At 37.0% G+C, this 118,647-nt stretch overlaps 6 protein-coding genes and 1 pseudogene across 7 annotated transcripts; 5 read left to right on the forward strand and 2 right to left on the reverse strand.

The window, feature by feature from the left end:
- Positions 1 to 9,661: 9,661 nt before the first annotated feature.
- snx9a (sorting nexin 9a) lies at positions 9,662 to 29,854 on the forward strand. The gene is made up of 18 exons (XM_067455306.1): positions 9,662 to 10,007; positions 13,283 to 13,369; positions 13,669 to 13,743; positions 14,072 to 14,158; positions 18,555 to 18,654; positions 20,320 to 20,464; positions 20,552 to 20,639; positions 20,733 to 20,858; positions 20,968 to 21,085; positions 23,475 to 23,605; positions 23,793 to 23,896; positions 24,178 to 24,281; positions 24,394 to 24,471; positions 27,466 to 27,542; positions 27,772 to 27,861; positions 28,594 to 28,708; positions 28,832 to 28,923; positions 29,026 to 29,854. Exons 1-18 carry the CDS (start codon positions 9,996 to 9,998, stop codon positions 29,071 to 29,073), a joined length of 1,677 nt encoding a protein of 558 aa, XP_067311407.1. The 5' UTR covers positions 9,662 to 9,995; the 3' UTR covers positions 29,074 to 29,854.
- Positions 29,855 to 31,161: 1,307 nt separating this feature from the next.
- LOC137090609 (angiopoietin-related protein 7) lies at positions 31,162 to 42,336 on the reverse strand. Its single transcript, XM_067454565.1, has 7 exons — positions 42,261 to 42,336; positions 38,515 to 39,083; positions 33,772 to 34,006; positions 33,261 to 33,398; positions 32,960 to 33,176; positions 31,657 to 31,852; positions 31,162 to 31,561 (listed from the first exon to the last, which is right to left on the reverse strand). The coding sequence occupies exons 2-7, from the start codon at positions 38,896 to 38,898 to the stop codon at positions 31,415 to 31,417; spliced, it is 1,317 nt and encodes a 438-aa protein (XP_067310666.1). The 5' UTR covers positions 38,899 to 39,083; positions 42,261 to 42,336; the 3' UTR covers positions 31,162 to 31,414.
- A 2,073-nt stretch (positions 42,337 to 44,409) lies between these two features.
- pomca (proopiomelanocortin a) lies at positions 44,410 to 48,819 on the forward strand. The gene is made up of 3 exons (XM_067455309.1): positions 44,410 to 45,046; positions 45,263 to 45,402; positions 48,072 to 48,819. The coding sequence occupies exons 2-3, from the start codon at positions 45,265 to 45,267 to the stop codon at positions 48,597 to 48,599; spliced, it is 666 nt and encodes a 221-aa protein (XP_067311410.1). The 5' UTR covers positions 44,410 to 45,046; positions 45,263 to 45,264; the 3' UTR covers positions 48,600 to 48,819.
- A 143-nt stretch (positions 48,820 to 48,962) lies between these two features.
- Positions 48,963 to 83,456, reverse strand: efr3ba (EFR3 homolog Ba (S. cerevisiae)). 2 transcript variants are annotated; one of them, XM_067455308.1, is made up of 22 exons: positions 83,114 to 83,456; positions 71,597 to 71,673; positions 70,896 to 71,023; positions 70,631 to 70,781; positions 66,062 to 66,183; positions 65,459 to 65,608; positions 64,900 to 65,025; positions 63,483 to 63,561; positions 62,866 to 63,001; positions 62,442 to 62,603; positions 60,656 to 60,767; positions 60,459 to 60,510; positions 60,130 to 60,302; positions 59,219 to 59,456; positions 58,941 to 59,069; positions 58,283 to 58,350; positions 57,774 to 57,901; positions 57,467 to 57,558; positions 57,190 to 57,238; positions 56,017 to 56,120; positions 54,271 to 54,320; positions 48,963 to 53,518 (listed from the first exon to the last, which is right to left on the reverse strand). In XM_067455308.1, exons 1-22 carry the CDS (start codon positions 83,118 to 83,120, stop codon positions 53,419 to 53,421), a joined length of 2,433 nt encoding a protein of 810 aa, XP_067311409.1. In that variant the 5' UTR covers positions 83,121 to 83,456; the 3' UTR covers positions 48,963 to 53,418. The 2 variants fall into 2 exon arrangements, with proteins under 2 accessions (XP_067311409.1, XP_067311408.1); XM_067455307.1 differs by having other exon boundaries at positions 56,017 to 56,123.
- On the forward strand, positions 66,801 to 66,917 carry LOC137091702 (5S ribosomal RNA; annotated as a pseudogene).
- Positions 83,457 to 88,375: 4,919 nt separating the features above from the next.
- Positions 88,376 to 98,966, forward strand: dnajc27 (DnaJ (Hsp40) homolog, subfamily C, member 27). The gene is made up of 8 exons (XM_067455311.1): positions 88,376 to 88,763; positions 89,066 to 89,148; positions 89,546 to 89,615; positions 90,087 to 90,251; positions 90,337 to 90,459; positions 90,557 to 90,717; positions 97,311 to 97,439; positions 97,836 to 98,966. The coding sequence occupies exons 1-8, from the start codon at positions 88,677 to 88,679 to the stop codon at positions 97,837 to 97,839; spliced, it is 822 nt and encodes a 273-aa protein (XP_067311412.1). The 5' UTR covers positions 88,376 to 88,676; the 3' UTR covers positions 97,840 to 98,966.
- Positions 98,967 to 103,007: 4,041 nt separating this feature from the next.
- si:ch211-132f19.7 (adenylate cyclase type 8) lies at positions 103,008 to 116,107 on the forward strand. Its single transcript, XM_067455310.1, has 18 exons — positions 103,008 to 103,926; positions 105,053 to 105,202; positions 105,285 to 105,415; positions 105,506 to 105,617; positions 105,827 to 105,954; positions 106,503 to 106,661; positions 106,748 to 106,979; positions 107,464 to 107,652; positions 107,740 to 107,840; positions 107,933 to 108,134; positions 108,214 to 108,306; positions 108,430 to 108,602; positions 109,391 to 109,472; positions 109,750 to 109,908; positions 110,120 to 110,266; positions 110,968 to 111,060; positions 112,243 to 112,357; positions 114,621 to 116,107. The coding sequence occupies exons 1-18, from the start codon at positions 103,051 to 103,053 to the stop codon at positions 115,025 to 115,027; spliced, it is 3,549 nt and encodes a 1,182-aa protein (XP_067311411.1). The 5' UTR covers positions 103,008 to 103,050; the 3' UTR covers positions 115,028 to 116,107.
- The last annotated feature ends 2,540 nt before the right edge of the window (positions 116,108 to 118,647 follow it).

Here is a 118,647-nt window from a genome sequence, read left to right on the forward strand (position 1 = left end):
CCCTCTGAAATGATTACTTGTTTGATAATGCCTGGCATCACATGGAAGCACTTATTCATGGAGTGTGTGCGCTCAGATGTGTTAGCCACCTCCACCTTGATGGTTCGCTGAGCAGAAAATACAGTGTCCATCTCCAAACCTGTGCTCTGTGGTCAGTCTGGCCACCCATCATAGAGGACGTACTGCTGCTCTTTTTGTTGTAAACAATGTTGTAAAAGGTTTTTAACCATTTTTGAGTTTTTCTCACATGAGTAATGGACTTTCACTGTAATAATTGTAATAGTAATATACAAAAAATTACATGTATAATACTTTAAAAAGGGAACAGACATATTTCTGATTTCTGTATGTGTAACATATATTGTTCACAACATCTCTTATACTCACAACATTTATTTGCATTTATATGATCAAAAATACAGCATAAAACAGTAATATTTAATATTCGGATATTGAATATTAAATGTATTCATGTGATAGAAAGCAGTCAGCAGCCATTCAGCAGGTGGGATGACCTTTATGTTTGGTTACATTTGAAATACCAGATTTGTTTGGTTAACAATATTGTGTTGTTAAATGCAGATTCTTTAAGAACCCTACCACATTCTTACATTTCCATAAAGATCCATAATGCTCTTCAAATCTTTAAAAATCATATGTAAAATAAATAAAAACAAAATAAAAATGTATATATATATATATATATATATATATATATATATATATATATATATATATATATATATATATATATATATATATATATATATATATATGAAGGTATTTTGTTTTGTAGATAACCCCATTGTGTAATATTTTATTTCAGTATTTTTTATTTTTTATGTCTCTTTATGTTTATGTTTTTTACTTTTTTTGCTGCTATTTGGACTTCTAGCCGATTTGGGTGCTAAAAAAAACATTTCTGCTGCTTAATAATTTTGTGGAAAGGATTATAACAGCATTTATTTGAACTAGAAATATATTGTAACATTATGTTTTTACCTTCACTTTTTATCAATTTAATGTCTTTGCTGAATAAAAGTATTAATTTCTAAAAATAAATAAAAAAAATAAACTCAAAGGGTTTGTTCACCCAAAAATGAAAAGATTTGTCATCCTAAACCTGCAAGTTCATAATTCATAGAGATTTTAAAACTAATCCATACGAGTTGAGCAGTTTAGTCCACATTTTCTAAAGTTATGGTGATTTCTGAATGCATTATATATTATTTTTCACAAATAATTATAACCAAAGTTAAATTGCATTATATTCACAAATTGGTTGTTTGTCATGTGTTTTTATCCACTGAACGTTTCATAAGGGCTTTATGTAAAGTGCCACCTAAAGATCTTTTGAACAGTAGTGTATATATAATAATAAATACAAGCCCATAAACTGTACTCGCTGTAATAGCAAGCTCAAGAGCCTGATTCAAGTTATCTGAAGTGCTGCCTGCATTATTAAACATCATACAACAGTGTTCACGAAAACCTCAGATTGTCTCTGTATCAAAAATGCCAACCGCTTCTCCTATCGCACAAATAATGGAGTTCAGACAGAGTACAAATTCGCATCTCCAGGTGTGAGAAGCATTCAATGTGTGCAGGAATCTGAGGCGGGCAGGTCCCTGGCGAGTGGCTCCTTTTCACCAGGTCAGCAGGACAGGAGCCGAGCGAGCCAGCGGACCAGCAGGAGTGAGCCCCTCCTGGGGTAAAAAGCAGCTCCTGCTGCCCCTGCCGCACAGCATGGCTCCAGAGCTGTGGGCGAGACAGAGGGAGGCCACTTCTATTGGGCAGGAGTCTCACCATCAGCCAATAGGACAGCAGGGAGCAGTCTGATGCCAGGTGCCTCATCTCCAACTACAGGTGGCTGCAAATACATAATCAATTCTGTCATTTCTCACCTACAACTGGGAGCTTGGATCAGTGTTAGACAGCTTGAGGTTCATGTAATGAGCTTGTTGGAAGGACATCACCTTATTTGTGCACTGTAAAAAAAATATTAAAAAGAATAATGTTTACCTGGTTGCCTTAAAATTTTGAGTTTATTGAAATAAATTTAAGTTAATACAATGAACATTTTTGAGAATCGACAACCTTTATTCAAATATTCTTAAAACATTTTGTACGTTTATTGGGTAATTGTGTGCGTTTTATTTGTGAAGACGCAGTGAAAGATGACAAATTGTGCTATTTTCATGATTTATCACATTTTTTATTTGGTTTAGAATCAGATACAATACTATTTTGAGTTTCTATCTATTAAAACAATTTCCTGCATTGTATCAACTCAAATTTTTAATTTCCATAAATTCCAAACCAGGTTACTTACTTTTTTAAGTTAAACCAACAATATTTTTTTACAGTGTGTGTTTTATGGTTCCTAAATCATATTATTTATCATTTTCAGGCTGTTATCCTATTCATTCATTTCCATAATGCTTCAGAATCAATAGGAGAGTGATTCTAAACTAACCTTTGAGATTATTTTAAATTTTACATGCATATCATAATTGCCTTTTAAATAATCTCGTCTTCCCTTTGAATTATATTCATGTTTTGTGAACACAGCCTTAATTTCTCTACCCTGCAATAAATTAATGTTTAAGAAAATATGAAGGAAATGCTGGCAAAATATAAAACAAGTTATTTTATCCGTGCCACATAACTAATAAGATTATATTCATTTTATTATAATTTAATTAGTATGCTGACTCAACCTCTTCAAATTATTTAATGAGCAAACCAAAGATGGAAACCAGTCCCACAACAGTTCAAACCTGCATCTAAAAATAATTCTAAAAATCAAATGTATACAGATAAATTATGAACCCTTTTTGCTCTGAAAAAGGTTTCAAATTTACATAATTCACAACTGGACTGATGTCTACACATCAGGCACCACAAATTGTGGCAAATATGAAGGAACGTTGAGCTATGTACTTTACTAATATAATATACTCTGATGGCTGTCAATTAATGATCCGTTCTGCATCAAATATCCAAATACTGAGGTCACAGGCAAATTAATGGAACACAACCTACATGTGTTAGCCAATTAAAGAGGAGGTCAACCTCGAGGGAGGGCCTTTATATATTAATGGACTCCTCTGGTCTGTTGTATAATGGAGTCAGTAAGCTACATAGATGTGCAGTGTAGAGATTTTTATTAAAATACACCAGGTATTTTTTACATTTACAATGCAAACGCAACACAAGTCATTATAATTAGCACAAATTCTTATCATCAGCCTAACTGAATGTTCCGTATATAACTGCATAATATTTACTGAAGACATTGATGAACTATGTATTTTTGAAAGCACTTTGTTTTGATTATGAAGCTTTGTGAACTGATTTCTTTACCAAGTTTTATCATTAAAACTAGTTTAGCATGTTATCACATCTGCGATTGACTTTGATGAGACAGTTGTCTTCAAAACATTATAAAACACAATGACTGTTCTTGCACTGAAAAGAAATCCTTTAAATATTTTTCATTCTTGTCCAGGAGTGCTCAGATAATAAAATACAATACTTGCACAATAAAATGTAATCAAATCAGTTTATATGATATTGTAATAGTACTGGATCAGGTTCTCCATATCACCACAGTTCAGTGCAGAGAGAGATTTGCAATAATACAAGTGCTTGACAACAGATCACAGCTGGCATAAAACATGCATGCGCGCACACACACACACACACGTGCAAGTAAAGATGCACAAAAACACTTGGCACAAACAAGAACAGACACATTTACTGGCCTTCTGTCATTCTCCAGGAAATGTCGTGTCCTCAAAGCACAGCTTTCCAAATGTATAAAAAATATATTGTCTCACTTGTCAGTTGCAAGGGATTCTCTATGACTGGCTGCTGTGAATACGTGTAAAAGTTTACATTCGTGCCAGCATTATTCTGAATGTAGGCCTATTGATCAGTCACCGGGATTGCTGATCAATGTTCTGAGCTACGTTCCTACACAATAAACTCTTCTCACGAAGCAAAAACTAAAGGAAATGAAACCATAATTAGTCTACATCATTACTGCAGTATTCAAAAGCTGTGAGGGAATTCAATAGAAGAAGGAAGGGGTTTGTTTATTGAGATTTTTGATCAATATGAAAACTTTGCTTTTAAACATGACGTGGGTTAGAGAGCTTTTTTTCTGCAAGTCGATTTTTTGGGACTTTAATGGCATATTTTCACATATAATGAGAAACACTTAAACATACAGCTGGGTGATATTTGATGTATTTAATAAAATTCTAAAATTGTATGTCTGGTTTACCTTCAAAGAGCAAAATGCTACTCTATAACATCCAGTGTGTAAAATCTGGTCTGTTTTAATGTCGTCACATAAACAAACAAGAAAACAGGTCTCAATGCATCTCCTTAAGGTAGAATCAAGAAACCTAGCTGGTTCTTTTTATTGTAATTTAATGTTATATTTAATATATTTAAATGTTAGTGAGAAAAAATACTTTTAGATATGAATTTGCATAATTGGCTGATCTTTGCCAAAGAACTGAACCAGAAGCGATGCGCCCCGTTTCTCTGATGCAAGCGGCAGCCACTGTTAATTCATTAGCACAAGACTAATATATAGCCTATTAAGTGAATAATTGAGCTTCATTTAAAAAAAAAAAATTATAACTGAATTATTTGAACATTATACATTAAAGATATTTGTGAATACATGTAGGGTAAGTGCAAATGGGTGTAAAACTAAACTATCAGGCTACTATAGAGTATCTGTATGCTAGTATAAGCTAGACATATAATGTAGTTCAAACTGCATGATTTTGTAGGAATGATTTTGTAGGAATTGTAATAAGGAGCTAAATCATGCGAGCCCAAAGAAATCGTTTGGAGTCCTAACAGAGATCCGGGCTGTGTCATATATAGACATTTTGAACAAGTAAATACTTCACGACTACTAAAAAGTAATTCTATATATTAGGCTAAGAGTGTGTGCAGTATGGATGTAATCTGGACATTCGCCATGTTGTCATTATCATGCGGCTATACCTGTCAGTTGCGTCGCCTCACTGCCACTCATAAATCCTCTCCCGTGGCCTCATGGGAAGATGCACACTTCAGAATCAATCAGAAAAAAAGTAGGTCATCCGGGTACTTTTTGCCTACTCTTTCATGAGTACAGTGAATTTATCCTGCCTACTATCTAGAAGTACAGACTATGCGATTTCGGTTGCAACCCTGATATCGAGGAGGACTTCCTGCAGCCGATTTGTCGCTGAACCCCATGCTACAGAATACGGAAGTTTGTTTTGCATAACCCACACTTAGACACATTATATTTTAGGAAAGTCTGGCAGAGTTTAGTTTGTAAGCAACATATTCAAGTATGAATAAGGAATGAATAATGTAAAATAGTGTTTATCTGGACATGAAATGTTTAGACTGATCAATAAGGACCAAAACCACGGCCTCATTAGCCTACTATTTTGCACCAGCAAACTGCATCCATTAACCATTTAATGAAAATCTTTTCTAATCTAAATGAGTGTTGATTTATTTGATGTGCACTACCCTTTTCAAAGCTAAAGGAAGAGTATACACCTGTGATGCTCTCAAAGATATCCCATTGACACAAGTGCTCTGAAACTGAGCACAATGAACTTTTTGGCACACTCGATTCACCAAGTAATTCATGACCTCCGAACACAATTTCTTTGGCAACACGAGAGCATTGATAATTAATACGGCTGGGGTAATTTGCAGGTGCAGATCTTGATTTATTTTTAGCCCTTTCAGGATACAATATCCCTGAAGGAGCAGGGGCAAACAATCAAAGAGCAACATTTCTGAGTCAGTTCATTCAGGTTATATATAAATATACAGAACGCCATTTTAGCTGAAGAACACTTTAATAAACTGACTGTCCACCCTTTATTTGGGATAATTTATTGTGATAACAGAGGTTAAGCGACACACTCAATGTTTTATTAATCAACAATATGCAGATAGTTACCGACACATTAAAAACTAGAAGCAGTTCATTAAATCAAATTAAAGTGCATACTTCATCTGTTTTTGTAAGCTATTAACACCTCATAAATAATACATAGTACATGCAACTCATGCTTACAACCACAAAGACCAGGGACCAAAAAGACTGTGTTATAGAGACCTCTACTGTTCTATGCTTGTAAATGCATTTTCATTTCATCTGGGGTTCGTTTTCAATTGCTGAGTAAAATAGTACATATTACAACAACAAACAAAATCTATATTATTAAACCATGATTTTGTAATGTAGCTTTGAGTGGACTTAAAATAAATCTTTAAACACATTTCTCACTCTCTCAAAAGTTTATTTACATGTATCAGGAGAATTGTTTTCCCCCTCTCTCCCTCTTCTCTTTGAACATCATGAACATTCCCACCGCAGTGTCATTTTTATCACACCTCAAATGATGCATTGTGTAATAGCATGCTGAGATTGAAATGACAATTTGAACGTTTTTGGACTAAAAATAAAATATTTTCATCAGCTAACATTTGTGTATGCTCATAGAGACAACGAAATAATATTTTCACACTTTTTGTATAATTTGAGTTTGATTACCTTGATTTCTCTTTATTTTCCTCACACATCTGATGTTGGACAAGAAGTTCTGTCTCACAGACTTCTGCTCTAATTCAAACTTGCGTATCCATGTCTTTTTGGACCTTGCTTTGTGCACTGGTGCACAGTCATGCTGGAACAGTAAGGGGCCATCCCACAAAGTTGGGAGCATAAAATTGTCTGAAATATCTTGGTATGATGAAGCAATTCTTTCACTTCAAATAAGGGGCCAAGCCCAACTCCTGAAAAACAACCACACACATCATGAGAAGCACGATTCGTCACTCCAAAGAACACGTATCATCACTGCATCCAATGCTTTGGATTGCTGCTCGGCCATGGAAACCTATTCCATGAAGCTCTCCATACACTGTTCTTGAGCACATCTGAAGGCCACATGAAGAGGTCTGTAGCTACTGACTTTGCAGAAAGTTTGTGACTTCTTCTGCACATTGTGCGCCTCAGCATGCACTGACCCCACTCTCTGATTTTACGTGGCCTGTGATATTAGTGGTTGTGGTTCCCAATTGCTTCCACTAACAGTTGACCATGGTATATTTAGTAGAATATTTTGGACATATTGCACAGGTGGTAGAGCTTGAATTCACTGAGCTCCTGAAAGCAACCCATTCGTTCACAAATGTTTGTAGAAGCGTCTGCATGCCTAGGTGCTTGATTTTATACACATTTGACCATGGAAGTGATTGTAACACCTGAATTCAATGATTTGGAGGGGTGTCCCAATATTTTTAGCAATATAGTGTATATAAGAAATATAACAATCATATTCATATAATACATATTAAAATGCTTTATATGTATTTTACTTTTTTATCATTATCAATTAGTTTACTATTCTAAATTATTTTATGATTGGTTTTCGTATTTTAAGACTGAAATGTAAAATTTGTTTAATATGATCCTACGATGCGTTATTGTTGGGGCCTATAAAAGAAGAAGAAATATGTGCTTCTTTGAATTCCTTTATTAATCGGTCTGTACACAAGTTTGGCTTCATACTGTACATTACTGGTAAATATTTTTTTTTAAAATGCACAGTGTTGAAGCTGTCTATAATCATTATATTCAGTCAGTTATCTCTTAAATTTGGTGAAACTGGATTTTTTTTTAAAAATTCATCAACCAAGAGTGAAGCCATATGATATAATTTATATAAATAAAAATAAAAAGTCTGCTGTTAATTTGATGTAAGCCTTAAATTTGTCGGAAGCAAGTACATTCTTCGTGTAGAAGTCGAAAATTATCAAGCGATTCAGTTAATTATAGTTGCCAATGTGAGTGATATTTCATCATCTTTTTCTTTTGGGCAAAGTTATGCACATTAACCCAGAGAGTAACAAATAAAGATCACAGATTGTAAAGGGTGTAAAGGGTGTATTAAATTAGAAGCACCCCAGACGTCCTGGAAGATATTCCAGCACCTGCATCTATCTCTCATTGACTCTCATCTCCCCTCACTCATCAGTATTCCCACACAAGAGAGCATCTCTGTTTGGGTGTTCTCCCTTCTGTCTCTCCTCAGGCTGATGTGGTGGAGGACAGTGAACAAAAGTGGAACACAATCAGTACTGAGCAGCTGCTGGCATCCTGACCCCCAACCCACCCAACCCCTCTGTCTCCCACTCCCTCACTCAGACACACACACAAAGCCTTGAAAATGACCACATAACCTTCACCAAACTGGGAATCTCCCTAGGCAACTGAGGGAGTTCTGCTCCAGTGGGACTGTATTCCAGTAAATCATCGGTGTCATGAGCTTACATGCACACACATTCACCTACTTCAGGTCTTTCAAATGTGCTCTCAGTCTCTGCTCTCAACTTAACATGGATGGATGGATAGGAGCTGATTTAAGAGCAGTGCAATGATGAAAAATACAACATTTTGCCTAACAATAACAATTTCTGTATTATAAATCTTGTTATAGAAGCTATAGGGGCTATTATAATGTTTTTTTGATACATTCTACAAAATAATAATAAAAAAATAAAAAAAATAGATGATTAGCCTATATCTTGGACTGTAATACTGGCTCCAATCTAACTAATAACATTAAAATGATGCATTGTTCTTGGGAAGTTACATATACATGGAGCTAAAGTAATGTCTATTACACCCTCCTTTATGTTTTTCTGGGAAGACAACTTTAGTGAGTTGAATTAAGCTACTATAAAAATGTATAACGACATCTCTTACACTGAAAACAGTCATTTGTAGAATTTTATGTTTTACCCTGTACAATGTAACATCTGGTATATGTATCCCCTAATTTCTGCTTGACATGTTAAACGTCATTGTATATTATTCTGAAAGTAAAAAAAAAAAAAAAGAAGCTAAAAAAAAAAAGCTAGCCTATTTGGGCCAACATTTTTGAATAAGCAAAGTAGCCTATTCGTTTATTTCAAAATATAGGCTAAATCATAAATTACATATTGATTCCAAACATTGACTGTAATCAAACATATTAATAAGCATGGGTTGTGTAGGCTATACGGTAAACATACAAAATCTAAAAAGATTTTAATGGAATAGGCCTATTCCATTGAGTTCCTTTTAGATTTTGTATTATAGGCCTAAATAAATAGAGCATTGGATAAAAAAACTTGGAAATTTCACTTTACCTTTCAAATCCAGTAGATGGCAATCGTACCTCACCATGCGTGTACACATAGTTGATGCAATTCCTAACACACACGCACACGCACACACACCATAGTAGACAGTAAAAAAAACACATACACACACACTTCTATTCCTTCTTTACCTGTATAGAGTGGCAGAGAAGTCCTGTTTCCTGTTTCTGAAGAGGCCGTTCCTTCAGCAAACCTGCTCAGACACGCCTCAGCAGTCAGCACTGTCACATCACAAACAATGTCATTGCGACAAAACAAGGATTTCAAATTAAACCTTTTGAATAAAAAATCTTACATAATAATTGTATTAAGCATGAATAAATAAAATGCCTTTTATTATAATGCGTTTTTAAAAAATAAAAATGCTGAAATAATTTTTCATTGCATAATGTCCCTGTTGTTTACTTGAGCTTTCACTGGGTGGTGTGTGAGTTGGAGGAAGGCTCTCACTCTGACAGCTCAATAAGTCATACATTTTGAGGCCAATGTGCGGAAGTTTTCCGGATCCGAGTTAGGGAAAGAGGACGAAACTTCTACATTTTCAACGCCCATATAACGTTATATGGGTCAGATAACTGGATTTTACCGAGCTATGTTTTGCTAATCGAGAGCGGTCCCTGCTGCATAACACAAACACAAACGCGTAATTTTCGCTTCATTTAGGGACAGAAAGGTTTGTTTTTACTACGTTTTGTTTATTTTAGGAGCTCATATCGCATGTTAATGGTGATTAAATTGTTGATACCACGATGGCAGTGAAGGTAAGTTTTGGCATAACACTGGAATGAACACTACTGATGAAATGACCGTGGCGCGTTTGTAGGGACCACAGCGAGTAATCGATAATTCATGTAGCCTATTTGTGTCATGGACTACAGCGAAAATTCATGTTGCTTTATCGTCGTATGCTACGTTGTAGACATAGGCTAGTTAATCGCTGTACACTGCATTTTTCAACATAAGGGTCTAGCCAAGAGTCCATGAAGCGAATGCCAAAGAAATGTTTTTTTTTTAGTCCAGTGGTAATTATTGAATAGGTAATTTAGCTGGTCACGTATTGTGAACTAGTATCGCCCAGTTTGCTAAAACCGATACCCTATTCGTGAACGAATTGTTCTATTGAGCCGGATCTTTTCAATGAATCGTTGGCTACTGATATAGCGGGGAAGATGCCCCCCGTAAGAACCACGTGGATTTACTTTTAAATTGTAACATTGATGATGATAATGATACATCAGCCAATATGTGCCTTATTATAGGAAATAAATAGGAACATTTGCTAATTTAGTTGTTATAGAACAAAATGTAAAATTATTCAAAGAGCCCATCTTACTACTGGGGTAAATTGGCCCGGGGTAAAAAGCCCCCCACCCCACTCCCAGCCAAACTTTTACAGAATGTAGGCTACAAATTGATATCATTTTTATTAATATTTAAATAACATAAATGTATAATAATAAATCAACTATTCTATTTTGACAATTTAGTTGAATCCTGAATAACCGTTGTCAGACAAAGTAGGATGAAGAGATTCATCTGAAAGTTGCAATTATTCTTTGACCTATATAGTCATATAAATAGTTACATATTTAACACCATATTTTAATTGAAGATATTTCAGCAACACTATGAATGTTGAATTGAAAGATTCCACTCAACTTACTATAGGTTTTAATAAAAGGAAAGATATCTGAAATACTAATAATTAATGGAAACACTGAATAATAAACCTGAATCCCACCATTTACCCTACACAAAACCGGTTTGGACAATTAATTTATGAATCAGACTGAATCAGTGAGGCTGAGTAGGCTAAAAGTTACTTTAACAGTGCAATACCTGAAATACTAGCATACTGGAAATATGTAGGCTAACATAGAACATAATTGTGTGGCAGTTTTATGAACACAAAATAGTGTTTTATCAAAATGGTTTTAGGTTTAACTAGAATATAAACCTCAAAAGCAATAGAGTGTGCTTTTTTGTAACTTTTTATTTGGAGCATGTAATATACAACACTGGGTGACCATGTGATAAGTTAATTACATCATGATATAGAGGAATTACTCAAGGTTTTTTTTTTTTTTTAAGTTTCCAGCATAGGTAAATATTAGAGGAAAATTTAGTTTTTAATTGTCTTAAATATATTTTTATAAGTACGTGACACTTTTAAAACTCTCAATACAACATTCCAAACTGATCACACAGCTATAATTTCATTCAAAACCTGTTCTGCTTCTTTCATTAGGGTTGTATATATTTCCACACAGTCAAAACACAAGATTACTGTCACATGTTCAGGGACTATAAATGATACTGTAAGCATTTAAATGCTTGCACTATTGCATTGAGCAATGACATTTATGTTCGCGGTTGCTTAATGTATACACAAAAACAAATTGGTTTATGATTTACTTGTAAAATATACTTAATCTTTTGTTTTATTTACTACTTAGAAAAATATATTTTGCAGTGTAGCCTACAGACTCACTGGTTTTCTTTACAAAAGGGTAAAGTAGTACTGTACTGTAAAAAGATGGCTGTCCTTTCAATAAGGGCCTGTGCCCACCTCTTTGGCATTTCAAGTTTACAAAGTCATTGATTGTTTCTTCTCGCTTGCAGTCTATGCTCTGTGTTGACGGTACAAATCAACACACACACACACACACACACACACACACACACACACACACACACACACACACACACACACACACACACACACACACACACACACACAATTATAAATTATAATTCTAAAAGTGTTAGATTTTGATTTAAATTGGCAATACTGTAACAAGTGAATTGTTACTGTTAATTTAGTTTGGTTTTAAACATGTAATGGTGATACTTTACAAACACAAAAAAAACCTAATGTTTTAAAAACAGCCTGATTTGTTAAACATAAAGGTCGATTCGATTAAAATGGTTAAATGTGTTAAAAGAAATCAGAACAATTAAAAAAGGGTATGAAAGTAGCATTGCGAAAGGCTGTTATGTAAAGTACATTTTAATCAAATCTTTTGGGTGTGTACATTTCTAGGTTTGAACAATCTGCTCAGGAATTAGTACTAAGAGTTTTGAAAATTCATAAAATATTCCAAATTCACCAAACTTGAAAAAAAAGGTCTCTCAGATCTAATGAGCTGCCTGAATAGCATTTGTGGCAATAAATGCAGGTTCCAAGTCAAATGTGCACAAACAGTTGCTGACTTGAAACCCACCCAAAAAAAGCTGTCTTGTTAGGCAGCTCACTAGATCATTATGGCCCAGTCCTTTTGTGTCGCCTGTGTCCACCTTATTGCTGTGAACAGGAACATGGTGCATCCTGTCAGGAACAGAACCCAAGGGAACATGTCATTCAGTGTACAATGATTTGTCAGCATTATCATTCAAGTGAACATGTCCTTTTGGTATGGATACACACTCGGTGCACTAAATATGAAAGATGAACTTGGTTAGAGGTGGTCTGACCCAGAAAACCAGTTTTAATGTTTTGGTTTACATGTTGGCTGTGTTGTGTGGTCACTGGTCATATGGATGAGGGTATTAAATCTTCCTGCATGTAGTAAGATGGATCTTTTTGGGTGATAAGGTGACATTGCTGTGAACAAATGTGTTTCATCCTAATATTCTCATTTGGGAACTGTGTAGATGGCGTACATCTCGAGACAAAACAATGGCACTGACGTGTTTTAAGATATATCAGTGCAGGTTATTTTTTAGTTAAAATAGCTCAATAATACATTTTAGTCTAGCTCTAGCTTAAGCCTTGTTTGTGTTTATTTTATAATCACACATAGCAGCACTATAGAGTTTTGCTGAATATTTCTATTTATAATTTGATATAACATTACACATTTAGCCTGAAATAAACAGATGAACTGAAGCATAGAGAATTAAACTGAAGTGTAATTCTTCTGAAGGTTTTCAGTATCAAAACACAGAAGTGAAAGTTTTATTCGTGCCACACTGAAATATTAATGCCGTAACTATTCTGTGTTACCCATATGTTTGCCGTGGGCTTTGTGTTCAGGCTCAGGTATTATATGACTTCACCGCTGAGCCTGGCAACAATGAGCTGACTGTTCTAGAAGGTGAAATACTCACAATCACAAACCAGGTGAGGATCCGCAGCACTAATGTTTCAAGATCCAAATTTGTATATATGTATATACCCACACAGACACACACTGCCATTCAAAAGCTGGTGTCAGCACTCTACGAATAAGGCTCAATATACAGATATACTGATTTTTTTACAAGGGTTTTTCCAGTATTTGCATTGCATTGTGCTTTGTTTTAGGATTAAAGGAAATGTCTGTAACAGATAATGACTGTATTTAAATTATAGTAATATTTCACAACATTATTGTGTTTATATAGATTTTCATATGTGTATACACTTCTATATTTTTGTAGAATGTAGGCGGTGGCTGGGTAGAGGCTCGGAATTCCAGAGGAAACGTAGGCCTGGTTCCAGAAGACTATATTGAGGTAAAAACCAAAAACCTAATCGTCAGCTTTTTTTCTTCTTATACAGCGCATTAGAGGTGTGAGATCATTTTTAGTACTCAAAAAAGGGGCAAAATGAAAGTGAATTTGTTTCCACTGTCCAGACCACATCAGTGAGCAGAGTGTTATTTTCTGAGCTGATATACTAAAAAGTATTTTTGGGGAATTGATTCAGATTACTTTGCATTTTCCTTCTATAGTATTACATACTTTTTTTAAAGAATTCATATTTGTCTTTTTTACATACCAGGCTACTTTTTTATGAATATATTTATATATTATATATATTTATATATTCTAATGTTTGCAGGTCAAGCATGGTTCCACACCAGCATCAGCGACACAGCACATTGATGCTCACAGTCAAGGTTACAACAACAGCGCAGCAAACACGCAGGTACCCCATCAACTAAATGATTTGTTGTGGTGAGCATGCACTATAAAAAAACTCTAGCTTATATGTTTAAAATACTACAATATGAGTCACAATATCTGCATGTTGTATTAAAGTTCCTCTAATGAAATGTAAAGCAGCTCTTACTAAAAATAAAGTAGCCGTAACCAACAAAACCCTTATTCAAATCGAAGTTTTTCTTCCTCATTTTCACAGCCACCTTTTACTAGAAATCCACACTCATTTAATGAGAGTTCTAGTGAGCATAGCATGCACAAAGGCCCCATGTGTCATCTGCAGTTGAAATCCATTTCCTGTGGAAGCAGGAGAATGAGAGTAAATGGGCCTCATTATAGCTCGGGACATTAAGCACGAGGACCCGTCTCTCCCCGTCTATCCCTTGCTCTTTGTCTTAGTAGGTTGTCAGATGTCCTCACTTGGTGTTGTCCACCACAGCACCAGTGTGCATGTATTAGTGTTGAAATGTTTGGCAGTCTGCAGATTGATGAAGGTGAAAATAATCTTTCTACTATCTGTAGAACATTTTGGTAGAATTGTAGCAAGAATAAAATGCCTAACCAATAATATTTTGACTTTGACCAAATTTAAATCCCTCATGGTCTTACTAACCTTTTATTTTAAAGTTTTATGGTTAAATGCTTTATTTTACTAGTCTTGTAATAGTGAAATATATAGTTTACAAAATGAAAATTTAAGTGAAAAAAAAGTTTTTATTCTTTAATCTATTGGTTTATTTTATATATATTTTTACTTTATGATATTTTATTAATATTTATATATATATATATATATATACACACAACAACACACATAATTATGCCAAAATGCCCGTTTTGTCAAGTATTCTCAAAAAAGCAGTCTTAAATGATCTAAATAACATCTTGAAAGAACTTAGTTTTGAGAAAATGAGATGAGCGTGACAGCGCATCAGATCCGTTTCATGTTAAACATCGGCAGATCTTAAAGTGACAGCAGCCTAACTGTGCGTTCACACCGCCTGCAGCGAGAGCATCCTAAAGCCGGAAGTCCTTCATTTTCAATGGGAGCCTGAGGCAAGCTTCAGTGAGAGCGGCATGCCGTGTCCTGGACGATTTGGGCATCGAGGAGAGTTGAAATCAGCTCAACGTTATGGTAATAAGCTATGACGCGGTTCGGCGGTCACCAATTGGAATTTAGAAGTGCTCCGCTTGACTTTGGTTCCGATTTTGGTAAACTTTGGTTCGGACCACATTAGTTCCCAAGCCAAATGTAGGTGAAGTTGATCATTGCTGTGCGGGTTTCCCTATCATTTATGACGTGATCATTAATAGTGATGTGTAATTTGTTAAGAAGGCGCGCAACACTATTTTATAGGTGCTAGAACGCTTGTTTTTTAGCGGGAATGCAATTAATTCTTACTTTCACATTTAAACGATTTCATGAGGTTAACTTGTGGGTCAGTCTGCCAAAAATGCTTGTTTGCTTTGTGTCCCCTTTAAATACAGTTTAAGAAAAGACCAAGCATTCGATCTACGTCAGACCGCCAGCCATCCACGAATCTTTATACAGTGTCGTTGGCAGGGTGGCCAGAGCGAATTTTGACACTCTCCCGGCGGCGGTGTAAACGCACCGTAATAAACTGGTTGCTGTTATGTCTGTCATTAATGTTAATCAAAGAACAAAGGTAACAGGGAAATTGTAGCTTTAAAAATGATTAATCTATATTTAATTTATAATTTATGCAGTTAAGAAAGGTATCTGATGACCTTATTCCATTTTTGTATATTTATTATATATGAAGTAAATATGTATGGAATTTATTATAATGGGTTTATGTGAAAAAGTTTATGTAAGTTCACTTAAATTATATGTTGGTATTTTTTTTAAAGCTTAATGTTGAAATTGATAGCTTTTAATTATGCTGTAGACTGGGTAAACCCAGCCTGATCTGCCGGCGATTTGATTTCGCCCTGCAGCTCAGTCTGGAAACCTGTAAATTAATTTCTACTGCTTCTGTTATACTTTTGCGGGAACCAATCACAGACTGGCTTATCCACCTGGCGCGCTATTGGTGGGTTTAACATGATGAAGGATAGAGATGGGTTGTTGCCCATTGATCACACCTCTTGTGGTCTGATTGGTTGAAGGACTATCCAATTGTGTAAAGAGTTATTTGAATTATGCTCATTGTCACAACTTTTGTGTAGTGGAAAATACAGAACATAACTCCCCAGAACAATGTTCAATCTTAAATTGAGCTTGGTCTGGTGATAAACTGTAAGGTTGAATGTCTGACATTAATGTTTTAATCACATAAACGTCGCACACCTGTGTGTGATAGGTGCGTAGGAGAGCAGGACAAATAAGTCCTATTATCATCAATTGGAAAGGAGATTTCTCCTTTCCAATTGATGACATTAATGTTTTAAAAAAAAACAATTTCTTAGATACATCAGTAGCTGTATTTATATCAGTGATATTTGCCTTCATTCATAAAATTTGCCATTACAACAAACATTTGAAATATACTGTCTTTTCAGTAAATATAAGTTGTGAAATTATTGCAATATAAAAATATATTCATATTTATATTGACATAAATATGTTTCTAATTGCAATGAATTACATTCAAAGTTTGATTAATTCAACTTTTTTTAATCGATTGACAGTACTAATACATAGATATATGATATATGATAGATATATATAAAATACCTGGAAGGTGAAGGTACTAATTAAGGAACTTGCCACTGTCGCCAAAGTAAGTAGTCATTGGCTGTGGCTAAAACGAAAGGAGACAGTGTGGGCTGCCAAATTATCTATATAGTCACCATGCGACACACACCCAGATCTGACCAGCCTGTGATGGGCCTGCATCTGCTGAGGGTGTCTTGTGATTAAAGGCCCAAACATCCAATGAGGCAGCAGAACACAACGGACGATGTGTCATATTGGTTCAAAGATCCACATATATAATTATTTGAGTAATTTTACAGTGAACACTTTTAAATTTACTATGAATATAGGGGGGTCCAGCTGTACATTTCACACCTTGGATGGCCATATATACAGAATTTATCTCCATGGGATGAAGCTGGTCACGTGTATCTTGAGTACAATCACCATTTGGAGGAAAATTGAGCAAATGGTACAAGTGGTGAAAAGACGACTTAATGTTTCCATCAGCCTTCGATATCTTTAGAGTGATCCACAACACCAAAGTACTAATAACGATAAACACATCAGTAATGTTGTTCTCAGGGTAAATGGTATAGATGGTCTTAATAGGTGAGGCCAGGAAGTACGAAAAAAAGATTTTGCTTAGCTGGATGTTAGTCTTTAGCAGCATCAAGGTCAGGTCTATTGATGGAATTGGCCATTAAATCTTAGACTAATGGACTGTCACAAACTCAAGAGCCTTTAGCCTTTTAGTTCTTAAAGCACATCCCTTTTTTTAGTGGACAGATTTGAGAGAACTGTTTCTTATACCTTATATATATATATATATATATATATATATATATATATATATATATATATATATATATATATATATATATATATATATATATATATATATATATATATATATATATATATATATATATATATATATATATTCATTTCCTTTGTCACCATCAGCCATTTGTCCAAGAAGTTTTTATTTGTGTGATTTATGGTTTGTACAATCTCTAAAATGGCAATTTGATTCTCATTACCGTTGTTTTATACTGTTTGTGTCTCTACGTATTCAAATCATGTGAAGTTCTGCGAAGAACCTTTTCGTTTTTTAGTGTAAAGAGTATTTGAATAATCCGAACAGCTCTTTTCTACTATAAAGAACCTTTAGTGCAATGGAAAGGTTCCATGGGTGTTAGAAGTTCTTCATGAACTCATCAATAGCAATGAAGAAGCTTTATGTTTCAGAAGTGTGCTTTGGTTTTAGGTGATTGGGCTAGCCTGTTTTGTTTGTTGTAGGTCAGACATGGTGCTATGGAGCGAATGGAGATCCAGAAGCAAATATTATGTGTGAATTTGACTATGAGGCAGCTGCATTTTTGATGTGCTTCCAGTGTCAAGCCAACCTAGGAAGAGTGAATCGCTGTAATCTAAATCTAGTTGTGAGGTTGATGGAGTCTAAAAAAGGATGTTACTAGTAAAATTTGTGTATGGCTAATTTGAGCAGATACCTTATGTATTTAAATCGGTCAACTGAGAAATAATTCCAGTACAGGTATTGTAAGGGATTGTAGGAAGGAGCTGAAAGATTCCACTTTAAGTTCAATGTAACCGTTTAGGAAACTTCACTACCTATACAAAATTTCAAATCAAATGTTTTGAGGGTCAGCATGGATTTAGATTTGTTTAAAATAATAATTTAATGTTGTATTTTATTTAGGGGGTTAATGGAAATGAGGCTTGGACTGCCACGACATGGTCCAACAACAACGCTGCAGACAACTGTAACTACTATGAACAGGAACCAGTAGGCAATAATGGTAACAGGAAAATATAACTATCTACAATATCGTTCAAAAGATTGGTGTTCGGAATTAAGAAATTAATAATTGTATTCAGCAAGGAAGAATTAAATTGGGCCAGAACTGACTGTAACAATATATATATAGAGAGAGAGAGAGAGAGAGAGAGAGAGAGAGAGAGAGAGAGAGAGAGAGAGAGAGAGAGAGAGAGAGAGAGAGAGAGAGAGAGAGAGAGAGAGAGAGAGAGAGAGAGAGAGAGAGAGAGAGAGAGAGAGAGAGAGAGAGAGAGAGAGAGAGAGAGAGAGAGAGAGACTCTTAATACCAATGCTGCATTTATTTATTTATATAGACTAGAGTAAAAACAGTAATACTTTGAAATATATTTCCAATTTAAATGAACTGGTTTCTGTTGTAAATTATTTTAAAATGTATTTTTTTCCTGTAATGGCAAAGCTGAATTTTCATCATTACTCCAGTCTTCAGTGTCACATGAGCCTCACAAATCATTCTAATATGCTGATTTGCTGCTCAAGAAACATTTATGATTATTATTAATATTAAACACAGTTGTGCTGCTTAATATTTTTTTCAGGATTCTTTGATGAATAGAAAGTCTAAAAGAAAAGCATTTATTAGAAATCTTTTTTTGTAATATTTATTAACTTAATACATTTCTTTACTGTCTACCCGAAACTTTTGAATGGCAGTCTATCATGCTTTTCAAAATAAAATTTCAACATTGATAATATTAAGAAATCCTTTTTTTCTGAAGAATCATGTAACAATGAAGACTGCAGTAATTGCTTCTGAAAATTCAACTTTGCCATAACAGGAATAAATTACATTATAAAACATTAAAATAGAAAACAGTTATTTTAAATTGTAATAATATTGTACAGTCTAACTGTATATACTGTATTTGTGATCAAATAAGTGCAGCATTGTTAAGATTTAAGAGACTTTTTGCAAAAAACATTATTATAAAATCGTACGACCCCAAACTTTTGAACGGTACTGTATAACATATCTCAAGTTTAACTTCCTCCTGTATGAAAGTATTTTTTTATTTGGGCACCATACTCTGTAACAGATACAGCTCATGAATGACTTCTACAGCTTTAAGTCATGTGGTCTGAAAAATCAGCTTTGTTATTAGGACTTTGAACTTTCTCCAATTTATCAAGCTCTTTTAGAATGCCATAGATAAAGTTTGAAATAAGCTCTTTATGCAACTGAGGTAGCCAAGTTGTACGTGGAAGAAGCTGTATAGCGTCATTGGTATTTTACCATAATCACATTCACTACAGTTGTCTTTGCTGGTTCCCGTTATAGAATATGTTATATGTTTTGAAATATGCTGAAATAAGCTGAGTGTTATATATTCACATTTGCACAAGGAAGCAGATCCTTTTCTGGTCCCTCCCTATGAAATCCAGCATGAAAACCCTTGTGAAAAATAATGACACTTTAGCATACTTTTATGCACACTTTTTATATATGATAATGGTACAGAGAAACAGTATTGTTGGAATCACCTTCAGAACAATCATTTTCAGCTGGTGAACGATAAAAACACTGACAGCCAATCAGAATCCGTCTTGCTTTAAGAGCTTGAACATTTAAAGCGTTTTTCCGTCTGTTATTCTATTATTGTATATGATGATGGTTTATTGTGTCACGTAGGTTCTGTCTATTCCTTTGATGAGGAATGGGATGATGATTCCGATGATGGAAAGTCAACAGGCGGTTATGGAGGTTCCCAGGTGGAAGAGGGCGGAACGATGCAGCGTGGCGGGGCTCACTCTACAATGAAAATATCTCTCAACAAGTAATGGTTTAGTTTTGATAACTGCCAATAATAATATTTCATTAATAAAATTAACTTTAAAAAAGCTCATACTGTCTTTTGCCATAGGTTTCCAGGGTTCTCCAAGACCCCAAATCCAGAGCTGTATCTACTTACCAAGCATATAGCTAAAGGAAATGACAGACTGCCAATTTATGTAAGTTTTTGATTCCATACCTAGATGACAGAATACTCAAAAACTTTGAGTTTGGATACATTAACCTGTTTATATTCAATGTTTATTTTGCAGGCGGGTGAGGTGGGTCCAGTATGGCTGTATCCACAAACTCATTTAGATTGTGTAGTGGCTGATCCCAAAAAGGGTTCAAAAATGTATGGCCTGAAGAGCTACATTGAATACCAGGTCACACCTAATGTAAGTTTTTTTGAAACTCTTCTCAGGACTGCTTTAATAATATTTTTAATTGCTATAATTGTTTTGCTAGAACGTGTCTTGGATTATTTCTCTGTTAACTGTTTTTTAGACTACAAACAGACCTGTCAATCACAGATACAAACACTTTGACTGGTTATATGAAAGGCTTGTGGAGAAGTTTGCCTGTGCTCTACCCATCCCATGTCTGCCTGACAAACAAGTTACAGGTGACCAAAGCAAAAATGTAATGCTGATCTATCTGGTCACTTTAGACCAGCCTGCGCCATCCTCCGTTTTGTTCACTTTCTTAAGGCCCATTCACACGAATTCACACTATTCACACCAACTGTGGCAGCATTGCTTTTCATTGTGAATGCCACACAAAACACACCTAAAATGGGAAAGAACTTTGAGATTGACTGTACAAATAGATTTGACAAGAAATTAGGTATGTTTTTACTGCCGGAAGCTACAGAGAAGAGAAACAAATTGCTCGTTGTAATTCAGTGAAACAACTAGATTCCAGGCAGTGAAACATGTATTTGCAGATCATTTTGTGTCAAGATGTTAGATTCTATGATGTTTTTGGGGGGGATAAAGCATACCCTGTATATTGTATTTTTATTTACTTTATTGACAAATCATTAATTAAATTGAATCGATATTATAATATAGACTCAATTAGAATTTATGTTCTGCATATTTTGATGTTTTCAAATAAACTTTAACAAAAACTATAGGCATGGATGATAATTAACCTATATATAACATTGATATAAAGGATCACTCTGATTTACGCCTACCTTTATTGTATTTATATAAAACGGTCACAGGCAAATTTGCTTTATGTATTTCCCTGGCGTTGAAATTAGGCACATATACAGTGGGGCAAAAAAGTATTTAGTCAGCCACCAATTGTGCAAGTTCTCCCACTTAAAAATATGAGAGAGGCCTGTCATTTTCATTATAGGTACACTTCAACTATGAGAGACAGAATGAGAAAAAAAATCCTGAAAATCACATCGTCTTATTTTTAAAGAATTTATTTGCAAATCATGGTGGAAAATAAGTATTTGGTCAATAAAAAAAGTTCATCTTAATACTTTATGTACCCTTTGTTGGCAATGACAGGGGTCAAAAGTTTTCTGTAATTTGCCACAAGGTTTTTACACACTGTTGCTGGTAGTTTGGCCCATTCCTCAATGCAGATCTCCTCTAGAGCAGCGATGTTTTGGGGCTGTCGCTGGGCAACACAGATTTTTAACTCCCTCCAAAGATTTTCTATGGGGTTGAGATCTGGAGACTGGCTAGGCCACTCCAGGACCTTGAAATGCTTCTTACAAAGCCACTCCTTCGTTGCCCGGGAGGTGTGTTTGGGATCATTGTCATGCTGAAAGACCCAGCCGCATGTCATCTTCAATGCCCTTGCTGATGTAAGGTTTTTACTCAAAATCTCAAAATGCATGGCCCCATTCATTCTTTCCTTTACACGGATCAGTCGTCCTGGTCCCTTTGCAGAAAAACAGCCCCTAAGCATGATGTTTCCACCCCCATGCTTCACAGTAGGTATGGTGCAACTCAGCATTCTTTCTCCTCCAAATACGAAAAGTTGTGAGACCAAAAAGTTTTTACCAAAAAGTTTAATTTTGGTTTCATCTGACCAAATGACATTCTCCCAATCCTCTTCTTGATCATCCAAATGCTCTCTAGCAAACTTCAGACGGGCCCGGACATGTACTGGCTTAAGCAGGGGGTTCTTCAAGCAGAAGTCTCTCACGGTGTACTGTTTTACTGATGGTAGCCTTTATTTCTTTGGCCCCAGCTTTCTGCAGGTCATTCACTAGGTCCCTCCGTGGGGTTCTGGGATTTTTGCTCACTGTTCTTGTGATAATTTTTTCCACCATAATTTGCAAATAAATTCTTTAAAAATAAGACGATGTGATTTTCTGGATTTTTTTTCTCATTCTCTCTCTCATAGTTGAAGTCTACCTATGATGAAAATGACAGGCCTCTCTCATCTTTTTAAGTGGGAGAACTTGCACAATTGGTGGCTGACGAAATACTTTTTTGCTCCACTGTAAATGTCAGGAAACCTGATTCATTCTGCATGTCAATATTCATGGATCCCTGAATCTTTGGTAAATTTTAAGGAACACTATCGAGTCCAGCCTTTAGTTTAAACTGATAATCATTTGTTTTACTCAAGTTTTTGCAGTTTGCTGTAATAAATCCAGTCATAAAACAGGCTGTTGTGCCCCGGCTGAGGGGGCATGCTCCCACAGAAAAGTGACTTCAATACCCTTTATACCACAGCACAACTATAACAGCACAGAGAATCGCTATCATTGGAATCACTTTTAGACTGATTTTATCCAGCTGATGAACGATAAAAAGATTGATAGTCAATCGGAATCCTTCCTTCTTTAGTAAGCTCAAGCATTTAAATGGATCGGAGGGCAATGTTCTCTTAAAATGAACAGCAGAATGAGTGCTATTGTGCGTTAGTGTGGATGCTAATATATAGTTATCTTTATAGTTATCGTTCTTGGGTGCACAGGCCCTTTAGTCCCCAAAAGCTGGTAGACTGTCTAACATCTGTCTTCCATTCCTCTTAAGGCCGATTTGAAGAGGAATTTATCAAAATGCGCATGGAACGCCTGCAGGGCTGGATGTCCCGCATGTGCCGACATCCGGTGATCTCAAACAGTGAAGTTTTCCAGCTCTTCCTTAACTACAGAGACGAGAAGGTGCATTTGCTTACATATGTGTAAAGTAATAGACATATAGTTTTATATGCTGACTGATATAAATGCATAGTCAAATAATGTATACACACAGTTAAGGAGCTCTTTCTGTTGAGTATTGCCATCTGTTTGCTGATATCGGCTAGTTTCGCAGTGTTGTAAGACGTGTTTTAATTGTTGTTTCTATTAGGAGTGGAAACTTGGGAAGCGGAAAGCAGAGAGAGATGAAACAGTGGGAGTGAAGATCTTCTCCACCATAGATCCAGAGCTCCCAGAGCTAGATCCTACTCAAGTGTGAGGCAATAATTTTTTTCCTAAAATTAATTCAATTAATTTTTAAATTATAATGTTGAATTATATAAAAATCATCAAATATTAACCCCTTTAATTATTGTATCTCAAAATATATTCAATTACATTTTTTATTCAAAATGTTGAATTATATAAAAATATCAAATATTTATTTCTGTATGTATAATATTAATTATGATTCAAATATTAACAGAAAAAAACTTTTTAAAATGATATATTAATCTATTTAATAAACAATGGTCTTGTCTTGATGTGATTTGTAGGGAGCAGAAGTATGAAACGTACAGCCAGTTTAGTAGATCTATGGACAATAGTGTTAAGGAACTACTGGCTGTTGGGCATCTTCACTGGAAGAGATGTACAGGCCGTGAGTTCTTGTATTTCCTCATTGCCAAAGTACATCTATATTTAGTATTTCACTACTGTTACTATTTTCTGATTGGTCCATAGTAAAAAAAATTCTGCTTTTAAACCAACAGCATTGCAAAAGGAGTATCGACAGATCGGAAAAGCATTTCAGAACCTGTCGTCAGTTTTCAACACCAGTGGATACCCAAGTAAGAAACTAGAGCTTTGTTTATTGAAATGCTCTCTTTTACATGTTCACAATTCAAATATTAAAGGGGGGGTGAAATGCTGTTTCATGCATACTGAGCTTTTTACACTGTTAAAGACTTGGATTCCCATCCTAAACATAGACAAAGTGTCAAAAACTAAGTTGGACGTTTGATGGAGTATTTCTGTGTCAAAAATACTCCTTTCGGTTTCTCACAAGTTTTGGAGAGTTTTTTTCGAGTATGGGTCCGCTTGACGTTCGATAGAGCGGAAGGTCCTTGTATGGGCCGTACGGGCTCTTCTCCCGGTAGGGTGCGCGCGCGCGTGACTAGAGCAAGAGAGGAAATGCACGCCCATAAACACTCTCTCAGGTGCAGATCCAGTCGTCCGTGAACACTTCTGTCCCACCACGCTCCACTTTATTCCTATGGGTGACATCAAACGACTTCAACGCTTCAGCACAGCATTCCGGGAAGGCAGCGCTGCATTTGAACCGATTTGAATGCAGAAATGACGGGAAGCGGCACAACAACACGCTTTAATCGTGTCGCAAAAGTGGATCTCCACAGTCACTGCTGTCACAGGACTTCACGAAATCAACAGTTACCATAGAATTGTGTTTTTGATGGAGCGGTGACGATAAAGGTTCACGGTCCTGCTTTAGAAGCAGGCGGTGAGTAAAACTGCTTCAAATGTCTATGCTGTTGGGCTATCGTCGTGTGAGTAGACATCAGTAAACAACACGATCGTGTATAACGTTAGTTAATTTATCAATGGAGCATGCGATCTATAGTGTGTGTTTAAATACATGTGTTTAGCTGACCACTATGGGTGTCAGTTTGTTTATTGTAAAACCACCCAAACATAAACCTAGCGTTCTCACAAAGCGTGCGTCGTCATTCAAATGCGCTAAGGGTTACTCCATTGTTGTTCTATGTATAACATTATACTAGTCTGACGTGCAAAACCGTTTTGCTTGCTACTGCTAATGTTTAGTCGCATACAATAGTCCATAAACCGAATCATGTCCTCATAAACTGCGAGTAAACACACACAGTAAACACACACTAGTGTGTAAACACACACTAAATACAGTACATACCACAGAGACGGACGTCTTGCTGTTGTTGCTTCCCCTGTTCAATTTATTTCAGCCTCCGGATCCGATTCTGGATCATATCTGTATTAGTTGAATCTGATCGATAGCCATGGGTTTCTCCACGCTTGAGGACGTCACCGCTTTGTGCGCATTCGTCATTCTTTAGCTCCGCCCACACGATACGCCTTCAGCCATTCTGTTTTTTCCGGAAAGACTCGGTACAGCCTATATTTCTTTTATACAGGGAGTGCAGAATTATTAGGCAAATGAGTATTTTGACCACATCATCCTCGTTATGCATGTTGTCTTACTCCAAGCTGTATAGGCTGGAAAGCCTACTACCAATTAAGCATATTAGGTGATGTGCATCTCTGTAATGAGAAGGGGTGTGGTCTAATGACATCAACACCCTATATCAGGTGTGCATAATTATTAGGCAACTTCCTTTCCTTTGGCAAAATGGGTCAAAAGAAGGACTTGACAGGCTCAGAAAAGTCAAACATAGTGAGATATATTGCAGAGGGATGCAGCAGTCTTAAAATAGCCAAGCTTCTGAAGCGTGATCATCGAACAATCAAGCGTTTCATTCAAAATAGTCAACAGGGTCGCAAGAAGTGTGTGGAAAAACCAAGATGCAAAATAACAGCCCGTGAACTGAGAAAAGTCAAGCGTGCAGCTGCCAAGATGCCACTTGCCACCAGTTTGGCCATATTTCAGAGCTGCAACATCACCGGAGTGCCCAAAAGCACAAGGTGTGCAATACTCAGAGACATGGCCAAGGTAAGAAAGGCAGAAAGTCGACCACCACTGAACAAGACACACAAGCTGAAACGTCAAGACTGGGCCAAGAAATATCTCAAGACTGATTTTTCTTAGGTTTTATGGACTGATAAAATGAGAGTGAGTCTTGATGGGCCAGATGGATGGGCCCGTGGCTGGATTGGTAAAGGGCAGAGAGCTCCAGTCCGACTCAGACGCCAGTAAGGTGGAGGTGGAGTACTGGTTTGGGCTGGTATCATCAAAGATGAGCTTGTGGGGCCTTTTCGGGTTGAGGATGGAGTCAAGCTCACCTCCCAGTCCTACTGCCAGTTTCTGGAAGACACCTTCTTCAAGCAGTGGTACAGGAAGAAGTCTGCATCCTTCAAGAAAAACATGATTTTCATGCAGGACAATGCTCCATCACACACGTCCAAGTACTCCACAGCGTGGCTGGCAAGAAATGGTATAAAAGAAGAAAATCTAATGATATGGCCTCCTTGTTCACCTGATCTGAACCCCATTGAGAACCTGTGGTCCATCATCAAATGTGCGATTTACAAGGAGGGAAAACAGTACACCTCTCTGAACAGTGTCTGGGAGGCTGTGGTTGCTGCTGCACGCAATGTTGATGGTGAACAGATCAAAACACTGACAGAATCCATGGATGGCAGGCTTTTGAGTGTCCTTGCAAAGAAAGGTGGCTATATTGGTCACTGATTTGTTTTTGTTTGGTTTTTGAATGTCAGAAATGTATATTTGTGATTGTTGAGATGTTATATTGGTTTCACTGGTAAAAATAAATAATTGAAATGGGTATAAATTAGTTTTTTGTTAAGTTGCCTAATAATTATGCACAAAACCTGCACACACATATATCCCCCTAAAAAAGCTAAAACTAAAAACTAAAACTTCCAAAAATATTCAGCTTTGATATTAATGGGTTTTTTGTGTTCATTGAGAACATGGTTGTTGTTCAATAATAAAATTAATCCTCAAAAATACAACTTATTAATAATTCTGCACTCCCTGTAAATATAATAAAACTAAAGACTTTTCGGAGATATGAAGGATGCAATACTACTCTATAGGTACTCAAGAATGACTGCTGATGTTTTGTTTTTTTGTACCTTATTTTCAGGGGAATCAACTCTGACAGAGGCATTAACTACAACGGGGAAAACATATGAGGAAATAGCAGAAATTGTTGCAGGACAGGTATCAGAAGTACATTTCCTCAATATAAATACTTCAAGAAACTCCTCAATCCTTGAACCTCTGCCAGTCACTGTTTCCTTACATCCTCTGCTGCTATTTCCACAATTTGATAGGATTGTAACCATCAAGGCTAGCCAATGATAACAACATCCGTGATTGCTGTTTTTAGTATTATCCATGAGTTTAAGCCATTGTTTATGGTTTCAATAAGATAACATTTATTTATCAGCCAAGAAAAGATCTACACTTCCTGCTGGAAACAAACACAGAATACAAGGGACTACTGGGCTGCTTCCCTGACACAATAGGAGTTCACAAGGTAAACTCAACTAACAGGGAAAATTCTTAGAACTTTGGCTAACGCAAGGTTCTCTCATGAATGTTCTTCCTGTAACATTAATAGAATATTAATACAAGAACTTTGAATGAACAATGTTCTCAAAATGTTAAAACTAAAAAGTTTTTTTATATATCGTTTATGGAATGTTTTTTTCTGAAATGTTTAAAGTAGTTTTTCTGAACGTTCAAAGAACATCATAAGTAATTTTTTCATAATGTTTACAAAATTATAAAATGTGATGTTCACTTAGTAGTCAGAAAACAAAGAAAAATGTAATGTTGTGAGAACATTCAGAAAGATTGGTTTCATAACGTAATGGACCGTTAGCTAAATGTTCTTAGAATATATTTTTGTTAGGCAGGGGAGGTTTTTCATGTAAATGTCCTTTTGTCATTTTAAAAATGACTAAAATGTCAATTTTTCTGACTTTATACATCTGTGTTCAGTTATGTCATAAATGTTTAAGATAATGTACATTTAGATTTAAAAAGCATTATTCTTTTACATTTATATTTATTAGTATTTATTGATTAATTATATTTCAATAATTAATTGATCATCATTTATTCTTCAGTGAATCTTTTCTTTCAAATTATTTTGAGAGTATAATTTGTAATGGAAAATAGAAGTATTTTTAATAGTGGTCTCAGACTTACCTCACTGCTTATGTAATGAGCAAATAAGTATTTTAAACCCTTTTTTTCCCCTCAGGCTGCCATTGATAAAGTGAAAGAGGCTGATCATATGGTGGCAATTAATAAAATTAGCCCACAAGATAAACAAACTATGGAAAAGAATCTCAGCTCCATGTCTTATGCCTTGCAAGGTACGTTAGTAGTGTTGTGTATCAAAGACCCATTGTCACAGTGGTCCTTTAAATGGGAACCTGTGCCCTTAATTGTATTGTTAGTCACACATGTAATCTTAGACTTGCCATCTGTGTCTTTAGCGGAGATGAATCACTTCCATAGCAACCGTATCTATGACTACAACAGACTCATGCAATTCTACCTGGAGGAACAGGTGAAATTCTATGAAACGGTGAGTGGCGGCGGGATTCTAGTTTGTATGGTCTCCATAAACATGACGTATGTAATTCAGCATACTATATATGTAACATTCTGCTGTGTTCTCGTTGGATAGATTGCTGAAAAGCTGAAGAGAGCGCTTGGTCAGTATACCACCATGTGAGGAGGACACACTCTATAACCAGCAATACTCTTCAAGAAAACATGCTGCTTTGGCTTTTTAAATGCTAATTCACAATTAACAATGTTTTTACGGAGCTCCTAATGGGATATGGTGAATGAAAAAAAAATACATAGGAGGAAAAATTACGTCAATGCTTTTTGCGTTCTCTTGCAAATGTTTCCTCAGAGAAACGTCTGCGAAACTCAAAACTTTTGAGTTTTTCGCAAGCGAACACAAGGAAGAACAGCAAGAGAACGCAATTTATTTTTTCCATCTTGTCCCTTTAGGGGCTCAGAATGTTTCCACTTAACAAAATAAAAGTTGTATTACTGCTTTTTGACATAGATGATTTAAGATATAAGGGAACAAACAATGCACATCATATGGTGTTATTCATTAACCAAATATTTTGTTCACAAGAACACTTTTTAACTGTCACTTAAGTTAATGTAACACTCCCGAACATTAAGATTTTGAATTTTCTCTGTGTAAAATGAGGTCTCTCAGGGATGCATACTCAGACTGGGCCTTCTAAACCAAAATGGAGTTTATTAACGTCTTAATTCAATTGCCTGGCATTATATTGTTTTCTTGTAGTATGTGAAAGGAAATATGTCAGATTTAGAAGTGGTATGTATTGGATAAAAGAAATAAGGACATTGTCTTTTACCTGTGGTAAAATGTTCTATGCAAAACAAAACTAAAATGTCACGCTCAGTGTATAAAATGTGTTTTAACTAGCCCTCCAGTGTGTAATAAATCTTTCTTTATACCTTTCCAAGCCTGTGAGGAGAGTTGTGATGGTCTGCATTTCACTACATTGTTGGCCTTTTGCTGTCAATATAGATTTTGCAGCTTAAGCAAAAGCACAAAATATCATTTTGGAGGAGATGGTAGAAGTTGTCCAGTATTTATGCTAGCTCAGGGTTAGTTTTTTCCTCTTCGAAAGAGGAAATGAACCTTTAACCATAGAAAGGAAAAAGAGGAAATGAGCATAATGACCTCAGCGTGTGTTTGAATTTCTAGTGAAAGCGACCTCAAGCAAGGAAACACTGGCTGCATCTGAAATCGCATACTTCCCTACTAGCGGGCGAAAATTAGTATGTCTAAATTCAGTGTCCCTAAATTCAAGGTCCTGCTCTAAAGTGTCTGACTTCACACACAGCCATTCTCTCCCCCAAATCGGTTTCCTTCCCTTAAACAAGGGGTGGCAACCATAAGGAGTCTCTTAATTTTGTCTCTCTTCTGAGATAAAAATTCTGTGCAATACCTTCTTTTATTCCAGTGCCATGTTCATTTGCTGGTCTGTTCCACCCTTCCTGTTAGTGTGTGATAGGCAGAAAGAGTCGTTGTGGATGGAGCAGATATGTTTATCTCATGGTAAAGTATTCTAAAGAACACCAGAAAGTCAGCTGTATACAATATAGCAGGACATTTTTCAAAAACTAAGACATTTTTATACATTTCCAAAGTAGTTACAAAATGTAAACAATATTGAAAAATATACATTTAGGCATTAAAAGGATGTACATTTTTGGGACTATTTGAACACCCGTTACCTCTACATTATACAGAATTATTGAGGCGTTAACAGCAAAAATATTTACATGTGCCATGTGTGGTGGGATATCTATTAATAGAGCTTTCTCAAATGTTCTCATAAACTGCTGGAGCAGGTTGCAACAAAACCTCTTAAGATGAGAAAATTCTGATTGAGAGTATCCTTACAATCATTACTAATATATATATATATATATATATATATATATATATATATATATATATATATATATATATATATATATATATATATATATATATTATTTGATTTCTTTTGTTATAATAAATTATCAAATATTATATTTATTTTTACATAAAAAATAGCTGAATTAATTTAAAAATGTTTTCTTAACTTAAGGGGTTTGTTTCAACTGGTCCCCAGTATCTTAAAAACATTTCCTCTGAATATTTCTGTCCAACAAAGTAAATATACAATTAACATTGTATGCAAAGTATGTACCAATATTATATTAATCTCTGAATTATTTATAATTAATTAATGATTATCTAAATTTTTTTTTTGTGCTAGTAAAAAATGATTGATAATGTAATACATGTTCTATAATTACATTTGCATATTTTAGTTTCATTACATTGCTTTAGTATGTCAAAGACGTTATGAGACATGATTATCCAGAATGAGAAATTTGGATAGTTCATCTTGAATATCCAGTTGCGACTTTCCCTTTAACCACACTTTCCGTAACTGCTTCGCCATGGAGCATCAATAATGGCCCAATGATGTCACAGCAGTATTGTTTTGCACAGGCCTAGAGCGGGGTTATGGAGAGAGGCGTGGCTTGTATATCCGTGGGCGGATCATCATGCTCACCTTCTTCAAGGAGTAGTAATCTGAGTCCTTCCATGAGTACCACACGATCCCATCAGGCCCCAGAAGATTCTTCCCTTTGGCAGAGTAACGCCCCCCCTGGTGGTCGAGATAAACACAGGCCATAGTTAAGATAGTTGGGTTCATATTTTATATCTGGGAATGATTTTATTTGTCCTAAATTTCTATACGACCTTATAATACACTCCATTGAGGTTGGCAAAGAAGCACTGATGGTACCACCAGCCTCCGTGAGATATCTCAGCACAGATGTCACCTGTGTCTGGAGTGCTGAAGCTTTGCTTGTCATGGTACCAACCAAACGAGTCCTCAACTGTGCCACTGAATCCTGATACATGGAGACGGTAGTGGTTGTCCTCGTTCTCAACCCTGCCAAAGCAAGACATTTATTTTTGCTTGAGGTTTACAAAAATGCCTCTCATTGGTCAGAGCATCTGTAAGGACCTTATTTTCTTGTAAGAACACTTAAGAAATTACAACAATATGATGCAGTATTTTAGACCAGGTATAAATAATCCATACATGATTATAATTTACTATTAATAATTTATGTTTTATATAATTAAATAGAATTAAAATTATTTAAAATATTTATTTATCATGGAAGCTTGTGTCCACTGTGGAATAAAGCATAAAAAAGGTAATTGTGACTTTTTTTCTTGAATTTGCTAACTTGTTTTTCCCACAATAAAAAAAAGAAAAGAAAAAAGAATTGCATGATTTAGGCCATGTTTCTCAGAAAGTGCTTAGATTAAGTCAGGATTAGGCCTTAGCTCAATTTTAAGTTGGACATTTTAAGATATGTCAGTGCAGGATGCTTTCAGTTAAAACAGCTCAAACATGCATTTTAGTCTTGGACTAGGCTTAAATCTTGTCTGTGAAACCGGGGGATATACTCTGAATTGCAAGAAATAAAGTCCAAACTGCAAGATATAAACTCACAATTGGGAAGACAACTTCAGAATTGCTAGTTTATGTCGTAATTCTGCCTTTTTTTTCCTTTGAATTGTAATATATAAACCTGAAATTGCAAGAAAACAAAGTCCGAATTTTGAGATTTAAACACAACAGCAAGAAAAAAAATTGGAGTCACAATTATCTTTTTTAATTATAAGTTTATATTTCATATTTCATATTTTTGTGAGTAAAAAGTCTCAATTACCTTAAGTTTATATCTGTAATCTGAGCGGAAAAGGTCAGAATTGTGAGTGACAAATTTAGAATTGTGAGAAAAAAAGTCAGCATTTTGCGTTTATAAAGTCTGAATAGTGAGATATAAACTCGCGTATCTAAGGGGAAAAAAAGTCTAAATTGTGAATTGTGAAAAAGTAAAAAAGAAATATGCTTCCTTATTATTATTAATAATTGTAAATTTTTCTTATTTAAATGTACTAATATTTTATATTATTCAATTATTTTATCAACTGAAATGCAAAAATAAGTGTTCTTAGTAGAAATATCTTTCCAAATGTTTACCAGAAGTTCTGGTACAGTGCGTGTTTGTGCTTGCCATTCCAGTCCTCGAGGTCAATGCGAAGAGAATACTCTCCCTGGCTGGAGATGTCATGGATGTGGTCATTTCCCAGCCAGAATTCTGCATGCAGATCTCCGAAGCCATCCCTGTATTCAGTCCATTTGCGGTTAAAGTTGACCTTTCCATCCTGTCGACGTTGAAACATGGTCCATCCACCTCCTGGTCCAAAGAATGATTCTTTAATCTCAAATAACTGACTCTAGTGCTCATAATTTAACTTGTCTATATTAGAAAAGGCCAAACCTTGAGTCTCCATATCACAATAAACTTCCACTGGAGTCGATCCCAGTGAGGGGACAACAGTAAAAATCCCAGATCGGTGGACTCCATTGTAGTACAGTGATGCACAGTCGATTGGACAGTTTCTTACATGCTGAACCTCTGAGGGAAAAAAGTCAAGGTATTGTTATAAATGTCCAAATATTTCAGTACCGAGTTCTGAGATGCCAGTGATATTGTTTTTAACTATGCATCAGTTAAAGGGACTGTTCACCTAAATATGACAAATTCTGTCATCATCAATTTTTCTGTGTGTAGGGGAGGGGGGTTGTTTTGTCCATACGACAAAAGTCAGTGTGGTCCAGTGTTGTTTCATTTTATGAAGTTATTCAAAATATCTTCTTTTCAGCAGAAATTCATATAGGTTTGGAAAACGTCATTTTCATTTCAGGGTGAAATATCCCTTTAATGAGCTAATAAAGATTTTCTCGAAATGTTACTTCCCTGTAAGCTCTTCAGTACCTATATTGCTGACCTGGGTGAAGGGTATCTTGGGCGCTGAGAAGCGGACTTGTGCGGATGATATTGATCATACAGCCAGGATTGCGCCTCACGCGCTCTACTATCATAGTGAGGTTGCGGATCTGTGTTTGCATGTCATAGATGAGTGATCCGTGGATGTGCAGCAGCGCATTGGCCTCTTCATAGATCTGCTGCAGCGTGAGAAAGCGATGCTCTAAAGACGAGTTTATTCCGTACTTCTCCTCGCTCTGCCAGCACAGAGAAATAGCATTCAGCAACTAAAATCAGTATACTTTGAGGACACGGCTCATCTTTTGTTTGGACACAGGAAAACAAATGTAAAACTAACACAGATTAGCTTAAAGGGTTAGTTCACCCAAAAATGAAATTTCTTTCATTAATTACTCACCCTAATGTCGTTCCATACCCGTGTATCCTCGGAACACAGTTTAAGATATTTTAGATTTAGTCCGAGGGCTTTCTGTCCTTTGAATGTAAGTGTATTCCCACTTGCTGTCCACGTCCAGAAGGTAATGAAAACATCATCAAAGTAGTCCATATGTGACATCAGTTGGTTATTTAGACTCTTCTGAAACGTTGACAATACATTTTGGTCCAAAAATAACAAAAAATACAACTTTATTCAGCATTGTCTTCTCCTCCATGTTTCTCAAATAAAGATTCAAACAGCCGTGAATCATGATTCGGATCGCGTGTCTATGTGGCAAACTGGCAAACTGCTGAAATCACGTGACATTGGCGATATGAATCACGAATCAATCTGCTGATTCGCGACCGTTTGAATCTTTATTTGAGGTTTGAAAACAAATGCGGAAGAGAAGACAATGCTGAATAAAGTCGTATTTTTTGTTATTTATGGACCAAAATGTATTGTCGACGTTTCAGAAGAGTCTAAATAACCAACTAATGTCACATATGGTCTACTTTGATGATGTTTTCATTACCTTCTGGACGTGGACAGCAAGTGGGCATACACTTACATTCAAAGGACAGAAAGCCCTCTCGGACTAAATCTAAAATATCTTAAACTGTGTTCCGAGGATGAATGGGCGTCTTACGGGTGTGGAACGACATTAGGGTGAGTAATTAATGAAAGAAATTTAATTTTTGGGTGAACTAACCCTTTAATATGGTAACATTGTTCATTTAGCCACAAATTACCCACAATACTTGAAAATAGTAGACCAGAAAGTAGCTTCTTTACTTAAAATCTATTTTAACAGTCAACCTGGGAATGATGAAAGAAAATGGGTCATTTCCTCTTCAGTATAAAGGCCAAACAAACTTGTGTTATTGCATTGCAATGTATCTCTATCTATTCTCTAGACAGTTAATATCAACCAGAAACTACATTGTTTGGTGTTGCTAGCAATAAGAAATGCATGTAAGTTGTTGTACAGGAATGAAAAGCATTGTTGGCAATGTGCTCACTACTGATCATGTGTCTGTGGGACAGGTTCCAGCTCTAATCCAGTAATTGATCAGGGTTAAGGAGGTATTAGTACAGAAACAGTGCACTACCAAAACATTTGTCTCTGGGTTCCTGAAAGGCTACGATGCAGTGCAAAATACAGAGGTGTACCACAGCTGTTTATACTTAATGTGATATAAAGATACTTTTCTTAGCAAATAAAGAATGAAAATAAACGTAATCATCTCAATTTTATAAAATTCCAGGTTGCTATGGTCACACAGGTTTGTTTATGCATTAACCTCATGGCCATGGGAAAAGGATTTCTTTCCCTCAGCATAGGATCGCGAGGCCAGGACTTCAGGCTGTCGTTACCTCAACAAAATGATTTTGTGGCCACAACATATGTTCTTATGAGGTAATGGTCACGACAAAACTTAGTAAACTGAACATGTCCCTTCTCGGTCACTGTATAGTTTAACACGAGTGCTGCATTCATAGGCCCTGTCCCAAATGGCACCTTAAACCCTCACGGTCTTCCTCTAAGTCGCACACACAATGGCCAAGTCCACAAGACCTTAAGTGCACATGAAGTGTGCCATTTGGGACAGGGCCATTGCGTGTGCGTGTCCGTTAAGTCCACAAGACCGTAGGGTGTCCCATTTGTCATTTAAGCTTAAAGAAGGGTGCTCGTGAGCGCCCCCCTTGCGGCTGCTATGTGCCCTCGAATGCGCACTTCAGCTGAGCCCACAAGTTTGCGAGCTACGCAGAGGACTTCTACCCGGCAGTCAAAGCGTCATTACGTCATGAAACTGCAGACTCAGAGGAAGACCGTGAGGGTTTAGGGTGCCATTTGGGACAAGGCCTTAAGCGTTTTAAGGCCCTATCTCAAGCGCCACCCTAAACACTAGCGGACTTCCAATGAGTCCACATTTTCGTGATGTAACACTGCTTTATACTAAAACGACTTCATATTAAAATCGACTGTCCGGAAGAAATCTGCTGTTGAGCTCGCACCAGAGCAGGTCCGGCAAAAGTGTGCATCGAGGGCGCACATCAACCACAAAGGGCACCCTTCTGAAGGGTGCTTGCGGACAGACTTCTGAAACCTAAAATGGCAAATGGGACACCCTACGGTATTGTGGACTCAAAGGATATGCGCACGTGGCAGCCATTGTAAGTCCACAAGACCGAAAGTGCATGAAGTGTACCATTTGGGATAGGGCTAAGTCCATTTTTGTAATCCCTTCCCTTGCTAACTTCCCCCTGTCCTCTTCACTCGAATACATGTCATTACTTACAATGCAAAAGTGCCCACTACTAGCAGAACCCTTGAAATGTGTTTAAATCGAACTCTTTGCCCTTGATCAATTGGAATCAGCAAAGGTTGACGATTTCACTGAGCTTTTATTATGCCGCAGACGACTGCTTCCGCTTCTTTCGATCATCTGTATGTGGGGTAACGCAGCACTGTTATATAATATTAAATACATCTGAGTGTGTTGAAAGTTATGATACTACTCTGTACGTTTGCATGGTGGCTAATATTAGAGTCTAGATTCACTGCCTGAGCCCGAGCCCCGAGTCGGGCCAAGATTTCTTAGCAGATTTCCTGGCCTCGGGCGGGGCCTTTGATCGAGTGTTTGTGTTTTTTTAATCATTACTTTATTAGCTATGCCATAATCAGAAATAATATATTTTTAGCCAAATAATTACTAATACTACAAAAATGTGTAGGCTACAAAGATGCACAAGTCAGGATAAGTCTAAAAATGTGCCTTAAACCCACAGCACATGCAGTGATGGAGCGCAGCATTCTGAACAGAAAGTCATGAGCTGCTCACATGAACAGTGCACTTTACTTAACTAAATATTTTCGTTTCATTTAAAAGTGTACATTTTGAAGCTTTCTATACAAATATTTCTCATATGTGTGAGGGAAGTAGCCTGTTAAGTTTTGGTTTATTTATGAGACGCACTCCACTTCATGTCACGATTATAGTCTGCTATACTTGCTTCTTATTTATTAAATCCAGGCAATTGGCCGAAGAAACCTTTTTTAAAATTAAGATACAGATTAAGATTTTATTTTTTTGATTTAAGATTTTTAAGAAAGGCTTTCTACAAAACAATACTTAATATTAAACAAAATATAACCACCAAAATAATTTCTGACCGACTCTTTGCACTTATCATAATCAGATGAAAAAAAAAAAAAAAGTTAAAAGTTAATGAGCGCGCACCTGCGGATTATTGAGCTGTCACACCGGTCCGCCTCGCTTATTACAGGTTAGTTCTCGTCAGAATGGCCACGTATTAAAAATGGCTGGGTTTAAATCTGGCTCATAATCACAGTAAATGTGGTGGGCCGGGCCGGGCTCGGACACAACGTGCACAGTTTCCGGTAGGGTCGGGCTTGATTTTTTTGAGCCCGATCTAAGCTCTAGCTACTGTGAGACACTTGTTGCCTACTGCCGTAAGATAGATTGATATTGGGCATGGTAAAAGAATGGTACTCACAGTAAATCTAGAAAACAAGATTTAAACAAGACGACTAACTGTGTTGAGCTATATAACAACTTTTTTTTTTTTTTGACAATGAATGTATCCAAACAGTTGCTCACCTATCTAATAAAACACGCCCCTGGATAAAATTGCTTATTTTTTTGGATTTAAACATTCTTGAAAACATTTGGGATAATGTACTAAGTTCACAAGTCAACAAAATATTTACCATTGTTCTCGTGGTTTTTGGATATTTTAATTCAAAAATCTTACATATTGTGCCTTTAATACCAGATAATAATTTTAATAATATAAAATATTTAAAAAAACACAAAAACGAAAATGATAACATTACAATAAACTATAACAGTCAACTTTAGGAAGCAACAAGAATAAGAAGGTTAAATGTAAAAATAACACCAATATCATACACTAGAGTTGTGTGGAGTGTAGAGACGCTTTTTTATAAAAGTTGAACTTCTTTTAACTTGAGCACCTCCTTTTTGAATGGCGTGTCATTCGCGAGACTCTGCAAGAGACGCGAGATGCAGGAAGCGCAATGGTCAAACGTGTCCATCTAGCATGTGTTTACTTAGACAAACTATTGAAAAGTAGCACAGTGAAATGGAAAAATGCATTCTGAACGAATAGACCCTTAGGTGTCAAGGCTCTGGGTGTCAAGAACCAACCAACAGAAGAATCTGTTTTTAGAACCCATCGGCATTGGGTGCAGTGCGGCCTGTTTCATTTTTCAGAGAAATATATATGAAGGAAAGAGGAAGGAGCTTCTTATACATGCTAAAAGCCTGTAGCTCTTACTTGCAACTCCAGCACTTTGATGCGATGCCTGTGATTCCTCAGCTCCTCTTGAAGCTCTGAGATGGTCTCTTTCAGGTCCTGCATCTGCTGTTTGCGTTCTTCATTCTCACGCAGCCAGTAGGAGACCTCATCTGTACATCGGAACATGTCAGGACACCGCTGTTCCTCCAGCTGGGGTAATGTGGCTATTAAACGACACTGTCCATTTGGCATCACTTCATTGCTGTATTCACCACACTGCATTAGGCCACTGCTAACTCGATGCGTGTTAGTCTGAGAAGTGTCTGTGGATTTAGACTCTTCAACAGCATCTTTGGATTTGACAACAAGAAAAAGGGCCCATGCTGCCCAGAGTAATAAAGCATAAAGCATAGACAACCTCATTCTGCAAAAGACTAAAGGTCTCCAGAAAAGTGAGGAATAGAGAGTGAAATCCTCATCAGACCTTGAAACCTGTTTGGGTTCTCAGACTGGTAAAGCTTATTTCCTCATGGTTTAATGCTGCCACTAGGCCTCTCCAGAGTAGATGGGAAGTAATTGAGATCCTAAACAGATTGCCACCCAGCATTCTGCGTAAAGAAATAAAAGAATCAATAGGTAAATTGTGACTCTCATTAACACAAAAATACATACAAATGCAATTCATAAAGACTACATAATTTCAACAATAAAATGTATTTAGATTTTTCAATAATGTTTCAATCCAGAGAAATTATCAATTTTAACCAGGACATGGAGCGCATCAGTGCATCACCTATCAATGACATCATACCCATGTTACCCGATTTCCAGTTTTATTTTGTGATACCATGGAAATACCAAAGAAGCATTAATATATTATGTGTGCATGACGTCATCTAGCGACATTTAGCGACTTTTTGGGCAGGCTTTAGCTACTTTCCTTGGAAAATAGTTGGCAACACTGATAACATCAATGTTTTCCCCAGAACGACTGTACAGAGAAATCAAATTGTGTTGTAATATTGTCCTGTCTAACACCGTGAAGCTGCTTTGAAACAATTGTCATTGTAAAAGCACTATATAAATGAAGATGATTGATTGATTGATTGATTGATTGATTGATTGATTGATTGATTGATTGATTGATTGATTTACCACTAGCCTACTATGTTTTATATCATGGCTAATATCGATCTATATTACTGCAGTGTACAACAAGTAACTAACTAAGATTTTGGATGCTTAAGCACCTGTGAAAACCCGGACTGTTTCTTTTACTCATTCTGCTCCATGGTTTACCCCAGAACTTCGTCAACTTAAAACTAAAGGTCGTAGGTTAGAGCGTCTGCATGCCAAATCTGGTCTCACTGTACATAAACAAATGCTTTCTGAACATGTCCAACTTTATAAGGATGCACTGTCTAGCTAAATCTGTATATATTACTCTAATTTAATTGGAGCCAGAGAAACAAATTCAAGATCTCTTTTTTTTTCTGTGGTAAAAAATATTTGACCACTGGATTCTCTGCCGTCAGACATATATTCTACCACACTATGTGACAATTGTATGACTTTTTTGAGTCTAAGATTAAAGATATTCACCAACAAATACTTGCTAGTAACACGTTATAATTTCTGCTGCTCAGTTTTTCAAGTGTCCCCACACTCTGGTCTCTCTTCTTTTTTTTATTACGAACTGATGCGGAGATACTGGGTCCTATCCGGGAATTCAAGCCTATACCTGTTGGCTTGATCCTTGCCAACTCACTTAATCAAAGCCTGTTTACCATCTAGGCTACATTCATTTCTAAAATGTTCCATTGTTCACTTGCTTCTGGTTCTATACCCTCCTCTTTCAAATCTGCTATCATTACTCCAATCCTTAAGAAACCAGGGGCTGATCTATCTAACCTATAATTACCGTCCAACAAGGTTTGTGTAACATAAGCAACACATGATTAGCTGTTAATGTAAACAAGCCAAAGGCTAAACATATCAATTAAAGGTGCACTATGGAGCTTTCCGTCCACTGGAGGGCACCTATTCAAAACAAATCGTAGTTTGATGACGCAAAGTGTGAGCGCATCATCTTGGGAGATGTGGTCTTCTCATCACAGCCGGTGGAAAATAGGACTCGGGCAGAAATCACATTCATGCATGCGGTTATTAACGTTACTGTAGTCTAAAGCAGAGCAGGACCGAGTGTTATGGACCTGAGCAAAGCTGCTGGAGCGATTGTTAAACAAATACCCGCCTCGCGAATACCGGGACTTTTATAATGACGGGACGGGACACATTCGCCGGGCGCCTGCACAGATCCGCTCTTCCGGTTATGATTTTGAGGTAATGTAGCTCTGTTTATCATATTAGATACATTTAAGTGTGTTCAAAACGATGTTATGACTTTACTCCGTGCGTTCAGTTGTTCACACTGCTAAGAGTAAAGCGCTCCTGCGAAATAAAAGCCGAAACCGAGGGTCACGCAGATATGACGCAATTGACAGGCGACTCCCTCAAATGCAATGTTGAAACGTCCCTGTCCTTAGTTAAAATAGCAATTTTCTCACAATTTACAAATAGTTGGAAACTTCTGGGATATTGTAGGTATCAACTGAACAAAATATATAACACCGGCCTAGTGGTTTTTGGATATTTTACTGCAAAAATACTACATAGTTCACCTTTAAGTTACTGTGTTTCCGATGTTTCTGATATTTCGACCCTGTATGCGCTCTTCCTCTTTTTCTGAATCAGTTTCCGGTTCGAACATGTAGGCCTATGGCAGAATTTAACCATTTTGCCATTGTGTTGCGTACGTTTTTGACCGAATCAGGGAATGCATGTGACGTCACCGTCAGCGGCTAGCCGAAAGGCAGCACTGTTTACAGAATGCAGCGAAAACATACAAAACCAGGCCTGGGCCCAGGCCCAATGGGTGGTAGGTGGAGGCTTTTCCATGGACATCGCTGTTCCGGTTGATAATAGCGTTCTCACTCAAACCACTGCCACCTGCTGCTGCTGCTGCTTTTAGAGGGAATTAAGCTGCCCATAACTGCTTGTCTAGGGTATGTAATCCTCAGTACGAATTTGTAATTATAGCATATTATATCCGAAAAGGAGCTAGCAAAAAATCCAGTGTGTATCTGTAGTTGCTCTCATCAAATGATTACATTTCCAACATGTTTTCGCCTCGGTGAGTAATGTAGCCAATCACAGACATGTTTGTGTATTTCTTCAACGCAATTGGCCAATCATAGGTGTTGAATTTGGAATCCACTCACCGCCGGCTGGAGTATTTGTCCAGGCACTGAGTTCAGTTAACACGCACGTCCATCCTCTGTAAGTCCAGACATTGTGAAAATAAGAGATTCATTATACCAGCTTCACTGCGAAACTTTGCGTTTATTGAATGAGTGACAGCTTTTAGTGATTATAAATAGAACGATCTTTGTGCGCTTTGTGCGATATAACTTAATTATTATTATTTTTTATAGGTCTATAAAATGGAAAACAAAAGTTCTATTCAAATTATGAATATATTAATATATTCATAATTTGAATAGAACTTTTGTTTTCCATTTTTGACAAGCGGCCACATGCACGCTTCAATGACTCATCTGCATATAATCCGGGATTTACTCGAAAAATGTGATGAAGGACAATTACATTCATGTCAAAATCAGGCTCATAAAAATGTCAGGGAAACAAGATTCCTGGCTGCGTGTCATTATCGATGGATCACTGAATCTTTGGTAAGTTGTAAGAAATACTATATCGAGCCTAACCTTTAATTTAAACGGATAATCGTTTGCTTTGCTTTACTCGAGTTTTCCTCTATGAACTCCAGTCAGCTCTTCTGTGTTCTGTCACTCTCAGCCCTGGCTGAGGGTGTTCCGGCGGGAAAGTGACGTCGATGCATTCCCGAGCTGTGTGATTGAGTGAGGCGGTGACTAATTTGCATATTCATGGTTCCTCATCGGCCTATATAAATACTAAATGAAGACATTTATGACATTGTAAATTATTGACCGGGGGACTTTACAAACATTTAAACAAATTATTAATATGTTTTTTTGTTTTTTTTTTTTTAAATTAGGTCATAGGTTAAAAACATAAAAAATAAGCTAGTAAGTCTCTAAAAATGTCAAAAATATGGTTAGGTTAGGTTGTAAAAACCCGTGGTGCAAGTGCAATAGATAATAATAATGTACATGGTGTAAGGAACTGGAAAATATTGTTTATCAATGACGAATATTTTTCTATGAACATTGATGATTCCTGAATATTTATAAATGATGTGAAGTTTGTAACATCATTTTTGTAGAATGAATCAAGCATTTTTCCCTCAAAGTGCATTAAAAGATCATTAGAGGAACAACATGCCCTTCAACATTACTGCACGGTCATGTGTGAGAACAGATGCAACCTTACAGATGCACACATCATTCGTGAGCATGCATTCTGAAATTCCAAAGGCTAAAGTAAAATGTGTAATACCACAAAATGAAAAATAATCAAAAGAACAAATAAGATAAGAAAAGTTACCTTTTGCCAGACAGGCAAATCTCCTTGTCATTAGGAATGTGGCAAGAATGTATATCTCCCTTTCTCTCACTCACTCACTCCCTCATTCACTGTTGGTAGGAAACATTGTGCTATGTGTTACTATGGGCTGACAGACATCTTATCCTCTAAATCTTCTCTAATAGGATTACATTCACTGTGCAGTGTGGGTGAATACGGCCCGTAAAATATATGCTTGGTATTTTTACTTATTGTTAGTTGACCTGGATCATGTTGGATTTTTCCTAATTATAAATCTAAATATCCAATATCTAAATGTGTGATTTTATCGTTGGCATGACTGCTTAAAACCATTTTTTATGTTTATTTATTATTAGTAATTGGCATTTTTCTAAGACATTTAATTTAACACTTGTTTTATTTTACTTAAAAATATAGGAGCAAAGCTCACACACTTTAGAATCTGGATGTTGTTATTATTATTATTATTATTATTATTATTATTATTATTATTATTTTTACATTTGTCAGTTTCATTTCTATGATCCAAAGTTTAACATGTCTTTTGTGTAACAAAGGGTTTCTGTCTTAAAGTGGATTAGGTGTAGGAATAATTATGGACAGTGCCAACATGCAAGGTGGCAGTGTGATGTCTAATATAATTTTAAAGGGATAGTTCACCCAAAAATGAAAATGTGATGTTTATCTGCTTACCTCTAGGGCATCCAAGATGTAGGTGTGTTTGTTTCTTCAGTAGAATACAAATGAAGTTTTTTTAACTCCAACCATTGCTCTTGTAATGCATGTCAATGGGGTCTAATTATAGAATTTGAATTAGACCCCATTGACATGCATTATACGAGCAACTGTTGGAGTTAAAAATGAAGAAACAGGCACACCTACATCTTGGATGCCCTGGGGGTAAGCAGATAAACATCACATTTTCATTTTTGGGTGAACTATCCCTTTACTATAAAAACTGAACTAAATATATTATAAGAATGATTCAATGATTTATAGTTTAATGTATTTATATGTTAATAAAACAAATATAACAAAAAATAACAAATACAAGATTTAAATACATTATAAATATATTTAAAAAATGCTTTTATACATACATTTTATAGATACAAAATTTCTATCTGTCTCTCTATCACTGAAAAGACATGTTTAGCATGCCTCATTTTCAAAGTGTGTCATCTATTGATTGCTGTATATTATTAATATTTCGGATGGTTATGTATTTTTTATATTATCATTATAAAATAATATTATTTATTTATTTTAAATACATTATTATTATTTTATTAGATAATGTATCTAAGTAATATTTCATATATGAATTGCTTTTTATTTCTCCCTGAATATGTCGCTCATATTTACGGTCTTTTTTGGCATAAATACAGCAATAAGAACATGTATATAATGCCATGATTTTATGTTTTTGCAATTGTCTGCTCATGTTACTGGCATACATTCATATCAAAACTTGTTCATGGTGAAATTATGAGCCTTTGTTCTGCTTCTACCGCAAACTGTAAATACACCCAGATTGCTTCCTTGTTCAAATCCCTCACCTTCCAATTCATTTCAACAAAAGATTAGCACCTGTGTGCCCTTACACACCAAAACACATGCCCTATAATTGATTTGACATGCATTTAAACCTTTAATCACAAAAGTCATGTAATCTGACACATATGCCCTTAAACTAAAACAAAAAGACCATTATGATTTGATAAACCAGACACCAGAATGAAGATGTCGTCCTAATCCTACACTCATTCACAACTGACTTTTCACTGTTGACTGACAATCTTTGATGGATTACTCATCTGTACCATGCATGATGCGCTGGGGTTTCCAACCTGCACCACCCATTAAAAGTGACAGAGGTGGCCTTGAGGAATTGACGCACAGGTAGCTTATAAAAGACGACTATGAGGGTCTTCAGACATCAGAGTCAAGCAAACCTGCACAAAACCAGATCAGAGAATCTCAGGAGAGACGAACTTTGGTCGGCGGACTTCTTTCTGTGCAACGGGTGGGTAAAAAATGCATGCAGTTTGCTTGAAACATTTTTGGACCGTGCTGGTTTTTGAACTTCTAATCATTTATGATGATTCATGTTTATTTTATTACTATAAAGTATTATTTCCCAGACATTCATTCTGTTCACATAATGCTAGTGTTCAATGAAATGATGCATTAAATAACTTGTGTTTATATTTTCCATGTTATTCATATTCTGTTCCATCAGATATGGTGAGGGGAGTGAGGATGTTGTGTCCTGCTTGGCTCTTGGTTCTGGCTGTACTGTGTGCGGGTGGCTCTGAAGTCAGAGCTCAGTGCTGGGAAAACACCCGATGCAGAGACCTCACCACTGAGGAGAGCATCTTGGTGAGTTACAATGTCCCTTGCACAACTTTTTTTCCGTTCACAAAATCAAATTGGCTTTAGATACTTCTTATTGATTAATAATGCTTGCTAAGGCAAATATCACCTAACACTTTGGCACGTAACCACACTGTAACCCCAATACTGAATCATGCGGCTTGTTGAAAAGAGGTGTGCTATTTTTATCTAGCAAAAGACAGAATAGCAAAACACTGAAAAAACGTTAGAAGCCACTAAATATAGTATAGGTATAGTATTTTTTTGTAGAAAAAAAAAAGAATTAATATAGAGTATTTGTATATTAGTATTAATATATTAATATAGAGTGGATATTTTAATATTTGTAGTAATTTTTCTAGTATTTTCTGCTGTTGCCCCACCCCTTTCATTTCCTAACCCTAACCCTCGTTTTTCATTAGATACTGTATTTTCTACTTTTTATATCGATAATTAAAAAAAAAATGATAACACCAAATAACACAAATTTATCGGTGTATTATTTTCCGTCATATTGTCTACCCTACACTGTAAAAAAATATTTAGAAAAAAAGTTACCTGGTTGCCTTAAAATTTTGATTTCATTGAAATTAAAATTGAGTTAATACAATGAACATTTTTTGAGATTCGACAACCTTTATTAAAATATTATTAAAAGATTTTGTAAGCATATTGGGTAATTGTGTGTGTTTTATTTCTGATGACGCAGTGAAACATGCCAAATAGTGCTATTTTCATGATTTATCAAATTTTTTATGTGGTTCAGATACAATAATATTTTGAGTTTCTATTTATTAAACAAATTTCCTTCATTGGATCAACTCAAGTTTTTAATTTCAATAAACTCAAAATTTTAAGGCAACCAGGTTACTTACTTTTTTAAGTTAAACCAACAAAAACCAACGATTTTTTTTTACAGTGTATTTTTACTGGTCTTGTAATTATTTAAATGTCCATGCTCATTTACAAGTGCCTAATCTTATTTGTTGGGTCTCCTACAATTGATTTAAAGATCATGATTATTTTGTTTAATTTTTTACTCCATATACTGTACGTTGCTGCTGCACCTCTGCCTGAAACACTCTGGCTGAATCCGAAATCGCCCCCTAAACCCTCATTATGTTAGTTCACTAATACAGTTCACTTGAAGGAGTGAATGAAAACGAGTGAGCGAATTACACGCTGTACACTTGTTATTGCGGTGCAATGTGGGATTGAACGAGTGCACTCGATAATGTCCACTATGGTTTCGGACACCGCTACAAATGGCTATCACCTCAAATAACTGATGGGGTTATGGGTTACTTAACTTCAAAATTCTGTAAATCATATTGGATAACTTTTGTTTGTGCGACATGATTTTTTGTTTTTGTTGCTGTTTTACTCAAGATAGCTTCAAAGGAGTAAGCAAAGATTAGTATAACCGATGTCGCTCGCATATGCAGATAGATCTCTAAAAAAAAAGTTTTCACATGAACTTTTAGATAATGTGAATAATTAGAAACATGAATATTTAAATAAAATGTATAAATAAATAAAAAACGCAATAACAGAAGTTAGCTGATTACATTAAATGTCCATAGATATTGCCAGTTCATACTGCTGTTAGGACACATTTCAAGGTAGGAAGGCATCAAGAGACATCAGAATCTAATGTTAGCATCACTTCCCGCTTCCCGAGAGACCTTCATCTGATCGAGTTTTTTCAAGGCAGCATAGATGTATCCTTCGCTGCCTTTGATATCCCACAATCCTATGCGTTCCATTCGGTGACCGATGAGCTAGAAAAAGAAAGATGGCGAAAAGCCTGACAAAGGTGGCTCTGCCTCAGAAGTCTGTCTGAAATCAGCTTTGTGAGGTACCTCCGTGCACTTACACTGCCTAACAAGTCATTGCCTGATAGTCATCTGCCTAGGTTTTCAGATGCCGCCTTTCTCTGACAAGTGATGCAATGAGCCCCGGGTTCCAGTTTGGTAATACAACGTTGTTTTAATGCCTGTCTCTTAAAAGCCCACTTTACCAAAAATTCTAGTCTGCTCTGATTGATCAACCCGGCAGTATTAAGTGTTTATTTTTTAAATAAGTTTGGTTTTAGTTAGTTATATGATGCTATAAAAACAGTGTGTGTGACCTCATGATTGACAGCTTCTCTGAGTGGTTTTCACTTAGTTTTTTTTTAAGATTCTCAGGAGGAGATTGGAGCTTTAATTTCTACATTTCCATAATTGTTTATTTCACACCAACATAATAAATTGTTCTGCATTCGCGAGAGTACCTGCTTTCTGCTGCGCAGACTCTGTCCCAAATCTATTGGCGGAAGGTTGTGAAGTTGTCCATATTTTTTTACAGTCTGTACTATCGTGCAAACCAACTAGCCTACTGTAGTTAGGAGATTACAAAAAAAATCACATCCTTTTAGAACTCGCAATTACAGCTTGTTAACTAGGAATTTTTAGAAAGCTCCTATTTGTACAACCTGACCGCTGCAGATTTATTTGGGCTTTGATAGTGCTAGAAACGCATAATTCCAAGTCGGATATCTGTTGACATTGGTCTAATAAAAAATGAAAAGCTTCTCTGATTTATCTGTCAGCTGATTTAAATTTCAAAAAAAGACACATCACTTGCATTGAAAATGTAAAATTCTAGTTTCTTCTTGTTTTGCTCTTCCTAAGGATTGCATACAGCTATGCAGGTCTGATCTGACAGATGAAAGCCCCGTTTACCCTGGAGAAAGCCATTTGCAGCCTCCCTCTGAGCCGGAGCAAAATGAGGTCCTCGCACCACTGTCCCCAGTTGCCCTCGCAACTGCTGTGCAAATGGACCCAGATTCCAGCACGCAGCACGAGCACAAGCGCTCTTACTCCATGGAGCATTTCCGATGGGGAAAGCCGGTGGGCCGCAAGCGCCGGCCCATCAAGGTGTACACGAACGGCGTGGAGGAGGAATCCGCTGAGACTCTTCCAGGTGAGATGAGGCGCGAACTTGCAACCAACATGGTCGACTATTCCCAGGAGGAGAACGGTTTAAATCAGCTGAAGAAGGATGGGTCCTACAAAATGAAACACTTCCGCTGGAGCAGCCCGCCTGCTAGCAAGCGTTATGGAGGCTTCATGAAGTCCTGGGACGAGCGCAGTCAGAAACCCCTTCTCACGCTCTTCAAAAACGTCATAAACAAAGAGCATCAGAGGAAGGACCAGTGAGGGCATTTTAATGGGACGGGTGGAGAGGAGTTGATGAGAGGGTCTTATCATGCATAGTCAAACAAAAGCGGGTGGGTGACGTTACCAATAGCACTTAATTCTTGATGCTTTAGAGTTTATTCACATTGTATTCAACAATAAATTCTAAATTCTGTACATAAAAATGCTGTGGTGATTAAATACTGGTTTAGAAGCTAAAGGAGCAGCAATTTTAGATGATTGAAATGTAATATACTGTAAATTGTGAGAATGTGACATAAAACGATTGTTTCAAGCAGAAAAATTGTTCATTTTGAAACATGCATACATCAAAATCATTCAGCAGTATGTGCAGTTGCCAATAAAGCTATACATAGGTCACACTTTGAATTCATAAAATTAGTCTTTAATTGATATTCTTATTATTCACACCACATATGTACATCACTTAATGATTTCATGTAGGCAAACATTCACAGAACACAGTTCTGAAGTCATATCCGTTTGCAGTGATAGTGTCTAAACACAGGTTGACTAATTACAATCCACAGTGTTGTAATGATCTCACTGATTAAAAATGTAAATAAAAAAAGAAACAAAAGCACAGAGACAAAACACCCAGTGCATGCAGCAGCTGACAAGGAAAGACTAAACTTTGATATTTGATTTCATACATGCAAAATCACCTCACATGTAAGCGGTCTAGAATATTCCATCATTTGAACACCATAGCCATATTGACAGAAGATAAAATGCTTGTAAAAATGCTTTTTTATGCTTGTAAAGAAATTCAAGGCATAAAAAATAAAGTACACCAACCTAAAAACATTACTTCAAGAACTGTAAAAAAATAAATAAAGGGGAGTTTCACGACAAAAACAAAACAAAAACGTGTGACAACACATACCACCAAAATTTTAGACAAGAACACGTCAAGATGAAATTTCGCACAACATGAAGTATATTCGACATACACCACATTTACACAGTGAGCTTTAAAGTGCTGCGATTAAATCTGGGAGAACAAGTTCTTGACATGTGTAACCCCTCCGGTTAAGACCGCAGCCTCTAGCGTCATTCGCCAGGGGAAGAGGTTTACTCGCACAGCTCTTACTAGCCGGCCTCCTTTGCACATACACCTAAAATGATTTATACATTTTTGCAAAAAGAGAGGAAACACTGTACAAGCGCCAAATGAATCGCATATCATGGCAAAAAGGGAGATTATTGATCCCTCTAGACCCATTTGGGGATTTCGCAATAAAAGTATGGTCACATTAGCAAAACTTCAGCAAAACTTTGCGGGCAAAATAGGTCCACTGTCAATGGATGGCGCTTAGTGGTCACTTCCAAACCAAACAGCTATATTTATTCGTAAATCCGACAAATTTGTGTGTTAAATGTTGAACAAACTTGAATTTGTTGTGTAATCCTTGTGGGCATATTACGTCACGTGTCCTATTGACATGACTGCATTTCGCCCACAGGATTTCTCTATAAAACAATGGTGAGTGTGATCGCATCTTAACTTTGAAAGTTAAGGGACCTTAACTTTTAAAATACAAATATGTTGAATTTATCAACACAACTGCTTGTTTGGAAGTGACCTCTGCGTTAGACAATGAGCTGTGATAACGTTTACCATTGTTCGGCCTGCAGAATCCAGTCATTCCAATAAGAGTGCGCAAGAGCAAAAATGTCCAGGCATATTTAGCTAATTTTCAAGATTGAATTCTCCACGCTGACCAACAGAAAGATTGACCTTTTTAAAAATGTGTTAATGTGATTTTGTTCACAAAATTTTGCCAAAGTTTTACTAACGTGACCATGTGCCTTAAGAAGTGTTATCAGTTCACAATTCACACAATCAAACAAACATAACGCAAATGAAAACTCTTACCCTTCACCTATTTACTGTGCTAGTTGGGTACAGATGTAGGAAACTGCTGCGATTATATATAATAATGAAAGATGACAGGATTGACTTTACTATGCGAACATTCACTTTCTTACACACAGTGTCATTAAAGGTATACTCCACCAAAAAAATACTCACCCTCATGCCGTCCCAGATGTTTATGACATTCTTTCTTCTGTGGAACAAAAACGATTTTTAGAAAAATAACCCTAGTAAGTCCATATAAAGCAAGTGGATGAGTGCCCGCAAAGCTGACATTAAGTAATGGCGCTGGGGAATACTAGATGAGATTAGTCTGATATGAGGTAAAAAAAATAACATAAATTACTGTTCGGTTTCTCGCAGAAACCGATCGTTTCGTGTCTTAAAGGTGGAGTAAGTGCTATCTGGTAACCGTTGTTGATATTTCAAATCACCAAAACAAACACGCCCCTACCCCCAAAAGGGTCCTGCCCCTATTTTGATAGCGCCGCCCCACACATACATAACCCAGGCAATGACTAATGGCAGAATCTGTGTGTAACTAATCCAGGTCAAATAGTCAATGAAAAAAAATCACCCCTTCTATCACAAAAACAAACCGTTCTCATGAACAACTCAATAGTACACAAGCACGACAGTCCAACTAATGACATTACAATTATGATCACATTAGAGTTATAGCGATCACAAAAACACACCGTTCTAATGACAATTCAATAGTACACGAGCATGACAGTCCAACTAATGACATTACAATTATGACTGGATAAGGGCTATATAGATCATGAAAAGACGCAACAAACATATATTAGGAGGAGTATAGTATCTTACTTTTCGGACACATTTTGTGAGCTGACGCTTTAAACAGACAGTGAGGAGATTTAGATGCTCCATATGGTGTGGAAATGAACGGGTCTTTATCTTCGCTGAAGTGAGCGACAATACGATCGCAAATGGACAAACAAGCGAACATGACACACGAGCATATTCAAGGAAAAGCCAGTATATATTAATTTTTGGCTAATGTCCGTCCTGAATGTCATGTGTTTTGAATAAGCGAGCGCTCTCTCTCTTCTCACCATCATTATTAGACACGCCCCTTACCTGCTGATTGGCTACAAGTTTGTTATTGGACTCTGCCTGGGTCCGTTTTACAAAACGTGTGTTATTTTGAAATAACACTTACCCCACCTTTAATACATCAATGTGTCACCACAAGCCACAGGGTTTAACATGGATTTGTATTGTATGTCTATGTGTTTTTTACTCTCAAAGAATTACACACATTATGCATTATACGACTGGCACATAGCAACGGTTGGAGTTAAAAACCTTAATTTGTGTTCTACTGAAACAAAGACACCTACATCTTGGATGTCCTGGGGGTAAGCAGATAAACATAACTTTTTCATTTTTGGGTGAAATATCTCTTTAAGGGACCCATCCAATTGAATTATATGGACTTACAGAAATTGATAATTTGTCTAAAAACCTGTGTTCGACAGAACAAATAAAAACTTCCATTTGGGGCAGCATGACGAGATAATTTTCATTTGATCCCTTTAACCATCAGTTCTGATTGTAAAACTGCATTCAGTTGAACTTGAAACATAATATTTTCTCTATTTCTTCTTCAGCTTCTACCCAAGAGTTTTAGTTTTTAAATTCAATAATTATTGCTTTAAATACAACTGTTATTGCAGCATGTAGAGACGTTTAAACATGCAAACAAAGCTTGTATTTAGCTAAACTGTTTGTACCCACACATTGAAAAAGTTTTTGGAAACATTAGGACATTTTTAAACAAATGTACTTAACTTAAGATACAAAATTTAAGGCAGCTTTACTTTTTAGTAGTACAAGAAAACTTGCTCTGAACAACAGACTGAACAACAGACTTTCTACGCAGACAAGATACGATCATTTGTCAATAAATTCTGCCCTTTTTCATCTAGACTAAGTGTTTAAGTGCATATTTAACCAACATGGTATATTCTCTTGGTGTGTTTGTCTTTGTTGGCATAAATAGACCTCAGGATAAAGTACAGCCATAATCCTTATCTAACGTCCGATATTACACTAGACCAGTGTTTCTCAACTGGTGGGTCGCGAGACCATTTTGAGTGGGTTGCGCAGTGTGCAGTCAAGCAAACAACAAACGTAATTCTATGTTTTTCTGATGCGAGACTTTAGTATCTGATTCGGTTTCTGCAGTCAGATGAGAGATGCTGTCAGGCTACATTTCAGTGCCATTATTCTAACTTTTATTTCGTAACGAAAAGTCTCACCACCAAAAAAAAATTACTTTTCTGCCCTATCAGCTGTGCTCTTAGCGCGCAAATGCAGCGTGCGTGCTGTATATCACTTATCACAGAAACTATAAGCATGCAACATCATAGTTATGTCAATTAGTAAGTCATGAAATTACAAAAAAAGTACCAATAAATTATGTAATAGGTACTTTGTGTGTAAGCTGCAAAGGATTTGCATGCAAATATGATGTCCATTCTATTCATCAGGATCAATGTCCATATGTTTTATCAACAGTTCATGTTAGTATTGTGTATTTACCATGGGTAACTGTTGTTTCCGTAACCAGAAAATGCCACTTTATTTTTACTTTGTGTTATTTTGTCTTAGTAGATTGTTTAGGACTGTTATTTGATAGCCTTACCTTTTACCTGTTCATCAGTATTAGTCATATTCTTACAATTTGTGTGTATGTGTAAGTAAAGCAAATTTAAAAGCTAATTTATTAATACTTTGTTTGGGTCACAGCTTAATGACCACGGGAAAATGTGGGTGCCATGGTCAAACCAGTTGAGAACCACTGCACTAGAGGACATGGTTTAAAAGGCATAGTTACACCTGGACATTGAGAAGGAGTGATAATAGTGAGATGAAATCATCTGTGTGCGGCAACTGGAACTCCAGGGTCTCTCAGTATACACAGAGGTCTGGAAACGTCATTTCATACACGGGTATGGAGCGGGTCCGGCCGTGACCGTTCCCGACAGAGCCAGACGGACTCGGCGGAGGCCTATTCAACCAAGGGAAAGAGAAGAAAAATGAAACAAATGTCAATCAGACAATACAGCTTCTTTTTATTGTACTCGATTCATACTGTACCTATTTTTATATGAATATTACATAGTATATATATATTGTCCTTTATGCACAATTGAATGTTTAGGGAAGCTAATTTATAAACTGTTACAGAAGATCATAACCAGCAGCCATATCACCCTGTAGCCCAAGACTGGTTTCCCACTGAAGCTAAGCAGGGCTGAGCCTGGTCAGTACCTGGATGGGAGACCAACTGGGGAAACCAGGTTGCTGCTGGTAGAGGTGTTAGTGAGGCCAGCAGGGGGTGCTCACCCTGTGGTCTGTGTGGGTCCTAACACCCTAGTATAGTGATGGGGACAGTATACTGTCAAAGAGGACCGTCTTTCGGATGAGACGGTACACCGAGGTCCCGACTCTCTGTGGTCGATAAAGAGTAGGGGTGTAACCCCGGCATCCTGGCCAAATTTGCCCATTGGCCCCTGTCCATCATGGCCTCCTAATAATCCCCATTTAATGATTGGCTTAATCACTTGGTCTCCTCTCCACCAATCAGCTGGTGTGTGGTGAGCGCTCTGGTGCAATATGGCTGCCGTCGCATCATCCAGGTGGATGCGACACATTGGTGGTGGTTGAGGAGATTCCCCCTTCTATATTTAAAGCGCTTTCAGTGCCTAGAAAAGCGCTATATAAATGTAATGAATTATTATTATTATTATCATCATGTACCTGATTGTGATCTCGAAGATTTGGTTGAGTTTATTCTGCAATAAGGAAGCCTACAAAAGAAAAAAAAAACAGTTCAAGTGAACAGATGTAGGATCTGAACAGAAGAGCTGTGTTTGTGCTCTCTGATGATAAAATTGACCATTCGCTAAGCCACACCCAAAAACCGTCACAGCCCAATCGTGGCTTAGCAACCGTAACTAGGCGCGGAAGGTCTATTAAGCTTTCGAGCTAGAGAAACATGCCAAAGCGGTGTGCTTATGGATTGTGCAAATCTGATACCTTGTATCCTAAAAGTTTAGCCTAGAAATCCAGACGCACCCTAGCGGCAGCAAATCTTATCTGCCGCGAGGATCGTCTAGCAACTCTTAATAGCTTCTGAGCTGTAAAAACATAGATAGAGTCGGTGGGCGGGGCTTAACATAATGACGGCCGAGTTGCGCTTGCGTGCTACTAGTAAACACGGAAGCTGTCGAACGGCGGTCTTTCGAATCAGCTTTGACCGCGACTCTGGAAGACTTGGAGTTAAGCTTTTCTCTGAGAAAAGAACGGCACTGAAATCATTCTTAAAAAAGGAAGATGTGTTCGGAGTTTTGCTAACCGGATATGGCGAAAGTTTAATCTGTCAACGAGCTCCACTTTGCCTTCTTCGTTGCTCTGGTTGGTTGCAGCGCTATCCTATTGTGCTCAGAGGGAGTTTGAAAGACAACCGTTTATCCCGCCCCTTCGGATTGAGCCCTGTCAATGGTGAGTTTCCAGACCAAACATCTTGATGTGGGTCTGGCTTGTCAGGCTACTAAAAGTTTGGACAGAGGGTGGAATTTTTTTCCTTCCCCAGACCTAAAACCCAAGGTGTGAAATGCAAGGCGTGACTCAAGCAGTGTGTGAGGTCCCATTCACAACTAAAAGTCGACAGGATTAACAAAAACACCTAATTTAACGTTTGCTCCAACAAAAAGAAAAAAACATGAGGCTTTTGATTTATGGAAATTTTTACATGATGCACTATATAGACTATAAAAAGGACTGTCTTGTAGCTTTATTTATTTGTTTTGTATTGTGGAATGTTTACACAAATTGTTTGCAAATGAACCTTCCTCATAAGGATTGTTGCGGTGGCTGTGTTTATAATATTAATAAAACCCATCTTGTTTGAGAGAGTGACTTTCTGTTATAAGGCTGTATTTCAGTCACTGGGGGGTTTTGATGTATGGCTCAGGTCAGTATCTCTGATCCAAGGCCTAGATTAGACACACGACGCGTGAGCAGTTGTCTGGCGTGCTAAATATAAGCAGGAGAATCATTGCAAATTGCTCAGGCTAATGTCTTGTGTTTATTCCACAATATTTAAGGATAAGCTGATTGATTTATAATTATTCGATTATTTTCTCATTTCACTTACCCTGCCTGCTGTAGGTACATTAACATCTATGAGGCGGCTTCTTATTGCGCTGGACTTTAGGCTTTAGCTTCAATTTTAATGAAATTATTGTCTAATCGGTTGCATAGTATGTCGTGGATATATCCCGCGAATGCATACTGCAGTCCCTTTTGTCTTACGCTCTCATATATTTCACCTGTTTGCCAAAAATGACTAATTATCTCCTTGGAAATGTCTGAAACCGGCGCATACATACTGTAATAGACGTGCCAGGCGTAGCAACAGTAACTAAGGAGGGCATGGCTTAGCGAAGGGTCATTTAGAGATAGAGTGTGTGTGCATATACAGGTTTGCTGCATTGGACTTACCCTGGCCCCACAATGGGCTGCTATCTCCTCAAATGGAGCTGTCTGAAACCTCTCCACCACCTGCCTTCTGCGCTCTCTCTCCAGCTCCTCCACATTCACGCTGTCTACTGAACACACACGCACACGCACACACACAGACACACACACACACGCACACACACGGGTGATTATGTGCTAACTTCCACAGACCAGTCTAGAAAATGTCCCTTTAAAAGTTTAGTTACATTTAATGATATTACTACTAACAAAAATGTCTTTCTATCATGTCTCTGGTCATTTGTGTTTACTAAAAAATATTATTAAAAAATAATAATTTATAGAAATCATTAAAAGACACCTACATGTCAATCTAAACCTGTAATTTGCTCATCTCCGGAACACAAATGAAGATCTTGACATCCTACGCAACTACCACTTTTAATCCCAGAAAGGTAGTAAAGGCAATCCAGGTGCTAACAAAGTACTCGGGTCACTTCATAAAATTTTGGTTAAACAACTAGAGTCACATGGCTTATTTTTATGATGTCTTTACTATCTTCCTGGGGCTTGAAAGTGATAGTTGCATAGGTTGTAGATTTCATCAAAAAGATTTTAATTTTTGTTCCAAAGATGAATGAATGTCTTACAGGTTTAGAACGACATGATGGTGAATCATTAATGACAGATGTTTCATTTTTGGGTGAACTATCTGTTTAATCAGAGAGACAGTTCTGCAGCTTCTCTGCACCTTTTCTAACAACACTAAATACATCACCATAAAAATGACACAATATAAAGTTAAAGAGTTTGGTCTTAAAGAAGTGTTATGTTCACCTTGGCTGCATTTATTTGATCAAAAATACAGTAAAAAACTGAAAAATTGATTTCTGTGATGGCAAAGCTGAATTTTCAGCATCATTACTCCAGTCTTCAGTGTCACATGATCCTTCTGAAATCATTATAATACGCTGATTTTCTGCTCAAGAAACATTCCTCATTATTATCAATTTTGAAAAAGTGATACTTTTTTCAGAATCCTGGGATAAATATTCAAAACTATGTTTTTGTAACAATGTCAATGTTACTTTTGATTAATTTAATCCATCCTGAATAAACCCTTTTTTTTAATCATACTTAACCCAAACTTTTGAATTGTAGAGTAGTGTAATTATATTAAAAGCATGCAAGACTTACCAATGGCTTGTTTAAGAGTTTCAAATGTTATTTGCTCTGCAGTGGATCTCTGTAAGGATACAGATCATAGATACAAACAATATAGCTGATAGAAGAACCATTTCTCTGAGGTGGATTCACACACACACACACACACACACACACACACACACACACACACACACACACACACACACACACACACACACACACACACACACACACACACACACACACACACACACACACACACACACACACACACACACACACACACTGTGTAATGAAGATGTGTTACCTGTTCTTTCTCTGGACTGTTTCTAGAATCCATCTCTAACTGCAGAGAGACAGTGTCTCCAATGCTTTTTCTCTTGGACAGCCTGTCTTCATCTGAGATACAAAAACAATAATACTATATTATGAAACAATATTATTTTTTAACAATATATTTTTTAATGTATTATGGAGAATACCAGAGGGGAAAAAATCTCAGCTATATTATAATATTAAATTGTAAAAAGCCCTCTGTATGTGGCTATTGATGACAAAAAATAAGACTGGACATACTGTTTCAGTGTATTTAAATCTCAGGTTGAGGGTCATACCTGTGATCTGTGGGATGTATGGTGTGGCCAGTCTGTCTGTGTTGTATCCACTGCCACCCAGCATCTCTGCTATCTTAGCCTGCAAAAACAGCACCTCTCCTTCCACCTTCTCCAGCTTCTCTGGGATCCTGAAAGAGAAAGAGGCTAAAGCTATTCTTCAACTTTCCAAGGGAGTAAAAACCAGACAGTTAAGAAATCTCTGGATATTTTGTGGGTTTAATGCATTAATAACAATTCGATCTGCACATCACATCAGTCAGAAATGTCCCCATGGTGATCATCTAAGGAGCACTAGGATTATTTAACTGAAAGACTTTGAACTGAGTAAAAACTCTACAGTGCGTTCCCGACCAAGGACATATGTTTAAAAGAGAGTAAGAACTACATGTTTCTGTCGGTCTGTTAGTGTGAACCGTGACATAAAAGTTCTTTCTCTCATAATGGCTAAAAGAACATTATGATAGTCTGAACAGTCTCTACTGTTTTGAAGACGGCAAGGAGTTCCTTACTTAAAGCTCTCAACAAGAACATCCTCTGGAAGCAGGAAAGGGAAAAATTTCTTTCTTGACTCAATCACCTGCAGAAAAAAACATTCACTGTCACTCCATCAGACAGACAGACAGACAGCCAGACAGCCAGCCAGCCAGCCAGCCAGCCAGCCAGCCAGCCAGCCAGCCAGACAGACAAACAGACAGACAGACAGACAGACAGACAGACAGACAGACAGACAGACAGACAGACAGACAGACAGACAGACAGATAGATAGATAGATAGATAGATAGATAGATAGATAGATAGATAGATAGATAGATAGATAGATAGATAGATAGATAGATAGATAGATAGATAGATAGATAGATAGATAAACAGATAGATAAACAGATAGATAAACAGATAGATAAACAGATAGACAGAGAAAAACATGGATGGATAGTCAGACCAAAAAAAGAAGATGGACAGACACACAGACAAACATACAGATAGATAGATAGATAGATAGATAGATAGATAGATAGATAGATAGATAGATAGATAGATAGATAGATAGATAGATAGATAGACAGACAGACAGACAGACAGACAGACAGACAGACAGACAGACAGACAGACAGACAGACAGACAGACATGGATGGATGGATGGTTGACAGAGAGACAGACAGATCACCTCATGGACGTGTTGGCAGAAGGTGGGCACAGTGGTCAGTTGGCTGATGAGGTTCAGGTAGGCAGCTGACAGGGCATGGATGGCACAGCGGGTGTACACAGGAAGAGCCTCTTCAGCCAAGGCCAGGTCCTGAGGAAGAGAGTATAAGACTTGTCTGTAAGACTCAGTTAAATACAATACAGTACTTATTTACTATCATATATTATGCTGTTGCTGACCATATGTGTTTATTGGTGTGTCCACAGTCATGCACATATCACAGGGAGTGAGAGCCATACCTGTAAGGCCAAAGCCAGTCGGATCAGGTCCACCACCACCTCCTCATTGGCCAGTTCCACACAGATCAACCCCAGCAGCATATGAAGAGACTCAAAGTGACGCTGGATGCTGCTTTCCTCTTTGCAGGCCAGGTAAATGTGGCGGTAGAGCCTCTGGCTGTGCTTCTTCATGAATAGGTTATCCTGCCTTGAGCATTTGTCTACTTTCAGCTTTAGTACTGAGATATCTGATATAATTCTGCAGAAAACAACAGAAAAAGGCACTGTTAAATGTTTTGTCAGAAACTTTAACTTTCAGGAACCTAATGTAAAAAACCTAATGTTTTAAACTACATATAAGAGCTAACAAAAAGTGCCAAAACTACCATGGTATCATTTTTTCATTTATCATAATGCAAAGTAAAATGTAAACGTTTTCTCAGGTAACCCTATTATGTGCTTCATCAACATAAGGTTTTATTCAAACCTTGAATATGGCCCTGATATGTCACTAGACATTAAGAAATCATATTCATCATTTCAAATACTATGGACAACAATCGTCTGGCCAGGATATTGTCATGTAAAACCCTCCACCTATCTACCAATCACGAAGTCAGTAGTGTTTCTGCATCCGGGTTTCCAGATCGGCTCTAGTTACCACAGCTGCAGCTACAAACGGTCCTGCTGGATCCTGCAGCCTATCTGGCAACCTCGAGTCAGGGGGAGGGGGAGAGGGGATACATCGCTCTACAGTCATTTGAAAGTGATTGCAGTACCAGTTTTGGCCACAATCTTACATACACTTCCTTTAATGACTACCAAGTTGCATCATTGAACTACACTATAACAATACAATCGGTTAAGTCATAACATATTTCAAAGCATTGGTCATTTTTTTTAAAGTCTTGAGTTTGTCAGTGTGCCCAAACCTGACAGGGGAGAATTTGTGCCGGTTGTCATGACGATCAATGATGCTGACGAGAATGTCAAGAACGAGTAGACGGATCTCTGCATCCTCCATCAGAGTAAAGGACAGGAGAGGGTCCAGGAATGAGGTGGGAAGGGCTGTCAAAATGTTCGTAGACTGGAACCCTGCTGTTACCTGAAGGAGAAAGAGAGAGACTGACGTTTAAAGGCACACGAGACAATCAAACGTTTGGACTGCATCAGCAACTGTGGTTATCATGAAACAGCAGGGGGAGGAAATGGCCCTCCACAAGACACAGCATGTGATTATGACTGACACAAACCAGCTCACCTGCAGCAGAGACTTTAGCAGCATAATCTGGATCATCCTACTGCCCTCAACCCTGAAACCAGAAACAGACAAAACACATATTCTTGCTTTGCTGGCGTTTTATATGTGTTATTCCTCGGCTAATTTGCATTTCATCTTGGGCCAGCAGAAATACAAAGGATATCTAATTTATAGTCTAGGTTGTAACCCTGTCTCACCCTGTGTTGGCCGACCCCAGAGCCGGATACATGCCAGGCACAGGAATTTTCCCAATGATGAACAGCATGACTTCTGAGCGCTGGTAGGTGGGCAGTGTGTTTGCAAACGAGCCTGTAAACAAAGAAAGTTAGAGATTAAGCACAGTCAGCTGGTCAAATAAACCCCTTCAGGATGATACAAGACCCCACATGAGTCCTGAAAAGCTTTATTCTATCTATCTATCTATCTATCTATCTATCTATCTATCTATCTATCTATCTATCTATCTATCTATCTATCTATCTATCTATCTATCTATCTATCTATCTATCTATCTATCTATCTATCTATCTTGATCCACCCAACCGCCTATCCATCCATCCATCCATCCATCCATCCATCCATCCATCTCCTATCTATCTTTATCCACCCACCCATCCATCTATCTACCCATCTGCCCATTCATTCATCCTCAATGTTCCATCTATCTTTGATCCACCAGCCCACCCGCCCATTTATCCATCCATCCATCCATCCATCCATCCATCCATCCATCCATCCATCCATCCATCCATCCATCCATCCATCCACCCATCCATCTTCTATCTATCTTGATCCACCCACCCATTTATCCATCCATCCATCCATCCATCTTCTATCCATCTTGATCCACCCATCGCCTATCCATCCATCCATCTCCCATCTATCTTGAACCATCCATCAACCCATCCACCCATCCATCCATCCATCTTGATCCAACCAACCAACCATCCATCCATCTTGATCCAACCAACCACCCACCCATCCATCCATCTTGATACACCCACCCACCCATTTATCCATCCATCCATCCATCCAGCCATCCTCTATCTATCTTGATCCACCCACCGCCTAGCCATCATCCATCTCCTATCTATCTTGATCCATCCATCCATCCATCCATCCATCCATCCATCCATCCATCATTCTTCTATCTTAATCCACCCACCCGCCTATCCATCCATCTACCAAACCAGCCATCCATCTTCTATCTATCTTTATCCACCCACCCGCTCGCCCATCCATCTACCCACCTGCCGATCCATTCATCCTCAATGTTCTATCTATCTTTGATCCACCTGCCCATTTATCCATCCATCCATCCATCTTCTATCTATCTTGATATACCTACTCGCCTATCAATCCATCCATTCATCTACCAATCCATCCATCCATCCAACTTTTATCTTGATCCAACCACCCATCTTCTATCTATCTTGATACACCCACCCACCCACCCATTTATCCATCCGTCCATCCATCCATCCATCCATCCATCCATCCATCCATCCATCCATCCATCCATCCATCCATCCATCCATCCATCTTCTATCTTCTATCTTGATCCACCCGCCCGCCTATCAATCCATCCATTAATCTACCTATCCACCTGTCCATCCATCTTCTATCTATCTTGATATACACACCCACCCATTATTCCATCCCTCCATCTTCTATCTTAATCCAACATCCCATTTATCCATCCATCTTCTATCTATCTTGATCCAATAACCCATCCGTCCATCAACCCACCCACCCACCCATCTAAAAGTTTTTTATCTAGATATTTAACAAAATAAATATAGAGACAAAATGCTATAATTTGAGAAGAAAATGTGGAATGATATGAAAGTGAGCTCAGCTATGGAGAAAATCAGTTCGACAGCAGTCAATTATACTGTTGCCTTGTTCATTTTACCAAAAAAAATTTGACCGCTGAAAGCCATGACTGCCAGATTCACTCACAAACATTCATTCTTCACCCACCAATAGTTTTAATGACAGATTCTTGGAGTTGTCTCTCCTCGTGTACTGTAATGACCTTGGAGCCCATGTTTGCAAAAGAGTCATAGGATCCAGTAAGCTCGTAGTCCACACTGAGCCTGAGCTGCTTCAGTAGAGTATTAAACACCTCCAGTACTGTGGGCCCTGTGGAGAGGTACAGCACACAGCCAAAACTAAAAGTCTTAAAAGGAACAATGCAAATGTGTATGATTTCTACTGCATAAAATCTAATTATTTGTCAAACATTTAAATATTCATGCATATTAAATAACTAGCATGTATATCACTTTTACATTAAGAAGCAAAACATATTATGAAATAATAATATCATCAGAAAAAAATCCTATAAAATGTTTTTTTATTTGTCTATATATCTCCCTCTAGTGGTCTATAGATGGTCTGGTACCTATGGAGCCACTGGCTTCTATGACCGCTGCTTCTGAGATCACCTCCACTATCCCAGCACGCACTTTGGCTGAATTCTTACTGTTGGCATCCAAGTGGCCCAATAGCTGCTGAATCACCAGATGTGAATGTTGGGTCTATCAAAGAAACCGTAGACATAGGTAATATTACATCAAGACAGATGAACGTGGAAATGGAAGAATGTTCATACTCTACAGCCACACAGAATGATAGTGTTCAGTTAGATTCCAAATACAATGTGGTCCAAAAATCTGAGGCCATTAAAACAAATATTTAAACTTTTTTAAACATTAAAAATAGACAGAAATATTATGATGTGAAATGCTAATATATTTGTGTAATTTTTTACTCCAATTGTTGAGTTGATTAAATTATTTGTAATGAAAAATGTGTATTAAATTAGAATAATGCAAAAATAGTAATATTTTCACTACTGCTATGGGGCTTTTTGAACCTCATTGTAAGATATAAAATATGACCCCAAACACCCCATAATTATTTAGTATCAAAGTGCCATGCTCCACAAAAATGTCTCTTTATTGTATTTTGCTTTAAATACTTTTATAACCAAATTTCAGCAAAGCTGTTTGTATTTACCTGAATGGAGTACATAATGATTTTGAAACAGCGCACTGCAAATGTTTTGCCCTCCCAGAGTGAATGATTATCAAGGTGCCTGAAAATACAAAAGTAAATGATTAGCCTTAGCAAACAGAACTAGAGCAGGAAATAGCACATAAAGTAGGCCAAAACAATACACTGGAATAGCAGACACCATTACTGTGTGGATGTTTTAGGCTAACAACGAGGATTTAATTCAGGATTTATTTAATTTTTTATTCTCTTTCCAGTTCTCTTTTTTTCTCTTTATAATTCGGTACTGGTTTGTATTTGTCATTGAATAAAGAACCCAACATTTTTTGATGACATAAATTAATTTAAATGGTAAATGGAAACCTAGAAAAATCTGAATCAGAAAGTTAAGTGATTAATAATTTGTTCAAGAATTCATTTATTTTTTTCCCCCCAAAGAAGTCTCATGCTCACCATCATTTATTTAACCAAAATACAGTAAAAAAAAATTATATTGTGAAATATTATTACAACTTAAAATATTATGCAAATGTATTTATTCCTTTGCCGGCATAGCTGAATTTCCAGCAGACAGAAGCGCTTTATTTTTTTTATTTTTTTTATTTTTTCAGGATTCTTTGATGTTTATTTGAAATATTACAATACAATTGAATGCATACTTGCTGAATAAAAGTTAATTAATTTACATTTTATTTTTTAATAATTAATTTCTTTTAGAACTCCAAACATTTAAATGATAGAATATGCATATATGTACAGTATTGTTCAAAATAATAGCAGTACAATGTGACTAACCAGAATAATCAAGGTTTTTTGTATATTTTTTATTGCTACGTGGCAAACAAGTTACCAGTAAGTTCAGTAGATTGTCAGAAAACAAACAAGACCCAGCATTCATGATATGCACGCTCTTAAGGCTGTGCAATTGGGCAATTTTTTTGAACACACCCCTTTCAACTAATTGCCCAATTGCACAGCCTTAAGAGCGTGCATATCATGAATGCTGGATCTTGTTTGTTTTCTGAGAATCTACTGAACCTACTGGTAACTTGTTTGCCACGTAGCAATGAAAAAATATACGAAAAACCTTGATTATTCTGGTTAGTCACATTGTACTGCTATTATTTTGAACAATACTGTATTAGTAGTCCAGTCAATTAACAGGTGATCATTCACGTCATCTCAGTCCTTAATTCCTAACTGTCATTTTATACCATATGTTGGCACATATGTCCTTTATTTATTAAAATGAAATATACAAATTTAAATTTAAAACCAACAACTGTTAATCGATACTCTCAGAATATTCACGTCTCATATAAATGCTAAAGTATTTGTATAAAGGGAACTAAAATGAAAACAGATGCCTCTCTGTGCTGCCCTCTTGTGTTTGATAAGGTACTTGTGCATGAACACTCACATGAGCACAGGTTTCACAGCATTCTTGATGTTGTCATAGGCTGCTCTTCCCAGCAGCTCTCGAAAGCATCTCTCGGTCAGCTCCACTGGACTTTCCTTATCCTTCTCTGTTCCAGGAGAAGGAGACCTATGGAAAGGAATCAGAAACAGAAAACACACATTAACCGGAGCTGAATCAATAGGCCGATTGCTGTTGGCAATACCGTTACTTGTGGTCAGAGATTTTCCCCAGAGGTGAAGATGTAAAGAGATTTTATGGTTCTTAGTTCATCACTCAGTTCAATTCGATGTTCAGGGTCTGCCTCTGACCCTCAGGCTTTGCGCTTATGTTCACAGCCAGTACAGCAGCTTCTAGAATAAATTACTTTCTTATTGCACTTAAGAGTCTGACACCTCAGATGTAGGCAGTCTGCTGTTATATCACACACTTTGCATTAGCATTCAATTAGGAGTTCATTAGCTTAATCACACAGACATTGTTTCTCGGAAGGAAAATTCACACTTCCATTAGACTTAAAGAGTCAATTTTTTCTTCATTTGTGATTGTGTAAGTGAGGCACCTCTCTGTGGCTTCTTCCTGCTGGAGGTTGAACAAGAGCGACGGCACGATTTTGTCCATGTGCTGAGGATCCCAAATATTTGCCTGCAGTTCATCATTGACAGTCTTCCTCACCACCCCCTGAAGACCCCTGATCCCTGCCATACGAATCCTTACACAGGCAGACACAACCCACACTGGCATTAGTTAGTCACACTTATGAGACATGGATTTATATAAATATATGTTGGGTTTTGTTTTTTGTTTTGCACTGCATGGTGCAATTAAGCCCTTGATGAATGAGTTATTAAATCACAAAAGAAAAGGATGGCTCTGCATTTCACCCATCCAAGTGCACACACACACAGCAGTGTGTTTTTTTTAAAACACACGCACACTGTGAACACACAACCGGAGCAGTATCCATAAATTATATTATAAATATTAAATTGTATCAGTACCAGAGGCAAAATCTCACCCACACAATCAAATATATGTCCATGTCAAGGGACACCATGAATCATAGGCTTAACCATCAAAAACAAAGAGAAACCAGATTTTTTAACATACATATTTTTGGTTGTAAAAATCTTCCTCTGTTAAAATGCTGGAAAGACATGCTTACTTTGTGCGAATATCTGGATCCTCGTAACTGGAATGGCACATCTCACTGAAGCGTGAGACAAAGAAATCGTAGCTACGATGGTATGATGGTGTATCCTCCTCTATGTTTGCAAACTTAACAAACTTAAAGAGAAAGAGCAGAAAAATGTACAGTTTAGTTGGGTTACACTTTGTAGTAGCCGGCCTTAACTACCATAATGTACTAACATTAAAGGGTTAGTTCAACCAAAAATTAAACTTCTATTATTATAGGGATAGTTCCCCCCAAAATGAAAATTACCCCAGTGCATCCAACATGTAGGTGTCTTTGTTTCTTCAGTAGAACGCAAATCAAGAAACCCACCTACATGTTGGATGCAGACAAACATCACATTTTCCTTTTTGGGTAAACTATCCCTTTATTTACTCACCCTCCTGTCGTTCATCTTCGGAACACAAATTAGGATATTTTTCATGAAATCTGAGAGCTCTTGACCCCTCCATAGACAGCAATGTAATTAACACTTTCGGAAGTTTTAAAAAATCCTAAAAGATAGTCCATATGACCCCAGGGTTAATTCGACTTAATTCAACAATTTCTTCACTTGTGTGTCAGTCTCCTACGGAGTTTACGTTGGCCAGCTCCTGCATCAACATCACACGTGGTGCTCAGGTGAATAGCATCGGCCAATGGTGAGCCGGCGTGCTGGCGTAGCTCTGATGTAACTCAGAAGCACTGGACTGTATTTACTACGTCAACAGCCAGCAGCCATATCACCCTGTAGCCCAAGACTGGTTTCCCACTGAAGCTAAGCAGGGCTGAGCCTGGTCAGTACCTGGATGGGAGACCAACTGGGAAAACCAGGTAGCTGCTGGTAGAGGTGTTAGTGAGGCCAGCAGGGGGCGCTCACCCTGTGGTCTGTGTGGGTCCTAACACCCTAGTATAGTGATGGGGACACTATACTGACAAAGAGCACCGTCTTTCGGATGAGACGTTAAACCGAGGTCCTGATTCTATGTGGTCATTAAAAATCCCAGGATGTCTTTCGGAAAAAGAGTAGGGGTGTAACCCCGGCATCCTGGCCAAATTTGCCCATTGGCCCCTGTCCATCATGGCCTCCTAATAATCCCCATATCCTGATTGGCCTAATCACTCGGTCTCCTCTCCACCAATCAGCTGGTGTGTGGTGAGCGTTCTGGCGCAATATGGCTGCCGTCGCATCATACAGGTGGATGCGACACATTGGTGGTGGTTGAGGAGATTCCCCCCTTCTATGTAAAGCGCTTTGAGTGCCTTGAAAAGCGCTATATAAATCGAATGCATTATTATTATTATTATTATTATTATTATTATTATTATTATTATTATTATTATAACAGCGTAGGAGACTGACACAGACATGAAGAAATTGTTGAATAAAGTCGTTATTTTTGTTTGTTTTTTGCTCCCGAAAGTATTTTCGCCACTTCATAAAATTAAGATTGAACCACTGTAGTCACATGGACTATTTAAAGGATGTCTTTACTACCTTTCTGGAGCTTGAAAGTGTTAATTGCATTGCTGTCTATGGAGGGGTCAGAAAGCTCTCGGATTTCACCAAAAATATCTTAATTTGAGTTCCTAAAATTAACAAAAGTCTTACCGATTTGGAATGACATGAGGGTGAGGAATTAAAGACAAAATGTTCTTTTTTGGGGTAAACTAACCCTTTAAAATACTTCCAAAACTATGGATTTACTGTTTAACTACATGTGCCAGAACATTTTAGCATTTACTGCTCACAAGTTTAAGGGTACGGATAGGTTTTGTAGGATAATTAGGATAATAGGGGTTAGAGTTCCGTGGCAAGGGTTGTTGGATTCCGGTTAGGGGTCATGCTAATAGTGTAATTACAAGTGTTAATTAAACACAAGTACTTTAAAGGGGTCATGACATGCATTTTCAGAACTTTCTGGAGCTTAGAGTTCTGGGGTTCTGATGAAGTTAGCAAAGTCTTTTAAATAAAAAAAAGCTTTTTTTTAAACCTTTTTCAAAAATGCAAGTAAAGCCCACTGTTGTGATTTGCAAACATCATTGATCAAGACCAATGCCCACCTCAACAGTCTGTGTAAATAGTTTAGATTTTCTGTTTCATGACCCCTTTAAATGGAATTACAATGCACCAACATGTATGTACATAATACAGTATATTGCATTAAATAGTTAAGAATATAGTAGCCACCTAATATATACCTAAGTGTGACCGCAGGTTTTTTTTCCGATAGTAAACACACGGTTAGAGACTCTTTATGATGCTATGAAATCCAGACATTAAAATAATATTTAAGAACCAGTAATGAGATGTGGGTTGTTTAAAACCGTATCATAAATCGTTTCATATTTATAATCGCACCAATAAGTGACTAATGTATTGTGTGGTGAAACTTTTGAATTCAAAGGGCATTTAGAAACCAAACACATTTAGAAGTCAAACACCTGCTATTGCTGAAGCTTGATAGTGAGGATTTGTATATTGATGGGCCTATGCAGTTCATGGTAATATGCAACATTTTAAGACATTGTGTCAATTTTTTTACAATTTCTGTCCGTAGTCAAAAAGCAAAACCAGGTGAGAACCACCGCTGTAAGGTATGTTAATCTGTACTTGGGCAGCAAATGTACTTTCAGGTACAATAGATTAGGATATTTCTGATTAGCATATCTGAAGATTTGAGATAAGCAGCAGTTATCCAGTATGCTACTATTGACCGCTTTGAATTCCATACCAACACAATGCCTACAGAGAACCTTCAAACTGCGACTGAGATGAAAACTCTGCACAACACATGCATTTTAAAAACATGCGCACTGCTTTCAACATGCCTTAAGCCCTGCCCCATCTGGCCCCTATCTGGGAAAAGTAATCTCTTTTTAATCTTTAAGCCCTTATATTTCAGAAGCATCAGATGTGAGCGGTTTTGAAGTTAAGAACTCTCTACATTCCCATTAGCATGTGAGTTGGGTGGGTGTAAAGCTTTCAGGGGCGATGTTGAGGTTTCACGTTACTGTACAGAGGATGAATTCATTTTTGTTTAGAAGCTTGTCATGTAAAATTAAATAAGATTAGCTGGAATGGGCTGTGGGCATGTACACTATGAGGAGGGCCTGTATATTTCAGGTAAACGGGAAAAGTCTAGCAATGAAATCTGTGCAATATTTAAATATAGAACTAATAAAATATAAGATGTACAGTACTGTGCAAAAGTATTTTTGTATTCCCCCCCCCCCCAAATTTTTTTTTTTTTAAGCCAGTTATTTATATATTTAGCAACAGTGTGTCAGTAGATAATATCAGTTTACATTTTCAAACATTTATTTTGCCATTAGATGTAAAAATCCATTCCAGTGAGATTTTTACATGCAGAAGGAGTTTGACAACAGCTGTTTGGTCCACACGGAGATCTAATCTCACAAGCATGGAGTCCGTCTGTGATACCATGAAGAAACTGAAAAAACTGAGACAAAATCCACAAGAAATGTGACAAACTCTCCAAGACGCTTGAAGAAACCCTCCTGCAAAGCTCTCTGAAAAACTGAGCAAGTGTACCAGGACAAAAGCTGTTTAAATGCAAAGGGTGGTCACACCAAAACACTGATTTGATTTAGTTATTAGGAGTTAATTGATAAACAAAATCTATTTATGACATTATTTTTGAACGCATTCTCACTTTACAGCATTTTTACACAAGTGTCTAAACCTGTTCACAGTTCTGTAGCTTTGCAGGAGGGTTTCTTCAAGCGTCTTGGAAAACGTCTTGGAGATGTTGTCGCAGTTCTTGTGGATTTTGACTCAGTTTTTTCCGTTTCTTCATGTAATCACAGACGAACTCGATGATGGTGAGATTAGATCTCCGTGTGGATCAAACAGCTGTTGTCAGACTCCCAAAATCTCACTGGAATGGATTATTACAATTAATGGCAAAATAAATGTTTGAAAATGTAAACTGATATTACCCACTGACACACTATTGCAAATTATATAAATAACTGGATTAAAAACATTTTTGGGGGGTGAAAATACTAACGTGCCAAAGACTTTTGCTCAGTACTGTACATTTAACATGCAGTAAATGTACAGAATAAACTAGATATAATGTAAATGCTATTGGTAAAAGTGCTGCCTGGGTATTTGTAGAACCATAAACCATTACGCATTTCTATATTATGGAATATACAAAATAAATAATAATTCCTTGAAAGAATTACAACTTAAAGGTGAGTAATTTATGACAACATTTTCAATTGAGGGTGAACTATGCCTTTAAGATACTGTGGGGATTTAATTGGCAAGGAGGGCTTTATATTTAATATACAGTAGTTTGGATGAGCTTGATTGAGGTGAATCCAAAATGTTAGCTGAGCTTTTAAAACTTTTTAGTTCTGGTCTGACCCTCTAACACCTGAACATCTCCCTCCCTGCACATCTCCCTCCATACTGCAGAGACGCCCAACACAAGGTAGATTTATCAAGTTATAATTCACCCTGTAACTACATCAATAGGGTCAGTAAGTGGATTTCACTAGAGAGTAAAGGCAGTCAATTTTACTCACTGAGTTAGTGCCCAGGATCTGTAAGTTGGGTTTGTCTGCCTCTAGGAGTTTGCGCACCATAGTAAGGAAACTCTCCACAAAAAGGTTTATACTCTGACAGTGGCAGGCCATCAGCAGCTGGTCCAAAGCCTCCATAGCAATACAAACATACCTGTGAGACACACACAAATATGATACTGTCCTACCAATGATCACAGACAAATATATAGTGACAAAACAAGTATACATTTTTCACTATATTTTCTTCCAGTTTTGTTTTTTTTACCCATATCTATGCCGGGCAACATCTCTGGATAGTCTTTCTGACAGGTAAGCACCGATACGGTCTAGTTTCTCTGGAGCAGACAAGGCGTAAAAAGTAAGCTTCTCCATGTTAGCTTTCACCAAACCATCCTTAAAAGAAGAAGACAAGAAAAGATGGGTAGACAGATAGAGAGCCAAAAAATTACAATAACTTTAAATGTTCCTCTCCCCAAAAAGAACCTTCCATAGATGATTTGTCTTCTATTCTGAGTCTAATACAGCTCCAGAAGCTTGCCTCATCATTCAGAAGTGAGACAGATTCAAATACTTTCCAATTTTTTGCTCTAACCATTCATGTTCAAATATCAGGGATTCTTACTAAAAATAAAAAATTGGCTTTTATTTATTTATAATCTGGAAAACTTTTTAATTTATACTTTGTATTAAATCATCAGTGCATTTTTTTAATTATAATGTATTGTTTATATAGTACATTCATAATACTAAATATAATATTCATAACTTATATATAATATATATATAATGCAATCGGGTGACCATGCAGCAGATCTGCTGTGCAAAAGTGGCTCTAAAACAAATATATGTCACCACTGAAAGCGTATGTCTACATCACTGCATTGATCACTGATGACTGATAACCACTAGAAGCCTAGTGAACCATCCCTTTTTCATACTCAGCACTTTTATTTTATCTGACCTTACCTCCGGGTCTTCAGGAAAGATGTTATCTACCAGCCTCTTATAGCGGGGTCTAAGGGCCCCACAGCATCCACAAACACCTGAAACACACGGAACAAAGTGAATAAAAGAAGCAGACCCGAACAAAATAACTAAGCACAAAAGCACAGAAATAACACAACATGAAGTAAAGGAAATTTGGCTTTTAATTACAATGACTCTCTCCGAGTCTAGAACTCTTTTTTTTCTTCATCTCCAGCATGTAGTATTGATCAAGAGTCTCTGTAATTATACTCAATGTGAGGTTTATTTATTACATCGACACATTAAATAAATTAGACCTGTGTGCTGTAATCTAGTAAGTGAAGCCAGTCAATTCGGGGAAAGGCATTAATCTGTATTTAGGAAACGTCTGCAGCTTGGCGTTCCCGGTAAATGGATTTGAAAAAAAAAAAAAGCATTTTAAATTGTTTTGGTTTTCCAACGACACTTGAAAGCCCATAAATGGCTTATGAAGATTTATAAAGGGACACCTTGTAAATCACACCAAAAGAAAATTTGTAAAAAGAGTCATTGAAGTGTCGTTGCAGATCATTTCATTAGAAAAACAATATTTTAAATTTAAAATAAAGTTGAATATGTTAACATTAGTTATTTGCATTAGGTATTATGAACTTACAGGTAACAACAACAAAAATTATCAGAAGTTTCCTCACTACTAAATATATTTTACGCTCAACTTTTAGTTGTATTATAACAATGTGGAAGCAAATGGGAACAACAGCAACGCAGCCACAAAGGGGAAGGCCATGTAAAAAAATCACAGAGCAGGGTCAGCACATGCTAAGGCACACAGTGCATAGAAGTTGCCAACTTTCAGCAGTCTATATATAAATATATATATATACACAGGTCCTTCTCAAAAAATTAACATATGTGATTAAAGTTCATTATTTTCCAAAATGTAATGATAAAAATTAAAGTTTCATATATTTTAGATTCATTGCACACCAGCTGAAATATTTCAGGTCTTTTATTGTTTTAATACTGATGATTTTGGCATACAGATCTCAAAAAATTTGCATATTTCATCCGACCAATAAAAGAAAAGTGTTTTTAATACAAAAAAAGTCAACCTTCAAATAATTATGTTCAGTTATGCAATCAATACTAGGCTGGGAATCATTTTGCAGAAATGGCTGCTTCAATGCGGCGTGGCATGGAGGCGATCAGCCTGTGGCACTGCTGAGGTGTTATGGAGGCCCAGGATGCTTCGATAGCGGCCTTAAGCTCATCCAGAGTGTTGGGTCTTCCGTCTCTCAACTTTCTCTGTCTTCTGTCTCTCAACTTTCTCTTCACAATATTCCACAGATTCTCTATGGGGTTCAGGTCAGGAGAGTTGGCAGGCAAATTGAGCACAGTAAAACCATGGTCAGTAAACCATTTACCAGTGGTTTTGGCACTGTGAGCAGGTGCCAGGTCGTGCTGAAAAACGAAATCTTCATCTCCATAAAGCTTTTCAGCAGATGGAAGCATGAAGTGCTCCAAAATCTCCTGATAGCTAGCTGCATTGACCCTGACCTTGATAAAACACAGTGGACCAACACCAGCAGCTGACATGGCACCCCAGACCATCACTGACTGTGGGTACTTGACACTGGACTTCAGGCATTTCCTTCTCCCCAGTCTTCCTCCAGACTCTGGCACTTTGATTTCCGAATGACATGCAAAATTTGCTTTCATCTGAAAAAAGTACTTTGGACCACAGAGCAACAGTCCAGTCCTGCTTCTCTGTAGCCCAAAGTGGCTTGTCCTGGGGAATGCGGCACCTGTAGCCCATTTCCTGCACACGCCTGTGCACGGTGGCTCTGGATGTTTCTACTCCAGACTCAGTCCACTGCTTCCGCAGGTCCCCCAAGGTCTGGAATCGGTCCTTCTCCAAAATCTTCCTCAGGGTCCGGTCACCTCTTCTTGTTGTGCAGCGTTTTTTGCCACACTTTTTCCTTCCCCCAGACTTCCCACTGAGGTGCCTTGAAACAGCACTCTGGGAACAGCCTATTCGTTCAGAAATTTCTTTCTGTGTCTTACCCTCTCGCTTGAGGGTGTCAATGATGGCCTTTGGACAGCAGTCAGGTCGGCAGTCTTCCCCATGATTGCGGTTTTGAGTAATGAACCAGGCTGGGAGTTTTTAAAATCTTTAGGAATCTTTTGCAGGTGTTTAGAGTTAATTAGTTGATTCAGATGATTAGGTTAATAGCTCGTTTAGAGAAACCTTTTCATGATATGCTAATTTTTTTAGATTTTTGAGAATTTGGGGTTTTCATGAGCTGTATGCCAAAATCATCAGTATTAAAACAATAAAAGACCTGAAATATTTCAGTTGGTGTGCAATGAATCTAAAATATATGAAAGTTTAATTTTTATTATTACATTGTGGAAAATAATAAACTTTTATCACATATGCAAATTTTTTGAGAAGGACCTGTATATATATATATATATATATATATATATATATATATATATATATATATATATATATATATATACAGTCCCAGACAAAAGTCTTGTCGCTTATCTATTTTCTAGAAATACATGATATTAACCTGACTTTTAATTAATTCATTGGTGTTAGAAATAGCTCATATGAAAAGCTAAAACCCTCCCAAATGATGTTTAATGCACTGAAATAAATAATTTTCATAGAAAAAATATTTATCATTTAATCAAGACAGAAAGGTCAAATTTTGGCAAGACAAAAGTTTTGTCGCCTATACAGAAATTGAACAAATTTACTGCAAATACAAAAAATATGTCAGCAAATTAAGTTGTGGTGCTGTGAGATCCAAATTTAATATCTTGTATGACTTCCATGAGCTTGAAGGACTGCATCCATGCGGTTTGGCAAGGATTCATACAATTTATTGATGAAGTCATCAGGAATAGCTAAGAAAGCAGTCTTGCATGCCTCCCAGAGTTCATCAATATTCTTTGGTTTCGTCTTCCATGCATCCTCTTTCATCCTACCCCACATATGCTCAATGATGTTCATGTCTGGTGACTGGGCTGGCCAATCCTGGAGCATCTTGATTTTCTTCGCCTTGAGGAACTTTGATGTGGAGATGGAAGTATGCGATGGAGCACCGTCCTGCTGCAGAATTTGGCCTCTTTTATGGTTGGGAATAAGAGGTAGCTAAGATTTCTTGGTATTTTTAGACTATTGATGTTGCCTTCCACCCTGCAGATCTCTCGCACACCCCCATACTGGATGTAACCCCAGACCATGATTTTTCCGCAACCAAACTTCACTGTTTTCTGGGTGAATCTCGGATCCATTCTGGCTCCAGTAGGTCTCCTGCAATATTTGCGGCGACTGTGGTGTAATTCAACAGAAGATTCATCTGAAAAATCCACCTTCTGCCACTTTTCCTGCGTCCATCCTTTTAGCAGGCTGTGGGCCTTGGCAAATGCCACACGGTTTTTCAATTGTCTTTTGTTTAGTGCTGGCTTCTGGGCACTGATTCGACCATGGAGGCCATTTTGAGACAGAATCCTACAAACTGTTCTGGTTGACACAGGGACTTCAGGTGACCAGGTCTCGTGGAGCTCTGCTGCAGTGGAAAATGGGCTGGCCTTGGATTTTCAAACCAACAAACGGTCCTCTCGAGCAGTTGTCTTGCGGGGTCTGCCTGACCTGGGCTTGTCAAAAACGTCTCCAGTCTCTTCAAATCTTTTTTTTATCCTCTGTACTTGACGCTGCATCAGCAGTGGATCTGGTCTTCAGCCTCTTGATAATCAAAACTTTAGTCTCAGGGTGAATCTTAGGCATGTTTGCAGAGGTCTAGTTGCAGTTGATGTGAAGGTCTAGTGTACTGGGGTTCTTTTTATACACACTTGAGACCTAATTGATCCATTATAAGTCACAGGTGAAGCTCATATGACAAGGTGACAACACTTATGTCTTTGCAAAAATTGACTCAATGGGCTTTACCAAGCTGTGAATATTAGAATACTTTTTGAAAGTTTAGTTTTTCACTGAAACATTATCACAAAAGCTGTTGACATTAAAATGTAAAAAAAAAATCTTGATTAGAAATATATTTCAGCAGCACTTTAGGTCAATTTGTACACAAGCGACAAGACTTTTGTCAGGGACTGTATATATATATATATATATATATATATATATATATATATATATATATATATATATATATATATATATATATATATATATATATATATATATATATATATATATATATATATATATATATATAGCTTTAATTTATTCTTATTTAAGTTTATTTGTAGTACTTCAACCTTGAACTTTATTTGCATCAGATATTATAATATTTATTTTATTGCAGCTTTATTTCAGTTACTGAAAATTATTTGTAATAGTTGTCAAAACTGATATTCATGTTCATAAGAGTCAGAGTGACATACTATACTCCATCCATCCATTTTAAACAGCATTTTTTAATGCATCATTAACAGCAATGGGTTTTTTTAAAATATTTTATTAAAGAGTAATATAAATTGATTAGAGGCTAAATGGAAAACATTTACTTTTAAAATAAATTCATTATTTGCTAGAGGACTATTTAATCAACCTGCTTAAAGGTAAAAGGTGATTAAAAGTGTGAACAATTTGACTAGTGCACACTTTTCCTTATAGATTCATATAACACAACCTAAAATCTTGATCCTAAATAAAAACAGTTCATGTCCATGTTGTCCAATACCCAATTAAAACACCACAAATATGCTTTCTCAATAAACACACAAACCCCCTTCTGGGCGGATGAGTCAGAGGCAGCACCTTGGCATAACCCCTGGGAAGGACAAGGCTGTTTACACCATTACCATAGTGAAAGAGCTTCATCATGGAGGAAAGTAAACAAACCAGAGCAGGTTGAGCGATCAGACAACAGCATTCAACCACCCACACAATGGTTAATCGTTCTATTCAACAATATTAAAGGGATAGTTCACCCAAAAAAAGACAATTGTGTCATAATTTACTCACCCTTAAGTTGTTCCAAACCTGTTTGAGTTCGAATAGTATTGATCTGTTGAACACAAAAGAAGATATTTTGAAAAATGTTGGTAACCAGACAGTTTCTGGCCCCCACTGACTTCCATAGGAAAAAAAAATACTATGGTAGTCAATGCAACATCGACTGTCTGGTTACCAACATATTCAGTTTTAGGTGAACTATCCCTTTTAAGGATCATTATCACACACAGTATGACAAATACGAGGAATTTAGTGTATATATAGAAGTATATAGACTCTATCAGTGAAAGAATCAGTCTACAAAACTAACAAAACCCAACACAACACGTGGGTTTAGTGACTCAAGACTGCTGCCTGACTAGCTGCTGTCAAGCTGCCGTTTTCCAAGATCGTGATTGGCAATTACGTTGTGGTTATATGGATGGGAAAGAAGCTGGAGTGTGAGTCATACATTGGCCTGTGCACCTGCTAGTGTTTTGACACATCAGCGTGACACCTCTGCAGCTAAAGCATCAGAAGCAAAAATGAAAGGGAAAAAAAAACCTTGACAGTCAACACGAATATTTCCACCCACACACCCAAGACTGCAGTGAATCCTCTCACGCTCACCCTGTTTCTCACTCCCAGAGTGTTTCTGGTGTCAAAAAAAGTCATTAATGACTTGCAATGTGTAATCACTTAAAAAAACGACACAAACAAACAACTAAAGATTGCTTTGCATTTTAATTTTCTAGTTGATTAGGAAAATGGGGTTTAATGGTTTTTGACTGCTAGCTCATTCTCATAAATAAACAAATATAATATATATAAATAAATATAATAATATACATATAAATAAATATTATTTGCAAAAAGTTTAACAGGTATATGAAATATAGTGACATTATGAAGACTTAGGGCCCTATTTTAACGATCTGAGCACATGGTCTGAAGCACGTGGCACAGGTGCACTTAGGGTGTGTCCGAATCCACTTTTGCTAGTTTAACTACAGAAAAAGTGGTCGGCACGCCAGGCACATGGTCCAAAAGGGTTGTACCTAGTCTCTTAATGACTCATGGGTGTGTTTTGGGCATAATATGCAATAAACCAGTCAGAGTCTCATCTCCCATTCCCTTTAAAATCCAGTTGCGCTCGCACCATGGAGGAATTTGTGAGCGAAAACACTGAACGCTTCTCCAGAAAGGGATCCTTTTATTTTCAATACTGAAAACATTTGTGTTCTGCTGTGTGTCCGTGTGTTTAACAAGCAGAGTGTACGTGTGTTGTGCAACCTATATGCTCATATTACTAACGTGCCCTTTAAATAACAAAAAATAGTGCGCTATTGACTTCAGACCTTGTTTTTGTTGGTCACAGTCGTTTTTTTAGTTGCCTCAAAACAGTAACCGCCAAAAATGCGCCCGAACACACCTCGAACACACAGACCAGCACACCCATGGGTGAACAGATGGGTGCGAGTGCTTTTGCTATTTAAACAACATGGCACAGGACAATGAAAATAATAACTGTATCGGGTTGAAACTAGCAAAAAACACTTGAGCAGCACCTCTGTCAGATTGCACTGCGTGCATGATAGGGCCCATGTTGTTTCAAAAATTGTGCATGTGCATGAAGTCCATGTATTCACAAACTCACGTTTTTAAAGTTTACACAGAGGCGATAAAGGTATAGTTTGAAACCCGTTTTCAAAAGTTTGTTTTCAGGCCCCCAAAACACCATTGCATGTAAATATACGCATACAAATAAAAACGGTGTCATGTAAATAACCCCTAAATTTATCTTATTATTATTTTAGTACTGATTAATTTTAAAAAAATTATAAATAGCATTTATAATTTAATTATAAACTTAATTATAAACTTGTAAAATATCAATGCATGTGTGCATCTTGCAGCCCTCTAACATAATAATCCAAATAGCAAAAAGTAAACATTGAGTTCATAAATCCAAGCTCCAAACAAGAGCTACAGGAATGGCTTTACTAGGGCTGTATACGCTATATTTATGAAATGCAAGCACTTTGGCATTCTGCTTCATGGACAGGGTGGTAAATATTACCTCCACAGTTCCCTCTACCCTTACGAAACAAAAATATATTGCAATATATTTGAAAATGTCATGCAATATATTCACATATATGGGATTTAATATTTATATTTTCCAATATATTGCAATATATTGAAAGCGGCAATCATTTGTATATTTTGCAATACATTGCATGAATATATAATATATTTTATAATACCATCAATATATTATTCCATATATTAAAATATATTTCAAGAAAATGTATTGGTAAATATATTTTCCTTTCATAAGGGTAGTTTACAAGCCTCATAATTCTCTCTCATATGTGGTGTACTCACTTATCATTCACCTGGCAGAATCTAGTCACCGACTGAAGAGGCCACAATCTCTGCTTTTAGATTCCTCATTTTAACTCACTATATCATAATGCTGTGCATTTAATGACAATGTTAACACATAATTGTAAAATGTTATGCTCCACAAGCACAAACACCTAAATAATTTAAATCAGTAGTGTAGCATTGATTCTATGGAAGTAAGTGCATACTTCATTGCCAAGAACAACTCTACATACACATCTGCAGTCTGCATATGCTGCAAAACTAAGGCTATAGCCGGCACTCTGACAAAGAGGCTTAGGTCATAATAAAGAACTAGTTGTGCTCGGATCAGATGGCTGATATGATATCATCCAAGCTTGCAGGGATACTAGAAGACATCCAGCTTTAATGGGGATTTGCTAAGGGCTACTAAAACAATTACATAACACACACAACTCTATGCATGTGAATGAATCAAACTCCATGTTGTGGCAGATACAGTATAGAAAATCAATCTTTCCGAAACATAAAACGCAGACTCAGGGCAACTGCCTCTCTCTAAATACAGTTCCCCTGAATTGTTTGCTTGTGACAGCTATATTTAGCACATCAGCCATCACAGTTGCCATATCCCTTCAGATTGCCCAAAACAGGACACAATCAAAGACACTCACTCTCATACAGCAGCGTCACAGTGAAAAAGCAGAACCAGAGAAAGGGAACTTAGACAGATAGACTGATAGACAGAAGAATGTAATCTATTGACTAACTTCTTTATCCATATCACTGCCATCTCTACTTCCATGAGCATATAGTTAATATGAAACTATATTTTGCATACCTAGAAATCTGTATGAGAATATTGACGCGCCTTTTTTGTAAAAGGTTTAGGGTACAGTGAATGTGTTTCAGTATTGCTGTTAAGCTTTAGCATATACACCAAAATAGTGCAACCAAACTGTGACCAAAATGAAACTCAAAATGGCACACAGTGAGGTCCAAAAGTCTAAGAATATACTAGGAATATGGGATTCAACATTTAATTTAACATATAAATCAACACAATTCATGAATTCAGAAAAAAAGAAAAAGAAAATACACTATCACTCAAAAGTTTGGGTAAGTAGTCTAACATTGTAAAATATTATGAAATTGTAATAAGCATTGTCTATTTAAATATATTTTAAAATGTAAATTATTTTTGTGATGGCAAAGTTGAACAGTCTAATCTGTGCCACATTATCCTTCAGAAATAATTTTGATATGCTGATTTGATGCTTAAGAATAATTTCTTACTATTGAAAACAGTTGTGCTGCCTAATATTGTTGTGGAAAACGTGATACATCTTTTAAGATTCTTTAATGAATATAAAGTTCAATAATATATATATATATTAATTATACTCATATACGCACACATTATGCACAAACTTTTATTTTGGATGCTCTTTATCGTGAGTAGGCTAATGGATTTGACAGCACTAATATATATATATATATATATATATATATATATATATATATATATATATATATATATATATATATATATATATATATATATATATATATATATATATATATATATATATATATATATTATACATATACATATACATATACATATATATATATATTAGTGCTGTCAAATCCATTAGCCTACTCACTCTTTATCGTGAGTAGGCTAATGGATTTGACAGCACTAATATATATATATATATATATATATATATATATATATATATATATATATATATATATATATATATATATATATATATATATATATATATATATATATATATATATATATATATATATATATATATATATATATATATATATTATACATATACATATACATATACATATACATATATATATTAGTGCTGTCAAATCCATTAGCCTACTCACGATAAAGAGCATCCAAAATAAAAGTTTGTGCATAATGTGTGCGTATATGAGTATAATTATTATGAATATACAAATACACTCATTCATGTATATAATTAAGAAATGTTGCATGTATATATTACACATATTTATATAATTGACATTATATATAAATATTTTACATATATAAAGGATTATTAGGAACACCTGTTCAATTTCACATTATATTAAAAAAAAATATGATGGTTGTTAACGGAGACGCAAAAAATTGTGGGTTATCTCCAGCCGTGAAGGATACTCCTCATGCACAATCCAAATTCCTGTGAAAGAAGGACACATTCGAAGGTCGCATTTGGAGAGTCCTACTCACGTTTTTGAACTGAGACGGCCTTATGACATATGCACCCATCGAATGCGACCTCTGGAGGACGCGGCCTTCTGAAATGAGACACAGCTAATCTCCTGAACTCCAAACTGAATGTCAGAATGGGAAAGAAAAGTGATTTTAAGGAATTTTGAGTGTGGCGTGGTTGTTGGTGCCAGACGGGCCGGTCTGAGTATTTCATAATCTGCTCAGTTACTGGGATTTTTACGCACAACCATTTCTAGGGTTTACAAAGAATGGCGTGAAAAGGGAAAAACATCCAGTATGCGGCAGTTGTCTGCCTTTTTGATGCTAGAGGTCAGATGAGAATAGGTCGACTGATTCAAGCTGATAGAAGAGCAACTTTGACTGAAATAACCACTCGTTACAACCGAGGTATGCAGCAAAGCATTTGTGAAGCCACAACATGCACAACCTAGAGGCGGATGGGCTACAACAGCAGAAGACCGGGTACCACTCATCTCCACTACAAATAGGAAAAAGAGGCTACAATTTGAACAAGCGCAGCAAAATTGGACAGTTGAAGACTGGAAAAATGCCTGTTCTGATAAGTCTTGATTTCTGTTGAGACAGTCAGATGGTAGAGTCAGAATTTGGTGTAAACAGAATGAGAACATGGATCCATCATGCCTTGTTACCACTGTGCAGGCTGGTGGTGGTGGTGTAATGGTGTGGGGGATGTTTTCTTGGCACACTTTAGGCCCCTTAGTGCCAATTGAACAGCGTTTAAATGCCACAGCCTACCTGAGCATTGTTTCTGACCATGTCCATCCCTTTATGACCACAATGTACCCATCCTCTGATGGCTACTTCCAGCAGGATAATGCAGCATGTCACAAAGCTCGAATCATTTCAATTTTGTTCCTTGAACATGACAATGAGTCCACTGTACTAAAATGCCCCCCACAGTCACCAGATCTCAACCCAATAGAGCATCTTTGGGATGTGGTGGAACGGGAGCTTCGTGCCCTGGATGTGCATCTGACAACCATCAACTGTAAGATGCTATCCTATCAATATGGGCCAACATTTCTAAAGAATGCTTTCAGCACCTTGTTGAATCAATGCCACTAGAATTAAGGCAGTTCTGAAGGCGAAAGGGGGTCAAACACAGTATTGGTATGGTGTTCCTAATAATCCTTTAGGTGAGTGTATATTATATGCATTATTTGCTATTAATTGATTCAACAGCACTAATATATAATAAAAAAGTCAAACCTCTTTAAAAAGCCACGCTTAAATCAAATTGATTAGTATTTGTATTTTAGACAACAGGAAAAACATGTACATGATTTGTCATTGCTGATTTACTCTTTTGAACTCCTTATTTGTAAATCTGAATAGCATAATCTATCAGCATACATAACTTACTTAATCCTATGTTGCCTAAAAAAGCTGTTTTGTGGCATGCGTGGAGAAATCTGGGTGAAATACTCAGGCCGTTAAAAATGTAATCGATCTGATTTTGAAGTGCTACAGCCAGTCTCATATCTCTAAGGCATCCACGCCGTGAGAAATCAAAGTAGCAGCCTGACTGCCGGCAGCTCACTCAAAACATCATATAAATAAAGCAGGAGATAGAAATAAAATCAACGTGTACATGTTACTGTATAGTTCAAGTAAAAAGCTGGATATTGCAGTAGTGTGTTTTATTAGTGCGTGTTTCAGTATTTGGTGCAAAGTAGTGTGGAGGAACTGCCTGAAATGAAAGATGAAACGAAATATGCACAATAAATAGAGCAGAGCTGCATTACTGCATGCAATCTGTTGCTTCAGCATCATTCTGCTGTCATTGCTATAATCTTCTGTGATGCACATGAATATTTCCTTCAACACAGGCAGGGAATTACCATATATAAACATAATCATGCACTTGCACAATCGCCCTTACCGTACATTGATGGAAAACCTGATGAAATTCTCTGTTCTTTGCCTGAAGCCTCTTTCTCTGTCACATAGCCAGAGAGAGAGAAAGAGAGACACACACACACACCCACACACACACTCTCTCTCACAGACACTCAATCACACATGCACGCTCGCATACGCCGCATGTGACCGGGCTCCAATGACCTTGGATTTTCCAAACAACACGGCACAGCTTTCCCTCTATCAGGAACGATGCTAGTTTAACACACAGGTGCACACACACACACACACACAAAAACACACTCACACACAATCATGCACGCATACAGCCCCTCCTCAGCAAAGATGAACACATTCACACACCCCCTGACCATTCAACAATGAGGGGAGGGAGATGAGAAGGGCGTTAGAGAGACGGAGGGGGTGAAAGCATAGGATGAGAGGGGGAAGGATTCAATTGGTGCAGCCATGCATCAATCAACTACAACACCTCCTATTGCTGACTCTCTCTAGAAGTAGTATGTTGCCTGTTATTTTCTATGCCTTTTTGCATTGTTTTCTATTAATAAAACATTATTGACTTGTTTGCCTGTTATTAAAAAAACTAGTATTATTAAACACTGATTGTGTCTAGTTTTTAATATTATATCTGGTTTAATGGGACAAATACTATGTACTTCAGAAGGGAATTAAATCCATAAATTATAAATACATCCTTATTTAAAAAGAAACCTTAATCTACATCAAAATACTATGTGTTTTCTACTCTGGCCTGGCGGTAGAAGCCCAGCCGTCTGATCCATGCCATGTGAAATGGCTCAGTGTTAATCTGACCGAGTTTCAATTTTAGACACAAAGCTGTGAATTATTCACAAAAGCATAAAGCTGAATTATTGCAGCATATCACCGTTTTTTGCAGAGTAGATGCTAAATGTTGCATGAGTATTCCAATATCAAAAATCTGGCATTACAAAACATCAAATGTAAATAAAGTGTTCATGTGCTAAGTGATAACATTACGTTATTCCAACAGCATGGAAGAACAACAAAAGCACATTATATATACATATAGCCTAAAAATGTGCTTACCACCTCCGACCTGATGATCCAAAAGAGTAATACAGTCAAGGAGCAGTCTTCTTGGACCTGGAAAATCAGGGAGACCTGAAAAATTAGGGAAACTTGGCAGTGGCATCTTCTTGACCTCAAATAACTAATGAAAATAATATAAACTTTTATAATCAAATCTACTGTATATCTGAATCCTTTTTTATAAAAGAATGGGAGTCCAAGACAACTAGTTTTTATAGACCTGTAAACTTTCATCCACTGTTGACTATATATGCCTCCACCACCTCCCTCTCTCTCTGCCTATTGGTCTGTAGCACTCTCTTTATCCCATGCTCACAAGCTCTTTACAAAGACTCTTGCTTTTAGATCTTATTTAAGGACATTAAACAAAATGTCTAATTTTTTATATAATATATTAACTTTAGTACTTAATACATATCTGACTGACTTCAGTGGTCCGTGAATCAGTTCTTCTGAACAATTAATTTCAAAGAATCTATTTGAAAATATTAGGTTTGTGTTATTAATATGTCTGTTTATTGTCCTACTCATAGTTTAACGTTACATTTAAAAACAACAAATTTTAGTCACCATAAAATCTACTAATTTCAAACTAATATCGTGGATGATTTTTTTTCACCAACGTTTTACAGCTGCACTAGGTAACTTTGCTCTCGGGGTCCCCCTACAGCTGGGAAAAAATATTGTCCTCTACTACTGTCGTAAACTATGTCATCCTACATCACGGGATGCGTGCGTGCATTTGTTGACATGACAACCATGATAGCCCTGAACTAGTCATGAGCGGGTCGTTTCATAACCCGCGGACCCCGTATCTCTATTTAATGGTCGCGGGTGCGGGTTGGTTGTAAAAATATATACAGTGGTGCGGGGCGGGCCAAAAAATTTCATAAAAGCGGGACCCGCGGGTTGGAAAAAAAAAGCTGACCTGCGCATCACTACTCTGAACACTGCAGTTCACATGCAGTTGTTCTGCTTGCGTCACGTGTGAAATGTCTTCATCCCAGGTACAGTGGCATATGTTTCAGCATGTCATATGAATATCATTTCATGGGTTTTATTTTTTTCAAACGCCGAATGATCGCGATGCTCACGTTTACAATTCAGCGTTATTAAAGTAGCCTAGTCTATTGGTTACCATTTTACAGAATCTATATGATACTTCAATTCAATGTTTTAGTGGTAGGTAATAACAATAGCAAGCATGAGAGCCAAGTCAGCATCGGTCGGGCATGCCTCCTTTAGCTCACGCCAACGAGCAAATGCTGGCCCAATGCTGATCCTCGTCCTGCCTTTAATCCGATCACTTTTTCGTTTCCTCTTATTGCTTTCCTCCAACAAAACCTTTGCTTTCTTATTTTTCTGTGCTGTTTCACACATGACTATAACATCCGACAAACAAACAATAGGCTCACATGTCCGAATGTAAGAAAGTGGGAGTGGTGGTGGAAGTGACGAATATGACGTAAAACGGTCGAATTTTGTAGTTCTTTTTGTTCTCGGGTTATTACCCAAAACCAGAAAAACGATACAGACCCCGTCAGGCTATGGCAGGTGTGTCATTCAACCTATTGTAAGTCGATGTATCATAAGAGTCATATATTATGAAGGGTGAAGTTACCTAGTGCTGATTTAAAAGCAACTGTTTCCTATGCATGTTGATCAAACATCCATACAATCAAGACGAAACTTTGTGTGTTTATTTCTAATATTTCTGCTATTTATAAATTACTTTTCGCCCCATCTGTCAAAAAAATTTTGGTTCACTGAAAATTCTGCAGCTTCTTGTGCATGTTTTCTATTATTTTGGTTTAATATGCTTAAAGTTACCCTCACGTTGCAGACTTGCAGTGCTTCGCCTTACCATGTGTAAACAACAAAACAAAAAACACAAATGGAGCTGATGCTGAAGTCTGATTAAGTCAAATTAAGCTACTGTCTTTCTTCTTTTCAAGATAAAATTACACCATGCAGGCATCTCTAGTCATTTCTCAACAAATTGGGAGTCTGACATGAAACTGAAGATACATCACACCAGTGTGTTCGACCGATGCATTGCATTGTTCGCAGACCGATCATCGGTGAGTAAAAATACTAACGCGAAAGTGATTCGAAAGCATACAGAACATGCTGCTCTCTAATCGCTCTCGCGGTACTGCAGCACCGTTTTGCTCGACTTGCTGCACAGATCGCGGTGAGTAGTCGAGAACTACTCGCACCGATTCACTCCTAATTGTAAAAGTCTGGTTCTGCCCTCTTGGTAGATCCGAGAGAATTGGACATAGCCTTGGACTCCCCTTTTATGGAGCCAGAATGGTGACTTTAAAATTTGGCATCACAAATTAAAATTGTCATTGAAAACAAAAGCAGAACTGAAAAAGGAAACATTGGCATTGAAACATTTGCATTGAAAACAGTTGTATTGGCATTGAAACAAGTTTTGGCACTGAAAAAATAAAATTATTAAAATATTACAATCGTATTCTTTTATTGAATTGGGATTTATTTGTATTTTTCAATGACAATCTTCAGATTTTTTCTTCATGTCACTCTTTTTCAATGACAGTTTTTTTTACAATGTCAGTTTTTTTTCAATGTCACTGATTTTCAGTTTCAACTTTCTGTCACTGTTTTGTCGTGGAGAGGGGCGGGGTCTGAGGGGAGGGGTAAGAGCGTAGTTTGCATATCATTGCATATAGGTATACTAAAGCCGTCACCAGCTCTGAAGCTGCATGACTAATGTCCAGTTTACCGGGAACTTCCAAGCCGCGAGTCTGTTTTTTTTTTATCTGCCATTTACATGTTTATTCACGTGCAACCTGGCCGGTTTGCTTAACTTTTAACGGCCGTTATGCTGTTCTAAAAGTCCGGTTTGGCAAAAAATAATTAACGTTAGGTGTCTGTCGAGTACGCTACAACAGTGGCTAACAGTAACATAGCCTGTGACGTTAACATTGACATGATAATCAGCAGGGCGCCGGCTGTGTAACACTACTGACATCCCCAACCACACACACACACACACACACAGGAGAGCCGCTTGTTCGGCTTAAACGCAGCGTTACACAGTAACTCCTAGGGCCGCGAATGTGCTTCTATCTGTATTTAATGGTGCTCATGTGACGGCACTGGATTCTGCTGTGCTTGTGTGATACTGCTGAACGTTTTGCGTTAGCACGTTTATGAGGTCTTGTGCAGCAGCACAACTAAATTAAATACAGATAAAAGCACACTCGCGGCCCTAGGAGTAACGTCTGTCTCCGGTGTGTGTGTGTGTGTGTGGTTGGGGATGTCAGTAGTGTAACTTACACAGCCGCATTAACCACAGTTAAGTTAGCCAACACGGCTAATGTTAGTAGGCTAATTTACATGTTCCAGTCGACGTCGGAAAAAACAAAACAGCATAACGGCCGTTAAAAGTTAACCAAGCCGGCCAGGTTGCACGAGAAAACACATAAATGGCAGATAAAAAATATAAAAAAAGACTTAAACTTGCGGCTTGGAAGTTCCCGGTAAACTGGACATTAGTCATGCAGCTTCAGAGCTGGTGACGGCTTCAGTATACCTATATGCAAATGATATGCAAACTACGCTCTTACCCCTCCCCTCAGACCCCGCCCCTCTCCACGCCAAAACAGTGACAGAAAGTTGAAACTGAAAATCAGTGACATTGAAAAAAAACTGACATTGTAAAAAAAAACTGTCATTGAAAAAGAGTGACATGAAGAAAAAATCTGAAGATTGTCATTGAAAAATACAAATAAATCCCAATTCAATAAAAGAATACGATTGTAATATTTTAATAATTTTATTTTTTCAGTGCCAATACTTGTTTCAATGCCAATACAACTGTTTTCAATGCAAATGTTTCAATGCCAATGTTTCCTTTTTCAGTTCTGCTTTTGTTTTCAATGACAATTTTAATTTGTGATGCCAAATTTTAAAGTCACCATTCTGGCTCCATACCCTTTGACGAATCAAAATGACTATGTAAAAGGGTTGCTGTCGCCATGGAAACTCTTCATCAGTTTCCTATAATTTGCCCTTAGTTTAAGTGTACATATTATGCTTACGTATAATAATTTCCATGAACCTATTTAGGTAAAATATAATTTAAATCATTTTTAAAACTACATGTTTAGGTTTATATGTACATTTAAGGCTCTGTTGGTTCTGTTGAATCTGTTGTTCTCAATCGTGCGGCTAAATAGTCGTTGCTAGGACAGCTAACCCGTTAGCATGTCTAGTTTTAAATAATTCTACCTGCAAAAATATTTGCGGGTTTTGTCGGCGGCAAATCATGTGTGAAATGTAACGTTACTTACGGTTTATGGACAAATGTTATCCATGATATTCCATGACACACTGGCTCTCTGTTAGCCATAACGTTAGCAGGCTGTGCGCTGTGTTGACGGACCAACTCAAACAGTCATACGTGAATTCTTTGGATATTTCATCTCTTCCTTTGGAAGTGGTTTGGGAATAAGTGCAATATGGACACAAATGTTCAGAAAAGGCGAGAAAGCAAGAAGTCGTTACGGGTTAAGGTCATTAGTCTGGGAAATGCAGAGGTGGGGAAGGTAAGAATATACTGTTATGAACCATACAGACATCCAACTTAATTTTCTGTTTTAAAGATGTACGTTAAGATCCTTTGAAAATGATTCCCCTTATATATGTAACGTTATCGTAGTGTATTTGATTTAAATGTGTATACTGATACTGTAAACATGCTTTGCTATTAATCTGTTTTGCAATAAACGTATGAGCTTTTCATTCAGTAACGTTAGGATTTAGTTTTTAGGTTGTCCTGCATAATGGGTAACGTTAGGATACTAGGTTACCGTAAACATATGGGGATATTTCTGTTTCTTTGTTCCAGAGCTGCATTATTAAACGGTACTGTGAGAAGCGGTTTGTGCCCAAATATCTAGCCACTATTGGGATAGATTATGGCGTTACCAAGTAAGTGATGTGGGTTTGACAAATAATCTCTCAAATCTAATGTTCAAAAGGCTGCAGCCTGCAAGCAAGAATATAATCTAACATCCTTTCCGAAATGTATCATATGTATGGCACATAACACACCAATTTTGTATTCTGCTGGTTCAAAATGTTATCAGATACTTGTATTATTATGTAGCTATTCATTAATTATTTAGTTGATTTTATCTACCCTTTTATCTAGTAATGTTAAATATTAAAGAGTTTTGTCACTTGGTGCACTGGCACATACTTGTTGATGCACTTTAAAAAAAAAAAAAGTAAAGAAGTAGTAGTTAATTCCATTTATAAAGTACAATTACTGTGATTCATTGATGAATGTAAATTAAATTGTTTTTTTTTTTCTCTTCACCTTAAGGGTTCAGGTTCGAGACCGGGAGATAAAAGTAAACATTTTTGATATGGCTGGACATCCTTTCTTTTATGAGGTATTGCTTGCTTTGTTATATTTGTATGTGTAAGCACATATAAAAAATAATAATGTTGAAGCTAATGTTTATTTTATTTTAGAATGTAATTCAGAATAGTTTTTTTGTTTGTTTTTTGTTACTGCTCTATTAATACATCTTCTTAACCACAGTGTGGCAGTATAGAGCCGCTGTCATTGTTGAACATAAGTCATCATGAAACAGAAGTTGTGATAGTCTTTTCATCCTATTGTGACATATTCGAGTGAAAAGTAGGCATGGACTTAATATTGTCTGTCGGAAATTGTTTGGATTGTTGTGGTTAAAAATTATGAGGGCACATGAATAAAAAAAAATGATGTGCAGTGAATTGATAAATAATTTATAATAAAATACTGCAATGTTTTGATTTTATGGTGACTGTAACTTGTGATCTATTTGTGCATAGAATTTGATCCCAGGTTAATATAACTGATGCTGTATATTTTACAGGTTCGCAATGAATTTTATAAGGACTCACAAGGCGTGATTCTGGTCTATGATGTTGGTCTGAGGGAGAGTTTTGATGCTCTAGACAGCTGGCTCACAGAGATGAAGCAGGAGATGGGCTCACAGGCTAACATGGAGAACATCATCTTTGTTGTGTGTGCCAACAAGGTGCCGCTAGTGTTTAAATATCTGTGTATTATCTGTGATTTATTTGAGATTGACTGTTATAAAGTGCTGTTGATCACCCTAAAAGGTCGACCTGACGAAAAGGCGAGTGGTGGATGAGAGTGAGGGCAGACTATGGGCAGAGAGCAGAGGATTTCATTACTTTGAAACCTCGGCCCAGAGCGGTGAGGGCATCAATGAAATGTTTCAGGTGTGTGTCTCCATTCAACTTTTTTTCAGTTCACTAACCTGCTGTTGTGCTTTTAAAGAATGACTGTTGTTTACCTTCTGTGTGTCCACCTCAAAAGGCCTTTTTCTCCTCCATAACTGACATGTGTGAAAATGGAGGGAAGAGACCTACTCCAGAGGTCAACGTAGGTTTTACGAAAGAGCAGGCCGACACTATCCGGCGCATCCGCAACAGCAAAGACAGCTGGGATATGCTGGGGGTTAAACCTGGGGCCACAAGGTAAGTCTTAATCCCAATTTATATACTTCTGCGTCTAGTGTACGCCAAAGCTATGGCATAGGCTGTATGTAGCATACGTAGCCTGACGTGCACCACTCCAAAAATGTATATTCTATGCTGACCGCAAGCGCTGTGATTGCTTCTGTTGCACAGAAACGTGTAATATACTGAAGGATATCCTCTCCACTCTACAGCATGTCATTAAAACATTTGAATGGAATCAATATACAGTACACTACTATTCAAAAGTTTGTGGTCGGTAAGATTTTTTTATGTTTTTGAAAGAAGCCTTTTATGCTTGCCAGGCTTCATTTATTTGATAAAAAATACAGTCAAAACAGTAAAATTATGAAATATTATTACAACTTAAAATAACAGTTTTCTATTAATATCCTATATTTTAAAAGTTTAATTTATTCCTGTGATGGCAATGATGTTTGTTTTTGGTCTTATTGGTTTATTTAAAGGAATTTAATTATTTAAGGATTAAAAGGTATTTAAAGGAACTGTATGTAAGAAATGTATTTCAATTAGGGATGGGCAACAGTGGTCAGATCGATCATGAAAACGATGATCGCCCAACTTTAAAAAATATATTTGTATATTTCTCGGATTGGTTATTGCGGCATTTTGGACGGTAACTGAGGTCTGTTTGGTTAGCATTAGGCAGCACGCCTTCCAGACCACGAAATAAAGTAAAACTGAAGGGTGCAGTGATGCCTGAAGCACTGTGAATGATCATGAAATACAGTGCACGATGCGCGGCGCTAATCTGTCACATAAACAGCATTATAATGAGAATATGATTGTAATATAATGTTGTATTCTCCGTGCTTTAGTTCCCCGTGTATCAGTGCGCTGTTAAAGGAAATCCACAACGAGAACGTGGTCAAGTTAATCTGCGCATCCGCGTCCTTTTCCACAAATGCAAGTTGTAAGATTACTTGTTTAATACCTGATTGTATGTTGTCTATATCTGATTAATCTCATATAGGATGGTGTTTGGTTGAGTTTAATAACCAGCTAGCAAAGCGCTGCCGTTACTTCGGCTGGTGTTCATTCTCTTCAGCTTCAGCTCAATGGCGAACAGCCTGACATTATCGACTCTGGGTTATTTGAGACGGTCATATTATTTTTAGATAGGCTATTTCTCTTTCAAAATCATTGATGATATTAATAATGCAGCCGTGTTACTCATTTTTTAACAGTAGATCTGTTTTAAAGTTGTTTCTCATGGATTCGAAAGCACGCAGTGATGCTGTACTCACTTTTGATCATGAAAAATAAAATTATGTGCAGCGCCAAATCCGCCAATCTGTCATGTAGGCTACATAGAATTATAATAAGAACACGTTCATAGTGTTGTAAATGATCTGTGGTTTCGTTTCCCGTGTATTAGCGTTGTTGTTAAGGGAAGAGCGCATTCATAACGAGTTTCATTTTTTAAGCCTGTAAAACACTAGCGTGGCCAAGTTCACGTGCGCATTTGCGTCCTTTTGGGCAGATGTGAATTGTAATAGGCATATATCTGATTAATCTCATATAGGATGCGTTTGACTGAGTTTGTTAATTCTCTAGCAAAGCTCTGCGGGGTGGTGTATTCACAGTTTCACCTCAAACACAATGCCTAATATCATTGACTGGGTTATTTGAGACGGTTATTTTGTTTCTTTTTCAAAGACATTTATGCATCATAATCTAGCAGTTATTTTTTATAGTCATATGTTCGTATTTGCATAGACATCTCATGTTTTTGTCAGCATACATTTTTGTAACAGTCTTAAAGTAGTTTCATATCTCCATGACGGAGACACCCCGCCCCCTGCACAAGCCCCGCCCACGGTTAATCGATTACTTGTTTTTGAGACCTATCGATGATCGAAATGAAAAATTGACAAAAATGTCCATCCCTAATTTTAATTAATCATAAAATGTCCCTGATATGTCAGTAGACATTAAGAAATCATGTTAATTTCAAATACTTATATCACTGACAACAGTAGGATATTGTCATTTAAAAGTCGTTGTTGCAGCCCTCAACTTATGTTGATGTTGACATGTGCTTTGGCCTGAAGCTCCACCCTCCACCTATCTACCAATCACAAAGTCAGTAGTGTTTTGGCATCCGGTTTGCCAGCTCTGCTCTAGTTACCACAGCTGCAGTTACAAACGTTCCTGCTGGATCCTGCAGCCTATCTGGCAACCTCGAGTCAAGGCAGGAGGCGGATAGGAGATAGTGATTGCAGTACCAGTTTTGGCCACAATCTTACATACACTTCCTTTAAGGGGGGGGGTGAAACACTCAGTTTCAGTCAATCTCATGTCAATCTTGAGTACCTATAGAGTAGTATTGCATCCTTCATATCTCCGAAAAGTCTTTAGTTATATTATATTTATAAAATAAATATAGGCTGTACCGAATCTTTCCGAAAAAAACAGTACGGCTGGAGGCGTATCGTGTGGGTGGAGCTAAAGAATGACGAGCACGCAGCTACTGCACGAGAGCGTCTGAGATCGTAAAGCGTGGAAAAGAAAATGTTACCCTAAATAAACCATGGCTATCAATCAGATTCAACTAATACATATATGATCCACAATCGGATCCGGAGGCTAAAATAAATTGAACAGGAGAAGCATCAACATCAGGACGTCCATCTCTGTGGTACGTACTGTATTTAGTGGCTTGTCAACATTTGCGTTTGTTTACTTGTGGATTGTGAGGACATGATTCGGTTTATGGACTATTGTATGCGACTAAACCTTAGCAGTAGCAACCAAAACAGTTTTGCACGTCAGACTGTGTTATAGTGTTACATAGAAAAACAATGGAGTAGCGCATTTGAATGTGCTTTGTGTGAACGTCACCTAGGTTTATGTTTGGGGTGGTTTTAAAATAAACAAACAGACACCTATAGTGGTCAGCTAAACAAATGTATTTAAACACACACCATAAGTTACATCGCATGCTCCATTGATAAATTAACTATACGATCGTGTTGTTTACTCACGCGACGATAGCCAACAACATAGACATTTGCACCAGTTTTACTCACCCCCTGCTTCCAAAGCACGATCGTAAACCTTTATCGTCACCGCTCCATCAAAAACACACTTCTTTGGTGACGTTGTTGATTTGGTGAAGTCCTGAGAGCAGTGTTTATGGGCGCAGTGCATTGGCTCTCGCTCTGGTTGCTCGCGCGCACACCCTTCCGGGAGAAGAGCCCGTATGGCCCATACAAGGACATTCCGCTCTGTAGACGTCAAGCGGACCCATTCTCGAGAAAAAAAACTCTCAGAAACTTGTGAGAAACCGGAAGGAGTATTTTTGACACAGAAATACTCCATCAAGCGTCCAACTTATTTTTTTGAAACTTTGTCCATGTTTAGGATGGAAATCCAAGTCTTTAACAGTGTAAAAAGCTCAGTATTAGGGGTGTAACGATTCATTTTAACAACGATTCGATTCATATCACGATTTGAGGTTGTCGATACGAATCAAGGACGATATTGGTTCATTTAGAACTATACGATCCGAAACGATTCAATGACTTGAAATCGATTCAGTAACTTTTTAGCCAAAAATTTAAATCAGCGTGGCTGAAATAAATACGTGCAGGTGAAGTTTCCTAGTTTCCTGTTGTTTCTTTTAAGGGAATCAGGTATCAATTAATTATGGATATAAAACAAGTAAACAATTTATGGCAAATGTGTTCACATTTTATTTGAATAAAGTGCAACCAAGAGTTTAGGTTGAATTAAGTTAACATTTTCTGCTCTCATTTTCAAAAAGTACAGAAAGTGCAACCAACATTCTACTACTGTTATTTCTGCTTGTTTTAAAAAAATAAAATATTACAATATTAATATGAAAAATAAAGTGAAACTAACATCTATTCAGGTTTAATTAACAGCAGGTTTACCTGCTACTTTGGCTGTTGTTTTTCAACATAAAAATAATTTAAATATAATATTAATATCAAAAATAAAGTGCAACCAACATTTCTTCAGGTTCAGTGAGCAGTGGCTAAACCTGCTACTACTACAAACAGCGAGCGACTTATTTAGAACATCTCTGTCTTTACTAAAGTGTTTCCACAAACTGGACCGCAATGGTGGCCTGATAATTTCTCGCTCATTGGCTTCTCCTCTATCATCTAGGGCTGGCTAGGGCTCCTCTATCATCTATCATCAAGGCGTTGGGAATCGAGAGTCGATTCCAACGTTTGGAATCGATTCCATCGTGGGGAATCGACTCCTCTTTATTCACTTGTCTCTCGCTTATTAATAATGATTGGAAGTCTATTTAATTTTTGCAAAATGTTCTTTTGAACAGTTAGTTTCAAATAACGAGTCCAGTTCAATTGTAGTTATGAAGTAGGCTAAACTATTTTGCAAATAATATAAAAAAAATGTTTAAATGCACACATTCACTCTCATTTTTGTGTGCCTGATATGTAAAAATGCAAAGCGCTTCGTCACATCAAATTCAGTTATGATTTACATAAATGTCATACTTTCAATTAAATTGAAAATTGAAATTTCATAACAATTGTCAAGTAGTTTTCATCTCTTGATTTTACTGTTGGTTGCTGGACATTTTTATCAGAAAAAACAGTTTTCAAATAATAAATGTTTAGCTACTTACGACACACACTTTCACTGCTATAACTAAAGTGTTGTGTTGGAATGTGCACTAACAGTAAGCCCTGCCTTCTTTTATTGGCCAGCTCACTCATTCTGACAGTGATGATGCTGTTACACATTGACAGACCAGCCTAAAAATGTAACTTATCCTCCTCAATGTCCAACTGATAGGGATATCTAAAGAGCATAAAATGTCAGACATGTAATATATCATATAATAATTTCACCATAATGAATAAATAAGGATAAACTATTTATTAAAATAAATGACAAATTAAATTAAATGTTATGCTTTAAATTAAATATGTTATGATTACTGTATTTACATAGGCCACTGGGGTTTAAAATGTTGATTTAAAAAAAAGAAAGTTCAACCAGCCCTAAACTGCTGTGTTGTTTTGTAATAAACTATATACTTGCAGCACTAATCAGCCAAATATGGAACAGTTGTTAAGCGATCATTTTAAAATAGTAGATAGCCCTATTGGTGTTGCTTTTGTACAATGTTGAATTGGTTCTTTTCTTAAACCTTACTTAACCTGTCCAAGAGCCGCCATAAGATGTAAGTAGCTAAACATTTATTATTTGACAACTGTTTACGATAAAAATGTCCAGCGACCAACAGTAATATAAAGTGATGGAAACTACTTGGCAATTGTTATGAAATTTCACAATTTTTAATGGAAAATATGACATTATTTATGTATGAATTTGATGTGACGAAGCACTTTGCATTTTTACATATTAGGCAGAAGAAAATTAGAATGAATGTGTGCATTAAAAAAAGTATATTATTTGCAAACAGTTTAGCCTACTTCATAAATTCAATAGAACTGTTTGATGTTAATATGTTAGTTAGCTTTTTTGAGAATGTTCCCATCTTTTTTTATGTTGTTTTAATAACCATGAAAAGTCAGATAACTATGGTGTGAATGCCCTCCAAAATGCATTTGAGATGGATTAATATCCGGTCGCTCAAACCACTTCAGGATGTGGTTGGACTGCATTCCAGACAAGTCCAAATGCATCTGGCTGTTGAAAACGCATATGTCAATTTTACTTCTCCCAACAATGCAAAAAAAAAATATTGTGCGAGAGCATGTTATAGGGCTATATAATGTTATAGCCAGATATAACAGAGCTACTGTAGCACATAACGAATATCTCTTCATTAAAGCCAATGCACAAACTACCACAAATAATACCAAAAGTATCATCTGGAATCGTTTTGATAAATCAGATAGGTATCTGATCAGTAAAAATGCATGGAGTGACCAGGTGTAAACAGGCTCGTAACTTTTGGCCCTCTAGCAGTTAAAAAATAAAACTGCATGCATTTTGCAGAAGAGTATTGTTTAGGTTGTGCTTCGGCTGACTGTGTGGATGAATATGATTATCCTTCTCTTCATTCATTACTAGGCTTAAACAACAAAAACATGTTTTGGAACAAGGATTAATTATGTATTGACTCATTATTTAAAGAAAAAGAGTTAGATAGTTTACCTTTTAAGAAAGCCAAAGCTAGTACTTACTATCTGTTTACTGGATTGTTTCATAGTTATTTACCATTTTAGCGTTTCAGTATGATTGATGCAACACACACACACACACACACTGTGGGTTGTATTAGCTTTCCTGGTTTAATCATGTGGGTCAGATCATTAGAGAATGCCTGCAATCCAATTACCATCCCTAAATTCTCTCCTGCTAGACTAATCAGCCTCTTTGAGATTTCCCCAACACCCTGAGAAGCCAATCATGAGCTTGTGTCATTCCTCATGCCTGACCAATCACGTTCCATGTACAGGCCAAGCCTATCTTCATTAGCTGATTCTTCACTGAGATCCCTCTTTAGTGATACCACAATGTTTTGCTATATCAGCATTTTAAAGGCCTGTTTGATGTGTGGAAACTGAGACTAACAGGTTTTTCTCACTTTGTGTTCATAGGGAGGAAGTCAACAAGGCATACAGGAAGTTGGCTGTACTGTTGCACCCGGACAAGTGTGTGGCCCCAGGCAGTGAGGATGCCTTTAAAGCAGTAGTTAACGCTCGCACATCCCTGCTCAAGAATATCAAGTAGGAGCGTGTGCCCACACACAAGTGCATCTCACATGGTTTCCATTACAAACGCACTCCTCATTGTGTCTGAGATACGCCATAAAACGTTTTATTTATTTTTTTATCTTCATTGTGCCATTGAAATATTTAAAATGGAATTTTTGTTTGTTTGTTTGTTTAGATTGTTTGCTGTGGTGTTTTGTTTGTTGAATTTGTATTATATATATTTATTTATTTATAATTTTGTTTATTAAATGTGCATTAAAAACCTAACATGAATAAGGTCAGATTAAATATGTTATTACAATATTTGATGTACAAATAACATTGTAACACTACAAAAGTGTTTTCATCAAAATAGACAAATAGACTCTTTGAGGCTATCAAAACCTAACCATGTTCCCTTGTTTTAAGTTGATCAGCTTCACATTGCCATTAGTTGGAGTTGGAAAGTTACCTCGCATTTGCAGAGTTCCCTTCTCAGTGAAGATTACGCTTAAGCCACATGGAGAAGCCTCTGGACTCCAACAAAGACTTAGGTACAGCTGAGTTTGATGTACAGCCATGAAACGGTCAGCATAGTTGTCCTGTTTATGTAATGTAATATACATGTTCATGTCAAGTTGTAATGGGGAAACAAGCATAATGCTCTCAAGAGCATATCTATAAGGCCTCGGCCAAGATTTTATTCACGTCACATCACCTTAGAGCATGAGGATGACTTTACCCTTCCTTTGCCCAGTCTGTCCTGTGAAATCGGATCGTTGTGCTGCTTTGCTCCCATAAACGTACAGGTTTACCTAATGATAGACTTGGCATTCTAATGCTGTTGTTTAATCCCAATGCACCTTGCAAGGATACCATATCCTACTTGGGTGATTCCCAGTTTTCCCTCTGCTTCACATTAGCTCACTCCAAAGAAGAGAATAAGCACCAAATATGTACTGTAACTTGACCTGGGTTTAAAAAATCTTCTCACATCTGACACTACAGTAGAGTCTAACTCTGTAGTCTTTTGAAGAGAAGCATATTTCAAAACAATCATCAATACATTTAAATCAACCTGTTTAAGAAACATGGTAATGTCATGCAGATGCAATTTGTTCTTTTGACTTATAGGGATAGTTTAAAAATGAAAATTAGCCCATGATTTAAATTAGCCTCACCCTCAAGTCATCCTAGGTGTATTTGACATTCTTCTTTCAGACGAATACAATCAGAGTTACAATAAAAAAAAATGTCTTTGCTAATCCAAGCGTTATAAGGGCAGTGAATGGAAGCCCAAAAAGTGCATCCATCCATTAAAAAAGTAATCCACATGTAATGGGGGTAATAAAGGCCTTCTGAAACGAATCGATGGGTAACCGTTAGTGTAAGAAAAATATCCATATTTAACACATTATAATTAAGTAAAATATCTAGCTTCCGGCAAAGCGCCTTCTGTATGCACCTTTTTTTCAATTGCCATTCACTGTCATTATAATGCTTGGATTAGCCAGGATATTTTTATATAATTTATTATATTTTAATAACTCCGATTGTATTTGTCTGAAAGAAGAATGTCAAATACACCTAGGATGGCCTGGGGGAGAGTAAATTATGAGATCATTTAAATTTTTGGGTGAACTATCCCTAATTTTTTGGGTGAACATAAGTTATGTACCTATGGGTACTATATATAGGTTATAGTTTTTTCAATAATGCACTTACCAAACTAACACTACTGTTCAAAAGTTTGGAGTCAGTAAATAGATTTGTTGTTGTTTTAAAGAAATGGATTAAGGATGTATTAAAGTGATCAAAGGTGAGAATAAATACATTTACATAGTTACAAAAGATTTCCAACTTTCTTTTCATCAAAGAATCCTGGGGGGGGGAAATGTGTCATGGTTTCCACAAAAATATTGAGAAGAGAAATATTGACAATAATAAGAAATCAGTGTTTCCCACAGATTCGAAAGCAATGTGTGGTGGTGGTGGAGGTGGTGGCGATGAAAATTGCTGCAAATACTTGTATAGTGAAGCTGCTGTCTATTCAAATGTACTGACACAGCGCTAGTTTGTTTAGAACTATTGAGAGCACCGTGTTCACGTGACCGTGCACACTTCCACAAGATGAACGTATGTGCAACTCTGTTATTCAACAGCTCTGGTTTTGCCACACTAAGTGCGCCAAAACACTATTTGTTGTTTGAATTTCGTATTACACCTTTTTTATGGAAAGCTTAGACTTTTTCATATCGAACACAATTTGGATTTTCTTGGGCAGAGTGAGACGTGTGTGTCTCACGACAAATGTTTGAGAGTTGGCAACCCTGAGACTTGCGGTCGAATGCAATGCACGCACCAAATGTGTGAGTGAGTGTGAGAGAGGTGCGAGAGGCGGAGTGAGAGCTAAGGAAATGCAACTTAACAAATACGCTGCGCGCGCCTTTTAAATAGCGTAAAAAAATGAATGACGAAACACAATATGTGGCGGCCGGTGTTGATTCTGTGGCGGACCGCCACAAGTTAGTCTGTGTGGGAAACTTTTTTTTTTAAATGGTCAGAGTCATTCAAATGACTCTGTATGCAATTGGATAGTCCTTGGATAGTACAGGTTTCCTGACTTACAGAGTTAAAAGGCGAAATCAAATCTCTGACAGATCCGGCTAAGTTTAGCCAGTCTACCAAATCAGCACATTAGAATGATTTCTGAAGGATCATGCAACACTTAATATTCAGCTTTTTCATCACAGAAATAAATTACATTTTAAAATATATTAAAGTATAAAACATTTATTTTACATTTGTAATAATATTTAGCAATTAACTGTTTTTACTGTATATTTGATCAAATAAAAATGCAGCTGTGATGAGCACAAGAGACTGCTTTCAAAACACATTTAATCATCTTACAGATTCAAGACTTTTGAACAGTAGTCTAGTAGATGTTGTGGTCACTAGTGCCAAGACTATATTAATGTGCATAAGAGTACCGTTTACAAAACGTCTGGTGGTTTTGGAAAGCTAAAAAAATAGTTGATGTTGATACAGTTGCTTGTATGCATATATGGTTGATTTCTGTATTCTGTCTGAAGTGTATTACGCATAAAAATAAATGTGAATCTGTCACAGTAAATAGATTCACAGTAAATACTATCTGGATAATGTAAGAAGAAAGCGGCTTTGTTTACACCACCATTGGAATAAATAGAGATGACAGGGATAAAACTGTTACATTAGCAGAGCTATGTAAATGTGCCAACATGCATTAGTTCAACAATGTTTTGTTTGGCCCTTGTATATTAATAATAATCACTGTAATGCAAGTATATCAAATACTGTATTTTTTTATGGAACCGTGGTGTTTACAACATGATGTGGGTGTACATGTGCAATGTAACATTATTTTTAAATATTGATTTAATCTGTTTATTTTGAAGGGCATTTAATAATATGCTGCCTTATTCGCTATGTTGGACTATGTAACGTATCAGAACAATGTTTGACTGTTGCATCATCTGTAATGTGTTGTATTCAAAAATGTTTTATTAGTTGCCCTCACTACACACAATATTGAATCTTTTAACTGGAGTCACTTTTGTTTTTGCCTTTCATTTCATTGTGTGACATTGATTTGTCTGAGTATAAAATATGTTAAGGCATGAATAAGAAGCATGTTTGTGATTATGCAGAACAGAAAGATAAGGCCTGTTTAAATGAATGCCAAGGCCACTGCTCAATGGGAAAAGTGGCTCTGTTTTATGCACAGAAGCATTTACTTTCTCCATTTTGCTTATATAGCGTAATAAAGGAATCATTTTAAATCACTTTTTGCCGTTTGGTTTTGAAAATTGCATGATTAAATCACATTACAAACCAAGCCAGTTTCAAAAAGCCATAAACAGTATAGGCCATTAACACAGAACTATTTTGCAATTAAAATTAAAACTCAGGGCTATCAATTGGGGGTGGGGGGTCTAGAGACACGTTTTTATACAAGTTGAACTTCTTTATCTTTTAACTAAAGCACCACGTTTTTAGAATGCTTTGTACAGCGTGAAAAAAATACATAAGCACATTGGTAAAATAAGTCTGCCTAACCTATGCATGTTTGCATGAAAACAATAGAAAAGCAGTACAACTAAATGAAAAACGCATTCTCTTTGAATGGCCCCTTAGACTGTTATACTAAATAATACTACGAAAATGAAATGCAACTGCAGTGTAAATGCAAGGCTACCTCATTTCCACAAAAGTGAGAAGCATGATTATGTGTGTTGACGGAAACAGATGGTTCAGTCACTTTCTGACCTGGCATGTATTGTTGGTAACCAGATCAGTGAGAAGCGCTTTATCCAGCTTACTTCCCACATTCCCTGAATCGATGGCCTAGCCTAACCTGCTAACTAAAACCCTTTGCTGTGTCTGCTCAAAAGCAGATGTCAACCAATCACAAAGGATCACCTTTTCTCCTTATAATATCTAGTCTATTTAATTCTAATAATGCATCTGGGCAAGATGGACTAGATATTGTGGGGTGGGGGGCACTTTTTGAACTATTTGAAACATGGAATAAACAAAAAAAAGTCTTTCCAAACGTAAATTTCAAGAGCAATTAGATTTCAACCTAGCAATTACCTCCACACATAAACTCACCCGACATGGACATTATCCTGTTAGCTGTGACCATGAGACCTTAACGGATCACTTGTTCTATTGCTGAGTAGATAATCCCTTATATTTCCACCTATTACTACCTGTGTTGTGTCTGCGTATGTGCATTAGAACCCAAACTCTTCTCTCACTGATTGTGCTGAATTCAAGTCCATTTATATTTGCCTCTAAAATATATCCATCAAGAGTTGAGATCCTTCCATAGGATAAGCTTCAGCAGATTGTGCTCCGCTACCTCTGGGTAGGGTCAGGGCAGCTTTTCAGACCATCTGGCAAAGCAATCACTTCATTACCTGAAGACAGCGCTACTCAACGCTCAAGACCGACACTCATCCACAGACAGGATGTCTTTTTAAACTAGAGTGGGCTTGACTTCATCCAATGCCGAGAAGTGTTTTGAGGAGAGGTGAGGTGATGGATAATATGGTTGGATGGTAACATAATAGGACAAGTCATTTACATCGCCATGCTTTGCATAGTTGTGGTGCATGGCATGGCAGAAGGGAAAACTATCAAAGAAGACTCCTTTTGCCCTCATCTGCTGAGTATTAGACCACAAGGACAAGAATGTACCATATTATATATTTGCTTGTGTCTGGATGAGCGTACCTGGGCTACTGTAGATGGAGAAGCATTGTAACAAGATCAAGCTTGCAGCACCACATCAATGGCAAGTATCCTTCCATTTACATTTAATGACTTTTTATACAGTTGTTTAATCAATTATGTTCTCTGCTAATCATTCTGGAAAATATTCCTTATTTTAATATGCAATTCAGTGCATGCATAGTGCATTCTGGAGATATTGAACTTGTTTTTGGAGTCTTTTTGAAGTTTCATTCTGATACATCTTCAATGTTCAATCCATACTATTAAATCTTTTTCTCTCTATTGTTTTAGGTTTGTGCAGTTGATAGAAGTCTTGATCTGTGTTTTGGGATCTAAAGCCTGTTCAGATAAGGTTAAGATCATGTCTTTGAGTGTCACAGAAGTCACTGTTCCGCCTAAGATATGCACAGTTGCACCTCCCTCCCCCAACCTGAAACGCAAGCAACTAATGTGGCAGAATGCAGTACGTCACATTATTGACCAACGGGGAATACACCACGAGGGGCGAGCAGCCAGTTCTCGCAAAATCACTGTTACTGATGCCTACATCGATGACATCAACAGGCAGATTCGTAACAAAGCTGCACGGGGCAATGCCGGCACGCACAAGCGGCGCTCCTCTGCGGTTCGCATCCATCCGTTACGAGATCGCAACTCCACTTCCACGCGAAAGTCCACTGACTCGCTCAGTGACGCAGACTTCTTTGTAAGCTGGGGCTCCACGGTGCGTGGAGTCTTCATTCCTGCTCTCCACCACAAGTTCAAATCTCATGATCTCGAACGTCTGTACCAGCAGCATTCATCTGGTCAGCGCCGAACTTCCCTTGTGGTCACTAATGTCATCGATATCCTTACCAAACTCCATATTCTCTTCATATACCTGGCAGTGGCCCCTGAGATGGTGGACTCTCAACAGGGATGGTTGGCTGGACTCTTCATTGCACTTGGAGTAGTCATATGCGTCTTAGTTCTGACTTATAAAGGATTGATGTGTTCAGATTACCTGCACTATGCTGGGCTGGCGAGCTGGCTGTCCCAGACTGTTCAGGCACTGGGTGGTTTGGTATATGGGTTGGAGAAGGACCAGTCCTGGTATGTGCTCTTCACCCTGTTCGCCACCCACACACTATTGCCCCTTCCTCTTCTGTGGTCCATTTGCACAGGGTTCCTCACCGCTGCCTTGCACCTTTTAGTGGATGCCCTTAGGAACTACAATGACACAGCCATTGTAAGAAAGGTAAAGCCTCCATGCTCATTAATGCCAAGTGAAATTTGAAGATGATCACAAGAACTATTCTTGAGCTTTTGATCAGTCCACAAGAGTTTCTGTCTTATCGAGTTGTGCTTAGTCTTCCTTTCGATAAATGCTCCATTAAAATTGGCACAAGAGTACACCTGTTTCAAAATCAACCTTGTCTGGCGATCACCAGACCAAGCTCCATTTAATATTGAACATTGGTCTGGGGAGTCTGCTCTGTATTTTCTACTGCATAAGAGGCGTGATCAACTGCCATTGTTCGAATGGCTCTATATGCAATTGGATAGTCCTTCAACCGATCAGACCACAAGAGGCGAGATCAACGAGCGATGATACATCTGTCGTTGGCTGCGTCCGAAACCTGTAAAATGCTGCCTTCGGAGGACACATTTGAAGGTGGTAGGGCATCAAGCTGCGTCCGAATCTAATGTTAGCTTCACTTCCTGCCTCCTGAGATACCTTCATCTGATCGATTTTTGAAGGCAGCGTACATGTATCCTTCGCTGCCTATGATATCCCAGAATCCTGTGCTTTCCATTCAGTGACAGTTGAGCTGGGGGAAAAAGATTGCGTCCAGAAGTTGCGTTTGCGGGTCAGTTTGTGTGTAAATGTAACATTTTTACCAACATATTACACTTCTGATTTCATTTCTAGCAAGAAATCACTACTGTAGTAATTAAATATGTGTTTATTTCTCACCAAAGCTCTCTCTATTTAGCTGTAGATCATTAAACTGTTACACTGCCTTAGAAGTCTGTCCGAAATTAGTTTCGTGAGGTGCCTTCATCCACAAAACGCTGCCTGTAGAGTCATTGTCTGATGAGACAGCAAGGCAACGAGTCAGCAGCATAGGTTTTCGGACGCAGCCATCATGTTAAACCCGCCATTAGGGTGTCAGGTGAATAAGCCCGTCTGTGATTGGTTCTCGCAAAAGTGTACCAGAAACAGTAGAAATTAATGTACAGGTTTCCAGACTGAGTTGCCGGGCGAAATCAAATTGCCGGCAGATCAGGCTGGGTTTACCCAGTCTAGAATCAACCACTTGTCAACTTGAGAAATCAACTAATGAAGCTTGTCTTGAAACTTACTCTTGGTTTTCTTTCAGTTACTGGCAAAAGGTCTCTTGTATATGGGTATGAATACTGCAGGGCTGTTCATCCACTACTTATCGGATCGCGCGCAAAGGCAGGCCTTCCTTGAGACACGACGTTGCATTGAAGGACGAGTCAAGATGGAGCAAGAGAACAAGAGACAGGTTTGTGATTCTTGATTTAATATGATATTCATAGATCATTAATATGAAACCTCTCAGGAAATGAGAAATCGTTTTGCGTTAGGAACGCTTGGTGATGTCCATTCTTCCTCGATTTATTGCTGTGGAGATGATTGGTGATATGTCTGCTATGGATGACGAATTGCTTCCTCAACAGTTCCATAAGACCTACATTCATCAATACAAAGACGTCAGGTACACACTGCACCCTGTGCAGTACTACCTTCCAGCACATTTAAATCGTAAGGATGGTTCATGAAATGAACATATGTGCTCTTGTCTCAGTATCCTGTTTGCTGATATAAAAGGCTTCACCTCTCTCTCCATGACCATGTCGGCTCAGGATTTGGTGCGCACGCTCAATGAGCTGTTCGGTCGCTTTGATCGTCTTGCTGAGGTGAGAAAGATTAAGGGTTTTACAAGCAGTTGGAGAAAAGAGTTCTTGTCAATATGTGTTTCACTGTAATGTGCTATATGAGCTTAGGATTCTGTTGTAGTTATAGTAAATATCATAACAGCCGCAATTACTATTTAGTGTCAAATGTGTTACTTTATGCCAAAGTATGCAATGTTAGAAGATTATTGAAAGATCTTTTGATATTTTAGGATAATCACTGCATGAGGATAAAGATTCTTGGAGATTGTTACTACTGTGTGTCTGGGGTCCCAGAGCCCCAAACTGCACACGCTCGCTGCTGTGTGGAGATGGGTCTGGCCATGATAAACACAATACGGTGTGTATTTTACATGTTAGCCCTCCACTTTGTTAGCCTCCCCACTTAAAGTGTGGGTGTGGGTGTGTCTAATTAGGGCCTGAGCACCAAGGTGCGAGGACCCTCTTGGAATTGCTCTCAATGTTTTCTCAATTCTCAATGTTTTTCCTATTCCAGAGATTATAAGCAAGCCATTCAGATGTTAGTTTTCTCCTAAAGTGTTCTCTGGTGCCATTAAAAATTGCACATTCAAAGGCCTTTTGAAAGGGTTTCTAATTCTGCTCCTGGAGGTCTGTCCTGCAAAGTTCAGCTCCAACCCTTATTAAGCACACCTGAACCAGCTTGTCAAAGTGTCCGGGATTACTGAAATCTTGGTGTTGGTGCAGGTTGAAGCTTTGTTGGAACTCTGCAGGACTGGACCCCTGATTTTTTTTTTGGGAAAATTCATATTCTATTGTTTCTAAGTTGTTATTGCTTCTTTAAAGAGATTTAAGTCTATTTCTGCTAATGAAAACAAAAGAGAGAATCAAAAATCTGAAAAATTGTATACTTTCCTTTCACTTTGTCAGTTATGTACGTAAGGAGTTGAAGAGAGATGTGGACATGCGTATCGGGATCCACTCTGGCTCGGTTCTGTGTGGGGTTTTGGGTCTACAGAAATGGCAGTTTGATGTGTGGTCTTGGGACGTAGATGTTGCCAATATGCTAGAGGCTGGAGGAATCCCTGGGCAAGTACACCAGATCATTACCAATATCATATGTTTAACTAAATGCAATTGATATTAGAATAATAAGACAAACTGTATAATATTAGGAGGATTCATATATCACGAGCAACCCTGGACTGTCTAGAGGGTGTATATGAGACAGAAGAAGGTCGAGGCCATGAGAGGAATGAGTTTTTACGCAAACACAAGATCGACACTTTTCTGATCTGCAATACACCACAGGAGGACAAGGAGCCCCGTAAAGCCCGGAGAACCAGCAAAGATGAGACTACATGGAGTGCTGAGCTTCCTTTTGATAACATCATTGGAATGAACTGTGTGAGTCTGTGCTGGCCTCATAAACCTCACTTAGATCTGAATGTGCCCTTATCTCTCTAGTTAGTGATAAGATGTTAAGTTATCACCTGTTAAATAGTGGCATACTATGTTATTCAATTAATTATTTAGTGAGCTAAAGGAATGTTCCGGGATGGATACAAGTTAAACTTTATCATCAGCATCAGGAGCATTGCAGAATACTTTAGAAAATAATTTATAAGATACTAGGCTCTTGTTTGTAAAACCAAACAAAAATCATGTTAACAGTAAGCATTACAGGTAAGGCAAAAATGTTTATGATGTCAGTTCTTTAAATAAGTTTTATAAATCATCATGTAAGCATTTGGGACTAATCAACCAATATGATAAATTCTCTCATTTTGGCCAAAAACCAACATTATACAGGTCATCCATCTCTATATTAATAGATTTTTTTCCCCCTCTTGAACTACTTGCAATGCTTTTTGTATTATCAATTTTTTAGATCTTAGCCACTTTCACCAATGGCTCCTTGGTGCAGTTGCCCAGTCAGATTATTCCTCATAGTGCCGGGTCTCGAGAAGTCAACAAGAGAATCAAGCAGGCCATCGAGGTGCGCAGTAGTGAGCGAATGCGCAAGGAACACATCACACCCTTCACGTTGGTCTTCAAAGACACACACATTGAGGGAAAGGTATGATGGAACAGCTAAGGAACAGCATTTTTTGTACATTGTATAGCATTTTTGCTAAGTAGGCCCACACAAAATTTGCACTTTCAGTTTTCTCAGATGAGAGATGAGATGTTCAAGTCCAACTTAGCCTGCTCTTTCCTCGTGCTCCTCTTCATCATGGCTGTTCAGGCCCTCATCCCTTCTCCACAGTGAGCTGCTTTTATTGAAAAAGCCTAAAGTCCACTTTTCGTTGAATTGTACATTTTCGATATATCGCTCTGAATGCATGTGTCCCCCACAGAATCTGTCCTATGGTAATCCAGTTTTTAGTATTCCTGTTTGTCTACATGCTGCTGCTTCTGGTCACACTGGCTGAGGAATTTAAGTGCACCCCATCATACTTACAGCATCTGTGCTGCTGGATCCACGAGACCAAGAGCATCCGTAACTTGCTCACCCTCACCGCTATTGCTATTAACTTCGGTGTGGCCTCCTGTGACATTGTGAGTGCCCGAATTTATAGTTTCTTGGACCAAATTAAAATGCTTCTCTTAACCCATCTATGATTTAATTGCTTTACAGTTGTGGTGTAACACAGTTGGAGAGGCTGAGGAAAGTAACAAGACCTCAAAACAAGGCCTACAGTGGACTGTGAACATCTGCACCCATCCTGAGGTACAGTAGATAAATATTAAATACACAAGTGTGACAACATCCAGTAATGATTAATCTGGTACCATTTCATGAACTGAGACTACACTGTAAGGCATACAATAAAACTGTCTGTCTTCTCTGCAGTTCTTTGTTTTAAGTGGTGTGCTGGCCATGGTGACGTGTGCCGTGTTCCTCAGACTCAGCTGTCTATTGAAGTTGGCAGTACTGATGTTAGTCATTGCAGTTTACACATACCTCATTGAGGTAGCCTTCCATGTGCTTTTTATCCGCCAACACCAAAACGGCCAAATTCAGAGGTACAATATATTGCTTTATTGAAGATGTCATATCATACCAAGTTTCTGAATGTGGTAATGTGTTCGGTTTCAAGACATCGGCAGTTCAATGATAAATAAGCCATTTTTGAGAGTCATCATTATTGCAGTGATTATGTTTCTAGCATGTCAGATGTTTGGCAACAGTTCTTCTAACCCTAATTGGTGTGTGTAGCTTTTCATTTCTTAAATAACCATGTAAGAAGACACATCATGCAATATTCCAGTATTACATAATGTCAAAGATTCATCAAGCTCAAATTGTGAAAGAATGGTTGGAGCATGAATTATTTTCACACATGAATTGGCATGAGTCCAGACCTTACATTTGTTGAAAGTCTTTGGGATGTTCTGGAGAACACTTTATAGAGCGCTTGACTCTTTATTGATCAGATCTTGATGGAAATAACATCACATTATTTATTTATTATCAAGAGGTGCTTTAATTTCTGAATCAAAAATCAAGATATCATTTTGATAATGCAAGAGTCAACCGCTCTTATAGAAACATAATAATCACTGCAATAATGATACAATCATTGATTCAGTCATTTTAATAACATTTGAAAATTGTATTTGTAAAAGCATTTAGCATATGTTGAAAATGCCTTTTCATTCTCCTGGTCATCATTATTTAAAACTGACCCTTATATAGTACATCAAACTTTTTTAGAAAGTCAAGAAAATTTTGATGATGTGACCCCAGCTTATTACTTCCTGGACTGTTGAATTGTGTCCCTTCTGATGTGTGTATGTGTGTTTTTGCCCAGATCTCTGTACCTCAGACGCAAAGGCATTTCAGTGTTGCTAATGGCCATGTTTGTTGTGGTCGTCCTTTACAACAGTAGACAGGTAGTATATTAACATCTTATTAAAATGTTTAATTATCGCAATGCATTATTAGTTGCTACTATTAGTGATTTTAATAATATTATACAATTATTACATATTTATTTAACAATTAATAAATATATTTATTTTTAATTATATAAATACATTATAATCAAATCACTGCTTACCTATATTTATCATCCCGTTGTAAAATAACTAAACTGACATGCAATTTATAGTTTGTGTTTTAAGTTATTTCAGTATGACTCAAGAAATTATGACTTGCTTGAACCTACAGTTAGAAACTACAGCCAGGCTTGACTTCCTGTGGCGTCTACAGGCCAGGCAGGAAGTGGAGGACATGAAGGAACTGAGGGAGCATAACGAGTGTCTGCTGTACAACATTCTTCCTGCCCATGTAGCTCGCCACTTTCTTGAGAGAGACCGGAACAATGAGGTAGTTGCGTGGATTATTAATGACAGCCCCAATAGTTTAATCTTTGTTCAGAAAATAACAAAAAATAATATAAGTGTTAATAACATTGTCAAGCGTTTTCAAACTAAGAGCGATTTAAATGGTTCCAGCAGTTATGCACCTTCATTAATCCATAAGCATAAATAAATGACCAGTAACTGTATTTTCTCTGTATTAACTCTTCGGCTTCAAGGACCTGTTCTCTGAATCGTACGAACGAGTTGGGGTGATGTTTGCTTCCATTCCAGACTTTACAGATTATTACGAGAAGAAAGAGTTGATTCATCAAGATGTGGAGTGTCTGCGTCTTCTTAATGAGATCATTGCTGACTTTGATGAGGTACGTGGATCCTCTTAGCACCGTATGTCGTCAAAGGCCAAGTCTGGACATGCTAGGTGATTTAACAGCTAATAGCAGCTCAGATGTTACTAATGGAATGTATTTGCAATGTGCAAACACTCACTCTTTTTATCATAAGACACTGCATTAGTCATATATTGTTCAACCAAAAATGAAAATTCTGTCATTAATTACCCGTCCTCATGTCGTTCCAAACCCGTAAGACATTTGTTCATCTTCGGAACGCAAATTAAGATATTTTTGATGAAATCCGAGCACTCTCAGGCCCCTCCACAGACAGCAACAGTTATTTTTGTTTGTTTTTGCGCACAAAAAGTATTCTCGTCACTTCTTAAAATTAAGATTAAACCACGGGAGTCACATGGACTATTTTATTGATGTCTTTACTACCTTTCTTGGACTTGAAAGTGATTATTAAATAGCTGTTTATGGAGGGTTCAGAGAGCTCTCGGATTTCATCAAAAATATCGGTAACAATTTACAATATGGGTGCACTAATGATTTACAAAGGTGATATGTTATGACTTTACTTGTTGGGGCACATGACTATTAACTAATTGATTAAGTAATATGTAATTGTGGTTATGGGTTTTGAATTAATAATTAATTCAGGGGTTAAAAAATGTTTTTTATTTTTGTGTGAACTATCCTTTTAATCTTTTTCTCTGCTGTTTCCTTAGCTACTCGAAGAGTCTTACTTCCAGGATATAGAGAAAATCAAAACCATTGGCAGCTGCTACATGGCTGCTTCTGGACTGTCTCCTGAAAAACAGGCGAGTGGCACCTTGACATATGATTTCAAAATTTATGCCTGAGAATATATGCAGATGCATGATATATAGGCTACTGGTGGTGACCATACCATACATTTGCTGTTAATATTATCTGCAGTGGTTTGATCAGGTCAATATTATATAAAATCTGATAAAAATATACACACGAAAAATAAAGTATAAAATATTACAGCTTTGCTAATAATTTTCCATAGCTATTGCTGAATGTGCAGTTATTTATTGCTGTCCTGAATAAGATAAATCAAATAACTAATGTTAACATGTAGTCCACAAGACTTGAATTTATAAAAATGACCCTGTTTCAAAGTTTACACAGCCCTTGTTTTTTTGATGATTGTTCAAGGTCATGCAATTTAAAAAGTCCTTTGTTTGTCCTGAGCAGTTAAACTGAGTACTGTTCTTCAGAAAAATCCTCAAGGTCCTACACATCCACATACAGTGGCTGAATGATTTTGAGATCCATTTTTTCACACAAATGACAATTGAGGGACTCATACACAATTATAACAAACTAATGTTGAAGGTTTTACACAACTATTATAAAATAATGTTGAATATTTTGACCTTTTGTAATAGCTTTGTATAGTCCTGCGATTGTCCTCAGTATGAAAAGATGGATCTAAAAATCATACAGTCACTGTTTGAAAGGGTTCAAATATGCAAATGATTCTGGGTGTGAAAGGATATAGGACCTTGAGGATTTTTTTAATTGCTAGTTTAACTGCTCAGAAAAAACGAGACAAAAAAAAACAGTCTTGGATTATCCAGACAAGCATACAAACTTTTGAATATCATTTTTAAAAATTCAGTTATTTGTTTTTTGGACTATGTAAACATCTGTTATGTCAAATAGTTTAGTCAGGACAGCACTAAATTGCATGCAATTTTTATGACCAATATTTTGTTTAAATTATTATCATTTTACATATTCTGCAACGGGTATATAAAACGTTTGAGCAGAACTAAATAATAAAACAAAATAACATTTGAATTCTGGCCATCATGTCAGTCAGTCATAAAGGATAAAACATAAAAGAGCATAAATAATCACAAATACTAAAAATTCATAATTGGTAATAGTAATTAAATTGGCTAGTAAAATAGTAATTGAAAAGTTGCATTTTTGTAAATCAAGGCTCAGTTGTGTTGTGTATTTCAAAGGAATGTGAAGACGAGTGGGCTCACCTCAGTACACTGGTTCTGTTTGCTTTGGCCATGCAAGAAACATTGAAAGAAATAAACAAACGTACCTCAAACAACTTCCAGTTGCGTGTTGGTAAGATTGTGCTTTTTTTAAATAACTCTACTAGTAATACACAAAAATCAACTGCTAATATAAGTTTATATGGTGTTATTTGCTTTATTTGATTCTGTCACATGTGCATTCTTAATGACTACTTTTTAAGAAAGGTATGAAGTAGTGCTCCAGGGGAGGGATTAATGAAAATCTTCTAAAGAAAGAAGTTTAGAAAATTCTTGAGATAAATTCAAAGAAATTCCTAAGTGCAATTCTGTAAAAAAAAGTCTTGAAGTTCTCAATTTATTTTTTAACCCCTTAAGTGTCACTGGCCCACCGGTGGGCCCAAAGCCATTACATATTTAAAACCGTAATATTCTATACTAAACCTAAACTAATCTTGACAAACTATATATCATTGGAGACCTTAGAGATTGTATTTTATTTTTTATATATTTGACCATTGTTTTATATTTAAAATTATGTAGTGACAGTAATTCATTAATTTGTGAAAAAAAGCTAAATTCCTGTACAATGTGGTTTCAGTAGTAGTTGTTTTATTGTATATGGTCATATTACATGTTTTATATGTCATATTTATGGTTTAAAAAATCATTTACAACCTATCTAGAATGTTTTATTGCTGTTTGAATAAAAAACAAAATTGTAAATCAAATCAGTCATCTATTACAAATCATACAAGGAGCATGACTAGTACCTAGAGGACATTGTTGGTATAGCGACTAAAAATAACAGAAACCTAATTTTTTGTGATATCAATGTCAAATTTGGAACACAACTTATTTAGACTTAATGCTTTTTATTTGACATATGTAATTTTTGTACATATGTAATGTACAAAATTTGTAATTTTTGTAAAATATAAATAAATATTAAATTACTTTTTTTATTACAACAAACTTAAACACCTATAACTTTTTTGTTTTAAATTGTATTCAAATTCTTTCACATGTACAAGAAACTTCCATGTGTGTTTTTAAAAATGAGCCCAAAATTAGGTTCAAATTCCAAACCATTCAAGAATTACATTAATTTGAATCTGGACATCCCCTTTTCAAATCTACCCCCAAAAATGCCAAGATGCAAAAGAGAACGAAACCGTAAAGAAGAGTATTTCTCTTCTTGCGAGCGCACTGAACACAGTCTGTGCACATACACGCTTAGTTTAAGCGAAGAGGAGAGATTCGCGATTGCACTGGACACGTTTTAAGTGCAGGATATTCCCAGAGTGAGCCCAGAGAAAATTCTTGCAAGAGCAGTGTATCTGAGAGCGCACGCACAGTTCTCGCGCGCGAGCAGGGAGAGATTTGCGCTCGCGCATTACATTCCACGCGCAAGCAGAGAGAATCGCGCTCGCACACTATATTAATGTACAATAATGCTACAATAATGCGCTCTCGACATTTGACAGGGAAATAACGCCATAGTCAGTTGGAAGCTAGACACTTTACTTCATAAAGTTTTGAAGATTTGAAGAAAATGAAGATTTTTCTTACACAAATGCATTGCTTCACTTCAGAAGGCCTTTATTAACCTGCCGGAGCCGTGTGGAGCAGTTATATGACAGACGTGCACATTTATGGACTTCAAAAACTAAGCAACAATTCACTGCCATTATAAAGCTTGGATTAGCCAGGACTTTTTTAATATAACTAATTTTATTCATCTGAAAGAAGAATGTCATATACACCTAGGATGACTTGAGGATGAGGAAATCATGGGCTAATTTTCATTTTTGGGTAAAACTAACCCTTTAACTCCAAGCCAGTACCAAAGAAAATAGTCTGCGCACTTATTATGATAACTACGGTAATCTACAGGCAGAACAAAATGGCTTAGGGTGTTTTTATTCAACACAACAATAAAAGCCTGTCAAACAAGTAACACAAAAGTAATTTTCAGGTTGCTTCTTGTTTTATGTTTTTAAGAAAATATTTGAGAACTTAAGAATCTGACAGAAGCCAAATCACCCTGTTGCCTAAGTCTGTTTGTCCACTCAGCAGGCTTGCGTCTGGACAGTACCTGGATAGACTTCCTGGGAAAATGTGGTTGCTGGTGGAAGAGGTGTTAGTGAGACCAGCAGAGGGTGCTCACCCTGTGGAACTTCTTAGAACTTATATTAAATATTTTCTGAACTTCTTTCTTAAATATTTTTGTGAACAACTGAAGCATTTTATTCCAAAGAAAACAATGTTTTTGCCTTGTAATCTTTAAACAAAATGTTGTAACTTGCTTTTCTTCTGAAAGAACCTTTATGTGAAACTGCTTTTCTATCACACAGGTATTTCACACGGGCCTGTAGTCGCCGGGGTGATTGGGGCCACTAAGCCCCAGTATGATATCTGGGGCATGACTGTGAATCTTGCTAGCAGAATGGACAGCACAGGGCTCAGTGGGCGTATTCAGGTCCCAGAGGGCACGAACCGTATCCTTGCTGACCGGGGCTTTGTGCTACAGCTTAGAGGCGATATCTACGTCAAAGGGGTTAGCGAGCGGCGGGGAGGGGTCCGCACGTACTTTGTTAGCAGCAGGGAAAAAAACTCAAGTTACGGAGAGAGAAGCACCAGCAGAGGGATCTCTCTCGGGAGGAACACCCTCGCTGCTGTGGTCTTTTCCCTGGTCCAGGCCCGCAAGAAAGAGGAGTTACGAGAAGCCAATGGAGGCTTTCATCTCATGGAGATAACATGAGTTTTGATTGAAATCTGGACAGGAACCATATTCAATACCTCTTTTAGAGACTCTTTCATGAGTCATTGCCTTTAAGAGATTTTCCATGTTCTCTGCATTTTCTTCCTGAATAGTAATAACTTTATTTCACTTGTAGGATTCCCACTGATTTCCAGTGTCATGCTCCTTTTTTTCCTGGAGTTGGGCATCACTGGGACGTTTAGCCAATTTGAAATGTTAAGAGTTAGGAATTTCAAAGGACCAAAATAAGCAGAGCTGCTCCTCTTGGAACAAGACCAAAATGGTGTACAACTGTCAAAATTAACTTCTTAAACTGATTGGAACACTTGATTTAATTGGAAGTCATATTCATATGCGCTATGATGCTCAACTGCCTCTGACAAAATAAATGTGCAAATGGAGAATGAGGAGTATGAGGTCACCCTCACTAAGCTAAATAGCTGATTTTTTTTTACTTTAATTATTATTAACACTGTGGAAAAGCTACAAATCCCAGGATTATTGTTCCAACATATCTGATTTTCTATGAAAAGCATGTAACAGAATAATTAGATTCATAGCTTTAACCATTTTTAGATAATCAACAGTTTGTAAAACTCTCCTTATTATAAATGTGGGTAATGGGACAGGAAAAAAGATTTAAAGCCTCTGTCTCTATTTCTTTAATATATCTAAGAATCAAAACTGACGTAATATTGACTTTAAGCCTGAAATATAATGAGGTCATGGAAAAAAAATGGAATAAACACACTACTTTATACAGGGGGAAAAAATGAAAATGCCAAAAATCAATCTCTCTCTCTCTCTCTCTCTCTCTCTCTCTCTCTCTCTCTCTCTCTCTCTCTCTCTCTCTCTCTCTCTCTCTCTCTCTCTCTCTCTCTCTCTCTCTCTCTCTGTACACTTGGATATTTCTGGGACACAATACCACATGTAGGCCTCTAATTGATCTTGCCGTATTTCTGAGTGTGCAATAAAAAATTGAGTTTACATTTTTTTGTTTACAATTTTAGACAAATATACAGTGGTGGCCAAAATTTTTAGAACACTTGACATCTGGGAAATTTGAACTATGTCAATGGACACTGATATTTTATGGTCAGAGCAACAATCTGATTGTTTTATGAACATTATGAAATTAAATCATGTTTTGGAGGCAAAAAAGGTCTGTCAACAATCTGATTGTTTTATGAACATTATGAAATTAAATCATGTTTTGGAGGCAAAAAAGGTCTGTCAGGTGTTCTAATAATTTTGGCCACCACTGTTTATCTAGGGATATATATATACCGTTATATATATATATATATATATATATATATATATATATATATATATATATATATATAAAACTTAATATATTGGTGATAGGTACATAAAATCTTCCAAAATTAGGCCATTATTGAAAGCAGATAAAAACAAAATATAAACTTAAAATAGTAAATCATAATTGTTTTTGGCCAACGTGTAAATCATTATTTGTTATCAGCATAGTCAATCTCTCTCTCTCTCTCTCTCTCTCTCTCTCTCTCTCTCTCTCTCTCTCTCTCTAAATATAGAGAGTTTCTATATTAATGTTTATAATGGTGTATGTTATAGGAAATATATGTGAAAATAAGGCCTACCTCAGTACGCTTGTTCTGTTTGCTTTGGCTCTGTAAGCGACTCTGAAAGAAATAAACATATCTCAAACAGTTACACAAGGTGGTCAGATCGACCTTTTCTGGTTACTTATATGTAGATGCCTTCTAGTGCACAGTAAGTCACAAAATCATGTAAAGAATTGTTTTTTCTTTGGTTACAACATTTGACCAGAACAAACATCACCTATTCATAAAAAGGTTATAATAAATGCTATTAAAAACATTAAAAAGTTAGCTAGCTATGTTTGCTACCCTACACTAACAACAGACAAACTTAGACTTAAAAAAATAAAAACTTAGTTTGTAATTGAATTACAGTTACTTCTGATGAAATTGCATTATAGTCCAGGTGATAGTTTCAAAATTTGAGGTGATATATTCACCTTTTCATAAAAGCATGAAACTTGATACACTTGTAAAGATTGAGGCCCTGAACATTTTCAGAAATGGGGCCATTGCAAAAACGCGGTGTGGTCGCTACGGCAACCATTGTACTTTACAGCATAACCAAATTATGCACTGGTGCAGCACCTCAAAAGAGCAGTGTACCAAGAAGGACACTGTTGGGGACAAACACTTGAGTTGGCACCAGATATGCTCAGGGCATCTCTTAAAAAGGCACGATGTGTTCGGAGTTTTGCCGACCGGATACAGCAAATGTTTAATCTACCGACGAGCTCCGCTTCACGTTGCTCTGGTTGGTTGTAGCACTATCCAGCGAGTTTGAAAGACAACCGTTTATCCCGCCCCTCGGATTGAGCACTGTCAACTCAATGGTAAGTTTCCAGACCAAACATCTTGATGCTGGTCTGGCTTGTCAGGCTAGTTCCCCAATGTTACAAGCCAAGAACCACTTTTAATGCCAAAAGTGTATAGCTAAGCAAATATGTTAAAATATGATGAACTGCTAAATACAGTTTCAAAGAAGAAGTGAGAAATCAAGGATGAAGTGACACTGAAGACTGGTAGTGATGTTGAAAATTCAGCTTTGCTTTATATATATATATATATATATATATATATATATATATATATATATATATATATATATATATATATATATAATTAAATAAATGCAGCCTTGGTGAGCATAAGAGACTTCTTCTAAAAACGTAAAAAATCTTACAGATCAAAATCTTATATAATTCAGCAAAACCTAAACTGTTACTGGGTAAAAACAAATCTGGATTTTTAAAATATTTTCTATTGCTTCACTTTGTTACTCATAAGGTTTTTTTTTTTTTTATTTAGATATCCGTTTCATTTCCTCTTTATTTTAAACTGATATGATTCAGGCACGCAGCCTAACTGGCCCAACATTTGGGGACATTTAGGTTTCAAAATGGTATAAATGTTAATCCTGCAAGAAAATAAATGTTTCTTTCTTTCTTTAAAATAAAAATAAAAAATACTATAGAAAATGCACAGCCTCTTCTCAGTCCATTTGGGGCTCAGATTATTTTTCCCTCACATTGATTTAACACGTCTAGTTCAATTATGTGGTTTTGTTTCCTATACTTTTTTCTTGTTTTACCCCGAAGGAAAGGAAGTCAATTGTGGCAACATGAATGTGAAAAGCACATTGTAATAACCATATAACAGTTTCAAATGTTATCTGATCTTATATATATATATATATATATATATATATATATATATATATATATATATATATATATATATATATATATATATATATATATATATATATATACACACACACACACACACACACACACACACACACACACACACACAAGACAAACCTAAATATTTTCAGAAGGCAGTCTGCCTTTGATATGGTTACCCTTACGAAAGGAAAATATATTTACCAATATATTACTTGAAATATATTTTAATATATGAAATAATATATGGATGGTATTATAAAATATATTATATATTCATGTATATTGCAAAATATACAAATGATTGCGGCTTTCAATATATTGCAATATATTGGAAAATATAAATATTAAA

The sequence above is a fragment of the Pseudorasbora parva genome, chromosome 10 (genome assembly GCF_024679245.1).
Source record: "Pseudorasbora parva isolate DD20220531a chromosome 10, ASM2467924v1, whole genome shotgun sequence".
Lineage (NCBI taxonomy): Eukaryota > Metazoa > Chordata > Actinopteri > Cypriniformes > Gobionidae > Pseudorasbora > Pseudorasbora parva.

Excerpts from the sequence above, each read along its gene's own strand:
- snx9a (XM_067455306.1), top strand. Across the intron at positions 20,465-20,551 it reads ATGAAAATATCTCTCAACAA|GTTTCCAGGGTTCTCCAAGA; the intron begins GTAATGGTTTAG and ends CTTTTGCCATAG. Across the intron at positions 20,859-20,967 it reads AATACCAGGTCACACCTAAT|ACTACAAACAGACCTGTCAA; the intron begins GTAAGTTTTTTT and ends ACTGTTTTTTAG.
- LOC137090609 (XM_067454565.1), bottom strand. The coding sequence starts at position 38,898 with ATGAGGTTGTCTATGCTTTATGCTTTATTACTCTGGGCAGCATGGGCC. Across the intron at positions 31,853-32,959 it reads GCACTGTACCAGAACTTCTG|GGTTGAGAACGAGGACAACC; the intron begins GTAAACATTTGG and ends TTGCTTTGGCAG. Across the intron at positions 31,562-31,656 it reads TCAATGGAGTGTATTATAAG|GGGGGGCGTTACTCTGCCAA; the intron begins GTCGTATAGAAA and ends CTCGACCACCAG.
- pomca (XM_067455309.1), top strand. The coding sequence starts at position 45,265 with ATGGTGAGGGGAGTGAGGATGTTGTGTCCTGCTTGGCTCTTGGTTCTG. Across the intron at positions 45,403-48,071 it reads CCACTGAGGAGAGCATCTTG|GATTGCATACAGCTATGCAG; the intron begins GTGAGTTACAAT and ends GCTCTTCCTAAG.
- efr3ba (XM_067455307.1), bottom strand. Across the intron at positions 65,026-65,458 it reads CAGGAAGAAGCCACAGAGAG|GTCTCCTTCTCCTGGAACAG; the intron begins GTGCCTCACTTA and ends TCCTTTCCATAG. Across the intron at positions 63,002-63,482 it reads TCATTATGTACTCCATTCAG|ACCCAACATTCACATCTGGT; the intron begins GTAAATACAAAC and ends TTTCTTTGATAG.
- dnajc27 (XM_067455311.1), top strand. The coding sequence starts at position 88,677 with ATGGACACAAATGTTCAGAAAAGGCGAGAAAGCAAGAAGTCGTTACGG. Across the intron at positions 88,764-89,065 it reads GAAATGCAGAGGTGGGGAAG|AGCTGCATTATTAAACGGTA; the intron begins GTAAGAATATAC and ends TCTTTGTTCCAG. Across the intron at positions 90,252-90,336 it reads TTGTTGTGTGTGCCAACAAG|GTCGACCTGACGAAAAGGCG; the intron begins GTGCCGCTAGTG and ends TCACCCTAAAAG.
- si:ch211-132f19.7 (XM_067455310.1), top strand. The coding sequence starts at position 103,051 with ATGTCTTTGAGTGTCACAGAAGTCACTGTTCCGCCTAAGATATGCACA. Across the intron at positions 105,416-105,505 it reads CATCAATACAAAGACGTCAG|TATCCTGTTTGCTGATATAA; the intron begins GTACACACTGCA and ends CTCTTGTCTCAG. Across the intron at positions 109,473-109,749 it reads TCCTTTACAACAGTAGACAG|TTAGAAACTACAGCCAGGCT; the intron begins GTAGTATATTAA and ends TTGAACCTACAG.